We start from the raw sequence: 144,179 nt of genomic DNA on the forward strand, positions 1-144,179 counted from the left end.
TGGCCCCTCCCCCAAGCCTCGGCTCCGCGAGAAAACTTAAACAATGATAAACAAAGGTTCATTATTGTTTTATTTTTCATTTTTTCAGCCGCCGGCAGGTGGGGTGACGCTCCTAAGCCATTATGTAGGAGCCGCCGCTGCTGTGTCCACCTACCAATGTCCACTGTAGAAGGGACCTATTTGTGATGCATGTGTCTACAGTGCTTGGGGGGTTGATTGCAGTCTCCAGACAGTGGCATGCTCCAGAAACAGCTGTTACTTGAATTTTTTTAACCCAGGATTTACTCTGTGGCCTCAAGATGACATCATGCCTGGAGAAGAGATGGTGCAAGGATGTCTGTGTGATTAAGCAAATGGTGAGCACACAAAGTTCCACTGTGGAGTGGAAACACGTCTTGTGTAGTTCAGTTCACCAGCAGAGAAGAACATCTGTGAACTTTTCAACTGTATTCACTCTTTTTTTTCACTTTTCAACAGCATTCACTTAATATTCAATCAGGCAATTTCAGCAATCACATCTGCAGGATCTGCCCTGGGCTAGGTTCCTAGATGACTTCCTTTCCTCAACAAGTTTCCTTCATCAAACAACTGAATCAGTTCTTCAAAACTAAGGGGCAACTGTTGATTAATCACAAAGGCCAATCACTCAGTGCTGCTGAGAGTATGACATCATCCTGGGTCCAATTAACAGTCAAGCGAGCAAAATTGATCCATCGTTTTATGTATGAATTTAGCTCTGCCTGATTACTACTGTTTACGTTTTTCTTGGTTTTACTGGTTGCGGAAGAACCCAATTTCTCCTGCAGGTAAAACCATCTGGAAAACTACCTGAGTCTTTGGCTGCAGCAGAGCCAAGTTTTATTGTGCTTTTTTTTAATGGAGTAAGAATACAATGCTTCCGCCCGGTAGAAAAAACCTTCCTTTTACTTCCCTACTCCACCCCCTGTACAAGGGCAATTATGCCGCAAGTAAATTACTGTGCAGTAAATCCTCTTCAATAGCATGCAAATCATAATCAGAGCCCCAGAGGTTATACCTTTGGTGACTCGCGGCAAGTGTGTGCCCGTAGAGCCTTGGAATTTCCAGTGCCTAATTTGAGCAGATGGTTTCCGGTGCTCAGCACCGGCACTTAATTGTCAGCACCAGCACCTATGACAGTCTGCCAGACAGTTGATCTGTTTTATTAAATTCAGAGATGAGCACAACAACTGTTGTTTATTAATTCAGTATACATTAAGAATGAGCAATACCTGCTGCCAAAGCCATTCTATTAACTTTGGGGGCCTAAAATTGTCAGAATTCTCATACTTGTAGGAGTGTGACTTATTACTTATGCAGCAATGGGCAGTGCAAGAGGAAATGTCCTGCTGAATAGAGGCCTGGCATTTTTGTTTACAAATTAAGCACTGGATGGGGTTCTCTAGTTGGCAGAAGTAGGTACCTTTGACCAAATAGGGAGCCCTTCTTCTAGTCAGGGCAACGGGGATACACACTTTAGATAACCCCTGCTCACCCCCTTGGTAGCTTAGCATGAGCAGACAGGCTAATCCCAAAGGCAATGTGTAAAGTATTTGTACCAACACTCTCAGTAACACAGTGAAAACACCACAAATGGACACCAAACCAGTTTAGAAAAATAAAATATCTTTATCTAAACTAAACAAGACCAAAACGACAACAAATCCAACATACAGAAACTCAGTAGAATGTCTTTAAAAAGGGTTGTTGCAAAAATAAACTTGTAGATGATAAATTCGACACTTTAGTTTTAAAGTACCTGGGATGCGTAACACAAAAACAAAAGGGGTGCAGAGAAAACGATGCGTTGATTCTTGCTGCGCGCCGATGCGTCAAGATGGCGCCTCGATGCGTTGTGTTGCGATGATACGGTGCGGTGTGAAACAATAGCGGCTTTACTGCAATGCGACAACGTGGATGCGATGAGTGCACGCCAGACGGCTGTGCTGCAAATTTGGTAGTTTTCTGAGCAGCGACAGGCCCTGGGACACGCTTCCCCAATGATGCGACAGCCCTGCGACACGTTTCTCCAGTGATGTGACGACACCCTCTGACGGCGAACAGCGGCAGTGGCAACACACTTCCTCTATGATGCAACAGGTACTGGCGAGGAGGAATGATACCCCTGTTTCTGTTGTTTTTTCCCCTGTTTTTTATTGTTGGTCCAAGTCTGTTTAGGACCCTTGGGGCGATCATCTTTGTCAGACTTCGCCGCCTGCGTTTGCTTTTGCGCTATCTTGGCAAAAGGCTTAACACCTAGACTATTACGGCCAACGGTTTTATAAGCCGCCGTGATAATTCTCGGTAACTGACGGGGTTTCTCTGCATCGGGGACATCACAAAAGCATTCGACACCTGGAAGCTTACTGCATCTCCCTTAACGTTAGCAAGGACAAGTTCAGAAACTACATCAAACATTCCCACGAGTCTCATTCCCAATTCAACATCCGCCTCCGGCCCATGCTCATCCTGAACATGCTTAATGACAGAGGGAAGGACAGACATTGACGGGGTGCGAAAGCATCTCTTATAGACTGCCGCAAAAATCATACCCCATGTAGTACAGTCAGTCACTTCAGGCACTTGTCTTTCTGCAAACTAATTGTCAGAATCCTGTGTTTGTCCACAGGAGTAGTATTGGGAAATACTGCCTCCAGTTGGTCAAACTTCTCGGCAAGCCAGAAAGGCATTTCATCCTTATCTTGGGGACGCTTGCCCACAACCGCATTAACCATGACAGGACTAAGCTTCAACCCGTTCAGCCCAACTGGATGCGCCGCAACGCCACGACCCCTAACTGGAATGTTGCGGGAAATATAATGAACCAAAGCCCTAATAACCGCTACTGCAGAGACATAAAGGGGCCTCAATTCAAGTAAGGGACATTTCCCTGCACGTGGGTGCAGGGTAAATACAGCCAAAACAGGCCAAGAAGAGCCTGGAATGGACAAAGGACCTAACCTAATTGGTGTAAGAGGGTGGGAAAGGGCGCCATCAAACCAAACGCGGTGCTGCCAAGCAGAAATCGGAACCTCCTGTGTCCTATTAGGAGTGTACTCCGCAGGCAGGGCAGTGGGAGTGAGTATGAAACACATTAGTGTCTGCATTAACCACAGGACACGTAACCCACGAGTAGAAAAGCTCAAATGGGTGTGCTGCGTCTGCCTCTACTACAAAAACCACTGCCATGCCTTCTAGGTCAACGGTGAAACCCTACAAATGATTGCGTACAGCCAAACAACTGTACACTGGGATATCAACTGCCATTATGACACAGAAAGAAAAGAGAACAATGCAATGTAATAAAGCACAACTGGGTAGCAATTCAAACAGAAACCGTTAATAATGTATCAAGCTTGAAAAGACCTATTTAATTATAGGTAGGTTTATCCGTCACCACTGTCAACCGGAAACAATAGTGAGGGGGTCGTGGACTGATACAAGCACTACTCGAGAGTCTCACTATAAGACCACAACGTTAGGTGTGCCATATCGCAAGGATTCTGCTCCTACACAGAACTGTGCACAGAGACCCAGGACCTCAGTGAAATGTGGTGTACCAAAAACTCACCCTAGTGCCTAGAAAACCCCAACCAGCTAGCATCAGTGTCACATTAGCTCTTCGTCCTATAGCAAAGCAACCAATGATTAGACAACCCAGAACATGCGACCTAGGATAAGCTCAGGAATGGTGGGATGTAAGAACACTCTTTTGTTATACTCTCATACCAGTCCACAACAGCAGTAAAAAAGAGACAAGGGTAAAGTTAAAATATTTACTTTAACGACGTGCTCTAAGGTGCAGTATCTTTGCTAACATAAGCAGACATATTACACAAAAGGCGAAATCATATTACAATGATGGTGAAAACAGGTACAATAGCGCCTAGTGAATCACCCTCCCTAGCTAGGAACTATCTGGCAGATGCATCATTGTCCTCTTTTGCGAGACCTTAATAGCGAATTTTAAGGAATCGCTATTAAAGACTTGCAAAACGGGATGCATGTAGGAATCGCAATGTTATTAGCGATTCCTACATATTCCTTATTAGCGATTCGGTAATAGCTAATCGTTAATAAGGAATGGCTTTCCCATTCATTCCTATGGGCCTAAAGGCCCATAGGAATGAATGGGAAAGCCATTCCTTATTAGCGATTAGCTATTACCGAATCGCTAATGTTTTGCTATTTCAAGGGTGCCAGGGTGTCCAAAGGACACCCTGTTGCACCCCTGAAATGGACCTGCGCACAAATGTTACACACACACATGCCCTAAGGGCATGTGTGTGCGCAACATGTAACTTTGAAAAGTGCACAAAAGTGCATTTTTCAAAGTTTTAGCAAATTACCACGAAGTTCAACTTCATGGTAATTTGCTCTCCCTATTAGCGAATTCGCTATTTTTTTGGGTTTCATGCATTGCATTTAAGGAATCTCATTTTGGGATTCCTTAAATGCAAGAGCAATTTAAGGAATCGCTATTTAGAGATTCCTTAAATTGCGATTTCTGCATTTGGGATGATGCATCCCAAATGCAAAAATACCGGGAGCAAACGGACAGATTCTGAGAATCTGCCCGTTTGCTCCCGGTATTTTCTTTGATGCATCTGCCAGTAAGTCTTATAAACTAAAGAAAGTCTCTTAGGCTCGCTTGGGGGACCCCATTACCTCTCAGCTCAGCAAGAGTGTATCACATCAGGATCAGCCAAGGCTCTCTGCATCACTGGAAACCGAAAATCTTCCAAGTGTCTAAAATCATGACTGCAGTGTGATAATAAAGGCGCCAGGATCTCGGCTGGCCTGCAGCTCCCATTTGTTGTGTCTAAGACTGTTAGCCGATCAGTACGAAAAACAGTTTCTATGTATGATAACCTTGATGGCTTCAGCACTCACTGTGCAGACTAAGGCCACGATGTAAGTCTAGGGATGTCGAAGACAAGCTCTTCTCATGTAAAGCATTTCATGTAGCCTAACTTACAACAACAATTATATGTAGTGTTGTGTGCAAAAGCGGCAGAAATATAAAATGGCGTTCAAACTTCTAATAAGCTCATGCTAACATAACTGGGAACAGGACTAGGTTCAGGCTTCACTACACATTTTTTAAAGAACACTTTGAAATTTGAAGTTTTACCTTCTCATAATGATTGTCAATGTTTTAATATGTTTCTCCTTAAAGGGTCTGATGGCAACACTATATTATTGATTAATTTTTATAATAACTCATTTGGAAGTGAAATGTTTAAAGTTGTTGCAATAGTGGAGGAATAGATGAATAAGATAATAGGGCTCAGCACAAAGGAACCAATGGTTTTTTGGATAGGAGACTTTAACGTACATCATTGTCCTGCTGCATTAACCCCAATGTGTGGCTTTGTAGATGAAGATGGGGAATCAAATATGCATTTTTCTCATAACGCTTATGGGAAATGCATTTTTCTAAATGATTTGGAGATCATGAACCCACGATCTGAATCAACAGGTCTTCCGCTAAATACCTTTTGCTCCTCTACATGTTGTTCCTCAATTGATGTTATAATAGCCTCAGCTAGACTGGGTGAAAAGCTCAACAACAGGAAAGTTGAATTCCTGGGCTTCAGTGACCATGCAGCTATAACATGGCATGTGAACTGCACGGGTATTTTTGGCTCCACTTTGTCACATATGAAACCCTATATAGCGAAAAAGAATGGGATAACATTGAAGTGGGGGAATATTGATAAGGCTGTTGTTATTCCTCATGTAGTTTCAAACTCAATGGAAGAAAGAGAAATATGTCTTGACTCAAATCAGGACCCAGGGTCCATCATTAAGGCTTTTGAAGTAAAAGAGAAGTAAAAAGGAATCTCCCTTAAAATGGAAATACAAACCTAAGGGACCCTAGTGGTTCGATCGTGATTGCACTAAAGCACATTTTAACCTACGCCGATTACTTAAGACCGTACCTAAAAACCTCCAATTTGTAAAGCAGGCCCGCTTAACTTACACGGTGGCGAGGAAGAGCAGGTTAAAGAAATTGAAACTTGGGATAAATTATTGGTTGCATCCATCACAAATAATGTAAGGGATTTTTGGTTAACGATTAAACGCCCCATTTTTAAAATCAAACTCTGAGCCGAATTTGGATACGCATGTGGACGAGGACTCTTGGGTGGCGCACTTCAGTAATATTTTTAATGCCCCACCTGTAAACGCTGAGCTAATGGATGTAGAGCTGATCCCATCCTCTAGCACTATTCTTACTATTAATATAGGGGAAGTATGCTTGGAATGTAGCAATGTACAAGTAATAAAGCATAGGTTTTGATGGCGCTCCAATAGACTTTTTTACAGATTGCCCTGATTTATGGAGTCCTCTGCTTACTAATATTTTTAACTCTTTAGCAAGAGAGGGACCTCCTGCCTCTTGGTTTAAGGCCATTTTAGTACCAATTTTGAAAAAAGGAGATAAGCAAGACCCTAGGAACTTTAGACCTATTTCTCTCTTAGATAGCACAGTAAAATTGATGGGTATTGAATCGACTTGAGACGTGGGCTTTGACTAATAAGATTTTGATACCAGCACAATACGGTTTCAGAAAAGGGAGAGGCACTCAAGATCAATGCCTGAATTTGAGTTTGATCATAGCAAAGTATACCTACGCAAAGCAGGGAAATTTATATCTAGCCTTTATCGATCTTAGCGCGGCTTTTGATTATGTGTCTCATCCACAGCTGTGGAGAATTATGAGGGAAATGGGGTAGATCAGGCAGTGATCAAATTCATTAGACGATTCTATTCAAGAGCTGAAGCATGTGTCATGTATGGGTCACAGGTAAAATGTACTAGGGGGTTTCCTGTAACAAGAGGAGTTCGCCAAGTGTGCGTTCTCGCCCCTTTTTTATTCTCGCTTATACTAACGGGAGAGAGTCTAAATTGTTAGATTCAAATATAGATGTGCCAAGAATAGGAAAGTTGCATATGCCAATTTTATTATATGCAGACAATGCAGTTTTAATTGCACGAACAAGAAAAATCCTACAAAAATTGTTAAATACCTATGTGGATTTTATGAAAGGCCTTGATCTCCAGACAAATTAATCTAAGTCATTTGTTTTAATTACAGGGCCAAAGCTGAGCAAACCTCCTTCTTTTTTTTATCTCAAAACGTAAAGTGACACAAACAGAGTCCTTCTCATATCTAGGAGTCACGCTTGATTCTCAGACCTCTTAGAGGAATATGGTAGTGAATCGTGTGGTCTTGTTGGAGAAAAGTACAAATGCAATACGCTCATTTTCAAATAAGATGGGAACGAGGAACCTAGATTTTTTAAGAAAGGTTTATGGGGCGAAATCTAGGACAGTAGCTACGTATGGTGGAGGGGTGTGGGTCCATGTTACAGTAAAGAGGATACAAACAACAGAGGATTTGTTTTGGAAATCAATGATGAGTCTCCCAATTGGTTGTTCTAATTTTAATCTACATGAAGAATTAGGCCTCACTTACATAACTGATTGGATAAATGTTGCACCTATTCTTTTATGGAACTCAGTATGGTGTATAGACACAGTGTAACTTAAGCAACAAATAATACGGGATTGCTTATCCCTCGAGCATAGGGATAATATTTTATGGTTAAAGTATGTGAAAGATACTTTATATACTCTTGATCTCAGAAGCTTATTTGTATCCCCAGAAAAATGTGCCTCTGTCTCTAAAAAAGCATTAAAGGCCCGCCTAATAACCACTGCTAAAGATGGGACATTGACTGTCTACCGTAATAAATCTACAGTCAAAGAATATATTGAAGGTCCATTGCAGATTGAGGGTTGTTAGACCTGGCATCTTTGGCGTGGTTTCCACCTATCTTTTTACCTCTACCTCCTGCATTTTTGATGCTGTGCTGGATTTCGTTTTGCTGGTTTAGATGCTTTGGACACTCTGCCACTGCTGATCAGTGCCAGAGTGTAAGTGCTCCCTATGTAAATTGTTATCATGATTAGATATACCCGTTTGGCATATTTGTATCACCACAAAGTCCCTAGTAAAGTGCACGGGGTGTGCCAGGGCTGGTGAGGACAAATGCTACTAGTGGGCCTGCGGCACTGATTGTGCCACCCACATGAGTAGCTCTAAAATGGTGTCTCGGGCCTTCCACTGCAGTGCCTGTGTGCAGTCTAGGAACTGCTGTGTCCTCCTGGCCAGTGTCCCCACTGATCAGGCCTACCCCTTCCCTTTTTGTGCACATTAGTCACCCCTATGGAAGGCCCAAGGTACCCCCCCGGGCAGGGTGCAGTGTATGTGAAAGGTAGAGCATGTACTGGTGCAGGTGACATGCTCTGGTAGTGAAAGGCAGCCATTTTCGTTTTTCACTATTGTAAGGCTATCTTGCTTCATAGGTTTACATGGGGATGCCGGCTACAGTGGCTACCAGCATTTCTTCCCATAGGAACAAGATAGGACAAAAGAGTCTAGTATCCCTGAACTCAGAATTTAATAACACATCTTTTAGGAAAGGTTGTTTTTAAATCCTGTGTTTGAGAACAGCACTTTTAGAAAGTTGCTGTTCTCTTGTCTGACCCTTCTGTGTGCCTTGGCCTGTTTGTGTATTGACTGTCTGGTTTGAGAGTGACAGGGGCTGGGGATTCCCCGGGAGGCTGGCTGAGTCAGCCCTAGGCTGAATGACTGCATTTGCAACCTGAGTGGTGGGAGGAGTTAGCACCTGGGCCTGAATAGGGCTGTGCCTGCCTGCCACAATGCTGGCTCCACCTCCTGCTGGACGTCTGACGACCCTGCCCCTCACTCTGAAAGGAAAGGAGAAGCCAGGAAAACAAAGTACTCAAGAAAAACCCAGAACTGGTTCAGACCGGGCTCAGGGCCCACATGCACAAAGAGAACAAAGACTTTAAGGGATATAAGTACAGGACGCCTGACAACAGAAAATTAGATCATCCTGGAATCAAGAAGGAACCTCTGCCAAGGAGAAAGCTGAATCTGAAGAAGGAAAACTGTCCTGCTGTTGCTCTGCTGGACTGACCTGTTGCTTTGCTGCCAAGGAGAGGGGAAGGACTTTGCTGTTGTGCTGTGTCCCCTGTCTTGAAGGAATCTCCAAGGGCCTGAGAAGAGCTGGCTCCCTGTTCTGAAGTCCCAGGAACAAAAGGACTTCACCCCCAACTTCCCTGAACTCTGCTGAGAGAGTTCTGTCCTTCCTAGAGTGCTTGATCCAGTTGTGGGGCCTCTTGAAGTTGTACCTGTGCTGGGAAGCTTGAAACTAAGCTTGAGAGACTTTTTGCAATTGAAAAGTTATCGCATCGCTCGCTGCGGAGCGCATCCCCGACAGTGCGAGGAAATTCCTGCCGCTACGAAGGCCGAGATTGTCGCAGCGCCTGTTGCCACTGCAAGAGCCGTCGCATCCTTCGTTTGCGGGACGCACCACTGTGAGTGTTGTCGCTGGGTGAGATCGCCGCACTGCTTGCTCGCAGACCGCATCACGCCGCTGCGAGTGTCATCGCAGGAGCCATCGCATCGAGGAACTGCGAGAGAGAAGATCACTGCTGGTTTGCGCATCGTCGCCCCGGAGATCGTCGCAACTCCAGAGATCGTCGCATCGTGCCTTTGCGAGAACAAACTTCCTACGGAACCTACGCACCGGAATCCATACAAGTGGCCTTCCTCCCCATACAGACCGGCTGTCGCATCGCCTCCCCAGGGTCTCAGGAGCAACGCATTGCTTGTTTTCCACCGCACCAGCTTCTGCTTTTGGAACTTTGTCGCAACTAAAAGGTACTGTGAGTAAACGTGACTCAACTGTGAACTTTTCACGCATCTGTGGATTATTTTATCGCAACCTAAAGAACTTACATTACAACCTTAAGAACTCTTTTGAAACCATATCCTTGAACTGTGTATGTTGGATTTTTGTCGTTTTGGTCTTGTGTAGTTTAGATTAAATACCTTTATTTTTCTAAACTGTTGTGGAGTCAGTTTGTTGTGTTTTCACTGTGTTACTGTGAGTGTTGGTACAAATACTTTACACATTGCCTCCTGAATAGCCTTGACTGCTCGTGCCAAGCTACCTAGAGGGTGAGCAGGGGTTATCTCAGAGGGTTTCCTCCTTACCCTGACTAGAATCAAGGGTCCCTATTTGGACAGTGCTACCTACCTCTGCCAACTAGAGACCCCCAGTTCTAACAATGGTTTATTTTTCTATTTGGAATTTGTAACAATCCCACGGCACAGGTTTATTCCGGTAAGATTTCGGCTTAACTTTATTACCTGCATGTTGGGCCATTCTGCTGGTATCTTTGCCCAAAAGAACTCCTGTGTTGCCCATGTGATGACACTTCGCAACAATCTGATTTGCACATTTTCTTCTTCTGTAAATGTTATTGTAAACAAAGGCAAAGGTTTCTAATTCCGCTTTTACGTACGCACAATTTTAGACAATGTCGCCTGGCCTTGCATTTTTTACGTATGGTGTCTGATCCTTTGACTTGTAATACTGTTGCCTCCTTTTTATGCGTGTGTTTGAAAACGAGGAAATTGTGTATTGGCTAACATTTATGAACTGCTTCTTTCCAGTTTTAATCTGAACTTTTTTATCTGTGATGTATACTTGTACTTTTATGATTAACTTTGTCTTAATCGAATAAAATAAGTTTGATTGATTGAAGTGGACAAACTTGGCATTCAGGATTATGATAGCAGGCAAGCTCAAGATGGAATTGGTTTTAAGCCAATGGCACAAGCCAGGGTAAAGTCCCCACTGTCTCTAGAGAAGGGCTGGTGATGTCCACTGCAGCTATCATCCATACCCCATGGATAATCCTTCTTGTATGATACTTCAGCAAGCCTTTCTAAATATGAGAATGCATAGGGGTTGATGGCTGTACCAGAGGGCCATGGATTGGTCAGGTTGCCCATGCCCAGCTGCATTTGGGTGCCAGGAAAGTCCCTCTTTTTTGCCATATGCAAATCAGTCTTGACCCTGTTCCCCATAGGAACAGTCCAGCCCAAACTGCAGAGCCAGGTCTTCCCTGGACGGGAAACAATCATCCTGGGTCCAGTTTTGGGGTAACACCCCTCATCAGCCAGGGTAGCTTGAATCCAGTGGCAAAGTGAGCAAGGGAAGCACGTCCGGGTATATCCTGCTAACTTAGGGCAAACAAGGCAAACACCAGGAGATGATGGACGGAGCACTGAAACTTTTTAGACACACACCCCTGCCACAAATCTAGGTTGAATCTATCATCGTTCTTTAGCTCACTTTGCCACCCCAGTTCAGACCCAGCCATATGCAAATCAGTCTTGACCCTGTTCCTCGTGGGAACATTCCAGCCCGAACTGCCAAGCCAGGTCTTTCCTGGACTGGAAACAAGCATCCTGGGACCAGTTTCGGGTTAACAATCCTCATCAGCCAGGCTAGCTTAAGTCCACTGGCAAAGTGAGCAATGTACCCACATCTGGGCATATCCTGCCAACTTAGGGAAAACAAAGCAAACACAAGGGGATGATGGATGGAGAGCTGAAACTTTTCAGACACTCACCCCAAGTCACAGAAGTGGGTTGAATCCATCATCGTTCTTTAGCTCACTGCGCCCCCCCTCCACCAGTTCAGACCCAGTATATGCAAATCAGCCTTGACCCTATTCCTCATGTGAACATTCCAGCCTGAATTGCCAAGCCAGGTCTTCCCTGGACTGGAAACAATCATCCTGGGACCAGTTTTGGGGTAACACTCCTCATCAGCCAGGTTAGCTTGAATCCAGTAGCAAAGTGAGCAATGTACCCACGTCTGGTCATACCCTGCCAACTTAGGGAAAACAAAGCAAACACAAGGAGATGATGGATGGAGCGCTGAAACTTTTTAGACACTCACCCCAAGTCACAGAACTGGGTTGAATCCATCATCGTTCTTTAGCTCACTTTGCGTCCGCCCCCCCCCCCCAGTTCAGACCCAGCATATGCAAATCAGTCTTAACACTGTTCCTCGTGGGAACAGTCCAGCCTGAATTGCCAAGCCAGGTCTTTCCTGGACTGAATACAAGCATCCTGGGACTAGTTTTGGGTTAACAATTCTCATCAGCCAGGCTAGCTTAAGTCCAGTGGCAAAGTGAGCATTGGACCCATGTCTGGGCATACCCTGCCAACTTAAAGCAAACAAAGCAAACACAAGGAAATGATTGACAAAGTTCTGAAACTTTTCAGACATTCACCCCCAGTCACAGATCTGGGTTGAATCCATCATCGTTCTTTAGCTCACTTCGTCACCCCAGTTCAGATTCAGCCATATGAAAATCAGTCTTGACCTTGTTCCTTATGGTAACAGTCCAGCCAGAACTGCCAAGCCACGGGCCCGATATCCCTCATTGGATAACATTGGGAATCAGCACTCTGCACCCGGCCGCCCTGGTGCCGGCTGAGGGTTCTCTAGGAGTGCATCCTTGACCCTGGGGGGACCCTTGTTCTAACCCCAGAAAACCAACTCCCAAACCTAAGTACTTACCTGTAAACCGATAAGTTAATTTCCTCCCCCATAGGATTATACTGGCGGCTTTTCTGTGAAAAATGTTTTAAGTGTGGAGCAGGAAAATTGTATGAAACCTTAAGAACTGTGTACTCACAAAAACTGCTTTACTTACCTTTTATTTAGGAAATGTCCCAGTGTGACATCTAGGCATATCCCAATGAGTAGAAAAAGGAATCTAGTAAGTATTCAGACAGTAACTGCAAAGTAATTTCAATTGTTTCTGAATAATTAACCTATCTGTATCCAAATCAATTACATACAACTGCATTCAACTGTGTTATTCCTGCAAAGTATTATTTCACTTACCTGCACAAGGTCTGGCTTGGCTCTTGAAATAAAATAAAATAAAATATTATTTTTACAAAACAAATTGGTCAGAGTTCAGTGTTTGAGTGTGTGAAATCCTCTCTTGCCTGAGTGTGTACAATAAAGGGGAATATCCCGAACAACGACTCCGGAACAACGAGATCCGGAGTCACGCAAGCCGAACAACGACTTGCCCGAACAACGACTCAGCCTTAACCACGCATGTGCGTGGTTAAGGCTGATTCTGTCTAGGTTTTTTGTAGGTCGGGTGTGCTCCTTTGTAGGACTAGCATGTCCTTCCTGACTCTGCCGTAGAAGCGAACGCAGGTCTGAAATGTCACTCTGGTGCATTCTTCAACAATGTCTTTCTGCGATTCTGGCCTAAACCTTTCTGCCAGGCTGACATGCAACAAATCAGACATTCATATTTGGCTCCATGGGTCAGCGTACCAATTATCACCTATTACACAAGCACAGTTTAAAGAAGAATTAGCCACCCCCCCAAAAAAAAAATTCACTCTAGTTGCGCATCTGAGTGCCAACTATCAAGTTCAAGTTCAAGAATTTGTATAGCGCACTACTCACCCAGAGGGTCTCAAGGCGCTTGGGGGAGGGGGTGCATTATTTATCGAATAGCCAGGTTTTAAGTTCCTTTCTGAAGGGAATGTGGTTCTGTGTAAGGCGGAGGTGAGTAGGGAGAGAATTCCAGGTCTTGGCCGCCAAGTAGGAGAAGGATCTTCCTCCCATGGTGGATCTATGGATGCGCGGAACTGAGGCGAGGGCTTGATTGGAAGATCTTAGTTGGCGGGTGGGAGTGTAGAAGGAAAGTCGTGTGTTGAGGCATTCGGGTCCCAGTTTGTAGAGGGCCTTGTGTGCGTGGGTGAGGAGACGGAACGTTATTCTCTTGTTGACGGGAAGCCAGTGGAGGTCTTTCAGGTGACCAGTAATGTGGTCTTGGCGAGGGATGTCCAATATGAGTCTGGTTGATGCGTTTTGGATGCGTTGGAGTTTTTTCTGTAATTTGGCTGTGATTCCGGCGTAGAGGGTGTTTCCATATTCCAGTCGGCTAGTGACCAGTGCGTGGGTGACAGTCTTTCTTGTCTCGGAGGGGATCCAACGGAAGATTTTTTTGAGCATACAAAGTACGTTGAAGCAGGAGGATGAGACGGCGTTGACTTGTCTGGTCATCGAGAGGGAGGAGTCTAGGATGAAGCCCAGGTTACGTGCGTGGTCTGTGGGTATGGGTGCTGTGCCCAGGGCCGATGGCCACCATGAGTCGTCCCAGGCAGAGGGGGATGATCCGAGGATGAGGACTTCCGTTTTGTCTGAGTTAAGTTTTAGGCGGCTGTTTTTCATCCATTCGGCTACTTTTTTCATGCCTTCGTGAAGATTGGTTTTGGCGGTGTTAGGGTCTTTGGTGAGGGAAAGGATCAGCTGGGTGTCGTCGGCGTAAGAGATGATGTTAAGGTTGTGTTGTCGCGCGATGGATGCGAGTGGACTCATGTAAACGTTGAAGAGGGTGGGACTGAGCGATGATCCTTGTGGTACTCCGCAGATGACTTTGGTGGCCTCTGATTTGAATGGGGGAAGTTGGACTCTCTGGGTTCTCCCGGCGAGGAACGAGATGATCCAGTCCAAGGCTTTTCCTTGTATGCCGATGTTGCTGAGGTGTTGTATGAGGGTGCTATGACAGACTGTGTCGAAGGCGGCGGAGAGGTCGAGTAGGATGAGGGCAACTGTTTCTCCGTTGTCCAGTAGTGTTCGGATGTCGTCTGTCGCTGCAATGAGGGCGGTTTCGGTGCTGTGTTTGGCTCAAAAGCCGGACTGTGAGGTGTCGAGGGAGTTGTTGGATTCAAGGAAGGCGGCGAGCTGGCTATTGACGGCTTTCTCAATGACTTTGGCAGGGAATGGGAGGAGGGAGATGGGGCGGTAGTTCTTAAGTTCAGAGGGGTCTGCTGTGGGTTTCTTCAGGAGGGCGCTGAGTTCGGCGTGTTTCCAGCTTTCTGGGAAGGTAGCGGAGTTGAAGGAACAGTTGATGACATCACGGAGATGGGGTGCGATGATGGAGTCTGCTTTGTTGAAGATGTGGTGGGGACAGGGATCGGTTGGCGAACCTGAATGAACGGAGTTCATTAGGCGGGTGGTGTCTTCAGTGGTGATTGGGTTCCAGGCGCTAAGGTTGTTAGAGGGCGGTTTAGGTTCGGAGGTGGGTGGAGTGGATTGTTCTTTGGGAATGTTCTCAAAGCTGTTATGTATGTCGGCGATTTTGTTGTAGAAGAAGGAGGATAACGAATCGCAGAGGTCTTGGGAGGGAGTAATGTCGTTTGAGGCTGCGGTGGGGTTGGTAAATTCTTTGACGATGTTGAATAGTTCCTTGCTGTTACGGGCGTTGTTGTCGAGTCGATCCTTGAATGCTGATTTCTTGGTGGATCGGATCATTTGGTGGTGTTTGCGGGTGGCTGTCTTGAAGGTGGTCAGGTTGTCAGTGGTTGGGTTTTTTCTCCATGTTTTCTCGAGAGTGCGGCACAGTTTCTTGGATTTCTTAAGGTCATCGTTGAACCAGGGGGCCTTTTTGCTACCCTGTTTGGTTTGGTGGTTTTTCAAGGGTGCTAATTCTTCAACGTTGTGAGTGATCCATTGTTTGAGTTTGGTGGCAGCTTGGTTTGGGTCCGATGAGAGGGCGGGGGGGTTTTGGTTGAGCGATGTGAGGAGTTGGTCGGTGGTGATTTTGTTCCAGTTTCTTCGCGGAATAGGTTGTGGGGGGTTGTGGGTCGAGGTAGTTTTGTAGCTGAAGTGAACACAACTATGGTCCGTCCAATGGAGAGTTGTGGTGCGATCGAAGGAGATGTGTTTGCTGGAGGTGAAGATTGGGTCGAGCGTATGTCCGGCTACATGGGTGGGGGTGTCAACAAGTTGTTGGAGTCCGAGATTGGCCAGGTTGTCCAGAAGGGTGGTGGCGTTGCTGTCGTTTTTCTTTTCCAGGTGGAATTTGAAGTCTCCCAGTAGAATGTAGTTCTCGGAGGCGAGGGCATGTGGGCTGATTAATTCAGTGATGTCTTCACTGAATTGTGTGCGGGTTCCTGGTGGCCTGTAGATGAGGGTGCCTCTAAGTGTGGTCCTGGGGTCGGTGTGGATCTGGAAGTGGAGGTGTTCGGTGGTTGCAAGGTTATCGTCAAAGCTGGTCGTGATTCTGATGGTGTTCTTATGGACGATGGCGATGCCTCCTCCTGTTTGGTTGGTGAGGTCTTTTCGGATGATCTTGTAAGCTTCCGGGATGGCTATGGCGATGTCGGGTGTTGATGATGCGTTCATCCAGGTTTCTGTAAGGAAGGCGATGTCCGGTGAGGCAGTGTCGAGTAGGTCCCAGAGTTCAGTGGCGTGTCTGTGGACCGAGCGGGTGTTCAGCAGGATGCACTTCAGGTGGTTAGAGTCTGGGCTGTGTTTGGAGTTAGTGGAATTGGTGTGGGTCTTGATGCAGGCGAACTTGCAGGATTGGCAGGTGAATGGACCGTGGGTATGTCCTGGGGCAGCTTCGTAGCATTGTGGTGTGCGTCCGGGGTTAAGGGCTAGGAGGGTGATGGCATCATATGTTATGCGGGCGGGGTGGATAATGCAGGGGCCAGGGGGTCTGGCGCTGGGCGCGGTCCAGGCGCGGACGGGCTTACCTTTGGCGCACCTTCGGCGCGACCGCTGCGCGTGAACGCTGCGCGGAAATGCATCTGTCATATGTGGATAGTGGAGGGGGAGGGGCGAGGGAGGGTCAGCTGGGAGGCGGGGGCGGGGTGTAGAGACAGGCCAGGAGGCAGAACAACAACAGCAAAATGGCCGCAAAATAAACAAACACCAAAGCAGGACGATATTGGGGTGCGGAGTAACGCTATGGGCAGTAGTGGCACCGGCACGATCGGTCAAAAAGTAATATACCGATCAGTGCGAGCCAAACAGTGATGGAAATGGGCAATAGGGCAGTACGATTTAATCCAGGCGCAGAGAAATTAAAGATGATGCACAGTGACGTGAGCGATTCTAGACAAGCAAACAAATGTAGTTACAGCAATGAGCACTGGGAGCAATGAAGCGCTACGAATACATTAAAGCACAGAGGAATATGATCTACAAAGCGACGCTTACGATTTTACACAGGCACAGCAGATGCGGTTACAACAGTGAGCACTGATCGCAATGAAGCGCTGCAATTCAAATCAGGCAGAGAGGATTTGAGATTAAAAGCGCCGCTTACGATTTTAAATTAAACACAGGAAATGCAATATCAAGCAGTGCGCGATGAGAGCAAACAAGAGCAGTGATACTTAAGTGGCCAGGGAGCGTAGTGGAGCGACCGCTTCTGAACGAGTCAGGACGGTCACAGCGCTTCACCAGGCGGGACAGTCCAGAGCTACGAGTGGGAGGGAGGGTCAGCTGGGAGGCGGGGGGCGGGGTGTAGAGACGGGCCAGGAGGCAGAACAACAACAGCAAAATGGCCGCAAAATAAACAAACACCAAAGCAGGACGATATTGGGGTGCGGAGTAACGCTATGGGCAGTAGTGGCACCGGCACGATCGGTCAAAAAGTAATATACCGATCAGTGCGAGCCAAACAGTGATGGAAATGGGCAATAGGGCAGTACGATTGAATCCAGGCGCAGAGAAATTAAAGATGATGCACAGTGACGCGAGCGATTCTAGACAAGCACACAAATGTAGTTACAGCAATGAGCACTGGGAGCAATGAAGCGCTACGAATACATTAAAGCACAGAGGAATATGATCTACAAAGCGACGCTTACGATTTTACACAGGCACAGCAGATGCGGTTACAACAGTGAGCAATGATCGCAATGAAGCGCTGCGATTCAAATCAGGCAGAGAGGATTTGAGATTAAAAGCGCCGCTTACGATTTTAAATTAAACACAGGAAATGTAATATCAAGCAGTGCGCGATGAGAGCAAACAAGAGCAGTGATACTTAAGTGGCCAGGGAGCGTAGTGGAGCGACCGCTTCTGAACGAGTCAGGACTGTGCATTCATCATTCTCATACCACCAATTCCATTCAGACGTTATATGCCCGGATCTTATGTAGTGTAGTTCCTATTTTCCCAATAGGCTCTGCACATTGGAATAACATAAACAGCAGTTTAAACATAGGACTGAGTTCATCTAGGTCTCTACTGACTATGTTAGACTTAATTTGGGTTTGCCAGCTAGCTCAGAGGTCACTAGAAACTTTCTCGAATGAATAGGGAGGGGTTAACTTCCCTGATTCAGACAAGAAGAGATTCAGCTCCTGACAACCGCATAAACATGACAACTTTGCTCCCTCAGAATAAAGAGTGCATCTCTAGAGTCGTGTGAAAACAATAGACAGCTATTTCACTCAGTCAATCGTGCATACTTAGTTTCACCAGAGTGCAGAGAAATAGAGAGACGGGCGTTTTCAATAAAAAGGTGTTATTTTATTGAGCAGTCTTCTTTCTCATGCAAGAGAAATGAATTGCCACAATTGCAATACTTATTATGAAGTAAAGTGCGTACAGTAAAAGTAGTATTACGAAATAATACTGTAAAAGCATAGATATGGTTTCTTAGCCATATGATACTTAAAATAGAAAAAATATATATACATACATGAAACCATTGACTAACGTACTCAACTGATGCTTCTAACTACGCCTACCCCGATGTACCTGACCTAGGCCTAATACTTGGGAAGGAGTAAGTAAGTAGCAGTTTAAGTTATGTTGGTTAAGATTGCTTTTGCCAAGGATCTGATTTAAGAATTCTCTTTAAGGGTTTAGTCAGCTCTGTACCTTAGTAATAGAATGTGGGAGGTCTGGTATCTCGTTCTTCAGGACTCGATCTCCCAGCAACCCGCAAGGGGGACTCAGGAACACCGGAGCTGGATTTTCTCGGCGTGAGAAAAAGTAGCTTCTCCAGCGCGTCAAAGGGGAGGGGCGGCTTCCGTGGGCTCTCGCATCAGCTGGGCTCTCGGGCAAGTAGATAGCCGCTCTGCTCCAAACCACCGCGTGTTTGCTTAAGGCAACTGTTGGTATTTTAAACCTGAAAGGTGCCGGGTTTGACGTAAGGTTGGACATAAGACGTCACTAAGAACTAACAGTTCTTGCTGGACTCCAGGAGTTCTTGTTCAAATCAAAACAAAAGCAGGGGGGGAATTTCCCGGGCTGCTGGAGGCTTGGTTTGTTTAAAGAACGCGTTGTGCTTTCTAGGAGTCGATGGGAGTAGCCGTGCTGTGCTTTGGACTGCATGGGCTATTACTGAATATCGATATGATTCTTATGCCTTTGTAGGGATATTATTGATTATGACCGCACAAGGGCATGAATCGGGAATATCGAATTAGGGTCCTAGATAGAAATACAACACCCACTCCACGGATTAATGTCCATCATTACTAAAAAACTAAGCAATAATAAACATGTAACAATGCATGTGTGTTTTCCAACCCACCCCAAAATATATATCGCATTTGAAATGGTACATGGTAAATACACGAAAATGAGTATTGGTACTGTATGCTTTTCAAGCAGTGTCATCATTCATAAAAATGCATATATATATTTAGCTGAAGGATTTGCGAAAATTTACACATGAAATGGCTCTGAATACAGAAAAGAAGGTCGAGACCATTCCATCACATATTTATACAAAATGCTGTATGTGCTAGAGGCTGAGGTAAAATATTGTCTCTAGTATCCTAAAAATAGAAGCTCTGTTCTCTAAGAATAGTTCTACTTTAAGCAGAGTACCTTGTGCCAAAAAAAGTAAATATTTTGGAAATGGAAAAAATAATTTCGTTTTCAGGGGAAAAAATAGTTCACATTTTTTTTCAGTAGCTTTGTTTATCAAAACTGAAGGCTGAATTCAGAGTTCAGGGAACGCTGTGTGATCATTGTTTTTTAAGAATTATTCTCGTTGACTGGAGAGAACATCATATCAGACAGACTCGCAAAAAAATGGTCTACAACATCAGGTGAAAGTTCGACCAAGTTCGAAAATGCTGCGACTGTGCAGTTTGGAGCGTGATTGCTATCATCGATGTTTGGATCAGCAATGCTCACAGAAGGTTGTACCTGTATGGTGCTGCTTTCCTCTCGTACCTCACCGCCACCTACTCGTAGTGGTGAAGTCTCAACGATTGCCGTCATCAGAATAGGTAGCCGCTGGGGACAACACGATGCATTAGTCGTTACCGGACCTAGCAAAGTATCGATATCCTTTGGTACTGCTGATGGTAGTGTAAGACAGATGTCTAACACGCATTCTTCTCCGCATAGCAGACATCGAAGCAAAGGTAAGATGCAATCCTGCCAGATTGGTCTGAATGAAAGAAACCAGGTTGTAGTTAGATCTCTTAGCCGGGCCAATCCGAGGACCTTAGTGATACGGTCTCGGTATCGTATTGCTAGGATCGTTTCTTCCATCGTTGCTAGAGTCTTGTCTGTGGATTGGCTTGCCATATCGGAGCAGAAGGAACAAAAATAAAATTCCTGCCACGAGTCCCAAGATTAATGGTAGGCCGCCAAAGACAGAATGGACAAAATTCGGGACGATGCCCAGAACTGTTTCAAAGGGTGCTAACAGTCCCAAAAAAACTGTCTTAAATACATGTGCGATGCCACTGGTATCAGACATGTTTAAGATTAGGCTTAACATTTCTGCGAAATGCGCGGGGCAATTTGTCGATAAAAGAGAATGTATCTCTGCCGATGTCCTTGCCATTTGCAGATCATACGTTTCTTTTGATGACGTTAGAGGCACAGTTGTCTGTAAAAAAATAGACTTCATTCTGCTTAAAGTTTCAATTTGAATAGAAGAGATATTCAACGAAGGCCATAACCCAGCCCCCGTATCTGGATTGCTGTGTGGATACAATACTTGCATACAGCAAACGACCCTGGAAGTTACAGTCACGAGATAAGCTTTCCCTGGCACCATCCCACAACAGCTGTGGTCACTTATTAAAATGTAACTCCCGTTACTAAGTTGTTTGAAAAATGTCTCTATCTGTTTTGCAGGACTGCCATGCAGGTGACATGAAAGGTTATTTGAAGACCCTTCGCAGGCTCCATGCAAGTTAATACCTTGACATAGAAGTGTACCGCTTAGTGATTTTTTACATTTGTTACCACTAAGGAATACATCCCTTTTCCCTTCACTATAACATCTGTGTGTATAGGGTAAATCCCATGTTGATTTGATGTATTCTTTACCCAACTTTTCATACTGGCCTGCAGGTATATACTCTTGGCAGTATTTAAACTGGAAAGTTGTTATCGGAATTGAAATTGTTCCGTGTATTATCCATTCAATGACAGGTCTCTCTGACATTGTCAATGGTAATCTCTCAAGTTTTTCAATGCTCAGAATCCTATAATCTGCTCCTTTTTTTGCCAAACTGATTTGTTTATCAGTAAGGTTAAAGATACCGAATAATGACGTTGTGTTGATTAAACGCCATGGTACGTAGCCTGAACGCAGATTTTGCAACGTCCAACCAAGCTGTACAATAGAAAGTAATTTAGACTGTCCATGTTGTAACATTAGTAATTCCTGTTCTATTATATCAATAGCAGATGATACAATGCTGTCCAATGAATATATTCTGGAGGACAGAGTCGTTAACCCATTGTCCACTACAGAAAGTGATTTTTCCAAATTAATACGATCAATTTCTCGTATTTTCTCTGCTGTTTCAATTTTCATTACTTTCCAAGCTTCGTTGTACGCAGCGTATATACCGGCCGCTATGAAACGTTTTTGAAGCTGTTTGCGTGGTCCCATTATGAAATAACGCAAGTCGGCACCGTCTTTAAGTAAAGTCAAGTGTTGCTTAATTTCAGCCAGTGTGGATTTCTGTAGCCACTCAAGGCATAGCTTCCCTACACTGTATGTTGTAACTATCCCTGGATGTTGTCTCTGGGAGTATCTTGGGTCTGGCCTGGTCATTTTGAACCCCTGTGTTTTGTTCAGGAATCTATCTTGACAGTTGTTTGTGTCTGATGGCCAGATCAACCACTTTTTCCATTCAGGATGTGTTCTGTTTTGGTTAAAAATATGGGTTATGTCTATCTCCACATCTGTAGTGCTATCACTATCAGTTATGGGTTTTGGAATAGACGGGTTATTTAAGTCTTTTATCTTAGCTAAGCCAAGACAAGTAGTTTGTTCAATTGTGTCATTCAAAAATATCATTTGTTCTGGGATCATGCAGGCCCTAAATAATGCTTCTAGGCCTTGTACTTGCCAATCTTTGGTGCCCCAGATTGTTTTTGTGTCAATGTTGTTTTTCCAAAATTCAAAACCAAATGTAGACATTTTGTTATCAAAATTTTCAGAATAAATCAATTTAGTATTTGTCAACATTGTTTTCATTCCTGTCCTATTTAACATTTTAAAATAAAACGTTTTCGGATCACTGATGTTAAACCCTGAGAAGTACTGGAATTTCTCATAAAATGTTTCCGAGCTGCCTTTTGGCAGTGTTGGACAGTGTTCCATTGGTTATATGATAAAACAGTTCTAGGCTGTGCAGTTTTATGCTAATAGTAATCACCAAAGTGGTTATAACAGTATAGCTCTTCATAATTCGATGAACCCTGTAGGTAATCATGTTCAGTAAATTTGGCTGACATCTGACATCATATTATTAATGTTTTCAAAGTCCCAATCATCAGAGAAAGTACTTGGTGTCACAAAGTCACTTAATGAAACCTTGAACTGGTGTGGATACTTCAAGAGCTCAACCGTGCCAAAAATGTCATATTCAGTTCTGTCCCATGCTACCCCACCGGGTATTGGTTTGGCTGAGATGTTTACTGATGATAGTTCTCTTTTCTCGATGTGGGAGGATGTGTGAGGCTTTAGGACCAAGTTGATGTTCTGACTTGCTGTGTCCATTGTACTATATATTCCATCAATGAATTTTCCGAACCATAGAACCATGATGAGCCAAAGCAGGAGAGTAAGTACACCTAACACAATCCATAATTCAATCCATGGTGAAATCAGATATGTTTCTTTTAGTTAGAGACAAAGTTCCATTATTTTGTCTTTTAAAGTTTTTGTTACATGCATTTCTTCATGCTCACTTGGATCTTCTGAGAAGTCGTCGAAGTTGATGAAGTAGCCAGATGCAGTTCTGTCAATTGTTGGGATTTTTTCCGGATTTTCATTTCTTTTGCATTTTTCTTTGTTTCATTAGAATAGTCAGAGGCTACATAATTGTAGATTGGTGTTTCTTGACGAACTGTTACTATTTGGGTTTCAAGAGGCACAAGTTCCATGGCATTATTGCATAGTCCTTTTTTATTCACTGCAGGTTTATCAAATTTGATTAGTCTCTCAGCATGAGCCTCTTGGATTGTAGCAAATTTTGGTATTCTGCTATTTCTTGGGAGTCCACTGGGCCTACTACTTATTATTGGCCACATGATTGTGGTTTTACCAGGTCGATGGATACAACTCGGCTCTCCTTTTTACCAGCAAGGGGTGGTAGTACAACTGATCTCATTCCGCTGAAGGCTAAGACAGGTACAGCTTTTCTGTAAGAAGGCCCAAATTCCTTCTTCACCGCGATCTTCTCTCTGACCAGATCCCCAATTTTTGGAATCCAGACAGGTCTTGCTGGGACAGGTGGTTTTTCTTCAGTGGTTGTCGGCTGTTGTTTCAATTTTATGTTACTCAGGCTTTTTCTTGTTTCATTTAGATCCTGTAAAACAGCCAAATGGTCTTTGATATCAAAGCATCTTTCTTCTACCACTGAAGTGTGACAGTCAAGATCCTGAATTAGCATTCTAGTACCGAACAATAGTTTGTATGGAGTGAGACCTTTTAGAGAATTTCTTGGCAGATTATTAAGACTACGTTGGACACTTGTTAAATGTTTGACCCACCCATCACCCGAACCTAATACCCTTGCCGTTATAGATTGCTTTATGTCCTGTTTTTTTCTTTCCACTACCGCATTTCCCTCAGGATGGAAGGGAGAAGAGTACCGCAATGCGATGCCCATGCTGTTCATGGCCTCTTTGTAAGCTTGAGAGCTAAACGCAGGACCCTGATAAGAATGTAGCATGCCAATTGCGTATGTGCCAATAAAGACTCGCAAATCTTTTATAACAGTTCTGGCGCCAGCCGAATGCTGCTGGTCTACATATTCAAGTTAATTTGTCTTAATAATTATTGGGACGTATTCTTCTGGTTGGATTTCTGTATCATAGAAAGCCTGAAGCTTTCTAACAAAGATGTCCGGGCAGTATTCTGGTCCGGTTCACAGCTGCGATCTCTGTTGCAGTCTGGACAATCCATTGCAAATTTGTAAATTTGCATGCTCATTCCCGGCCACCAGTACTCTGATTGTAATTCCATTAAAGATTTCAAGATCTGTTGGTGCCTCAAACCCAGTCCCATGTGTGCGCTTTCAATCAAGAAAACTCTCCGGTTCGTGTTTGGAATTACTCTATCCCCCACTCCAGTGATTTGAGCAAACGGAACGGAGTTTGCATCAATTATGTATGTATTACTGAGTGGATAGTTGAGAGGTAATGCTGCATAATTGCCTTTTAATGAGGCTTTTACCGCCAGCATGGTTTCCCCATCTATGTGTTCTTCTGAACGCTTTTCAGTGGCTACGGAAGCCGGTTGAACCGCTTCCGCTGTGGCTGAGTTAGCCAATGAATTCCCTGCAACGTGAACGCCATAACGTTGATGACTCAGTGCGTGTATCACGTGAGTCTTCTGTAGTTCTTTCTTTAAAAGAACTACTTGTTCCCAAAGCGATTTATGCTTTATTGTGGCACCTGTGTCATCTTTGTAACCGTTTTTGCTCCATGTCTGCATGTCACTGTTGTAAGACTTGACGCAGAAATGCGAATCGCACACTATTAGTGTCGGGAATTCACGATTGGCATTTTCAAGCGCCATCTTTAACGATCTTATTTCAGCTTGTCCAGCTGAACAGTTTCTGATTGATTCAGTTTTGGTAATCATTGGTCTGAATTTACCAGAGCGCCAACGACCTTTAACAATCGCGCACACTGCTTTGTATGATTTTTACACTACATTGTAGTGTTGTGCAAATCTGTCCATGTACATTACACAAGTGTACTTTTCTAGAGGCAGAATTTCGATTGGCAGAGGATATTCTAGTTCGTACTCTAGATCACACAGTTTCTTCAGTTTTGGGTCAAAATAGTATTTCACGTCTTCTGCAGCAAGAATATTTTCCCATTGTATCCATTCTGGATCTAATGCCACAGCATTTGAATTGCGTGTAGATGTTAATGCCTCAAGGGCTGATTCTGCTGTAAAAACAGTTATCCTTCTGCTTTGGGCTTGGGCTCTTTCTTTTGCTACAGCAGTTTGAACCGCCATCAGAATTTTTTCTGTAGAACTGGATTTCATTTCAGCTTTAGTGTACAAATGTGATTTGTAAGCTATAGGTACCGTTTCTCCCTCATTAGAGGTCAGGTATGTGAATCCGCATCTTCCTGGGATGACTCGGATTACAAGATTGCGTGTGTTTTCACGTGTTTGCAAATTTGTTTTAGTTAACATGTCTGTTTGTAGTGATCTTAAAATTTCGGTGTGTTTCTGAGTCCAATTTATTGATTTGAAATCAGGTCTTATTAATTCATAGAGAGGTTTAACTCTCTCTGCATAATTTAGTATGTATGTTCTTCCGAAATTCAGGAAACCTAGTATTGATTGTAAGTTCTTCAGCGTTTTTGGTGCTTGGAATACAGCACATTTCTCTAAGAAATTGTCTGCCAGGCTCTTGCATTCACTTGCTAACTCATATCCTAAAAATAGGACTGATAGATGGGCAATTTGTGATTTTTTAAAGTTGAATTTGTAACCCTCTGAAGCGAACCCAAGTATTATGGTGTTCACTCTTTTTAAGTGAGTCTCCAGGTCATCATCTGTGAGGTAGATGTCATCGACATAGGATAATGCCTCATCGTCGTAGATTTGTAGTAACTCTGTTACCCTTGCTGAGAATAATCCTGGGCTATTCTTGAATCCCTGTGGGAGTCTACAGAAGTGTTTTTGTGACCCCATTATTGAGAAAGCGGTCAAATACCTGCTTTCAGGTGCAATGTTTTGACAAAAGAATCCATTACAGATATCTAAGGTCGTTTTATATTTTTTGCGTATAATGTTATTCATTAGTGCTGCACTGTGTGAGTTTTGTACTGCAAATGTTTTACAACAGGAGTTAAGGTGTCTGTAGTCCAAAACTAGACGATATGAGTCGTCTGGCTTGGAGACAGGAAACAAAGGATTGTTCATTTGTGAGGTGGATGTTTCAATCACCCCTTGATATTCAAGTTGATCTAAAATCTCTTTGACTTGCTTTTTAGCTTCTTGTTTAATTGGGTACTGCCTTTGTGCAGTGGGCTGATTTTTTAACTGGATTTTGTGGTGAGGTGAATCCTCATCCCATCCTACATGGTTTTTATATAAAGCTGGAGCTTGGGCTACTGCCCATTTTCTTGCAAGTGTATATTTGTTATGAATTGGTATATGATTAGAGAAGGCAGGCATAATTATTTCTTCACAATAAAGATGCGGATTGCGCACTCCTCTGTTTAATCCTAAACTGAAAAAGTGTGGTGTGCTACAGGGATATCACTCCCCGACATCAGAAGTGTGGTAATCGAATAAATGTCTGTGGCACTTAGCGTAAGCGCCAGCTCCTTGGGCACAACCTTTTAGAACATGTTTCTCTTTGTTATTCCAAAATAAAGAATTTTTTTCACATAAACTCTTGTTTCAGATTCTTCTTTTCATTTATTTCATGTTGTCTTCACATGAAAACGATTTTTTTCAGATGATTATAATCAACAAATGTCATGCTTTAAAGCTGATACAACACATATAGGTACATCACTACCCAATGCATTTCGGACGGTCTGTCCTTCGTCAGGGGTATTCTGTAAACAAAATGAACATTCTATGTATCAAATCCTCCGAAAAAATGTCTAATTACATGTATATACAACATAAGTGCAGCGAGTTTTAAAAGTGCTTTTAAATCGCTTTTCACATCCCAAGTCATATTCAGTGGTTATTCAATGTGCTCTGTGTAGTGCCCGAGTGTTTATAAAAAATGATAGACTCAATTATGTGTCTAAGATAGAGTATAACCCATAGTCTTGGCAACTCAACCATTAGGGTGATCATTCAACGTGGTTGCGTGCAAAAAATAACGAACGTAGCATAGACCTCAAAAGGAAACTGTGACATGCATTTGTGCGCATTCTTTCAAGAACTTACTTGTGAGATAGTATAGACCCATGCGTCTACTTCGTTCGCCCCTCGCTACCGAGTGTAGAAAGTACCGGCGTATATACGGAAGTGAAATCACCCGTGTGCTATCAACATAAAAAAGGACTCTGTATACGGCGGCCATCTTATAGTGGTGTAAATCCCCAATCGGATAAGAATATGAAAAACTAGTGATTTAAAAAAGAAGTGATTTAAATGAGTGAAGGATGTTAATCCTGGGGTGCAAAATCAGTATGGTACATTGCATTTTCAAACATACACTTTATCACACAAATGTTTCTCAAAGATAACATAAAAACTCCATCCGGTCATTTAAACCAAAAGGTTTGGAAGATTGCAGGAACTTAATCCAGTGATTTTCGCGTTTCAATAGAAAGTTGTTATTGTCTCTGTCATCACGCTTTTCCACGACCTCTACAGCAGCAAATCTGAGTTGGCTGACGTTGTGTTTGTTTTCCTTAAAGTGTAATGCTAGAGCAGATTTTGTATTTTCAGTTCTTATATTGCTCTTATGTTCATTGATGCGTACTTTCAGTTTACGTGATGTTTTTCCAGTGTAAACCAGTCCGCATGGGCATTTGATTATGTAAATTACATTTTCTGTGTCACATGTAGCATTCAATCTTAAATTGATGTTAGCGCCCTTCATTGGATGTTTCATCGATGGCCCTTTCATCATGTTGTTACAGTTTTTGCAGTTCAGACATGGTTGGTTGCCTTTGAAGGTGACAGAAGAAGTTGTTTTGGGCTTCTTGATAATTTCTTTCAAATTGTTCGCCCTAGTATACGCAAATAGTGGTTGGTCTTTGAAAATTTGATAGAAATCCTGTTCAGTACTGACAATTGGCCAATGTTTCAATATTGAGGTTTTGTATGCTTTTGAAACAACTGAAAATTTAGAGACAACTACAGGTCTCTTCATTTCATCTTTTCTTCTGACCGCTAAAGCGTCTTGTCGGGTGATCTTGTCACATCGTTCCTTGGTATTGTTTAGGATTGATTGAGGGTAACCTCGTTGTCTGAAACGTTCCATCATGTTGGTAGCTTGTTCTTCATATTTATCTGAATTAGATACTATCCTCTTGACCCTGAGTAGTTGGGAGAAAGGAAGATGGTTCTTAAGAGGTTTTTGATGGAATGACGTATAATGCAGTATGTTATTTTTATCTGTTTCCTTTCTGTATATGTTTTTTTCCAAACAATTGTTTACTCTTGTGACACTCACATCCAGGAAAGTGATTGTATTTTGACTCCTTTCAGCAGTAAATTGTATCCGATCATTGATGCGATTGAGTTGTGTTAATGCTGTTTCCAAAGATGTTTGATCGCCTTGCCATAGGACAAATATATCATCGATATATCTCAATAACACCCTGGCGTGTGTATCCCAAGGATGACAATTCAAGATATAGTTCTCTTCAAAATGTTTAATGAATGCGTTCGCATAGACCGGCGCTGCACAGTTGCCCATGGAAGTTCCGGACAACTGTGCATAACACTGGCCCTCCCATGAGAAATAACTTTGATACAAAGTGAAATGCATCAATTGAAAGATGAAAAGCTGGAAATCCATCTCTAAATCAGAGTTTAGTAAAATGTTCTCTATAGCTTCCAAGCCAAGATCATGTGGTATACTGGTGTATAACGCTTTCACGTCTATGGAGCATAACCAGATGGGTTCATTGTCTTCAAAAGTGATGCCATCTATCTGATGCAAAAAGTCTGTTGTGTCTTTCACATAAGTGCGAGATAGTTGGATCAAGGGTTGTAGGTATTTGTCAATCAATTTGCCAGTGTTCTCATGGATGCTACCTCGAGTTGAAACGATTGGTCTAAATGGTGGGTGTCTTAGATCTTTATGAATTTTCGGTAGCATGTACATGCTAGGGGTTCTTGGATTACTTGGAGTCAAATACTGTTTGGTTTTTTGATTGATGACACCATTCGCATGTGATGTGGTTAGAATGTTAACCAATACTTCCATGTATTGTCGAGTTGGATTTTGTTGCATCAGACTATAGGTGTTGGTATCTGAAAGATGCTCTTGTACTCGTTCTCGATAGTAGGTAGTGTCCATCAGGACTAGGGCACCCCCTTTGTCTGCTGACTGGTATGTAATCTCCTCTCTTTTGGCTAAGTTGTTGAGAACCGAGTATTCCTTGTTAGACATGTTGATCAATTTTTTCTTCCTTGTATAGTTGAAGCTCGAGATGTCATTTTTTACTAGATTTTCAAAGATATCCAGAGATTTGTGGCTCGCAGGTGCCATGAACGTACTTCTTGTTCGTAAACCTTTCAGTTGGTCAACTTGATTACTATCTGTTGTTGGTGCGATGTTCTCAAAGAAATGTCTTAAGCGCAAGGTGCGCATGAATTTGAATAGACTAACCTCAAGCTCTAGTTCGTTGGTGTGGCTGGTTGGAATAAAGGAGGTGCCTCTTTGTAATACTTTCATTTCTTGTTCTGACAGAGTGTAAGATGAAATGTTCACAACTAGGTTGGTTTCTTCTTTGGATTCTCCACTCTCTTGCTGAGTGTTGTGTTCCTGAGATCCCTTTCCGTCAGACCGTCCGAAATGCATTGGGTAGTGATGTACCTATATGTGTTGTATCAGCTTTAAAGCATGCGAGATGTGGCAGAGGAGACCTGTACTATTTTCTACCCCTTCCCCGGTCACTTACCTGTGTCATACATGTGGTGAATGACTCGTGTGAGGCAAACTGCGGAAATCCCTGTATCCATTCCCGTGGCTCCCACGACCTGATGGAGGACCTCAAAACGAGACCCGAGTGGCCGCCCATCGACTGCAATGCAGCTCAGAGGCTGCCTCTATCCACACGCTAATGCCACATTGGAAGGCTTCCTCGGCTCCTGCAGAGCAGATCCTCCCTCTCCCAACCCCGCATGTGGAAAATTCCAGCAAACTCTCAATCTGGGCAGACTGGTAAATTCCCCATATCCTAAATTAAGTCTATCGAACATTTGGCCATTTGTCTTAGGGGGTGTGTGCACCTATTCTTGCTTTCTCCCTAGAGGTCTTGGTTGCTCCCTACCCCATGTTTCCCTCCTAGCCTTAAATAGGTAGGTTTGTATGCATGCGTAAGAGTACAATATTTGTGTGCTTGTGAATCCGGTAAGTGGGTTGAGGTTTTGTGGCTCTCAAATTTTCTTAAACTATAACATTCCATTATTATTCATGTTTCTGAAGGCTACTTGCTTTATAGATCAGATGGGTGTACACCATTCTTCATTACTGTACCACACCTTTGTTTTATATTATCATATTAGGGGCAACCACAGATGGGTAAGCAATGCAGAGGATTTGAATTATGTTGAAGAAGGGCACTCTAATAAAGTAGATTCCTAGTTAAGTACGGGGTTAGTAAAAATGAAGTGCATTAATCAGTACCTCAAAGCCCTCTCCATCGTCACTGTACGTGGTTGCAAATGTGCCAGAGGAATCCATAGGAAGGTCAGCCTTGAAATACACCAATATACTGTTACATGTAATGAGACGTTTGCAGTGGGTTGAAATGTGGAACCATGATATTAATGCAGATGCTTATGTGGATACTGGTGCAGGCCTCATCTGAAAAGCTTTATGATGTGAAGCCTTTCCATACAGTTTGTAGTTCACCAGTAAACGTTGATGGGTCCATCAGGTAACCTCCATGAAAGTGTCGAGAAGAGGCGCCGCCTAGGTTTATGCCTGTAATGCTGGTGTAGCAGTCAATTTCATTTATTTCTGACTTTTCATTTATAACATCAATGTAGCGCATTGTATATGTTCTTTTCCAATACCAAAATAGAATAAAGCTCAGATACATAAAATATCTACTGCACTGTAAAACAATTTTTTTAACTCTACTTAAAAACCTTCCAGCTAAAAAAAATTATACAGCCTTAGTATGTCCCTGAGCTCTCAATTATTCAATGTCTTTGCACGAGTGGCTCGTCTAGGCTTTTTTTGTGTCTTGGACATTCCAGTATAGATGTTGTTGTGGGATGAATATAACTACAAGTTCCAGAATGCAAAGCAAAGACTTGGAGAGGATGCAATACACATTCATTAAACATACTTCATTCTTCAATGTAAATTCTGCACATTGTATTTAAAAAATAATAATTTGGTAAATAATAAAAATTTTGGGTTAGCACCACCATAGGTAGTAGCCAACTTTCACTCATACAGAGCATCTTGGAAATTGTGTTTGGACTGATATTATTGACCACAGAACTTGACTCCGAAATTTCAGATCTCTGAGATAAGCTGGTTCTCTGAAGACTAAGTGATGACTTTAGTGACGCACATCGCTTGTCCAGATTATTTTTGCAGTAGCACTACCCTCGAGGTCCAGAACAGTAACAAGTGACCAGGAATATTTAAGCTGAATGTCCTCTAGAGAAGCAAGAATACCAGAGTTAACAGTTCACTTCAACAAGGACTCATCCCCGACTCCCTCAAAATTGGACAAGTTACACCTATACTCAAGAAACCAACAGCTGACCCTACTGACCTAAACAATTGCCGTCCTATTACCAATATTCCCATCCTTGCAAAACTGTTGGAAAAATGCGTACAACTCCAATTGACAAAACACATAGATCCGTTAGACCTCCTCAACCCTCATAATCAGGCTTCCGAGCAGGGCACAGTACTGAAATTGCTATGACACACATAATTGATGATGCACTCCAAATCCTAGATCAAAATGATACCTGCCTCCTCATCCTTCTTGACCTCTCCTCAGCATTTGACACTGTCAAACACGTGAACTTACTCGAGCTGTTACACACCAAAATGGGTCTATCTGGGACTGTTCTCAAATGGTTCACCTCCTTTCTGCATAACAGGTCTCAGAAATTCAAGAGCAACAACTTGATGTCCCCACCAGTGCCTGTAACATTAGGCGTCCCACAAGGATCTTCTCTATCCCCAACATTGTTCAATCTGGTCATGGAACCTCTCGCCACCTTGTTACAAGCATCTAATGTACACTTTCACATGTACGCCGACGACACCCAACTATATCTCAAATTACAATCCCCCAAAGACATCAAACTTCTGAACTCAACTCTCAGAAACACCCAATCACGGCCTGCCGATAATCACCTCGAACTCAATGCTCTGAAAACTGAGTTCCTTCTGATCTCACCTCCCGCGGAAAATCTCCACCACTCAAACTTGGCTTAAACACCTAACTGCACTCAATGTCCAACCTACCATTGTGGACTCAGCGAAATCCCTAGGCATTACACTTGACGCCAACCTCAACATGCAGCAGCATATCAGTAAGGCAACTAAGGGAGCAAATTTCCAAATCAATACCCTGAGGAAACTTAAACCCTTCCTACCAGCCAAGGACTTCCAATCTGCAGTACAAACCCTAGTCATTCCTCGCTTAGACTACGGTAGCGTCGCCCTTTGCGGACTCCCTCTATCTTCAACTGCACCCCTGAGAGCCTCTTTGAACACTGCAGCGAGACTCATCACTGGATCAAAAAAACACTCACATATTTCCCCTGACCTAAAATCCCTGAACTGGCTACCTTTTGAAGCCAGAATACACCTGAAAATTGCCTGCATGACGCACAGAGCTTTACACTACAACTCACCCGGCTACCTCACTCAGAAGCTGACAATATCTGGTGACACAAGAACCACTAGAAGCACAAAGAATCTTCTTATGAAACCTCGTAGATTCCGGAAGGTTAAAACATATAAACGCTCCTTTTCAGGAATGGCACCCAGGATCTGGAACTCACTCCCTCCAGAAACCAGACTTATCTCCTCCACTACATTCTTTAAGAAAGAAGTAAAAGCTATCCTCATGACTAAATTCACCTGAACTTGTACTTTGGATCTATTTGAGACTCTGCACCTATCTGCACTATTGTTTGTCTGTTTGTCGATTTGTATCATTGGTTTTAGTTGATTATTATGCTCCCCCATGTACCTACCCTATTTTGCTATTCATTTTTTACCTACAACAATTCTTTGCTCAAAAGTCTGTTAATCACCCCCTTGTTTCCTTACCCCCTGTTTTTGTAAAGCGCTCTGATATCTGCAAAGATCTTGTTTGCGCTATATAAAACTTTCAAAATAAATAAGCAGGTATTCGTTGACTGATAATTGTTTGGGATGGAGGCATTCCTCTTCCACTACTACAGTGCAGAATGACATTCAGGACAAAGAGATGACATGTAATGTCTAGGGAGCCTCGAATTTCTTAAATATATAAAATTTCAAAGTTCTGATCCCACATTGGATAACTACGCCCACAACAGCAAAGAACTATTCAACATCGTCAAAGAGTTCACCAACCCCACCGCCGGCACCAACGACATCACTCCCTCCCAAGACCTCTGCAACTCCCTATCCTCATTCTTCCACAACAAAATCGCTGACATACATAACAGCTTTGGTGACCAGTCCACCCCACCCACCTCCGAACTAAAACCCCCCTCCAACAACCTTTGCGCCTGGAACCCAATCACCACTGAAGACACCATCCGCCTGATGAACTCCATCCACTCAGGATCACCAACCGACCCATGTCCCCACCACATTTTCAACAAAGCAGACTCCATTATCGCACCCCATCTCCGAGACGTCATCAACTGCTCCCTCAACTCCGCTACCTTCCCGGAAAGCTGGAAACATGCCGAACTCAGCGCCCTCCTAAAAAAACCCACAGCAGACCCCACCGAACTTAAAAACTACCGCCCCATTTCGCTCCTCCCATTCCCTGCCAAAGTCATTGAGAAAGCCGTCAACAGTCAGCTCGCCGCCTTCCTCGAATCCAACAAATCCCTTGACCCTTCACAGTCCGGCTTCCGAGCCAAACACAGCACCGAGACCGCCCTCATCGCAGCAACAGACGACATTCGAACCCTACTGGACAACGGAGAAACAGCCGCCCTCATCCTACTTGACCTCTCCGCAGCCTTCGACACAGTCTGTCATAGCACCCTTATACAACGCCTCAGCAACGTCGGAATACAAGGAAAAGTATTGACCTTGATCATCTCATTCCTCGCCGGAAGAGCCCAGAGAGTCCGCCTCCCCCCTTTTAGATCAGAGGCCACCGAAGTCATCTGCGGCGTACCACAAGGATCATCACTCAGTCCCACCCTCTTCAACGTATACATGAGTCCCCTCGCATCCATCGCGCGCCAACACAACCTCAACATCATCTCCTACGCAGACGACACCCAGTTGATCCTCTCCCTCACCAAAGACCCAAACACCGCCAAAACCAACCTACACGAAGGGATGAAAGAAGTAGCCGAGTGGATGAAGAACAGCCGTTTAAAGCTGAACTCTGACAAAATGGAAGTCCTTATCCTAGGATCATCCCCCTCCGCCTGGGACGACTCATGGTGGCCACCGGCCCTGGGAAACGCACCCATACCAACGGACCACGCATGTAACCTGGGCTTCATCCTGGACTCCTCCCTCTCGATGACCAGACAAGTCAACGCCGTCTCATCATCATGCTTCAACATCCTACGTATGCTCAAAATAATCTTCTGTTGGATCCCTACCGAAACAAGAAAGACGGTCACTCATGCACTGGTCACAAGCCGACTGGACTACGGAAGCACCCTTTACGCCGGAACCACAGCCAAACTACAGAAAAAACTCCAACGCATCCAAAACGCCTCAGCCAGACTCATCCTAGACATCCCCCGCCAAAACCACATTTCCGGTCACCTGAAAGACCTCCACTGGCTCCCCGTCAACAAGAGAATAACGTTCCGTCTCCTCACCCACGCACACAAAGCCCTCTACGACCTAGGACCCGAATTCCTCAACACGCGCCTGCCCTTTTACACCCCAACCCGCCAACTACGATCGTCCAATCAAGCCCTCGCCGCAATCCCACGCATCCAAAGATCCACCATGGGGGGAAGATTATTCTCCTACTTAGCGGCCAAGACCTGGAATTCTCTCCCCACCCACCTCCGCCTTGCACAGAACCACCTCTCCTTCAGAAAACAACTAAAAACTTGGATATTCGATAAGTAAAGTACCCCCCCCCCCCCCTCCCTCAAGCGCCTTGAGACCCTCTGGGTGAGTAGTGCGCTATACAAATTTTAAACTTGAAACTTGAAACTTGGGCAAGTTGATGAGCGATAAGTAAAAACATGGCAGGCTAAAACTATTGTTCCGATCGTTCTGGCCTAATGACGTTGTCTCTTTGCCGGTTCAGTGAACCAATGCCTAGTATGCTAAAATGTATGGCTAATGAATGTCCACATTTCTTTTGGTTCTGGTTGTGGTAAATGGCAAAATATGAAACTACTTCAGAATGAGGCGATATCCATAAAAACAGTCCTACCTAATTTAGTCACACTCAGACTACACTAAATAGGCCACCAGCTAGATCCAGGATATGCTTGTTTCTCCCCCCTCAACCACGTTAAGCGGAAATTGTCAAAAATCTTAGTGTCCATTCTTGAAAGGATTGGGTGGTTTTTTAGCCAGCTGAGTCGCAAAGTCCTTTGGAGGACTTGAGATAAAAAAGCAAAGCTACAGCAATGTCTTCAATACCAAAGATATATACAGAAGGTGGTCATAAAGATGTGCAGTAGTGCCATGTCAAGACAGTGAATCTGGAATTAGAGTGAAGGTGGTAATAAGTTTACAGTTGTACATCAACGTACAGTATTTATGGATATTTTATACCTTCCATTTGATGTACTCTGCACCTATGTAGTGCAAGTAGGTCTTATTGTGATGTAAAATCCAGCATCATTTTAACATCCATGAAAATGTAGTGTGGAGCTGTTATGGCTTGGGAATACTGTAATCTGGTGCCCCTTCTCTCAACTTAGTGCGCCCCTGGAGTCCCTGAACATTTCTCTGCTCCTAAGGATACAAATTATCTGCTCTCGGCTGTACTTCTAAATGGGGCGATATTGAGTCATTAGAATGTGCTGCAAGTCCACGGTAGTTACCGGTTTTGCTAACTCCAATTTAATGCTCTAAAATTGAAGTCTAACCGGTGAAGAAAATGCTTAATAATGCTGCCACGTCCAAACAAGCATTGGCATAGCCAATAGGTCTCGCTCTTGGGACCGTATAAGTATTTAGTTATGCAGCACCATATCCTTGATGAAACAACACCAACATTTGCCTGGCTAAACACTTATAAGGTCCCAAAGGCGAGACCTATTGGCTATGCCAATGCTTATTTAATATATATATATGACATCCATATGTTTTTTTGCACAGTTTTCATAGGGATGATTGATAGTACGATGTAGTATGTAAGTGGACCTATTGTGTGTGTATTGCTCAGCACTTTAGGGAGGGTTTTTTGCATTTGGTAAACCCTCCCCACTTTCTACATTAGTATATGTAACATATTACGCTCTGCACAACTGCATAAATGCTTTATATTGGATTACTAAATAATATTTCATAAAGATAACTATTAGTATATAAAAATTCATTTGTAACCTTAGCAATATGGGCATGAAATGTGATATTATTTAAGTATCCTTTTTAACAGACTCCACTGTCTTGCAGGGGGGACACTATTGCCATCGCATCCAAAAGACTATGTGGAGGAGGATGAAGCAGATATGTCTTCTGAGATTGATTTGGATGAAGAGAGACTTGAGCCAAGATCTGATGATGATGACACGTAAGGCCGCAACATATGGCTATGAGTATTTGAAGCACAGAAAAGTTATTCTATCAACAAAGATGTTCACCAATGAGGTGCTCCTGCAAGACAGTTATTTTTAAAGTTTAAATATTTAGGTAGGCTTGGTAATAAGATTGTAACATACATTAAAAAACACTCCAGAAATCCACACAAAAAAACCTGTTAAAATGCAGTTACAGTTACAAAGCAAAACCTCAAAAACACTGAAATTTGCCAAATAAACTTCTGTGAACTAATTATAACTTGCACCCTGTCACTCACAGCTTAAGACTTCACGTGTTATATCACTCATTACACGTTAAATTACATCATTGGTGACATCACTGATCACATTTTAATTGACGTAACAAATTACATCATCTATGGTACTACCTACAAACTAGAAACAGTTATTATCACACGACTCGAGGGCAGAGATCCACAGACAAGCCCTTCTTCAAATTCCACAAACGTGTACCTCCAGATTTGGACGGAGGTCTTTTTCCTACCAGGCCCCATTCTATTGCGATAAACTTCCCCTAACAATTTGCTTATGCAGAGAGCTGGGTACGTTAATAAAATTCCTAAAAACCTGGCTGTTTTAGTCAGTTTTTCACTAGTCTTATACTTCAGCAGCGCCAAGATATTTCTTCAGGGATGATTTGTTGCGCTATACCAAGAGAGCATAACATAACCAACTCGAATATCATTTTAAAAAAGAAAATTGGTTGGGAAAGCCCTAAAGTCATGTACCACATAAAATTACTATGTGTACATGTGAGGCAACAGAATGGACATTAGCAATTTCTGTTTCTTGAGAAGACTTGCTCAGTTTTGTGCCTAGCACCTGTTTTGTTTGTTTGATTTTTGGTCTCACAGAAAACCTTTATTAGGATTCTGCTTAGATGAGCTCAGAAACAGGTGCCCTTTATGCTAAGGCAAAAAATCACAAATAGGTAGTAAATTGTCATTGCTTATTTTGACAAGACCAGCACATTCTACCTTTTCACCACAAAAGAAACGTCACCAAAGGTGACAAGAGATGATAGGAATTTGAAAGAATTAATGAATTTCCTGCCAGCTATCACGGGAAAATCTACATTTTTCATAACAACATTTCCAAAGGACGACACTGCGGCTGATACTTTTTCAGTAGCAAGAATCTTCCTTTGCAGCGTACTTTACCTTACCATCCTTCAATCCACTTGTTTTTCTGGAAATTGAGATAATCATGGATTTTAATTATTCTCATTAGCTATGATTGGTGCTAGTTGGTTTAATGCTTTGCTCTTACATTAGCATTACTACTACAAAATGTATCTTTATACACAAATTACTGAAATATTATCAAGTTTTTTTTAGAAAATGGAGCATATTATCTTAGCGTTAACCTTCCTCTGTCACTGATAACCTTAACATCCAATTTATTTGAACATGTATAATTTGGAGTGAGAGAAGGATTGTATGAAAGCTAGCTCTTGTGAGAGGTGCCTTAATTCTGAAAACAATTTTCAAAATAAATTCAATGTTCCTTCTGACCTATATCATCACATTATCTCCTATGTTAAGCTGATTTTGTAATATTTTGTTAATGTAAGTTAATAGTCTAGTCAATCAAGATAATTATATATTTTATGACGGTGACTTGTTATACTAAAATCCCATTTACAAATTCATGCATTACCATACATAGAACTATCAGTCAATCTATTGTTCTGTACAGTTCTATCAAGTTATGCTATTTTTTTTCTTTATGGTATTGAATTGTAATATAGCTATTGGAATCAACAGCATCCTTAATAATACAGAGTTTGACCCCTTCTTATTTAAACTAAACTTACAAAATCTCAAATATATAACCGAATTGATAACATAATATTTTAAAACAATGATTGCAAAATCCTTTTACAAAGAATTTTTGGTATTTTGGTAAGAGTAGTTCAGTTTTAACTGCTTTGATTATCATTGTTCTTTTCCTCAGAAATTTTGAAGACTCTGATGACGAACTGAGAGAAGCGTTGGTGGAGTCTTTGGAACAAGTTATACTTCCCAAAGAAGAGATATTGAACGACGAAGTAAAAACAGAAGAGATATGCCTAGAAGAGCAGAAACAGAAGATGTGTGGCTTACAAAGATGTGAGTGTTAAAAAAGTACAAACCTACATTTCCCAGTGTTTAAAAAAATCTTTTTATTGTATTTTCTCACAAGCAAACAGTATGTAAAATGATACATGGAGCAACCAAACCCCCAGCTTGCTGCAGCACACAGATACATATGAAACGGCAAGTCACAGAGTCAGCCTGAAATCAGATTAAAGGCAGTTAACACTCAGTTCAGAAAGTCGAGGATTCCATCCCAGACGGCCCTCACTCTGGAAAAACGCCAGAGTGTATGGAGCAGTGTTTCTTACTGTCCACAGCCCCTCGGGCAGCAGTTCGTGTCACTCATTCTCCTTAACGCAGAGCTGAGTACGCGCATAGTATGCCTGGTGTAGAAGCTTCAAATGAATGAGCCAGAACCCCATCCGGATAGCAACCTTCATGGGGCATTTACAATGTACCCCCACTCATTGTCCTCTGAGTGGGGGTTGCAGCCTCTGTAACAGGCCTGGCTGTTGCTGAGAAGTGTGGAATACATCTGCGCAATATAGCATGCCTGCATAGCGGGTGACCAGTGCCTGATACTCCAATGGGCTTTTGTCCTCTATATCGTAAGGGCAGGGGATCCGCCGAGTCAAGATGGACCTAATCAGTAGATATCATAAAAATGACCCCCCCCCTTCCCAGTCCACCCCAAAGGCATTTAATTCTGGATTTGAACGTCCATGAGCGTCAGCCACCCTTTGCCTCTCCAGAGATCACCCACTTTGAAGATGCCGATCATATATCAGCACCGGTGGCCCGACACCCTTTGCGGCCCCGCCATCGTACCCGTGTCCCACAGCGGTGTCTCCAGTGTCAAACAACCCGCCCATTCCAGCCTGTGTGTCACAAGCTCAAACCACCAAGACGGTCAGTTTCAGGAGGGTGGTTACTGTCCATGCCCCGTAGATTCACCGTGTGATCCCATGGGGCTCCAGCGGCCACCTGTAGGCCATCAGGGCTGACTCCCTCTGATGCGCAAAGGTTCAGTTATTGACCAACAGCAGGTGAGCGGCCCAGTAGTACAGTTATAGATCCAGCAGGGCAATGCCCCCTTCCAAACTGACTCCTCGTCAGTGTTCTAAGAGTGATCCTCAGGCACCACCATCCCAGGAAATTTCCCTAACCTCTGCCTCCACCCTTCATAAGAAATGATCGGGGATCTCTAAAAATGAATTCTGCACCAAATAAAAGAAGGTAGATCATCTTATACAAGGCTACCCTGCCCAGCAGGGGCAGAGGGAGGTGACACAAGTGTTCCGAACTGGACTGGAAACAAGCCTCCAGAGACTGTTTCCGGGGTATCTCCCCTCATGAGCCAGTCTAGCTTGAATCCAATAGCACAGCAAGCAAGGGGCCCTCGCATGGACATACCATTGGCCACTTGGGGCGAACATAGCAAACGCAAGATGATGGACTGAGTGCTGAAAATTTCCAAACACTCACCACCAGTCAAGAGATCTGGGTTAAATCCATCATTCTTTTGCTCACCATGCCACCCTAGTTTAGAGCCAGCCATATGTAAATCAGTCTTGACCCTGCTCCCCATGGGAACAGTCCCGCCCGAATTGCCAGGCTAGGTACTCCCTGGACCAGAAACAAGTATCCTGGGACCGGTTTCGGGGTATCACGCCTCATCAGCCTGGCTAGCTTGAATCCAGTGGCACAGCGAGCATGGGACCCACGTCTGGGCATACCCTTGGCCACTTAGGGCAAACATAGCAAACACAACAAGATCATGGACTGAATGCTGAAACATTTCAAACTCTCAAACCTAGGCAAGAGATCCGTGTTAAATCCATTGTTCATTTGTTCACCATGCCACCCCAGTTTGGAGCCAGCCATATGCAAAGCAGTCTTGACCCCGCTCCCCATTGAAATAGTCCAGTCCAAACTGCCTGGCTAAGTCCTCCGTCAGCCAAAAACAAGCATCCTGGCACTGGTTTCAGGGTATCCCCCCTAATCAGCCAGGCTGGCTTGAATTCAGTGGCACAGCGAGCAAGGGATCCCCATCTGGGCATACCCTTAGCCATTTAGGGTAAACATAGCAATTAGGGTACCAGCTACTTATATCTGCACTTTTTTAAGACTATTTGAAACTAGGCAATGATTAGATGGCTCTTAGCTGGTTCAAGGCTTTCCTGTCAGATAGATCTTTTAGGGTCTCTATTTCACCGTATCTCTCCAAGGAATGTCCCGTTGAACAGGGAGTACCTCAGGGGTCTGCCCTCAGCCCCACCCTGTTCCACGTTTATGTCCTTCCTCTGGCAGAGGTAGCCAGGAAGTGCGGGCTCTCACTGGTGTCCTACGCCGATGATACCCAGCTGGTGGTAGCACTAAAAGCCGAGAGCGGCCTGAGTGTGCAGAATTTTAAACAGACTCTCGCAGATATCACCAGCTGGATGTCATCAAACTACCTCCAACTCAATGCCGGCAAGACGGAGGTCCTGCTGCTAGGTAAAGATACAACAGCCTGGGGAAATAATTGGTGGCCTGAGACTCTGGATCAACCACCTGTACCCAAAAATGTGGTAAAAAACGTAGGAGTATGGGTGGACTCTGCCTTGAACTTTAACCATCATACTAAAAAAGTGGCTGCCTCATGTTTTGGTATTTTACGAAACCTACGGCCTATTTTAAAATACTTTGACCACCATACCCGCCAATTGGTGGTACAATCAGCAATTCTCTCGCGGTTGGACTACGCTAGCTCCTTGCTGCTGGGAACTAACGTAGCCGAGAAAGCCAGACTACAGCGAAATCAAAATGCCGCCACAACAGCTCTGACAGGTCTTCCGCGTCACAAATCTGTCACTACTACCCTCAGGAGTCTACATTGGCTCCCTGTAGAAAAGAGGATCCATTTTAAAACTTTATGCCTTGCTTTTAAAATTCTGAAACTTGCTTCCCCCCCATGCTATGTCCACTCCTCTCATCCTACGTTCCTCGACGCACTTTACGGTCGGAGGGACAGAACCTGGCCACTATTCCCCGCATTAAATTAAGTCGAATGGGCGGTCGCTCATTTAGATACCTAGCGGCCAAGCTCTGGAATGGACTCCCAGCCCAGATTCGTGAGATGAAGGATCTTCTATCCTTCAGAAAAGCCATAAAAACTCACCTCTTCTGTTAGTTATGTTGTGTCACCTACAGTCTACATCTTCAGCAGTCTCCTTTGGATACAGACAGCTAGCGCCGGGACGCCCCTTGGCTGGGGCAGCCGTGCGCTATACAAACACCTATAACATAACATAACATGAGAGTTTTTAAAAATTGCAGACACTGCTAGATGGTCACACTTTTCTTTGATTAATGTGTGAACGCAGCTGCCATTGAGCATATATTATAGTCAAAATTAATATTTTGTTTGCTATGTAATACTGAGTTCAAGGCATTGGAGTGCATGAAACTGACCATTCTTAATATAGCAGTAGTCCATGGAACATGAGGCACAATACAAAGAGCTGCATGGTTATATATCTGAAATACACTTACCTTTCCCAGATTAGAACTCAGGCCTGAAGGCTCATTGACCAGGAATGTGTCCACGAGACCCTACCTTTCTAGTCAATGGCTTGCGATTGAAAGCACTCCCTGACATGATTAGTGTGATTACCCCCGAGGGCAGAATTCTGGACTAGCTGTTAACAGATAATAATTATGTTGGGGAATTGTTGTTCAGTTTGGAATTCACATTAACTGCCACCTTTAGTAACATGGGATTCAAAATCTGGTAATGCCAAGATATTTGTGTAGAACCTGAGACTTCTAGGGTAATGACTTACTCAAAAAATCCCAAAATATCTTATGCAGTTAGACTGATGGATGTTTCTGCATGGCATTTCTCTTTTTAGAAACTTGACAAATATTTTAGATATTGTTCTATTATTGTGCTATTATATTTTAAATTATTTTATGTATGGGGTCTATACTTCCGTCACTTTGCTAGTTCAGCTATTTTAAGTAAGAGGCCATATATTTATATTTTATAGGACTCAAAATTGTGTGTTCATTTGAGGACTGGGGACCACCTTAGCTGTTTACACTTTTTCTCTGGGAATAATTGCACTTTCACCATATTCGTGATTCAACTTACTCAGGGAATTCGCTACTGCTACAAAATGTCTGCCCATGATTTGGGACATTGGGCGCAGGGTTGTCTAGAATCAAAATATACCCCTAGATATAATTAGGATTGTGAGTTTGGCAAGGAGGGGAATCCTTCACGTTGTACCCTGCCAAAGTCTGTGTGCCCTTATTTAGAGACAAATAGACCTTAAGTAATCCATTAACATAGTCACATTGGCTCAGTCAACAGAATACTTCCTCTGACAGTCCAAATAAAGTAGGGGCTGTTAGAGGAGAAACAATACAGCAATTGCCCTAATTAGGGGGCATGGTGAATTTTGTTTTTCTTGTCCCTCACTGCTAGGAAAAACCTGGTGGTAAGGGACAGGAAAAAAACTAGAATGACTCCCCACAACATGGAAGAAAACTGCCCAGGTGTGGGGGAGGGGGGCATTCTAGGACATTGAAAGGAACCAATGTGATGAGGCATTCTTTCAAGGTACAAAGCTGACACCACTGGGGCGAAAGTATCTCTAAATGTGTTGGCTGGAGTATCATCAGCATGAGTGAGGTAGTGTCCTCATACATCCCGGTAGAATCGACTCCATCTGTCAAAGACTAAACCCGGACCGTATCTTCTCACGTTTTTCTTCTTGTTAGTACAAGCCGCATATGTGAAGATCTTTATTTCTTTGTATTTATTAAAATCTATGGCAATTCTAGCACAGTAAGTCTACAATTAATTGATTGTCGTAAGCCCACAACTGTGTGATCACACAATATGGTGCCTTCTGCATAATGCAGAGCTGGGATACACTTGCTGCCCAAATTAGGAGAGGACAATTGGGATTATTGCAATATCTCTGCAAAAGATAGACAGAAACATTAAAAACCAGTGTGGATAGCTGAGGCATTGTTTCTTTTCCTGATAGTACACCACTTCATATTTACACATGTACCAAACCTCTGGGTTTATTCTAAAATAATTTGTTGGCACCTTCATTATTTTCCTTTGACCTTCATTTATGTGGGGTGTCTACTGGGTTTTCAGAAGGCTGATTGATGACTAAGCACGGATGCTTTATACATTTAAATCCACCAAAACATGTTCAAATACCCAAGTGACCATCTCTTGGTCTTTTAGGTGGAAGTTTAGTTTCATTTCATTTAAGTTGTTGCTATTTGGGCTATCTGCCATTTTAATTTTCAGTTAAAAGGGCTTATGATTACTGGACAATGCCATTCCCTGTCAGGAATTTACTAATTGTTTATTGATTCTGGACCAGTCACTTAAACAGACATATTACACTGCCGATCGTTTTTAAAAGTCTCCCTCTGTTTTCATTTTCTGGGTTCTCTGTCACTTCTGGAAGTAACCACTCCAGTTAATCTCTCTCGTCGGTCTGTATCAGAAAAGGATGCCACCTTCTTGCTTAGATAGATGCATATTGCTTCCTTGAGGGCAAGTATAACCAACTTATCTCATTAATGTTAGAAGGACACAACATCGTTGAGCTGTTATTTCTGTTGCCATCAGTCAAGCAGTCTATTGTCTTATAACACCCATAATGAGATCACAACAAACAGTGACGCCCTGACCTGCTCCATTTTTCAACACTGTTTTAAGCAAAAATTACCCTGCCACCATCATGACTGTTAGAAAAGTCTTGCATTACATTTGACAACTTCAGAATTGGAATATGGCATCTTTTGACCACTTCATGCCACGACCATTAGATCGTTTTAATTAACCAATCGAGTCTATTTAGCACATCCATCCAGAAAGGGGTGATCTACTGCATAGCTATTGCATATGGGAGCGAAAACCTACTTGTTGATTACAGAGCTAGTGCATACTATTTATTCTAAGTAGTGCCCCTTATTTTTGGTGAGATATATTTTGTTGGATCACTCTTAATAAACAGCATTTATGTAAAGTTCAACATCACTGTTGTGTCCAATTGATATATATTTATTTCTTGGTGTAGTTGCTTTGACTCCTGAGGATCAAAGTGTTCAAGCCATGACATGAGCCAGTGCATTTCCTGTATACCACTTAAATAAAATGTATTATACCTGATTAAAAGATAAAGCATATCATGAAAGTTCATTGTCGAGTAAGGTGAAGTTAAATTAAGATTGTCAGATTTTCCAATGAATTAATTTTCCGAGTTATTATCAATACTGAGGTAGCTGGTTGAATCCAAATTTTTAATATGGACTGCTATGATTTATCTAAATATTATGAATTTCCTTAAATAGGGGAGTTTTAAAATAATTTTCAAAAAGACTTTGAATCGCACCTGATTTTGTTTTGGCGCTCTTTGGGTTTTGTTACAATCAGTATATTAAACATCATTCATATTCCTTTGTTTATGACTGATAACAATTGAGCATATTCCACACTGTGGAGTTTTGAAAATATTTCTATTTGAATCAATTGTAGTCATAGTTTCGTATTCATATACGATATTGAGAATTTATTTATGATGTAATCTAAAAAGGTACGTGTAGCTATTTTTTTCCTTTTGGAAAAGTTAACAATTGACAATTATCAACCATATATTCGGGTCAATGGATGAACTTCCTGAATTACATGATTTTAATACTTTTTTGTGTCAACGTTTTTCTTACAATATTAATGATGACCATATTCTGAGATGTAGCTTAAAATAGGCTGAATATGTGAACAATCTGCAGTGGTAGGTGGACTTACAGGTGCCAATGTCATAGTGCCAGGCATTTATCTGCCTGCCCTGCGCCATGGATTTACATATCACATTGTAACAATTGCTTGTAGAGAAAACAAAAAAGGAAGAGAGGTGCAGGCGTATGAGTGAGAAGTACCACCCGTAAACAAGTACAGAGGCATCAGGGCTACTCTCATAGAAAAAAAATAGAAAACAAATGAGGACATGTGCTACAACATGGGGTCAGGCTGCGGAAGCTGATCACCGCTTCTTCTGTGAATAGCTCATCCTTATAGAACACCAACAGAGATCACGCTGAAGGTGACCCATGAAACATGGTGGTATAGAGGAGTGGTAGGAGAAAGGGAGCCCATAAACAAATGATTACAAAAATAGATAAGTATTTTACTTGTGAATGGGCATAGGAGTGTTCTGTGCATCGATTAAACTTCCTAGGTGAAATATCCTAGAACTGCATAAAGTATATACCTCTCTCAAGTTCAATATTACTTTAGAGGAAATGCAAACACTGCAAGTATATTAGTGCAAAATTAATAAATCTCCTTTAAAATAAGAATGTGAATTTTATGAACAGCTAAATGGGTGAAAGTGGTTATTTGGCTAGAATGACCTAAGATTCACAAATGTCCATCCAGCTCAGGGCTGTGCTCATCACGATTGAGGAGTCAGGCAGCGGGTCTAATTCAGGGGCTATTTCTTCGGGTCAGGCAGAAACAACATAACACCCAGTGTATTTGCCCATGAAGGACAGAGGGGAAGACAAAAACATTGCAGCCCTAGGGAACACCTATTCTGAGGCAGGCGTCATACATCAGCAGCGAGGCTGTGTGGCCTGCTAAAGGAATAAGAAGAACAAGCATCCCCGGAATCTACAACTGTTTGGTTTAGACAGGCATCAACTTTGGAGAGCCTTTTTCGTGGAGGTGCAGAGTGTGTTCTCTTTTCTTGGACTAAGAATATTTTGCTTGGCACACATTTGGGTTAATGCTTTGGATGTGGGTTCAACAAGGGTCATTGGTGACCGTGTCTTTGGATCCTAGGGTTTACCTGTGACTATTTGTGATTCAGAGCTGGACAGATAAGGTACTCCATCACAAATGCAATGGAGTACCCTGTCCGCCAAACGCTTGGCTTGTCCACCTCATGTAAGGACATGGAGCCCTGAGCTTTCCACTGATGGAGCTGTCCTTTTCTCTGTAGATGGAAAGCGTCATCCAACTGTGAGATGAAGTAGGGGTTCTCAGAGGAAGGGCATTACACTGCCCATCCTATTTAGGGACGGTGTAATGTCCTTTATTTCTATCCTTTACCATCAGGAAGAACAGGAGAAAACAAATCATGACCCCACACCCAGGAGGAAACCTCCAGGGAGTGGGGGTCATTAGTATTTATTTTCAAATACAAACACCCACTTTGGGATTGTGTTTCTGAAAAACAAAAATATATAAAAGTTTGGTGAACGCCTGTCAGAACCTACGGAGGCCGTTCATCTAACTGTACCTTGAGGGTACTGGAGTAACAGCGGTTCCTTTCAAGGTATAAGAGAGGACGGCTGGGCCAGCGGTTAACATTTATCCCTATGTCTGGGGTTTTTTTTGTGACTGGCCCCAGAGATGGGGTTACTTGTAGCGATTTCTGTGGATTCTGGTGGGCTCTCAGTAATCGTATTAGGGGTGTATTCCATTATGCTTCTGACCTCTCTACTTTGTCGATTCTCATCCTTTTATTAGTGTCTAAGATTAGCTTTAGTACACATTTAACCTATGGTTCCCGACCATTCTTTGTTCCTCCCTGTCCTCTTCATACCATTGCCCTGTCTGAAGGTGCTTGGTGTTAGGGGTCCATTGTGGTGTGCTACTATCAGTACTGTTTTTGTGAGACATCTGCAGATCCTTGTAGTTTGTCACATTAACGTTGAAAACGTTTTGAAATTTGATATCTGATGTTAAAACAATCTGCGAATGTTTATTTGTTTAAAACCCTAGACGTCAAGGAGGTATAGGCAACTATCTTCAGAAAAACTAAGGCCCATATTTGCACAGGTTTTGTGTTACTTTTTAAAAAAGATTCAACGCAAAATCCTTTTAGTATTTACAAAGAAAGGCAAGTATCTGTTTGTGCTGCTTTATACCAATAAAAGAAAGCAGCGCAGGGCATTGCGCTGCCTGGCATTACTTTGCTTCAGTGAGGTGGTCCATGAGTGGTACATTTTGACACAAGCCCATATGTACAAAGGCTTATGGGTTTGCCCTACAATCCTGTGCTTTCCTGGTGCTAGCATAGCAAGTATTAATATCTTTAATTCTCTGGTTATTTCCTCTTTGCATCTGCGCTGCAATGTGCAGCACCCATCAAAGAGGAAATGCCCTCAAAAGATAGTTTCGGTGCAAACAAACTATCCTGATCACAAGCCAGACACTGTTGCAGAATGGGGCAAAAATGCCCGTGTTAGCGCTAGGCAATACAAAGTGCACCCGCACATAGAGAAAGTAGATTTGCACTATTTCTTTGAAGATATGATGCAGTTCGTCTCTTTCTAGGTGACGCAACACAGAGCTGCAACTTTTTTTTGCTGTACTGAGGTGGGCAACTTTTTATTAAATCTAGCCTCAAGATTCATGTAGGAAGGAGGTGGGTGATAATATTCCATATGACAAGGCGGGCACTTTTATCTAATGAGGAATAAGCCTAAAATTGATGTAGAAAATCTAAGGTAATAGGTATTATAAATTGAATTTAAATCCTGTGGTCTGAAGGACTGGTGACATTGGCATGTGTTTCTTAAATATCTAGTACCAAATTGGAAACTATTTTAATGGGCCAACTGCAGCTTTGGTATGAATAAGTCGTGGACCCGGGTGAATCCAGGGGTGGCCGCTCCATAATGGCAGAGAAGCGTCGCCCCACTGCCCAGAGCTAGCAGATCATAAATAAAATGCTAATAACACAATGTTATTATCATTTTATTTATTGCTCTCTTAGCCGCGCAATGGGTATGGGGCGGGCCGGCCATGCCGTGTGCAATTAGACATGCACACTTATGTTTCTCCAACCCAGCTGTGTTGCTCAGCAAGGTTGGAGAAAAGCCACAGGCTCCAAGGCACTGTCTGAGGGGCAAACAAGGCCGCTCAGACCAATCCTGGCACGGCTTTCCTGCTGTAAGAGCAGCGTCTGGATTGGGTGTGGAGCCTGTGCTCTGAGGCCCACCCATATCCGGGCTGGGTCAAAAAAGAAACGGGCGGCCGGGAGCAGGACAGCAAGCAAGTGTTATTTGGTATTATTACCCAACCACAACCCCAGCTCCCCCACCCTAGATAGGCGGCGGCCGCCACTGGGTGAATCATCTGGGAGTTGAACTGCCAAACATCTTTGGACAGTCATGGTGCTTTGCAGACCTTCACAGGACAATTTTAGCCCCTGAACTACTTAGCTGATGGGATTCAGGCGCTGCAGAAAATAAGGTGTTCTGGTTCTCTAGCAGAAATTAAATAATGTATTTGTGGGATGAAAAACCCCAGTATGGTAGCAATTTAAATTGAACGCTTGAGAGCCTGCAATGGAGAGGAGGCTCTTATAATGCAACAGTGCCTTTCATTTTTCAAAGTTCTTCTGCATTAAAAGTTACAAGTACAATATGTTCTGGTAAAACAGACTGGTGTTTGCCCTCTGTCAAAGGGGGGACTACACTATGCCTAGCCCATCTGAAAGAAACAGGTTAGTATTAGATTCCTTACCTTAGAATATCCCCAGGCGTCAGTCTGGATCCGGAAACTTTTGCGTAGCAGTACCCCTGCGCGTCGGTAGGCGTCGTCTGCAGGCGTCGTCTGCGGCTCCGCGTCCGTCGTCGGCGTCGTGCGCCGTGATGGCGTCGCTGGAGTATATAGACGCCGCCTCCGTGCGCTGACGTCAGTTCTTCTTTTTTCCGCAGCAGTTAGCACAGATCCGAGAAGTGCAGTACTCCGGTCTCTTTTTGACCAAAGTTTTTTGATCTTTTGATCTATCTTTACGGTGCCGGTAGGATGCCTGGTTTTAAGAATTGTGATGACTGCGATCGCACGATGTCGGTCACGGACCATCACCGACTCTGCCTCCGATGCCTGGGCCCCGACCACGACATGGACGCCTGTGTCGATTGCCGAGCTCTGACGAGTAAAGCTAGGCGGGAGCGGTCCCGCAAGCTGCTCGAGCTGCGGGTGTCGGCCCAGCGTCGAGAGAGGTCCCGGTCCGGCCGGAGGTCGAGGGAGCGGTCGAGGGAGCAGTCGCGGAGCCGCCACGAACGCTCCGGAAGTCGTCACCATTCCTCCGGTTCCTCAGGCAGGAAACACAAGAAGTCGGGGCGTCGTCATCGTACCCCCGACGCTCGCGCGATGCGGCCGGGGGTTCGGGTGGCCCCACCCCTGCGGCTCCGCGTGAGCCGCCGGCGCGGCCTGCTCCATACCCTATGGTCCCTGGGCAAGGCGCGACGCCTGAGGAGATAGAGGAGTTCCTCATGGCCATGAGGAATCTGTCTTCTCCGACGGGGCCTACAGCGCCTTCGGGCCCTGTGGCCCCATCCGGAGGCCCTAGCGAGTCGGGTGCTCCTGCCTCGACGCCGCCGGGTGCTCTGGCCCCGGCGCCGCCGACGGCTCCGGCCCCGGCGCAACAGGGGCCTTCTGGATCGACGCCGGCTGGCCAGCCGACCTCTCCGGCGCCGATCCCATCGGGGTTGCCCCCGACGCCGTCCCCGGGCGGCGCCGCCCCCATACCCTCTCTGACTCCGGACGCGGAGTCGGACCGCCGTCACCCGACGCCGAGTCCGACGCCGATGGGGCCTGTGGACCCCGGGGAGCCGGTCTACATTGTTGATTCCGAGTATGGTGAGGATGTAGATTACGGAGAGGATTGGGAGGGGTCTGAGGACCCTCTGACATGCGTATGTCAGTACAATGTGGACTGGACGGGTGACTTGGGTGACGCCAGTGGGCTAGATGAATCCCCTAACCCTGGCTTTGTCTTGCCTCCTACCGTGGCTTCGGAGGAGGGGGCAGCTTATTCAGTGGTGTTGATGAGGGCTGCCAAGGCCTTACACCTTGAGCTCCCCGTCGCGGCCGTGAGGACTAATATCCTCACTGAGGTCCTCAAACCGCAGTCATGCCCACAGGAGCCACTGCTGCCGTTCAACGAGGTCTTGACTGACGTTCTTCTGGGCGCGTGGTCCAGGCCCGCTTCAGGTTCGCCTGTTGATAGGAACGTGGCCAGACGCCATCATCCGTGTACGGATGACCCCAAGTTCCTGTCCACCCATCCCACCCCTGAGAGTCTGGTGATCCAGGCCTCGACTTCCCAGACCGCATTCCCGTCGGCCCGCCCGACCGGGAATCCAAGAGGTACGACCAGTATGGAAAGAAGGTCTTCTCGTCCCTGAGTCTGGGACTGCGGTCTTGCAACACCGCGTGCCTCTTGGGCCGCTACACCCACTCTCTGTGGGATACGGTCGCGGACTTGCTGCCAGAATGCCCTCCGGAGGTACGGGCAAAAGTCGGCAAAGTTATGATTGAAGGCCGAGACGCAGCAAGGTACTCCATCAGGTGTGGTCTTGATACGACCGACTCGCTGGGCAGAGAGATGTCCACGACAGTGGCGATTCGTCGCCACGCCTGGCTGAGATCCGCCAACTTTTCGGCTGATGTCCAGAATACATTGATGGACATGCCGTTTGATGGCAGTCGCCTGTTTGGCGACAAAGCGGACCACGCGCTGGAGCGCTTCAAGGACTCCAGGGTCACGGCCAAGTCCTTGGGTCTTTCGACCCAGCGCCAGCAAACGGGTTCGTTTCGCTCCTTTCGTGGCCAAGGAATGGGCGGTCCCACACGTGCTGCCAGCCACGTGCCGCAACAAAGTTATCAATGCGGTGGCGGCCGTGGAAACCGCCGTGGAGGCGGTCGGGGACAACGGCGAGGTCAGACCACACCTCCCCCCGCAGCATCCGCCTCAAAGCCCTCCTAGTCCGTGCTTTCAGGCCCATCAGACCATCACTTCGGACAGGTGGGTGCTGCAGATCGTCCGAAGGGGCTACTCCCTCCCCTTCGAGACCAATCCTCCAGCCATGCCACCGCAGAACCACCGTGTGTCGGGGGACAACTTGAAGCTTCTGCAGGAGGAAGTTACGACCCTCTTGGCCAAGGGGGCCATCGAGCGCGTTCCTGGGCCAGAAGTAGGACGTGGTTGCTACTCCCACTACTTTCTGGTGCCCAAGAAGGACAAAGGGGGCCTACGTCCTATCTTGGATCTACGGAACGTCAACCGCTTCCTCCGGAAGGAGAAGTTCAAGATGTTGACTTTGGCTCAGGTCTTGGCTGCTCTAGACCCACAAGACTGGATGGTAGCGTTGGACTTGCAGGATGCGTATTTTCACACCCCCGTCCTGCCGGCCCACCGGCGTTACCTGCGGTTCACGGTAGGCCACAAGCACTTTCAGTTTATCGTGCTCCCCTTCGGCCTTACCAGCGCCCCACGGGTGTTCACAAAGGTGATGGCGGTGGTAGCAGCCCATCTGCGCAGGTTAGGGGTTTCAGTCTTCCCCTACCTAGACGATTGGTTGTTGAAGGCGGGCTCGCCCCAGACAGTCGTCCACCACCTTCAGATGACGGCAGACCTCCTGCACCAGCTGGGGTTCTCCATCAATGTGCCGAAATCACACCTGTGTCCCTCTCAAAAGCTCCTTTTCATCGGAGCGGTTCTCGACTCGGCGCAGTTTCGGGTTTATCCTCCGGAACAGCGAGTCCAGGATATACAGGCTTTGATTCCCATCTTTCAGCCGTTATCCCAGGTTTCGGTCAGGTTGGCGCTGCGGCTGCTGGGGCTGATGGCTTCCTGCATCCTTCTGGTGCATCACGCCCGGTGGCGGATGCGGGCTCTGCAGTGGGACCTGAAGTTTCAGTGGGTCCAGCATCAGGGCAACTTGTCCGACCATGTCTTGATCTCGGAGGGCACTGGGAGACAACTGCAGTGGTGGCTTACGGACCGCAATTTGGTCAGAGGCAGATCCCTCTCCCTTCCCCAACCGGAGCACGTTGTTGTGACGGACGCGTCCCTCCAGGGCTGGGGAGGCCACTTGGGAGAGGCAGAGATCAGAGGCATCTGGTCTCCGGCGGAGTCCCGGCTCCATATCAACCTGTTGGAGTTGCGGGCGATTCGTCTAGCGCTGAAAGCATTCCTCCCCTTTGTCAGCGGGAGTGTAGTGCAGGTGTTCACGGACAACACCACCGCCATGTGGTACTGCAACAAACAGGGCGGGGTGGGGTCGTGGACCCTTTGCCAAGAGGCTCTGTGCCTCTGGCAGTGGCTGGAACATCAGGGCGTGACTCTGATGGTTCAACACCTGGCAGGTTCTCTGAACGCCAGGGCGGACGAACTCAGCCGTCGGTGCTCGATGGATCACGAATGGCGTCTGAACTTGGACGTGGTGCAAGGTCTCTTTCTGCAATGGGGAGAGCCTTGGTTAGATCTATTCGCCACAGAAGAGAACGCGCAATGTCATCAGTTCTGCGCGTTGGAGTTTCCAAGACGGCACTCGCACGGCGACGCCTTTCGGCGCGAGTGGAGTTGTGGTCTGTTATACGCCTTTCCGCCTATACCACTTCTGCCCAGAGTGCTGAAGAAGATCAGGCGCGACCGGGCCCAGGTCATCCTTGTGGCTCCGGACTGGGCTCGAAGGTACTGGTATCCTGAGCTACTCAGCATGTCAGTCAGTCCCCCGATCCGCCAGCCCCTTCAGGAGGACCTTCTGTCGCAGCAGCAGGGGACGGTCCTCCACCCGAACCTGTCCAGTCTCCACCTCCATGCGTGGAGATTGGGCGGCGGCAGTTGAGGCCATTTGACTTGCCTCCTGAAGTCTGTGATGTGATTCTGGCAGCCAGGCGTCCCTCCACTAAGTCGGTATACGCCTGCCGGTGGAACAGATTTGTGGCATGGTGCACAGCAAAGGCTGTGGACCCTCTTTCTGCCCCTCTTTCCGAGGTTCTTCTCTTTCTTCTCTCTCTTGCCCAGCAGGGCTCTGCTCTGGGCACTATCAAGGGCTACCTTTCTGCCCTTTCGGCCTTTCTGAGGCTGCCTGATCAACCTTCTTTGTTCAAGTCCCCTATTGTAACAAGATTCTTGAAGGGCATCACACACATGTATCCACCTGTTCCGTTTGTGATGCCTCAGTGGGACTTGAACCTGGTTCAAACCTTCTTGATGTGTGCTCCCTTTGAGCCACTTCATTCCTGTCCTCTCCGTCTCCTGACTTTAAAGACGGCCTTCCTGGTTGCCATCACCTCTGCCAGGAGAGTGAGTGAGCTCCAGGCTCTTTCTGTCAAACCTCCTTTCATGTCCATTCATCCAGACAAGGTGGTTCTGAGAACTAGACCTTCTTTCCTGCCCAAAGTAGTCTCTGCTTTTCACATCGGGCAGTCCATCACCTTACCCTCCTTCTTCCCGCCTCCGCATCCTTCAAAGGATGAAGAGCGGCTCCATCGTCTGGACCCAAAACGTGCGCTTTCATTTTATATGGATCGCACACGCCAGTTCCGGGTGGATGACCAACTGTTTGTTGGCTACGTGGGTGCGAAGAAGGGACGGGTGGTGCACAAACGGACCATCTCTCGGTGGGTCGTTCTGTGCATCAAGGCGTGCCACTCTTTGGCTCGGAAGGATCCTCCTGTTGGGCTGAGGGCCCATTCCACTCGGGCCACAGCAGCTACTACTGCCCTGGGCCGGGGAGTCCCCTTGCAGGACATTTGCCAGGCGGCTACGCGGGCCTCGCTGCACACTTTTGCGAGGCACTACTGCCTGGACAGTCAAGTCCGGAGGGATGGCTTCTTTGGCCGTTCTGTCCTCCAGGACTTTTTGGTGTAAGTTTGTATTGGTTCGCAGACCCACCACCGGAGTTGGTATTGCTGGGGTATCTATTCTAAGGTAAGGAATCTAATACTAACCTGTTTCTTTCAGATGAACAAGTTACTTACCTTCGGTAACGATATATCTGTAAGAAACAGTAGTTAGTATTAGATTCCTTACCGCCCCACCCATCCTCCCCGTTCTGCGAACTGATACCTAGGGTTAAGGTCATCCCTTTCAGGGCCCTAGTTTCAAATGGCACCAGCATTGGTTTTTTACATGGCTCTGCGTGTTCTGGCGTGGAAAAGCTGTGTACAAAGAACTGACGTCAGCGCGCGGAGGCGGCGTCTATATACTCCAGCGACATCATCACGGCGCACGACGCCGACGACGGACGCGGAGCCGCAGGGGACGCCTGCAGACGACGCCTACCGATGCGCAGGGGTACTGCTACGCAAAAGTTTCCGGATCCAGACTGACGCCTGGGGATATTCTAAGGTAAGGAATCTAATACTAACTACTGTTTCTTACAGATATATCGTTACCGAAGGTAAGTAACTTGTTCATTTGGTCGAAAACGACGTTGATACATAAGTAAAGGTTAGGTTAGGCTGATTTATAAAGCGCAACAGCTGCCCCAGCAAAGGAGCGTCCCAGTGCTACGAGCAAAGAAGGCAGCTAGCAGCAAAGAATCCATCAAAACAGCAGAAGGAAAAAGCCAGAGAGACGACCACACCTAGAGGGCGGGGAAAAGATAAGTTTTCAGGGCCTTCCGGAATGTCAAGTAATTGTCCATACTCCGGATATAAACAGGCAGGTCATTCCACAACTTAGCTGATAGAATGCGAAAGGAGCGTCCACCGGCGTGGGCCCTTCTAACCTGAGAAACAACTGCGAAGTGTAGACCTGCTTAACAAAGGTGACGGGAAGGGGCATAGGCGGAGAGCAGGTCAGCCAGAATCCCAGGAGCTGGGGAAATCCTAAAAGCAAAACAGAGACTTAAACTGCACCTGTTTTGCCACTGGCAGCCAGTGAAGCTGACGAATGGCATTGGAGGTGGAACAGTGGTGAGGCAGGCCTAGAAGAGTTCTGGCGGCCACATTTTGGACTCTCTGCAGTCTCGCAATCTCTGTCTTGTTGGCCCCCAAATATAGCGAGCTGGCATAGTCCAATCTCGACAGCACGGATGCCTGGACAATCATCTGTCGGATGGATGCGTCAAAGAACCCCAGCAGGGGTTTAAGCCCGCGCAGAATGCCAAAACATGACGCCCGTACCTTCTTAGTCTAGGTTTGAAAACTCAAGGCCGAGTCCACCCAGACCCCAAGGTTCTTCACCACCTGTTTAGGGGTGGGTGCGGGCCCATGGTGGAGGGCCACCACTGTTAACTCCACAGCTCCCGGTCTTTCCCAACCAGCAGAACCTCAGACTTGCTGGCATTGAGCTGGAGACAGTTGGCCATCATCCACCCTGCGACGTCCACTAGAACACTCAGGAATTTTGCAGCGTCATTCAGACAGTCATTGGAGAGGGCGACAACTAGTTGTGTGTCATCGGCGTATGACACTATAGTCAGCCCTCTCCTCTTGGCTGCCTCAGCTAGGGGCTGAACATACAGGTTGAAAAACGTTGGACTCAACGCCGAGCCCTGCGGCACTCCTTGTTTGATAGAATGGGGTCTGGAGGCGAAGGGAGGGGCTGACACCAGAAAGGACCTCTCCGAAAGAAAGGAGATAAACCAATCCAGGGTGCAACCCATTATGCCAGCCTCCTTCAACCTCTGTATCAAAATCTGGTGAGAGTCCGTATCAAAATGAGGCACTAAGATCTAATAGGATTAGTGCCAAAGTACGTCCCTCATCCAGTGCTGCTCTTAGTTGTTCGATGGCAGCTAGGAGGGCAGACTCTGTGCTCAGACCCGGACGAAACCCACACTGGGAGGAGTCCAGTATGTTATTTTCCTCCAAGTAACCTGACAAGATAGAGTTGACATAGGCTTCAGAGAAATTAGTGGACCAAGGAAGTAGGGGGATAGGGTGAAAGTTCTCTGGTTTTGTTGGATCAAGGGTGGGCTTCTTTAATAGTGGCATCTCCCTGGCCTGCTTCTATGACCTAGGAACCTTGGCCATTGACAAGGACATGTTAATCACCTTGCTCAAAGGTGTTAATAGCACAGGGAGAAGTCTTATCAACTGGTCAGGCTTCATAGGGTCAGCCGGGGAGCCAGATTTAATCTTACAGCAGAGTGCACGTAGCACATCCTCGGAGATTGGCGGAAAGGTAGTCAGTGTATGAGCGACAGGGGTTGCATTAGATGTAGAGTGTAAATGTAACAATTACTCAAGAGGGGTGTGGCTGGGGATTTGCATGCTAACAGCCTTTACTTCATTGGTGAACTACACATTAGTATAACCTGGTTTGCTTTCAGGTTTACATAATATTATCCTATTCCGCTGGTTCAATCAATCAATCAATCAAGAGTATTTATAAAGCGCGCTACTCACCCGCTAAGGTCTCAAGGCGCTGGGGTGGGGGGCTGCTACCACTCGAAAAGCCAGGTCTTGAGTTGCTTCCTGAAGGAGAGATGGTCCTGGGTGAGTCGTAGGTGGATGGGGAGGGTGTTCCAGGTCTAGGTCTGCCAGGTAGGAGAAGGATCTACCTCCGGTGGTGGTTCTGCGGATCCGTGGGACGGTGGCGAGTGCGAGGCTGGCGGAGCGGAACTGGCGGGTTGGCGTGTAGAACGTGAGGCGGTTGTTGAGCTATTCGGGGCCGAAGTCGTGGAGAGCCTTGTGTGCGTGGGTGAGGAGTCTGAACGTGATCCTTTTGCTGACGGGGAGCCAGTGCAGGTTCCTCAGGTGGGCGGAGATGTAGCTGTGTCGGGGGATGTCCAAGACGAGTCGTGCTGAGGCATTCTGGATGCGCTGGAGTCTTTTCTGTAGTTTGGCGGTGGTCCCATCGTAGAGGGCGTTCCCGTAGTCCAGACGGCAGGTGAACGAGGGCCTGGGTGACCGTTTTCCTGGTTCCAGTGGGGATCCAGCGGAAGATCTTACGGAGCATGCGGAGTGTGTTGAAGCAGGAGGAGGTAACGGCGTTAACTTGCCTGGCCAGGCGCACATGGTGGTGGTGGGGGATGTAGGTTCGGTGGTGGGGTACGTGTTCTGAGCGCCGAAGCTGTCGTGTATGTGGACGATCTTACCATGAAAAAAGGTGGCCAGAGAGTTGCAGAAGTCTTGAGAAGGCGTGATGTCGTTGTCGCTGGCGTTGGGGTTGGAGAGCTCTTTCACGAAGTTGAAGAGTTCCTTGCTGTTGTGGGTGTTGTTGTCCAGTCGTTCTCTGAAGGATGACCTTTTGGTGGTGCGGATCAGCTGGTGGTGTTTGTGGGTGGCGTTCTTGAGGGCTGTCATGCTATCCGTTGACATGTTGTGGGGCCAGGCTTTCTCGAGGTCACGGCAGGATTTCTTGGAGTCTTTGAGATCGTTGGTAAACCACGCGGCTTTCTTGCTGTTGAGGTTGCTGGGAGGGTTTTTCAGTGGAGCAAGGGTGTCGGCGCAGTTGGTGATCCACTGTGTGAGGTTGCGGGCTCCTTCGTTGGGGTCCGTGGTGTCGGTGGGAGGGTTTAGGCGCAAGGAGGTGGTGAGTTGGTTGGTGGTGATCTTGCTCCAGCATCTTTGGTTTTTTTTATTGAGGGTGGTGGTGAGTCGTTGTTTTCCTGAAGTTGAAGTGAACGCAGCTGTGGTCGGTCCAGTGGAGCTCGTTGGTGTGGCTGAAGGAGATGTGGTTGCTGGAGGAGAAGACAGGGTCGAGCGTGTGGCCTGCGTAATGGGTGGGGGTGTTGACCAGTTGCTTGAATCTGAGGTTGGCGAGGTTGTCTAGTAGGGCGGTGGTGTTGTTGTCCTGGTCATTCTCTGGGTGGAAGTTGAGGTCTCCTAGGAGGATGTAGTCGTGGGAGGCGAGGGCGAGCGGGCTGATGAAGTCTGCGATGGCCTCGCTGAAGTGTTAGCGTGGTCCCGGGGGTCTGTAGATGAGGGTTCCTCTGAGGGTGGTCTTGGGGTCGGTGTGAATCTGGAAGTGCAGGTGCTCTGCGGTGGCGAGGGTGTCGTCGGTGTTGGTCGTGATGCGGATAGTGTTTCTGTGGGCGATGGCGATGCCTCCTCCGGTCTGGTTGACGCGGTCCCTCCGGATGATCTTGTAGCCCTCCGGGATGGCAATGGCGATGTCGGGGGCTGAGGAGGCATTCATCCAGGTTTCTGTGAAGAAGGCGACGTCTGGTGCCGTTTTGTCCAGGAGGTCCCATAGTTCGACAGCGTGCCTGTGGATGGAGCGGGTGTTGAGCAGGATGCACTTGAGGTGGTTGTTGTTGGTGGCTGTTTTGGCTGGCGCGCAGTGCAGGACCGAGTGCAGGTGAAGTAGCAAGCGTAGCAGGTGAAGACTCCCTGGGTGCGTTTCGGGGTGGCTTGGTAGCAGGCTGGATGTCGGCCGGTGTTGAGTGCTTGGAGGGTGGCGGTGTCGTAGCTCAGTCGGGTAGGCTGGCTCTGGCGGGGTCCAGGGATTCTGACGCTGGGCGCGGTCCAGGCGTGGACGGGCGTAGACGGGCTTGCCTTTGGCACGCCTTCGGCGCGCCCGCTGCGCATACTCGCTGTCCTCGCCATTTATGGCGAAGTGGGAGGGAGGAGCAGCTGGGAGGCGGGAGTGGGAGACAGGAGAGGGGGCGGGCCGCAGGAGAGCAGCGGCTGGGAACAGAGGGGGTAAAGAGCGGGAAGGCGGAGCGGGGGAGAGCGAGGGCAATCCTGGGCAAGCCTGGCGATCGGGGCAAGCCTGGGCAAGCCTGGAGAGTGAGGGCAAGCCTGGAGAGCAGGGGCCCTAACGAGAGGCGGCAGCAAGAGGGCCAAGCAGGCAGCGGAAGCAGAATCCGGGCACACGGGGGCCGTGCGGTAGTGGAGTGACCGGGTCAAGGGTTGAAAATAATTCTCTAAATCTTGGAAATCTAGAAGACTAGTTTTACAGATCGAGTGACAGCATTTCTATTTTTCCAAGGCATAGGACTTGTGAAAATCTCTCGATGCTGTGTTACAAGCAAGCAAGTATCTGGTGCTCATCTAAACCTCATGTAAACAAACTAAAGTGTTACCGAGATTCTCAAATGGGCACTCAGAGGTATCTTCCTGATTGTTATGTGGTTTCTCTCTCTGAGTTTATGAAGTAAAAGCCAATTGTTTGTCTTTGCAGTTTTCTGAAATAAGGCATGTGCACACTTTGCTGCTAATACATATCTACGGTTACAAGGTTGTCAACCACATGCCTTAAACAGGAGTGCGATTCCTTATTTTTTAGTTGTGTTTTCTTTTTTCAAAGTAACAATGCGTAGGCAAGGAATATTATGTAGTTAATCTGAAAACATGCTATACTCTTATTGTAATGTAAAGATGTAGAGTTGTGGTAATATGTATTGTGTTATATTTTTCTACTAGAAACACTGTAGGCTGTTAAATAGGCTAACTTAGCTTATTAGGGGACCTCTATAATACTTCAAGAAGCAAGTGGTGTCTTTGTTCAGTTCGTATCGTAACACTCTCTTTTATAGAACCTATGTAGTAATTACTGTGAAGCTATTAAGTTCTTGACTTAACAAACACATTATTTTCCCCATTTGATGTTGCTTGGTTTCTCGGGTACATTTGCCTTGCAATGTGGTATGAATTCTGAGAAGGACTGATGTCAATGTTAGCAGAACAATATTCTATACTCTTTTGTCTTGAAACTTGCATGACTAATAATAAGATACAGCAGATCTCAAAGACTTTTACAAAGTTCAGTAGTCCACTCCCAAATGCCCAGCTGTATATATTTACCTCAAAATGATAATTTTTTTTGTAGTACTGAAATGGAAAACAATAGGAAAATTGTAGATGTGAAACGTACTTGTTTTAGAGGTGGATAATTCACTTATCTGTTACTGTGTGGATCAATAAGAATAGTGCTGCTCCAGGTTTTTAAAAGGCACTCCCTCTGGATCATATTGTCTGCTGCTGAGAAGAACGTAGCAGGAGCAACCTGAATCTTTGGCACAGTGGCAATGCACCTTCATCAGATCACCTTGGCAGGTTGGTACCAGCCCCCCATCAGTTCACAGAGCAAAAGTTGGCAGACCCAGCTTTCAAGAAACTTAAAGAGGAATACACTTTGACACCAGCAAAGGGTGTGACCTTGGGGGACAGCACTTAGAGGTCAAGATTCACTCCAGCAGAAGCCAGCAGCAGGGTCCTGGGCAGGTCCAGTTGGAACTGGTCAGCAAGGAATGCAGAAAAAGGCCTCTTGTAGCTTGATGTGTCCCTGTATCCCAAACAAGAGGTCAGCAAAATGACCCTTGGAGTCACTTCTCGGGTCCTAGGTTCAAGGCATGCACGTCCAGTCTACCTTCGGGTTATTCAGACAGAAGGGCAGTCCTTTTTCTGATTCCCCACAAGTCCAGTAATGTTCTGTGGAGGGTACTAGGGTTTCCACATTTATGGCCAGTGCTAGACTGTGGGTGGGGAATCTTCGTGCCCCTCTCCAACCCAATGGGATAAAAGAACCCGGGGGCGGTGGTGCTACCCACTTTTGCAGCACTGCCAGTGTGTTTCACTGTAAGCTATCCCACAGTGCTTCTCTCTACCTAAATACAACACAGCGGAAGCATTCTTCTCCTGGTCAGAGCTCCCCATGCCCACCCAGACTTGTGACTATGGTAATGGATTAAACCTCCCTTGTGGTCACTCCAAACCAGTCTGGGGCAGCTACCCCTCTCACTGGGTTTGGAGCCCAAGACAAAGGGAAACAGGCCTAGATGTGAGCTACATCTGCAAGTGACATGGTAGGCCCCCTTTGAAGAGTAGGAAGGGGCTTGGCATTGCCGTCCAGGCCATCCTGCTGAAGATGGAAAACACCTCTCCACACTCAAACCTTTTCTCCACAGTCTAGGAGCAATCCACATCTCACTGCCATTCAACAATTAGGTGACACTGGACACTTCAGAAAGGTCTTTTTGGCTAGGGTAGATATATGGCAACTTTCTAAAAGTGTAATTTCTACAATAGCAATATAACATCTGGTGATTCTTAAGTTGGATTTTAAATTACCATGAAAACGAGCCTTGAATGAATTTTCTAGCTGCTCCCAAACCAAAATTAAGCATTATAAGTTGTTATATTGTAAGTCCATGTTCCTCTATGTGCGAGATAGCCTTGCTACCGTGAAAAGCTACTTTGGGGGTCTTTTACTGCTGTCACATTTAAAACCTTAAATAGAAATTTCCTACTTTTTAAATACCAAGCACATTGTCCTTTAGGAATTTAGGGTCTAACTTAGGGGTGACTTATAAATATCAAAAAGGAGGATTTAGGCCTGGCAAAAAGTTTATTTTGCCAGGTCGAAATGTCTGTTCATCAAAAGAAGGCAACAATCTGGGGTAATGCAACACAAAATATGGACATTTCCAACAGTGATGAAAAATTGGTTGTAACACCTAGCCTAATTCCAACCCCACATGTAATCCTAACTCTACTTATTGTCAAACTATTGTTAGTTCTTATTTCCTTTAAGATTAGCCTTACTGACATTTTATAGGAACATTTGTACAGTGTCAAATTTTGCAGATCTGCGGTCTGCGAATTCGTGCGAAACCGCAAAACAATCCGCGAATTCGCTGATTTTCCCGAGAAGTTGCGGATTTTTTTGCGATTTGCACTCTACTCAACTGGAGTACTTTCTACTGGATAATCAGTAAGTGCTACCTCGTTGGGTAAATGTATAGTGCTTTTCCTACACTGCAGCTGCGTAAAGGGCCAGAAGATTTGTCTCCACTGACCATGTGTGCCTGTAACTTTGCCACCGCACCAAAACGCGCTGAGGTCCCTTGAGTGAGCTGTCCATCATAGTTGGGAAAGGGCGGGAAGACGTTTGATACCGCTTGTGTGTGGTGCGGGGCCAAACGAGCGAGGCTTCTATGCGTGTCAATATGCCTCTTGTGTATACAGGGTCAGAGAGCGAGCAGGGCAGCAGGTGAGGAGAAAGCAGCCTCCTGATCACAGGAACTACACGGGGTTTGCGCTCGAGAAACTCAGGGATTGAAAGACCTCCCGCGAGTATTACAGCTAATTTTCGACTGCAGATATGGGGTTAAAGCTCACTTGCCCAGCCTCGACCGTGCTCACTAATGTTTTGGGCTGATTAAAGCGTTACTGAATTTGAGCTTCAACTCGGGCACCTGCTATATCTGTAAGTGCTTCCTGTTGAGGTTTAATTTTTGTGACAGGAGCCTCATGCCAGAATGAATCCTGCCCTGCATAGTTATCCACAAAGATGCCATCATTTTGTGCAATACCTCTACTCAACTGGAGTACTTTTACTGGCTAATCCAGTAAGTGCTACCTCGTTGGGTAAATGTAAAGTGCTTTTCCTACACTGCAGCTGCGTAAAGGGCCAGAAGATTTGTCTCCACTGACCATGTGTGCCTGTAACTTTGCCACCGCGCCAAAAGGAGCCGAGGTTCCTTGAGTGAGCTGTCCATCATAGTTGGGAAAGGGCGGGGAGAAGTTTGGTACCGCTTGTGTGTGGTGCGGGGCCAAACGAGCGGGGCTTCTATGCGTGTCAACATGCCTCTTGTGTATAAAGGGTCAGAGAGCGAGCAGGGCAGCAGGTGAGGAGAAAGCAGCCTCTTGGTCACAGGAACTACACAGGGGTTGAGCTCGAGAAACTCAGGGATTCAAAGACCTCCCTCGAGTATTACAGCTAATTTTCGACGGCAGATATGGGGTTAAAGCACACTTGCCCAGCCTCGACCGTGCTCACTAATGTTTTGGGTTGATTAAAACGTTACTGAATTTGAGCTTCAACTCTGGCACCTGCTTTATTTATATCGTAAGTGCTTCCTGTTGAGGTTTAATTTTTGGCCCACAGGAAGCACTTTCAGAGTTAAAGCAGGTGCCAGAGTTGAAGCTAACTTTGTAACCATTTTAGAATAGCGCTGGTAAGCTGCCAGAGTTGAAGTTGCAACTTGCAAGTAAGCAACTTCAACTCTGGCAGCTTGCCGGTGCTATTCTAAAATGGTTACAAAGTTAGCTTCAACTCGAGCACCTGCCTTAACTGTACGTGCCTCCTGTGGGCCCAAAAAAAAATCCGCCCGCGAGCGGATTTGCGGATTTTTGGGCAATTTCGTGAGATTTGCGGATCGCGAAATTGCCGAAATTCCGCGAGCGGAACGGACTTTTGGCCCACAGTTACTTAATGCCTTTTTCAAGGCTGTGAAATGCTGATTATTGATGTTTATCACATACTGGGCTCTCTTTTGGAGGTGTTGGGGAGAATAAAGAGTTGCTTGTGCGCGAATCAAAATACTAGTCAGTAAGCATCAAAGCTATTAGTTTGTACTTGTAGTACTGCAAAGGGCCAGATGTAGGTGGCCCAATACCGGTCGGTAACGGCCGAAATTACCGAATTTCGGCCGTTACTGACCGGTATTGGGCATTTGGGATGTAGGTAGCCTAAATTGCAAATTAGGTAATTTACCGATTCGATATTTTAAGGAATCGGTGAATTACTGATTCCTTAAAATACCGACTCGCTAAATTACCGAATTTGCAATGTAGGGAGTACTCAAATGAGTGCTTTTCCCATTTTAGGATTCGTTATTTACCACCATCTATAAGTTGGTGGTAAATAAGGAATACCTTTGAAAATGCAAATCTGTGCATTTTCAACTGTGCCATGTGGCAGACATACATGTCTTTAGGGCATGTATGTGTGCCACATCTGCACACAAGCACGATTCAGGGGTGCAACAGGGTGTCAAAGTGACACCCTGGCACCCTTGAATGTTTCCCTCATTTTATCGAATCGGTATTTACCGAGTCGGTAATTGCCATTCATTCCTATGGGCCTATTACCGAATCTTACCAATTTGGTAATTTTTCCTGAAAATGTATCTACATCCCATTTACCTATTCTGAAATACCGAATCGGTAACATTTGGTATTTAAGAATAGGTAAATTGACATTACCTACATCTGGCCCAAAGTGATTAATGCTTTCTAGGAATGAAGGTAATTATCAGTAATCTCTTTTCTGAAAGGCATTAAATTCCAGAGTTGGTTGTCTGGACAGAGAAGTAGATTTCATTGTGTGGACTCTCTCTGAATGAAGGTGCCATCAATAATGGGGGAAGCCTTGGGTGAAGAGAAATTATTTTGTGATCTGAGTGTAGTTTTTGGTGTAAGAATAGTAGTTCCACTCCATGTACTGCTCTGTGAGTTGTGCTCAATACTTTGAACATGATCTTTCACACTACTGGGAGGTAGTGTAGGAGGAAAACAGGTGTGATGTAGCCTGCATAGGTAGGATAAGGAGTTGTATTGCTATGGCTTTCAGATTTCTTTCTAGCTTCCTCAGCTGTAATAGGGAGTGTTACTAGATAGAGTCCATTAGCAGACTGAAAGGGCAGTAGTACAAGAGCGACCGCAGTCTGGATCTTTTGCTAGAACCTAAGGTATGGGGAAAAACTTCAAAGACATTTAATCATGTAGAAGCTTGATTTGGCAACTTGATTGACTTGTGGTTAAAGGAATAATTTAGAGCACATGGTCATCCCTAAATTACTAATTTCAGAAGAGTACAATGGTTGGGTCAGCTCCTGAAGCCAAATGGTGATGGTTTTTCCAATTGCCATATACAAGAATCTTTTCGCGTGTTGCCTTTAAAATGGTTAGCAAACATCCACAGTCAGTGGCCTGAAAACATTTCCCCATGGTACATGAATGAAGATGGGCTAAAATATCTTTAAAATGACTGAAGTGTCATCTGCATAAATATAGCAGTAAAAAATGAAGGCGCATAGGAGCTCTGGTAGTGGTCTTAGGTAGATATTGAGCAGGAAGGGGGCAATGGCAGATCGTTGTAGTTCACCAGCTGATAAAGTGGGAAATAATAAGGGAAGCATCTTGACAGCAAGAGTACATGCAATCTCTTTCAGGATAGTTCCTCGAATATCAAGGACATGTAGTCTTTTAAGGAGGGAAGGTCGGCAAGCAAGGTCAAAGGCGGACGAGAAATCAAGTAGAGCCTCCATTCCCTATATTTTGTGGTCATTTTGATATCATCCCATGTTGTAGTAAGTGATCCCTTAGTGCCACAAACAGAACAGAATCATTTTGATAAGCAATTGTGATGATTTGAACTGCAAAACAATACACAAAATACAGAAACAAACATTCCTCAAACAAATACAAAAATGATTGAATATTTAATTTAATCCACACAAAAAATCTAAATTTTAATGAGAAGTTTGTCACTTTTATATACTCAATTGAGGTCTCACATCTTCCATACTATATTCTGTTTGATGCCCATGCAATGCTGCTACAAATCACTCGGAGAATACCAAATTTTTTTATAACTTTATTTATCATTTTGACAGTACACGAAAAACATAGGATACATTGATATGCAGTTACATCATTTCACCAATCCTCCATCATTATTTATTTAACACATATGTAAATCATTGTGCCGCTATTGTAGCTTTTATCAAATACACTTTGCATAAGTTGTTCCCTCCTTTACCTCCTGTATGCCTTATTTCTAGCCGTTAGCCCTAGCTCATTCCGTTGGCACTATCTCCTTGTATAATTCCTGTAATTATACCACATTATTTATGAACTTCATTCTAGAAGCTGTCGTGTGTCTCCTTCCTCCTGCTGTCGAAGGTTTTCTCGTAAAGGCTGCCATACGTCCTTTGGGCGACATGTGGGTGGTCTTAGCTCAGCATGTAGCTCACTCATAATGTTGCAATATGACATGCTCTTGAGCCACCCTTTAATTGTTGGTTTCTGTCTGCTACCCCAGCGTATAGCTATTTTGCGCTTCGCTAGAATCAGTGCCACTGCTGTGAATCTGCAATTACTTTTGGGCAGCGTGTCCACATAACCCATCAGCGCCAATTACTGGGAGGGGGTCAGTTATAGCCCAGTCATCTGCTGCATTATGCTAAATTCGTCTTGCCAATAGGTGTTTATTATATTACATGTCCAAGTCATGTGTATGAAAGAGGCTGCTAACGCGTTGCACTTAGGGCAATGCATTAACTTAGCACTTTTTATGTGGGTCATCTGCTGTGGTGTAACGTAAGCCCGTCTAAGTATCTTGAAATGAATAAGCTTGTGTATATGATTACAGCATCCTTCCCATATCTTGTCGGTGAGTGGCTGCCCTATGTCAGTCGACCAGGCGTCCCTAACTTTGGTAATATACAATATAGAGCACAGAAAAATTGTTTAGGAGACTGCCTCTATTGTCAGTTAATTTTAATTTCAAAACAATTGAATAGAAAAATACAACTATGTCCACGGTCTTATATGGTCCAAAAGTTAAACAATCCAATTGAAATATTGTCCATTTATACAAATTTCAATAAAGCTTCAAATATCATTGAAATGTTGTAGTCACATTGGTGCAGACAGCTTACACACGTTTCGTTGTGTATACGACATCTTCAAGGCTTGAACGCGGTCTCAAGTGGGCATATAAGTAGAGTACTAATTCTTTTTAACGTTTTGTGGAAGAGAAAAGAAAATCTTTGGAAAGGATTGCACTGTCAAGCGTCCAAGGAAAAAATAGTGCTTTACGACACTTGGGAGGAATGTGTCTCGTAAGGTCTACGAGACCAAAGATAAGTATCTAGAAGGCACACTGCGTGTCAATAGTTGCCTGTGTATTCTTAGGGCCCGTCTGTAGCACACTAAGGAACGGAAACAGTCTTAAAACAATTAGAATCAGAGAGACTGTAGACGAATCCGTAAAGAACCCCAATGTATAGTAGCATCAGTGGTCTATGAATGCCCCAAATGAGAGGCACCCCATTCGGTAAGTATGGTCCCGCACGGTAGAACGAAATCCTCCTAACTTTAGTGTCATGCTGTGGCATCAAGGTGAGACTGTGGCATCAAGGTGAGACATGCCTTGTATAGACAAGAAGCAACATGCTCCCCGCTATCTTTAATGACTGATGTAAGCGGCTCAAACTCTTCAGGCTCAGTAGGGTAGGTTGGGTTTACATTCCTAAGTGTGTTTTGTTTACGGGCCAGTACAAACTGATCCATTTAATTTGCGGGTTTCTAACGCGCTAGAATCGACTCCCGAAGGAGTATCTCTGCGCAATAGACCGCTGGGGAACCCATCCTGGCTTTCCCTGTGATACTGGGTTTCTCCAAGGTGAAACCAGGCATCCCCGGCGTATGTGGGGGGCCGTTGCGGAGATGAGGCAAGCTAATGCCCAGAGTTGCCAAGTGTGATCTCTGGTTAGAGTAGGCACCAAGGTGAGAATTATCAAGTCCGCTGACCCTGGTCCATGACCCTGCCGCGTCGGGAATTGAACCCTGGTCCCGGGCCGTCCTCTGCTCCCGGGTCTGCCACCTCTAACCAGTGAGCCACACCACTCCATGAAAGTGGCTGTCAAGAAGCAGGGGTCTTCTGTCCGGGAGAACACGTGCCCACCAGGGAACAAGTCGCCTAAGGTGTCTACCCCCAAGTGTCAATGAAAACACTTCGGATTTGTCCCAATTAGTGTGAAGGCTGGATAGGGCTCCGAAATCTTCTATTTCCCCTAGCAGCGGCTGGAGGTTAACCTCTGGTGTGCGAACATACAGCACCACATCATCCGTATATAAGGTCACTAGTACCGGCCCCATGTTTTAACTGGAGCCCTCTGTTAGTGATCCTTCTGGCAGTAGCGTATGAGCGGGTCCATTGTAATTATAAAAAGTAATGGAGATAAAGGGCATCCCTGCATGGTGTCTCTAGTTATGAGAAAAGGTTCTGTTATCATGCCAATGAATCGAATACGGGCGGTCGGTGCAGTGTACAGTAGTTTAATCAAGTGTTCAAAGCCCTTCGGAACGCCCATCTTAGCCAATATAGCATGTAAGATGGGCCACTCCACCGAGTCGAACACCTTCACCGCATCTAAAAATGCAGCTACTGCAGGGGTAGCCAGATTTATTGTGTTAACCACAGAAAAAAAGTTCCTTAAGTTTAGAGCTGTGGATCTGCCTTATAAATCCGGTTTGCGCTGGTGCTATAATTTGCTCCATAAGTAGGGACAACCTAGTCGGCAGCATTTTTGCTTACATTTTATACTCAAAATTGAGCAAAGAGAGCGGCCGATATGAGCACACTTTTCAGGATCTTTTCCAGGTTTAGGCAACAATATCAGGACTGCCTCTTTGAACGAGGGTGGAAGTATTCCTTTCTCTAAGGCTTCTGCATAAACCTCTAGTAAGTAGGAGGCCAACAGCCTCTTATATGCTTTGTAGGAGGCACCAGAGAACCCATCAAGGCCCGGGGCCTTGGATCCAGCCCTAGCCTCAATAGCCTGTTCTATCTCATTGGTTGAGAATGGTTCACTTAAGAATTGCCTGTGCTCATTAGGGAGCCAAACCATAGCTATCTTGCTTAAGTATTCCTTCATCCCATCTGCACTAGTTGCTGCCTTTATAGTGTAAAGATCCATGTAGTATTGCAATAATGTCTGCTAAATGGCAGCCGTTCCCAAAGCCATCCCTCCGTCTGGCTCTTGCAGCTTGGTAATATAGGTCTGCTTATAATGTGGCCGGAGCAGCCGTGCAAGCATGGGAATTGGTCGCTTCAGTATATTCTGCCAATAATTCTGTCCTGCGGTTTATATAAGGTGTGTTATCTCGGGGCTGTCTTGCCATGTTCTCTCTACCTAGTTTGGCTAGTTCTTCCTCTAATCTAGCTAAACTGCGTTTCAGGTCCCTTAGCACCGCCGTCTGTGTGGACATACATATCCCTCTGATACATGCTTTAAAGGCCTCCCATAGAGCACTCTGCGTGGAGACCGACCCCGTATTCAGTGCAAAGTAATTCACTATTGCTGTACGCAGTTCCTCTCTAAGGACCGTGTCTCTCAACGCCATGGTAGGGAACCTTCAATGCCTCTCGAACCTTCCCTCAGCCGGTACTTAACTGACAGGAGTACTGGGGAGTGGTCTGATAGGGTGCGGGGCAATTTACTACTGTTTGAACCCATGGAAGCACCGGTCGCAATAACAGCCAGTAATCTAGTCTTGTCCATGTGTAATATTGTTGTGCATAATGAGTATATTCAGTGCTCTGAGGGTTAAGGTGTCGCCATGTGTCCTTCAATTCCCAATTGTTAAAAATTTCTGTTAATACCATGTGGGACCGGGGCTTGCTTACCGGGGACTCAGCAGGACTGTCCAATCTGGGCTCCAGCAGAATATTCAAATCCCCTTCCAAGAGAATATAATCGGCTTCTAGAGTGTCTAATTGCGAGTGGAGCTGTTCATAGAAGGCTGGATCATCTGTATTTGGGGATTATATATTGGCCAGCAAGACCTTGTGCCCTGCCAGGACCCCTATTACCAGAAGAAAATGTCCTCCTGGGTCTGTAAACGTTGCAGTATGTACAAAGGACAATCGTTTGTTAACCAGTAGCACTACTCCTCGAGCGCATGTGGTATAGTTTTAAAAGAACCTGTGGGGACCCCAGGCAGATGCAAACTTATGTAGAGAAGAAGGTGATAAGTGTGTTTCTTGTTGATAAACGATGCTTGCGTATTGTTGACGCTCATATTGAAGTACTAGTCAACATTACTTTGATTGTTAATGCCTCGTACGTTCCATGTCAGTAGGGCGACTTTCGTGCTATGGTATATTTCTACCTAATGTGCCATTGTGAATAGTAAAGCATACTATGTCTTCTCTGTAGGATGTGGGTAACGCATATGACTGTCAACTGAACTGGTGTGACTGCATATTTTAAACTTTTCTATACCTCTGCCCCCTACCCCACCCCTACCTAGTGGCTGCCCACCAGGTGCTTCCCTATGTTCCCAAGGATTAAATGTTGATTAATACAACGCTAACATGGCAAACTTTCCCATTTCAATACCATTGTGAGCCCACTGAGGTAGTGGCAACGCCACATGGGCACCCCTTGCACTAGCGCTATTCTGTAACATTAGTCCCACTACGCATTCTTCTCTGTATACTCAGGCTGGCCCCCCTCTCCACAACCCCACGCCACTTATCTTCAGTTAAGGCAATATCAACAGACAGTTCACACAGCTCCATTCTTCCAAAAGGACAAATCAACTAGCTGTGAACAGGTCTGCACTCGTGCCCGATTAGGCTCCCTTTGATGCTCCTCCTGGGGAGGTGCCACCATGTAAATCGCCTGCCCCCGCATGCTGCTTGCAGAAGATCTGGACATATTCAGGATTATTGAATATTTTCGTCTTCCCATTCACATCTACTTTTAGGGCTAGATGTAGGTAGAAAAGATTTACCGATTTTAAATTACAGAATTTTACCGATTCGGTAATTGAAAATCGGTAAATCTATGGGTCCGACATGTAGGTATTCCAGATGTGCTGGAATACCGAATCGGATGAATTCATTATTTACCGATTCGGTAAATACCGAATAGGTAATGCCCATTCATTCCTATGGGCTTTGAAGCCAATAGGAATGAATGGGCATTACCGATTCGGTATTTACCGAATCAGTAAATACCGATTTACACAAGAGTGCAGGGGGTGTCACTTTGACACCCTCTGTCATCACCAAAACAGGCACGGGTGCCATGTGGCAGGCATGCCTGCCCTAAGGGCAGGTCTGCCTGTCACATGGCATAGGTGTGCACGCACACATGTGCATGCACACCGGAATCGGTATTTTACCATCAAATTGGATTTGATGGTAAAATACCGTTAAGGCTCCTGGGACTCTGAAGAGTCCCACCTACATATGGGTGGCTCCGAATCGGTAAATTTACCGATTTCTTATTTTACCGAATCGGTAAAATTACCGAATCGGTAATTTTACCGATTCGGTAAAATAATACCCCCTACATACCATTCGCCTATTTACCGTTCTGTAACGGCCGAAAATACCGATTTTCGGCCGTTACCGACCGACCTACATCGGGCCCTTAGAGTCTTGCAGGACATAGCATCCCACAGCGAAGGCCTAGCTTCTGCACTGCAGCCTTCGCTCCTGCAAACTTGCTCCTGCAAACTTGCGCCTGGCGTCCTGCACCAATGCAGTGACGTCCGGATATATGGAGACATTTGATCCCTGCCAGAACAGAGTTTCAGCTTCTCTGGCGAGGCGTAGCGCCATGTCTCTGTCTTTGAAGTTTAGCAGTCTTGCCAATATAGGTCTTGGTGGGCACCCAAGACTTGGCCTGGGCCCCAATGTTCTGTGCGCTTGTTCAACTACAAATGTGCTTGCAAATTGTTCAGACCCGAACAAGTCGGTCAGCAGGCCCTCAACAAACTGGTGTAACCTCCCTGTGTTGGTGGATTCAGGAATTCCCATGATGAACACATTATTGCGGCGGCTCCTGGCTTCCAAATCCTCGTTCTTGACTGCGACTGTCTTCATTATACGGTCAAGGTGCTCCACGCGCTTAGTAGTTTGGGCTGCTCCATCTTCCAGATCCGATATACGCCCTTCCGTTGTGTCCAGGCGGGTTTTGTGGCGATCAATCCACTCACCCAGCCCGTCAAACTGTCTGTCTAGGGCGTCAAGCCTTTTGTTTAGGGCCTTAAATCCTGAACACAGTTCCAGCAGGAGCACAGTGGTATCTGGGGAAGCAGTTCCTCCCATCACGCCAACGGACATTATGCCTCCCATACCTGTAGTTTGTCGCCCTTTGGTGCCTTGGACGCTTCGAACTGCAGTAGCCACTGCTTAGGGTCCTTGCTCACTATTCACTGTGGTCTCAATCTTCACCCTCAAGTAAGTGACGATGCGCGGGCTCCGTGGTTGTCCCCCACTGTAGTGTAGCTCTACCCAATTGTTACAATGTTGGCAAATCTTTGGTTGAGGTAGCGTTGGTGTTTATCACTGAAGATGACGTGGGAAATGTAAAGTATAAAGATAGTTGTTGTGAGTTGCAGTTCTTTGTAGCCTCTATTCAGTCTCACCAGCTGTGTCTCGCTCTCCCAGATGATTGTGCATCCGTCTCCGCCCTCTCCTCTCCACAGCAAAGGCTGTGGATCCCCCATTCCGCCCCTCTTTCGGAGGTTCTTTTGTTCCTCCTTTCTTTGGCCCAGCAGGGCTCTGCTCTGGGCACTCTAGAGGGCTACCTCTCAGCCATTTCAGCTTTTCTTAGGCTTCCTGATCAGCCTTCTCTTTTCAAGTCCCCTGTTGTAAATTGCTTCCTTAAAGGCTTTACTCATCTTTTTCCTCCTGTTCCCTTCGTAATGCCCCAGTGGGACTTGAACTTGGTTCTTACATATCTTATGTGAGCTCCCTTTGAGCCGCTACATAACTGGCCTCTCAGGCTTCTGACCTTAAAAACCGCCTTTCTGTTGGCCATCACCTCTGCCCGCAGGGTGAGTGAGCTCCAAGCACTTTCTTCTAAGCCTCCTTTTCTGACTGGTCATCCGGAAAAAGTTGTCCTTCGGACTCGTCCTTCCTTCCCAAAGTGGTTACTCCTTTCCATATTGGACAGACCATCACTTTGCCCACCTTCTTTCCCCCTCGGCATCCTTCCAAAGAAGAAGTGAGGCTCCACCATCTGGATCCAAAGCGTGCGCTTTCCTTTTACTTGGATCGCACAAAACAATTCCGGGTGCATGACTAGCTCTTTGTTGGTTATGTGGGCACCAAAAAAGGTCAGGCCATGCACAAACTGACCATTTCTAGATGGGTCTTTTTGTGCATTAACGCTTGTTATTCTTTGGCAAAGAAGGAGCCTCCAGTGGGATTGAGCACCCATTCCACCAGGGCGATGGCAGCTACCACGGGAAACATCCTTTACATTGCGGATGTTTCAACGCAGTGCTGTCATGATGCGTCCTTTACAACGCAAGTCGTAACCACGACTTGCGCTGGAGGGCGCTACAGGATTAAGAATAGTATATTTACTATTCCAACACCTTCCCTAGTGTCCACGGGGACTGGTGTTAGAATAGTAAATTATACTATTCTCGATCCGCGCCCCCAACGCAAGTCGTTGTCACGACTTGCGTTGTAAAAGACGCGTTGTAACAGCACGCGTTGTGACGGTACGCGTCGTAACGTCATACATCCAGCTACCACTGCTTTGTAACGTGGAGTCCCACTTAATGACATCTGTCTGTGGTTCTGTGGTTCCGTAGATTCTGAACCTGTTCAATAAACGTCGTCGGATATAGACGATTTTGGTGTCAGCGGACCGCAAAGGACGAGTGCGGTATGTACGAGTGTTTTTGTAATAATCGATCAATGAGAACACTACGTATTCATAGATTTCGTCTGAAAGCTCGGGTTCCATTTTGTGTACGGCAGCCATTTTGTGTGGTTGCCCTCACATAGGCCGATGACTGCGGCCGAACAAGTCTTTGGGACACGTACACCTTTAGCTGACTTCTGAGTGACCTGAACGAACTGACTCCCTTGCCCGAGGCTGACCTCGTTGAGCCAGTTCCTTGTTAAGCAGCTGGTCGGATAGAGATCAAAGAGCAGGACATTGCTGAGTTTATGGTACATGCACACACCCTTCTATCTTGCTTGTCATCTGCTTCTGTTCCTTCCTTTATGGCTTAATTACTGATATGGGTTGAGGTCTTTATGATGGGTCCGTCTGGCCTGTTCGAGCAGGAATGTTGAATTTTGCTTGGTCATTTCTGGTGGGCTGGACAACAGAAAGTGGGATTGTCGTCATGCGATATGTTTGAAATGTCACCCTCCAATTGGTCAGTTTGTATGTAACCGATGCTAGCCAGGAATGTGATTTTTAGCATAAAAGACGATGCTCCGCTCTATGAATTTGTGCAGTCTCTAGCGAACCACCCGTGTTGTGCTTCGTAGACCTCGGTTCCTGGTTGCAGCCAATAAATTTGGTCTTTGACGTCATCAAGAAGTGTCCCGTGTCTCTGTTTGCCAAGGCAGGGGAACTCGAAGACATCGGGCATTTTCCCTGGCGCCGCCCGGTTCTTCAGTTGGGGCCCAACGTGGGGCGACTTCAGCGGTACCGGTCCAAGCCTGAAGATCGTGAGGAGCTTCGTGTGAAAATTCTGGAGGAAGGCCTGCCACTTCCTCGACCCCTGTATGTCGTCGTGATCCGAAAGTCTTTGCTGCGAGGTTCCCCGTTTTCCGACGGCTACGAAGGACTGCTGCCCTGACTGTCGCCCTGTCTTGGAGCCATTAGATGATTTGTAGAGCGAGACGATAGACGGGTCTTCTGGTGACGCCATCGACATTTCAGTTAAGTATGAGTGGAGCGTCTCCCAGTCTTTAGTTTTGTTTTGGTATCCTTTCGGGATTCTTTGATTTGGTACCGGCAGGCCCCAAAGCCGAGGGACTTGTGTATTCACGAGACTATCGTTTTTAATATTCCCTTGAAGTTTGAAGCTAGACTAGTGAGCGAAGATGCCTGGTCTTAGCAGACTTGGAAAGATATTTTGTTGTGGCTGTAATAGGGATTCCCGATTGGAGGATTCGTGTCCGGTTCCTCCGATTTGAACTCCGACCTATGAACTCTATATAAAAAATGGAGTGGGTCCTATCACGTATAATGAAGTATGGATCAAATATACCAGGAAAGACGGTGTCCTACAGTGGCCCCGTTATGGTAGCTTTGAAACAGAGATTTTAGATAATCTCGAAGTTAAACTGTTCAAGAAGAAAGCCCGGCCGGCGATGTTTGACTCTTTTCGCTTATGGCGAAAGGAAGCCAAACAGAAAGAAATTAAGTTAGCGAAACGAAATAAACGAGAATGTGGTATGTCAATGGTGCAAGCTGCTATACAGTTTAGGGATAATGAAGAAGAACAAGAAAGCGAACAGATAATTAGGCAACGTAAGTTAGCGGTGGACAAGTGCTATCCAGCTTTGCCACCTCAACAGCAAGAAGAGAAGAAAGATCTTGCGAAAGATCCTTTAATGTAGCACCTATTGAGTTCGCCACCCCCTTATGTGCAGAGTGCTACAGCACCTCCACAAGCTATAGTTGTGCAACCTCCGGTTGTTTTGCCTCCTGTGGTTCCTCAACAGCCAGCTCCTCTTCCGTTGGCTCCTATTCCTTTGGCGCAGCCTTCTCAAGGGCCGCCGACTTTGCTACCTTCTTCGTCTGCTACTCCTACGCCTGTCTTGTTTACTCCCCCTGTTACTGTTCCGACTTTGGTTTCTTCTCATTCTGCTTTGTCTCCTGTTCTTTTGTCAACTTCTCCTTCTGCTCGGCAGAGAATGACTGATTTTGTTGCTGGTCTCTTCTCTCCTCTTTTGGGTTCATTGGGTATGTATCCTGTTGTAGAGCGTAAGCAATTGCGTAGCCAATTGCCTGGTCCTGATGAACGGACAGTGTTAGATCACTTAGCGCGTAAATGGGTTACGTATCCTTTGCACTATGATCTCGAGTGTGTTATGGATGTTTTTTGTCAATGGGAAGCACCGAAACAAAGATATGTTTTCAATATGATGTGTTCTTTCCTTCGCGAACAATGGGAAGATGGTGATGTAGGACAAACTCCGTCTGAGTTGTACCGTATACGTTCTGAGTTTGCGAAAGGGCCTGTTGTGGGTCTTGGGGTTGAGAAAGCAGTTGCGACGTTGTTGTCGTTTAGGAGTGAGTCTCCTTCTCAGCGACTGTTTGAGCCTGATTCTTTGGTTAAGAGAAAGGCGCGACAATATCCGATGCGAGAGGTTCTTCCAGTTTGAAGACCTGGTGATGCAAATGCTGTTCCAATTATTCCGCCACATTTTCAGCGAGTTTGGGTACATGTTCCATGGAAGCTTGCTGAAGTTTTAGCCCTTAAGCAGACTTTGCCTGATCCACGTAAAAATCCTGCAGGGTACTATAAGGAATTATCTCAAACTGCGGATTCATGTATTATGAATCTAGCCGATATAGACATGTTCTTTGGGAATGTTGTTCCACAGCCTATATGGGGATTGATTCGTCATATGGATCATGCACAGGAATTAGGTGATACATGGAATAATCTTAGAGCCGCAGATAATAGACAAGTAGGTGGTGCTAAACCAGAGGATGTGATTACTGATCTCCCTGGTAGGATTATGATTATATGAAGACTTTGATGCCTGCTATGCGTGTTAATTGGGACAAGTTGTCTGCGTGTAAGCAGAAGAAAGACGAGACTGTGTCTGACTTTTTCACTAGATTCGAAGAAACGTTTACTGACCATAGTGGTCAGGACATGAGTACAGAAGGTGGTCAACGGTTGTTCGTTGACAAGTTCGTGCATAATTTGCTTCCCGACTTGTGTAATAAGTTGAAGGATTCTGAGAGTGCTTGGGCTGTTTCTACGTCAGCGCAGATTTTGGCTACTGCCCAGTACTATGAGAATAGAAATAAGGATGAGATAGAGAAAGCGGATAGGAAGACTAAGGAATTGAAGACTAAAGTTCTTCTACAGCAAGCTTATCTGCCCCGTAATAATCAGCGCGATTATCAGCAACCTCAGCAATATCAGAGAAACTCACAAAGGTTTGAGTCTTCTCAACAGCGTTTTCCCGTAGGAATAGCTTTGATCAGCAGAATGGTGCGTCTGGTAGGATGGCACAGTACTATGCGGACGATTACTATGTTGAAGGTGAGAATGTGGATGCTAATGATTGCTAGGACAGCCATAGACAAAGAGAGGGAGTTGTTTCAGTTCCAGTAGATCAGAGTGGACCTTATGTTGAAGAGATTGCATCAGGTGTGTCAGAGCCTTTTCTGTTGGATACTGGTGCTGCGAAGAGTTCTATTATGCACTCTAAACTCCCTGGCGCACCTTTGTATGGCTTAACGAATGTTTCAGTAGGTTTTTCTGGCGCCCCGGTTACGAATCCGATTTCTAGTCCGTTGTCTATTCTGTTGGACCTTGTGAATTCGAAGCACCCCTCATTCTAACGACAGGTTGTGGTGAGAACTTGTTGGGATTGGACTTGTTGAAGAGATTGTATGCAACGCTACATTGTTCTCCTTCAGGAGTACATCTTACATTGGGTAAGAGAGTGATCTCTCCGATGTATTTATCTAAAGATCGACTTCCACCTGAATTGTCTTCTCTCCCTGATTCTCTTTGGGCTACTGGTCCTAATGATGTGGGTCTCCTAGAGATTCCGCCATATGTTGTGACGTTGAAAGCGAATGCTAGATTGCCAAGTATTCCGCAATATCGAATTTCCAGTGATGGTGAAAGAGCACTTTTGGAGATCATCTATGATCTGATTGTGAAAGGTGTGATTGAGGAAACGAGAGGTAATGTGTGCAATAGTCTGGTTTTGCCTGTTCTGAAAAGAACGGATTCTTCACAGCCTCCTGTATATAGGTTTGTGATCGATCTCCGCGAGGTGAATAAGATCGTTGTTCCGCAATTTCCTGTTGTGCCTGATATCACCACTTTACTGACTTTGATCCCGGCTACAGCCACGTGGTTTTCGGTGATTGACTTGAAGAATGCTTTCTTCAGGATCCCGATTGCCGTGGAGAGTAGGGATATCTTTGGCTTCTCTTTAGGAGGACAAAGTTTCCGGTTTAAGCACGCTCCTCAAGACTATTGTGAAAATCCATCGATCTATAGTCAGGCTTTGAAAACACAACTTAATTTGCTTGTTTTACCTGATGGTGCTGCTCTTATTCAGTATGTTGACGATCTGTTAGTTGCTGCTGACAATGAAGAGATCTGTAGAGAGGCTACTTTGTCGTTGTTACGTCATTTATCTGATTTCCATCATAAGGTTTCTCTATCAAAGTTGCAATATTGTTGACAAGAAGTTACCTACTTAGGTCACCTCTTATCGAAGGAGGGAAGGAAACTGACCCCAGAAAGAATTCAAGCGATTGCGAAAATTAGTGTGCCTACGACACAGAGAGAAGTACGTGCTTTCCTAGGTATTACGCCGTACTGTAGACAGTGGATCCCTAATTTTTTATTGCTTGCGAAGCCTTTGATAGCTCTTACTGTTAAGGATACTCCAAATCCTATTCCTTGGACTGACGAATGTCATAAGAGCTTTTCAGAATTGCACGATGCGTTGTGTTCGGCTCCTGTCTTGGGTACTCCCGACTACAGTAAGCCTTTTACATTATATGTCCATGAGAGAGAGGGATGTGCATTGTCGGCTTTGACTCAGCAATTTGGCGATAAACAACGTTCATGTGCTTATTTTTCGTCGACTTTGGATCCCGTAGCTAGAGCGTTGCCGAGTTGTTTGAGAGCTACAGCAGCAGCGGCTGTTTCGATTCGACAGTCTGCTGGTTTGGTTATGGACTATCCACTAATTTTGATGGTTCCACATGCAGTGGATACCTTAATAATTCGTACCAAGACACAGCACTTAACTAGTGCTCGGTTGTCAGGTTATGAATTGACACTGTTAGCGAGTCACATACATATAAAGAGATGCAACACTTTGAATCCAGCTACGTTGTTGCCGATTTCAGTAGAGACAGATGTTATTGAACAACATGATTGCTTCCTTAGGACAGAGGAAGAAACAAAAGGGAGGATAGATCTTAGGGATACTCCTCTTCCAGAGTGTGATGGTACCTTATGGGTTGATGGTTCGTGCTTTAAGCTTCCGAATGGTGATACAACTGCGGCATATGCTGTTACGACTTTGCATACGATTGTTGAAGCTGCACGTATCCCACATAATTCAGCGCAAGCAGCAGAGTTGATTGCATTAACGAGAGCGTGTGTGTTGTCGAAAGGAAAGCGAGTGACTGTGTATACCGATAGCCAGTACGCGTTTGGTGTGGCTCATAGTTTTGGACGTTTGTGGAAAGAGCGTGGGTTCCTGACTTCGCATGGAACTAAGATTCAGCATGGTCAATTGGTGAATGAACTTCTTGAATCTCTTACTTTGCCGTTGCAAGTCGCGATTGTGAAATGCAGTGCGCATAAGAAAGTTACGGATGATGTTGGTCGTGGTAATGCGTTTGCAGATGAAGTCGCGAAAGAAACTGCGAGAAATGTGATGAGTCGAATGTATGTTGCGGGTCCGGCGAGATTGGTTCCGGATAGGAGTATGTGTGAAGATACGCTTGAGAGTGTGAAATCCATCCAAGCTGAAGCTACAGAGAAAGAGTTGAATGAATGGAGAGAAAGCAAGGTTAATTGGATTCGAATGGTTGTTGGATTGAGTTGTCAGAGCATCGGAGATGGTTGTTACCCGATGCGTATGTACTTCCAGTGGTTACGATGGCTCATGGATTGGCACATATCAGTGTAAAAGGGATTTGCAAGTTGTTAGCTCCAGTATGGCAGAATGCTGGTATTCCTAAGTGTGTGGAGAATCTGGTTAAGAATTGTATGGTGTGTTTGATGTACAATCCTGGTAAGGGAATTCCAACTCCAGCTGGTTATTTTGCTCCTCCAACGTATCCGTTTGAGGCTTTGCAGCTAGATTTCATCCACATGGAGGGGTGCAACAACCTGAAATACGTCTTAGTGGTTGTTTGCTCTTTTTCTAGATGGGTGGAAGCCTACCCTTTGAACGATAATACTGCCTTGTCCCCAGCGAAAGTCCTTATTAAGGAATTCTTCCCTAGGTTTGGTTTGCCGAGAATGATCTGGAGTGACAATGGGAGTGAATTTGTAGGTCAAGTGATGAAGAGAGTATGTGATGGATTAGGTATCAAGCAGAAGTTCCACGCTGCAAATCATCCCCAATCAGCTGGTTTAGTCGAGTGCTATAATGGCACTCTTAAGTTGAAATTAGCTAAGATTCAAGCGAGCTCTGGTTTACAATGGCCAGATGCTTTGCCATTAACTCTTCTGTCCACTAGAATGACTGTGCATTCACAAATGGGTCTTAGTCCATACGAGGTAGTGTTTGGTCGCCCGGCAAATGTTTGGGGAGTGCCGCGGCCGACAAAGTTTAGTGAGATAGAACATCCTGTGTTGCTTGACTACCTGTATGAATTGACGGCTAAATTGCATGTTTTGCATCAACAGGTTCATGATTCACTGCCACAAGCTTCTGAAGATCCAGGACACGCCATTGAACCTGGCACCTGGGTGCTGGTGAAGAATTTCCAGCGGACCAAGAACGATCAGCCCCGCTGGAACGGCCCGTATTTAGTTCTGTTGTCCACCCGTTCTGCAGTACGAGTGCACGGTACAAAGAACTGGATCCACGGCGTACATTGTAAGAGGGCTCCTTTGCCTCTGCCGTACGACCGGTGGGTCCAGAAAGGACTTCCTGATTCTGAAACTGAGACCGTGCCTCGTTTACTGCCTTTCAGCGATGCCCGTTTGATTGGAACGAACACTGAGCAAGAAAGTGACGATCTTCTTCAAGAAGCTGTGCCTCAGTTGAATAGTATGAACACTGTTGAACCTGAGTTATTATTCCGTGAACAGACATTGCCTGGCAAAGAGCGTTATAATTTGCGACCGAGAGTCGCTGGACTAATAAAGCACTGAGATTCTTTCTTTTACTGATATTTTTAAGGTTAGCTCTCCTCCGAGGAACTATTTTGATTTTTGTTTTTCGAACCGCCATCTGGGTTCAGCTGTAGGGTCGCGGTGTCAAGTCTTTGGAGTGCAAGCCGAAGACGTTAGGTTGACGGTTCTGGTTGGTCTAAGGGAGTTGCCCTGGACTGACAGACGCGTTCCTTAGCGCAGAACACCCTACCGCCGCGAGCAGCAATTAGAGAGGATGGAGTTTTTCGAGATGGAGAGACTTGTTGAAAGAATAAGCTTTAAGAGCAAAATATGTAAATTAATGAGCAGAAAACGTTTTTTAATATTGTGTTTGCTTATATTGCTTAGCTTAATGATATTTTTAATTGGATATGTGACATTCTCTTTTCAAGTGACGTTCATGCCCACTATGCAACCTATGCCTCCTCCTACTGTTTCTTCGCATTCTTTTCACCCTCTGCCCGAACATGAAATTGTTAGAAGATTGGAATTTGCTAATAATTCCTTTGGTCAACTCCTGTATCAACACCAGCTAGTAATGAACACGAAAAATTGTTGGGTGTGTGGCCTTATGCCCCATACTACCAATAAAGGTATTCCTTACCTGGTTTTGCCTTTTAGCTACAATCGTTCTATTTGGGCATATAGAACGATGTTCATTTATGCTCATGGAGTCTCTCCCCAACGTTCCGTGAAAGATAGTCCAAAGACTAGTGCTCTGGTCAAGGGTATAGTCGACATGATTAGGGGAATTAGTTCGTATGAGACTATCCCGAGAGATGAGACACAAGCATACATTGGTTGGAACATTACTGGATACGGAGTTAGTCTGAGTGTTAACCAGCGAGCGAAGAAATCCCCTCCAATTTGGATAGTGCCCCATCAGGGTCATTATTGTCTGCAAGGTAATGGCAAGAATCCGAGAGCTCCGTTAGGGAAGAGCGTTTGCACTGAGACTTCTGTTTTTGCGTCTCAGACTTCCCCAGCGTTCCTAGCAGCTAAGGGTACCTATTTCATCTGTTACGATAAAGCGTACACATGGTTGCCCCCTGACTTTTCGGGCACATGTTTTGTTTCGTTCCTGTTGCCTCCCACATTTACAGCTGCGGCAGATTACCATAAGACGAGAGTTGCTAGAGGTGTCTTCAGTAAGGAAGATACCGCAGGACAAGAATTGGGAGATTTCTTTAAGGGTTTTCTGCCGTTCTGGGGACCCATGGCTAATAGCAGGAACATTCGACAGTTGACGAGAGTGGTTGAGTCCACCATAGTCGAAACTGCCGGTGCCCTTAGTAACTTGACTGCTGAGCTCCAGTCGGATCGACTTATGACTCTTCAGAACAGAGTTGCGCTAGATGTCATACTTGCAGATAGAGGTGGGGTGTGTAAATTGATTCAATCGAGCTGCTGCGTTTTCATTCCAGACAACGCTCCGACAGTTTTCCAGGCCATTTCCAGACTACATAAGATCTCCGAGTCTGTACATATAGACGAGGGAGATTGGTCGTTGATGGGATGGTTTGGGGGATTGTTATCCACGTGGGGATGGAAGATTCTGATGGTCATTGGGATGATCTTAGCTATCCTTTTCCTGTTCTGTCTTTGCGTACAGTGTGCTCCTGCTATATGTGGCCTTTGTGCTACTTCGTGTGCGAGGAGACCTGTCCAGAGAGAGTTGCTAAGTACTACGATGATGCTACAGCAACATCTTGATGATCTGATGAATATAGACCTGGATTCAGACTGACATGGGTTTGGGTTTGTTGCCTATGTAAGGGCAAAAGGAGGGCCTGTGGTTCTGTGGTTCCTTAGATTCTGAACCTGTTCAATAAAAGTCGTCGGATATAGGCGATTTTGGTGTCAGCGGACCGCAAATGACGAGTGCGGTATGTACGAGTGTTTTCGTAATAACCGATCAATGAGAACACTACGTATTCATAGATTTCGTCTGAACCCTCGGGTTCCATTTTGTGTACGGCAGCCATTTTGTGTGGTTGCCCTCACATAGGCCGATGACTGCGGCCGAACGAGTCTTTGGGACACGTACACCTTTAGCTGACTTCTGAGTGACCTGAACGAACTGACTCCCTTGCCCGAGGCTGACCTCGTTGAGCCAGTTCCTTGTTAAGCAGCTGGTCAGATAGAGATCAAAGAGCAGGACATTGCTGAGTTTCTGGTACATGCACATACCCTTCTATCTTACTTGTCATCTGCTTCTGTTCCTTCCTTTATGGCTTAATTACTGATATGGGTTGAGGTCTTTATGATGGGTCCGTCCGGCCTGCTCGAGCAGGAATGTTGAATTTTGCTTGGTCATTTCTGGTGGGCTGGACAACAGAAAGTGGGATTGTCGTCATGCGATATGTTTGAAATGTCACCCTCCAATTGGTCAGTTTGTATGTAACCGATGCTAGCCAGGAATGTGATTTTTAGCATAAAAGACAATGCTCCGCTCTATGAATTTGTGCAGTCTCTAGCGAACCACCCGTGTTGTGCTTCGTAGACCTCTGTTCCTGGTTGCAGCCAATAAATTTGGTCTTTGACGTCATCAAGAAGTGTCCCGTGTCTCTGTTTGCCAAGGCAGGGGAACTCGAAGACATCGGGCATTTTCCCTGGCGCCGTTGGGTTCTAAAACCTGGTTCTTCATGTCAGGCAGCTACGTGGGCATCACTGCACACATTCACAAGACACTAATGCCTGGACAGCCAAGTCCGCAGAGAGGGCTTATTTGGCTGTTCTGTTCTCCAGGACTTCCTGGTGTGAACTTAGGGTGCAGACCCACCTCCCGGGTTGGTATTGCTGGGGTATCTATTCTAAGGTAAGGAATCTATAACTAACTGTTTCTTTCAGCTGAGCAAGTTACTTACCTTCGGTAATAATAATATATCTGTAAGAAACATAGGTTAGTTATAGATTCCTTACCGCCCCACCCATCCTCCCCGTTCTGCAAACTGACTTTTAGGGTTAAGGACTTCCTTTCAGGGCCCTAGTTTTGTGCAACAGTGGTCAGTGTCTTGCATGGGTCTGCGCTTCTGGCATGGAAAGTCTTGTACAGAACTGACGTCAGTGCGCGAGGGCTGCCTCTATGTAGCTACCGTGATATCATCCCGGCGACCATGACGCCAACGACGAACGCGGAGCCGACCGACGCCATCTTTCGACGTGCAGGGGTAATGCTGACAAAAAACTTTCCAGATCCAGTCTGATGCCTGGGGGTAATTTGAAGGTATGGAATCCATAACTAACCTATGTTTCTTACAGATATATTGTTACCGAAGGTAAGTAACTTGTTCTTTATGGGGATCTGCTTTCTTACTGTTAAAAATTGGGTCTCTACTTGGCAGTTGTTTGCACCCTGTCCAAGTAGGGACCCACGATCCTAGTCAGGTAAGTGTAGTACACACTAAGTTTACCTGTGCTCATCCTAGAATAGCTCGACACAGAGCAGTCAGGCTAAACTAAAGAGGCAATGTGTAAAGTATTTGTACTCACACACACACACACCCCCACACACACAACCACACACACACACAACCACAACCAAACCCCCAACCACAACCACACACACACAACCAACCACAACCACACACACACACACACACAACCACACACACACAACCACACACACACAACCACACACACAACCACACACACAATCACAACCACACACACAACCACACACACACAACCACACACGCAACCACAACACCACACACAACCGCACAACCATACACAACCACACACACACACACAAACGCACACACACAACCACACACACAAGCACACACACACACAACCACACACACAACCACACTCACAAGCACACACACACAACCACACTCACACAACCACACACAAACCACACACACACAACCACACACACACACACACAACCACGCACATGACCACACACACAACCACAACCACACAAACACACACAACCACTCACACACACAACCACACACACAACCACACACACACACACAACCACACACACACAACCACACACACACAGCCACACGCAACCACACACACACAATCACACACACAACTAAACACACAACCACACACCTACAACCACACACACAACCACACACACACACAACCACACACACAACCACACACACAACCACACACAACACCACACACAACCACACACAAAACCACACACAACCACACATACACACAACCACAACCATGCACACAACCACAACCATGCACACAACCACACACAACCACAACCAAACACACAACCACACACAACCACACACACAAACACACACAACCGCACACACAACCACAACCACACACACAACCACATACACACACAACCACGCACACAACCACACAACTAACCACACACACACACACACAACCAAACACACAACCACACAGCCACACACACACAACCACACACACACACAACACACACACAACCACATACACACACAACCACACACAACCACACACACACACAACCACACACACACAACCACAACCACACACACAACTACATACACACACAACCACACACACACAACCACACACACACACAACCACACACACACATACAACCACACACACACAACCACACACACAACCAACCACACACACAACCAAACACACAACCACACACACAATCACACATGCAACCAGAACACCACACACAACCACACTCACAACCACACACACAACCACACACACACAACCACAACCAAACACACAACCACAACCAAACACACAACCATACACACAACCACACACAACCACACTCACACAAACACACACACAACCACAACCACATACACACACAACCACAACCACGCACACAAACACACACACACAACCACACACACACAACCACAACCAAACACACAACCACACACACAACCACATACACACACAACCACACACACCCAACCACACACACACACACAACCACATACACACACAACCACACACACATACACACAACCACACACACACAACCACAACCACACACACAACCACATACACACACAACCACACACACACAACCACACACAACCACACACACACACAACCACACACACAACCACAACCACACACATAACCACACACACACAACCACACACACAACCAACCACACACACAACCGAACACACAACCACACACACAACCACACATGCAACCAGAACACCACACACAACGCACATCCATACACAACCACACACAGCCACACACACAACCACACACACACAACCACACACAACCACACACACACAACCACACATACACACAACCACAACCACGCACACAACCACACACACAACCACACACAACCACAACCAAACACACAACCACACACACAACCACACTTCTACACATACAACCACACACAACCACAAAACCACATACCACATACACAACCACACACACACACACAAACACACACACAACCACACACACACAACCACACAACCACACACACACAACCACACACACAACCATACACAACACCACACACAACACCACACACAACCACACACACACACAACCACACACACAACCACAAACACAACCACACACACAACCACACTTCTATGCACACACACCCACAACGACACTGACACACACAAAACACACACACAACCACAACCACACACAACCACACACACACACACAACCACACACACACAATCACACATATACACAACCAAACACACATTCACACACACACAAAACCAACCACAACCACACACACAACCATAACCACAACCACACACACAACTACACACACATAACCACACACACACACACCCAAACACACACACCCAAACACACACAACCACACACACAACCACAGAGACACACAACTACACACACACAACCACACACACACACAACCACACACACACCACACAACCACACACACAACCACACACACAACCACACACAAAACCACACACACAACCACACACACACACACCCCCGGCCACTCACTGCCTATCAGCCTCCTCTCAGCCAGGTAGCACGATCAGTTTCACTTTCACGCGATCGCAATCAGTTTCACTTTCACAGCCGCGTTCGCTGTGAAAGTGTTCGCGTTTTTAGTTTTATTCATTCACTTTTGTTTTCTAGTGCTTGACAATCCAATCTCTACAATATTTAAGCAGCCTGCACGTCTCCTGTCAACCATACCACTCCATGCATTTTCTCTGATCCACATGGCACTGGTGCGTCTAGCCTGGCACACACTGGGTGATGATCTCCGCACCTCCTTCTAGACCCCAGCTCACTACTGTTTGCAGTCTGTCACTCACCCCTCACCTCCCTTGCACTCACCATTCACCCCTTAGGCATGGCAGTCACTCCTCGCACCTGGCACTCACCCTTCTCCCTCTCTGGCACCCAGCATTGACTCTCTGTGACACTCAACTGTCGCCTCCCCGACACCCACCCTCGACCCTCCTGGTGCTCATAATTCCCCTCCCTGGCACATATCCTTCACCTCCCTGACACTCATCCATATCCCTCCTGGCATTCACTACTCGCCCCCTTGGCACTCACTCTTCACCTCCATGGCAGTAGCCTTTCCTCCCCCTAGCCTAGCAACTACCCTTCACCCCTTGCACTCACCCTTCCCCTCCCTGGCACTCACCTTTGACTCTCCTGACTCTTACATCTCACCTCCATGACACTCAACCTTCATCTCCCTGGCACTCACCCTTCATCCCCCTGACCTGGCACTCAACCTTCACCTCCGTGGCACTAGCCTTTCACCCCTCTGGCCTGGCAGCTACCCCTCACCCCTGGCACTCATACTTCCCCTTCTCGGCACTCACCCTTCCCCTCCCTGGCACTCACCCTTGACCCTCCTGACTCTTACTTCTCATCTCCCTGGCACTCACTCTTCGCCTCCCTGGCACTCACCCTTCACCCCCATGGCCTGACAGTCACCCTTGTCCCTCCTGGCATTCACTCCTCAACTCCTTACCACTCCCCCTTGACCCTCCTGGCACTAGCCCGGTTTCCCCCAAGAACAAAAAATAACAAGCATTGGCATAGCCAATAGATCTCACCTTTGTGACCGTATACGTGTTTAGCCGTGCAACAGTTGATGTTGTTGCACCAAGGATATTGTGCTGCATAACTAAATACTTAGAAGGTCCCAAAAGCGAGACCTATTGGCTATGCCAATGCTTGTATAATATGTTACACCTTAAAGCAGGGGTCTTCAAACTGTGGGGCGTGACCCCCAGGGGGGCCGTGGAGCGATGCAAAGGGGGTCGCGCCTTCACAGTCATACTTCTGTCCAGGCCCAAAGGCTTCAGCCCCCCTCCTCTTTCGTCGTGTCTCTCAGCCCGGCTGCTGCTGCAGTGCAACTCGATCTGCTGTGGGCTTGGCTGGGCAGTGTCTGGAGTCATCTCTGGCAGGCCCGAATTTTTCACATGTCTTTAAAGACCATTTGCATATTTACATGCCATTGTAAACTGGTTACAGAGGCTTAGTTTTTTTCCTGGTTTGAGTACCCCCTGGGCCCTCAAGGTGCCAGTTCCTTACATTTGTATTTTACAATTACTGCTGTAGTGTGAGAGTGCATTTAATGAAAAGGAATATAAGTAGGGATGCCTGCCTGTTGTGTTTAAAGAGCCTGCAAAGACCTCCTCTTGACACTAAATAGACTTTTAAATACAAAAGTATGTATGCATTAGTTATGTGACTTTTCTGTCTTTTTTCTCTTTGTCAGTTATGGATCATTGAGGCAGCCCTAGAACACAATTAAAAGCGCTTTCTATTTATATTTGCTGTTCGAAGTATGCACATAAGTGCTGAAAATACAACTTTAGGTGACTGCTTATTTTTGTACCGACTTGGCCATCAAAATAATCTGCTGGCAACCCTAACCATAGGACTGTGAGTTTGTTGCAGGATCAGCACATTATTTATTTCCTCCACCCTCGATCCCCGATTAATGCCGCAGTAGTTTAACTTAGATCTTAACCCCTTCGCCGCGGGGCTAATTCCCCCGCGGTGCGGGGGGAGGGGGGCCACGCACAGAGCCGCGGTGCTTGTGACAAGCTTGGCTCTTCACGCTGCACGGTGGCGCAGTGCTCATGACGAGCTGAGCTCGTCATGACCACGCCCGGTTAATGGAAAGCCCAGCACAGCAGGGAAATTATCCCCGCGTGGGCTTTCCGCAGCGGTTATGACAAGCTCAGCTCGTCATGAGCACGGCGCCACTGTGCCTCATGGCGAGCTGAGCTCGTCATGAGCACTGATGTGGTTAAACCCTACGCCGCCGTCAATAACATGTTACTTCAAGTGTCTAGGAATGCACCCTACCTTCAGACAACTCACTCCTCAATATCGCCCTGCACTCACACTGATCACCATGCACTCACACCATTCACCCTGCACTCCCAGTGATCACAATGCACTCACACTGATCACCATGCACTCACACCATTCACCCGCTCACCCTGCACTCACAGTGATCACACTGCACTCACAATGCACTTGCGCTGTTCACCCTATACCTCACCCTGCAGTCACATGAGTACACTACTCATCCTGCACTCATGTGACACTTCACTCACCTGACCCCCTCACTGCTCAATATGCAACTCACTCAAACAAGCCCATCAGTAATCATACATTCATTCATCCCATTCTGAACTTGCATCCGCACCCAAATTCATATGCCACCTCACTCACCCTGCAGTCACTCCTCGTAACCTACTCTCGCACTTTTGCATCGCTCACCGTGCATTCACATGGGCACTCGTCACCCACACAGTGTGCAGAGGGTTAATGTGCCTGCTACAAAGAACGTGTACCATGCAGGTCACAGAAATGAGAGTGAGTAAACTATGAGTAGCGCTATAGGAAAATTAAATGTTTGTCAGAAAGGTGCTATAGAGAGATGAGGTGCATTGTTGGTGAGTGGCAGCGAAGGAATTCATGGAGAAGGAGGAAACGTGGGGTGGGGCACCAAAAAAGACTGTTGCACCGTGTGCAACCAGTGTTAGGACCAGCCCTGGCTGGAAGTATTAGTCCCCTCCGAATTTCTGGACTAGTGACTTCCCTGCTTCTGGCTATTATTATTATTTACATTTGTTGTGCGCTACTGTTACCAAAAGATGTCCTGGGGCTAATAATCATCTGCTGCATGTAGGCCAATGAGAAACACACAGAGGGAGAAAGTGAACCAGCCAAATTGGGTAACCTACAGAGCATTGAGAAAGGTTTTTATATCTTCCTAAAGGATAATAGATTCATGGTGGAGCGAAGCAAAGGAGGGTGCAAGTTCCATAACTGCGCGGCCTGCACCAAAACAGCGAGACAGACAACTCATGCCTTCTTGAATTAGGAACAAAAAGCAGAGTGGCACAGGCAGAGAGGAGCATACGGGTCCGACCTGTGTGCTTGGTGAGGAGAGTTGAGAGGATGAGAGAGGACAGCAAGGGAGTGAGAGAATTCGATTGCAGAGAACAGGGATGAGGAGAAATGTGATTTGCCAAAGAGAAGTGTGGACACGCAAGAAGTGAGTGTGAGTCAAAGGTGAGGGCTTCTGTTAGAACAAAGGGGAGATGTGAAAATTGAATGGGGGACTCGAGAGGTCTAAGATACAAATAGACAAAAATTTCAATGGAGAGACGAGGTGAACGAGAAGTGCTGAGGGGCACGGGAGGTGACGGGACAAGAGAGGCCATGAGATAAATGTGAGAGACTGTTCGAGATGAGGGCAGTGAAAAGACAAAATGGCAAGAGATGATTAAAGGTGAAGTGAGAGGTTGAATGAGGAGAGTTCAGATGTTGTAAAAAGGGGTGAAAGAAAATGGCCTGCAAAGTGAGAGAGGGATGGAAGGGGGGGGGTGAGAGGAAAGCTGCATAGGTAAACTGCTTTACTCTGCACAAAACCACCAGGTTTTAAAGGGACCCCTGCTTCTCCTGGCCAGGGCCAGGTGAGCTTCTAATCTGGCAGCACATATTCCTGCAGAGTGGAAGGCCCTTCTCAAAGGTTGGCTAGAAATATTTCTGATGTTAACTGCTTTATTTTGGTTATAAACGAGTACTGATGGGGTGAAATCTTTCCTCAGTGTTACTGTGTGTAAAAAATGTCAAAATAATGAAGCAATGCTATCCCAAAATACGCTGCATCACATAACATCACTTACATTTTCTTCCCACACAATTTAGTCAAGCCTGTCGCGTAATTTGGGCCTCACCTGCTTCATAATTCTAGTAGTCCGGCCTACAGGTTTAGAAATTTTTGTCAGGAGGGGGTCCTTACGCCTCAAAATGTTGACAGGGGGGTTCTTGGCATCCAAAAGTTTGAAGACCTCTGTCTTAAAGGGTCTGATGGCAACACTAAATTATTGATTAATTTTTATAATAACTCATTTGGAAGTGAAATGTTTAAAGTTGTTGCAATAGTGGAGGAATATATGAATAAGATAATAGGGCTAAGCATGAAGGAACCAATGGTGCTTTGGATAGGAGTCTTTAACTTATATCAATTGGCGTTAACCCCAATTTGTGGCTTTGTAGAAGATGGGGAATCAAATATGCATTTTTCCCATAATGCTTATGTGATGTAATGTAATGTAATGTAACCAGATTTATAAAGCGCATGGTTACCCGGAGGCCTCCCAGCGCTAACATGGGAAATGCATTTTTCTAAAAGATTTGGAGATCATGAACCCACGATCTGAATCAACAGGTCTTCCGCTAAATACCTTTTGCTCCTCTACATGTTGTTCCTCAATTGATTTTATAATAGCCTCAGCTAGACTGGGTGAAAAGCTCAACAACAGGAAAGTTGAATTCCTGGGCTTCAGTGACCATGCAGCTATAACCTGGCATGTGAACTGGCCGGGTATTTTTGGCTCCACTTTTTCACATCTGAAACCCTATATAGCGAAAAAGAATGGAATAACATTGAAGTGGGGGAATATTGATAAGACTGCTGTTATTCCTCATGTAGTTTCAAACTCAATGAAAGAAATAGAAATATGTCTTGACTCAAATCAGGACCCAGGGTCCATCACTAAGGCTTTTGAAACTAATTCGCGAGAACTAAAAAGGAATCTCCCTAAAAATGGAAATGCAAACCTAAGGGACCGAAGTGGTTCGATCGTGATTGCACTAAAGCACTTTTTAACCTACGTCGATTACTTAAGACCGTACCTAAGAATCCCCAACTTGTAAAATAGGCCCGCTTAACTTATACGGTGGCGAGGAAGAACAGGTTAAAGACATTGAAAGAGGAAACTTGGGATAAATTATTGGTTGCATCCATCACAAATAATGAAAGGGATTTTTGGTTAAGGATTAACGCCCCATTTTTAAAATCAAACTCTGAGCCGAATTTGGATACGCATGTGGACGAGGACTCTTGGTTGGCGCACTTTAGTAATATTTTTTATGCCCCACCTGTAAACACTGAGCTAATGGCTGTAGAACTGGTCCCATCATCTAGCACTATTCTTACTAATGATATAGGGAAAGTATGCTTGGCAATGGAGCAATGTACAAGTAATAATGCACAGGGTTTTGATGGCGCTCCAGTAGACTTTCCTCTGCTTACTAATATGTTTAATTCTATAGCAAGAGAGGGACCTTCCGCCTCTTGGTTCAAAGTCATTTTAGTACCAATTTTGAAAAAAGGAGAGAAGCAAGACCCTAGGAACTATAGACCTATTTCTCTCTTAGATAGCACAGTAAAATTGATCGGGAGAGTGCTATTGAATCGACTGGAGACGTGGGCTTTGACTAATAAGATGTTGATACCAGTACAATACGGTTTCAGAAAAGGGAGAGGCACTCAAGATCAATGCCTGAATTTGAGTCTGCTCATAGCAAAGTATACCCACGCAAAGCAGGGCAATTTATGTCTAGCCTTTATGGATCTTAGCACGGCTTTTGATTGTGTGTCTCACCCACAGCTCTGGAGAATTATGAGGGAAATGAGGGTAGATCAGGCAGTGATCAATTTCATTAGACAACTGTATTCAAGAGCTGAAGCATGTGTCAGGTATTGGCCACAGGGAGAATGTACTAGGGGGTTTCCTGTAACAAGAGGAGTTCGCCAAGAGTGCGTTCTTGACCCTTTTTTATTCTCGCTTATTCAAACGGGAGAGAGTCTAAATTGTTAGATTCAAATATAGATGTGCCAAGAATTGGAAAGTTGGATATCCCAATTTTATTATATGCAGATGATGCAGTTTTAATTGCACGAACAACAAAATCCCTGCAAAAATTGTTAAATACCTATGTGGAATTTATGAAAGGCCTTGATCTCCAGACAAATGAATCTAGGTCATTTGTTTTAATTACAGGGCCAAAGCTGAGCTAACCTCCTTCTTTTTTTTTATCTCAAAACGTAAAGTGACACAAACAGAGTTCTTCTCATATCTAGGAGTCACTTTTGATTCTAAGGCCTCTTAGAGGAATATGGTAAAGAATCGTGGGGTCTTGTTGGAGAAAAGTGCAAATGCAATACGCTAATTTTCAAATAAGCTGGAAACGAGGAACTTAGATATTTTAAGAAAGGTTTATGGGGCAAAATCTAGGACAGTAGCTACGTATGGTGCAGGGGTGTGGGGCCATGTTACAGTAAAGAGGATACAAACAACAGAGGATTTGTTTTGGAAATCAATGATGAGTCTCCCAATTGGTTGTTCTAATTTTAATCTACATGAAGAATTAGGTATCCCTTACATAACTGATTGGATAAATGTTGCACCTATTCTTTTATGGCACTCAGTATGGTGTAGAGACACAGTTTAACTAACGCAACAAATAATACGGGATTGCTTATCCTTCGAGCATAGGGATAATATTTTATGGTTAAAGTATGTGAAAGATACTTTATATACTCTTGATCTAGGAAGCTTATTTGTATACCCAGAAAATGTGCCTCTGTCTCTAAAAAAACATTAAAGGCCAGCTTTATAACCACTGCTAAAGAATATATTGAAGATCCATTGCAGATTGATCTTCCTATTTGGAATTTGTAACAATCCCACGGCACAGGTGGGATTTACTCTGTTAAGATTTCGGCTTAACTTTATTACCTGCATGTTGGGCCATCCTGCTGGTATCTTCTCCCCGAAAGAACTCCTGTGTTGCCCATGTGATGACACTTCGCAACAATCTGATTTGCACATTCTCTTCTTCTGTAAATTTTATTGTGAACAAAGGAAAAGGTTTTTAATTGCGCTTTTACGTTCGCACAATTTTAGACAATGTTGCCTGGCCTTGCATTTTTTACGTATGGTGTCTGATCCTTTGACCTGTAATACTGCTTCCTCCTTTTTTTGCATGTGTTTGAAAACGAGGACATTGTGTATTGACTGACATTTATGAACTGCTTCTTTCCAGTTTTAATCTGTAACTTTATTATCTGTGATGTATACTTGTACTTTTATGATTAACTTTGTTTTAATCGAATAAAGTAAGTTTGATTGGTTGATGATTGAAGTGGACAAACTTGGCATTCAGGAGTATGATTGCAGGTGAACTCAAGATGGAATTGGTTTTAAGCCACTGGCACAAGACAGGGTAAAGTCCCCACTGTCTCTAGAGAAGGGCTGGTGATGTCCACTGCAGCTATCATCCATAGCCTGACAGGGTACCCCATGGATAATCCTTCTAGTATGCTACTTCAGCAAGCCTTTCAAAATATGGGAATGCATGGGTGTTGATTGCTGCACCAGAGGGGCATGGATTGGTCAGGTTCCGCAGGCCCAGCTGTATTTAGGTGCCAGGGAAGTCCCTCTTTTTTGCCATATGCAAATCAGTCTTGACGCTGTTCCCCATAGGAACAGTCCAGCCCAAACTGCAGAGCCAGATCTTCCCTGGACGGGAAACACTCATCCTGGGTCCAGTTTTGGGGTAACACCCTTCATCAGCCAGGGCAGCTTGAATCTGGGTGCAAAATGAGCAAGGGAACCACGTCTGGGCATATCCTGCTAACTTATGGCAAACAAGGCAAACACCAGGAGATGATAGACGGAGCGCTGAAACTTTTTAGACACTCACCCCTGCCACAAATCTAGGTTGAATCCATCATCGTTCTTTAGCTCACTTCGTCACCCTAGTTAAGACCCAGCATATGCAAATCAGTCTTGACTGTGTTCCTTGTGGGAACAGTCCAGCCCAAACTGCCAAGCCAGGTCTTCCCTGGACTGGAAACAAGCATCCTGGGGCCAATTTTGGGGTAACACTCCTCATCAGCTAGGCTAGCTTGAATCCAGTGGCAAAGTGAGCAACGGACCCATGTCTGGGCACACCCTGCCAACTTAAAGCAAACAAAGTACCATATTAAAATCTATCTTCACCTTGTTCCTCATGGTAACAGTCCAACCAGAACTGCCAAGCTAGGTGCCCGATATCCTTCGTTGGATAACATTGGGCATCAGCACTCTGCACCCGGCCACCCTGGTGCCGGCTGAGGGTGCTCTAGGAGTGCATCCTTGACCCTTGGGGGGGGACCCTTGTTCTAACCCCAGAAAACCAACTCCCAAACCTAAGTACTTACCTGTAAACCGATGCGTTAATTTCCTCCCCTATAGGATTGCATTGACTGCTTTTCTGTGAAAAATGTTTTAAATGTGGAGCTGGAAAATTGAATGAAACCTTAAGAAACTATGTACTCACAAAAACTGCTTTACTTACCTTTTATTTAGGAAATGTCCCAGTGTGACATCTATTTTTTTTTTTGAGAAGCAATTGACTTGGAAGTCCTTTAGACCAATTAATTCATGTGTGGTCTTATAGAGCGATTTGTTGCTTAGAGTATTTTTTACTTTTTCCCTTGCATTAAGTTGTTATGGATAGTAAATGAACTTGGTGTCAAGATAGGGCACCCCACAATAATTGATGTCTGTTGATGAAATTGTCTCTATGTGATGAATTCTATCTCTATATATTGTTTAATGTTGTAGAATATATATGTTGTTTTGTACAAATTGTAAATATGTATGTATAGTGTTTTTTCTTAGTTGAAACAATACAGAAACATTTAAAAAATAATGAAATAAAATAGGTATGAACAAAGTATACCTTACAAACTCCAATTGATATTGGTTTGTAGTTCTTAAATGTGAGACATGAAAGAAATGTACAGCTAGTAATTCTTTGTATAAGTATCCAGTGTGACATCTAGGCATATTCCGCTGAGTGGAAAAAGTAATCTAGTAAGTATTCAGACAGTAACTGCAAAGTAATTTCAATTGTTTCTGACTAATTAACCTATCTGGATCCATATCAATTACATACAACTGCATTCAACTATGTCATTCCTGCAAAGTATTATTCCACTTACCTGCTCCAAGCCTGGCTTGGTTCTTGAAATAAAATAAAACTAAATAATATTTTTACAAAACAAATTGGTCAGAGTTCAGTTTTTGAGTGTGTGAAATCATCTCTTGCCTGAGTGTGTACGATAAAGGGGAATATCCTGAACAACGACTCCGGAACAACGAGATCCGGAGTCACGCAAGCTGAATAACGACTTGCCCGAACAACGACTCAGCCTTAACCATGCATGTGCATGGTTAAGGCTGATTCTGTCTCGGTTTTTCGCAGGTCGGGTGTGCTCCTTTGTAGGACTAGCATGTCCTTCCTGACTCTGCCATAGAAGCGAATGCAGGTCTGAAATGTCACTCCGGTGCATTCTTCAAAAATGTCATTTTGCGCGGTTGGCCTAAACTCTGCTGCCTGGCTGACATGCAACAAATCAGACGTTCGTATTTGGCTCCATGAGTCAGCGTATCAATTATCACCTATTACACAAGCACAGTTTAGTATTAAATGTTTTTATTGATTTTACAAAAGTTAGCAAACAGTAATGCCATATAAGAATTGCAGATTAGTCCGAGGGCCGACCCACCGAGCGATGTTAAGGAAGGTACAAGCCATCGGCCATGTCATGAGGAAGCAGTCTTATACACAGCAAGCCGCCTACAACCCAACCTGGGCCGGCCGCGTCATAAACACTGTGAGGCTGGAAAGCATCCCGGGGACCCCATTGCGTCCCCTGCCATTTGGAGACATGAAGACATGTTATCCGAGCTAAGGAAGCTTTATGTCCAACAGTCTCTCTTCGAGCACCTTCCTTTTGCCCTACGGCCTAACAGCCACCCCTAGACATCGTCCCTCGGACGCCCCTAATCAACAAAAAGAAGGAAGACCCCCCCTAAACAATCCCAACCCTACCCAGACCCCGACAACCCCTTCCCCCATGTAACCCCACCCCTCCCAACTCCCCCAATCCCGCCCCCTTTGGTCCATGGTCCACCTTTACTCCCGCCGCTGGTCCCTCGCAACCTTCAGTGTCGAAGCAGTTTATTTTTGTCTGTTTCGGTGTCCGTCAGCCTCAACAGTCGGAGATACTTAGGACAAGTCACCTCCGTAAACTCAGAAGCCAGCAAGGATAGGAATGGCCTCCACAGCTCGGCATAGCTTGCCCCCTCCCCTGCCCTAGATAGTGATAGTTTCTCCATGCCCAGAACCATCCAGAGGCGGTGAAGCCAGCCCTGATATGTGGGGATGTGTTTTGATCGCCAAAGCGCCACTACATTCTGTACCGCTGACCCCAACGCGATCGCTATCAGACGACCCCTCCGCGATCACAATGGGTAAGTCAGTGCATTAGGCAACCCTAGGATTACATAGGCGGGAAAGCGGGGAATATCTGTTTTGAAATGTGTGTCTACGTCCACTAAGATCTGGCTCCAGTATTCTTGTAAAAATGGACAGTCCCAGAGTACGTGAACTAACGTGCCAACCTGACCACAGCCGCGCCAACACCGGGGATCCTGTCCACTATCCATTTCATACAGGTGTTCGGGGGTGTAATACCAGTAGGACGTGACCTTCGTAAGCGTGTCTGTAAGTACCATATGGTAGGCCGAGTGCCGCGCTCTATAGTAGACTCCCTCCCACTCCTTGTGAGTTAGGGCTCTCCCCAGCTCCCGCTCCCAGCGCACCCTGCCTGCGTTGTAGGTGTATCTGTGTTTTTGCATGAGCATTTTATAGAGGTCTGAAATCAGTTGTTTATCATTAGTGCGGGAGATCAGCCAATACTCGAATTTTGTCAAGCGTCTGTCCGCCGCGGACCTTACTGCGGTGTTAAGCGCCCAGTGCCTGACCTGAGGGTAGCGAAGCCTCTCAGTTTCTGGTAGGCCGAATTCCTGCCGAAATCGCTGGAAGGGAATGACACCTTCTGGGCCATAGACATGATGGAGTGCGCAACAACCCGCAGGCTTCCAGCGCGCAAAAGATGTCTCGTCCATCCCCGGGTGGAAGTCTGGGTTCCCGATGATGGGGGTGAGGGGAGAAGGGAGGGTGGTGAGTTCTTGGCTAACCCCCACTCGGTCCCAGATCTCCAGAGGTACCCGCATGATGAGGGACGCATAGAGATTGGGAGGCCTGTGTTCCCGTCGCATAAAGGGGATTTCCTGCAGAGTCCGTCCAGCGACGGCCTGGTCTTGAAACAGCCAATGTTTCCCAGATTCCCATCTAACCCATTCCACTAGGAAGCGGAGCTGGGAAGCTTGAAAATACGTTGCCAAGTCTGGCATCCCAATCCCGCCTTGTTCTGGTGCCAGCATGGCGATCCTTCGCTTCAGGCGGGGTTTTCTCCCATTCCATATGAACTGCGACAGTTCCGACTGCATCAGTTTTATCCAGCCTCGTGTGGGCGCAAGGGGAATCGTGCGAAAGAGGTATAGTATTTGGGGAAGAACCGTCATCTTAACAGTGCCACCCTACCCAACCAGGACAGCGGATAATACTTCCATTGTCCCAAATCGCGTCTTATTTTCTGTCGCAGGTTGGAATAGTTGAGTTCTACGGAGGTCTGAAGGGAAGGTGCCAGTTGTATCCCAAGATATGGGACCGCGTCCGTCGTCCACGGCATGGGGAACTCCGCCTGTAAATAGGCAGGTGTGGTGGTTTCTAGTGACAAGTCGAGGGCCACTGATTTAGACATGTTGACTTTGAAGCCTGAGACTTGGCCGAATCGCTCGAGGCCTGCAATTCACACCGGGAGAGAACTCCGGGGGTTAGCGAGCGATATCAGCACATCGTCAGCGTACAGGCTTATGGTGTGAACGTCGCCCCCGAACTTGATTCCCTGCACTTTCGGGTCGGACCGTAGAAGGTGCGCGAGAGGCTCCATATAAAGGGCGAACAATAGGGGGGATAGTGGGCAGCCCTGCCTAGTGCCTCGCTCGATTTCAAACCGGGGAGACGTACAGCCATTGACTCGGACTGCAGCTGAAGGAAATTTGTAGCAGTTAAACACTCTAGTTCGGAATTTGGGCCCTATACCGGCCTTCAGCAGCATCCTTTCCAGATAAGGCCAATGCACCCTATCAAATGCCTTTTCGGCATCGATGGCCAGCATCATAAATTCACCCTCTGTTCGAGCGGCCTTTTCTAGAAGGTGGAAAGCTCTTTTAGTGTTGTCTGAGGTCTGCTGTTCTGGAATAAACCCAGACTGATCCGGGTCGATCAGTCCCCCATGTATGGTCCCAAGCGAGAGGCGAGGATCCCTGTATAAATCTTAAGATCGACATTTAAGAGGGAAATAGGCCTATATGCTCCGCACTCGGCGGGATCCTTACCCGGTTTAGGTATCACCGCGATGGACGCCTCCAGTAGGTCTCTCTGGATCGCTCCCTCCTCAGCGAAGGAGGTAAAGAGTCGGACGAGTAGCGGGGCCACCTGGCCACAAAATGTTTTATAAAAGCTCGCCGGGAAGCCATCCGGACCCGGAGCCTTGCCTAGTTTGAGCCGGGAGATCGCAGAAATCACCTCTTCCGGTCGGATGTCTCTGTCTAAGCAATCGATCTGATCCTGCGTCAACGCCGGCAGGGGGAGAGCTGCTAGGAAATCTGTCTCCGCCTCCGGGTTTGAGGGGTCGGCCGCATACAATTCCGCATAGAATGCACTGAAAGCCTCAGCTATGGCTTGGTCTCCGTTCACTGTGATGCCATCGATCCCTCTTATCTCACGAACCTCCCTGCGCTGCGTGACCTCGCGGAGCTTGTTCGCCAGCAAGCGCCCACATCTGTCCCCGCTCGTGTAATAGGCGTGGCGCAGTCATAAGGCTGCATATTCTGCTCTATCTAGATCGAAGGCTGCGAGTTGTTGGCGGGCAATTTTTAATTGCCTCCATATTCTCGGAGCCCCTGTTCTCCTATGTATCTGTTCCAGTTCCCTGGTCTGCCGTATGAGCTCATCCCTCTTGGATTGTCGTTCCACATTTTCTGCTGCCGAGATAGATATAAATTCACCCCTAAGAACAGCTTTCAGCGCAGCCCACTGTGTAGACAGAGTGGTGTCACCGTTGCTATTATGGGAGAGGTAGTCAGTGATCACGCTCTGGATTTGAGTGACCACCACCTTCCTCTGCAGCAATGAATCTCAGAGGCGCCAAACCCTACGCGAGCGTTGGGCAGCTGGCATGGAAAGGGAGGCCGTGACTGGAGCGTGGTCGGAAAGGGAAGCAGTACCTATGTCGGCTCTAGTGACAAGCGCTTGAGTGGCAGTGGAAACAAGCAGGTAGTCGAGACGCGCATATGTTTTGTGGGCAGCCGAAAAGTATGTGTAATCCCTCTCCCCAGGATGAAGCGTACGCCATAGATCCACCAACCCTAGATCCTGTAATCTAGCTTTGCCTGCTTCTGTAAGCGCCCCCACCTGTGTAGTGTGTTGACAAGACCTGTCCAGTATGTTGTCAAAAACCAGATTTAATTCCCCGCCCAAAACTAAGTGATGGTCAGTCGTGTCAGTGACATCAGTGAGCGCTCTGTGTAGGAACTGTTCTTGGCCTTCGTTGGGCCCATATATCGAGCCAATCGTAAGAGTCCTGTCCCCCAGTGCAAACCTGCATACTAACAGTCGCCCCTTGGTTTCAGCCAATTTCCCCAACACCTTGCCCCTAAACTTTTGTGCCACCAGGATCGCAACTCCCGCCTTCTTGTCAGGGCACGAGGAAAAGAACTGGTGGGGAAATTTACAAGACCTCAGCCGGTGACAATCCCTGGCCAGAAGGTGCGTTTCCTGCAAGAGGCATATGTCCACCTGAGACTGTTCCAACTGGAGCAAGATCGCTTTGCGCTTGACAAGGTTGTTCAGGCCGCGCACATTCAGCGTTAGGATAACTAGATCATCCATCATCATCTAGAGGTGCAAAACCTCGACCCGCCCCGCATGCCTCCCCGGGAGATCTAAGTCTGGTGTCCCCGAGTCTGTCCCAGCCCACTAACTCCAAAACCCCGGCGCCAGAACCCACCCTACTGACAGTCGAACCATGGACCAAATTCCCTACCACACCCATTCCCCCCCTCCACCCCCCAGAACTGCAAACTGTCATAGTCCCTCATCTAGAGATGAAAAGGAAAAAACCAGCACAGGGTAGTCTTACTAGTCTGTCCGGGAGCACTCTCCCACCGACGGCCATGTGGCCAAAACGGGCAACCAGATCACCAGGTCTCAGCAGGCTCTTCACCCTGTGGGGCCAGTACCGCCATCCGTGGCCACCGCATCCACTACGGCGCGTTGACCCGCTGCAATCTCCGTCGCCGGAGGTTTCTTCACTCGTTTCCGCCGCCGCTCCTGGCTCCACTGGGGCCTGCGCGCCTCCGTCTCGGGTGTGGTTCCCGAGGCCTCGGTGCCTTCCTCGGGTGTTTCTATTCCTAACAGAGTGCAGGCCTCCGAGACCGACCGGAGCTGGTACTGTTTGTTCTCCAGTCTGAAGATGAGATGGAAGGGGTGACCCCAACTGTATGGGATATTGTTCTGTTGGAGATACGATGTGACGGGTTTGAAAAGACGGCGTTTGTGCAGCATGAGGGCCGCCAAATCTTGGTACAGCAGCGGCGACGTGCCCTGAAATGCGATCGGGTGTTTCTGACGTGCCCTCTTGTAGTATCTCTTCTTTGGTGCGGTAGTCTTGGACACAAACCAGTATGTCCGGGGGTGGCGCCGTCGCCGCACGGGGCAGCCCGGTCCTATGTGCCCTGTCTAGTTGGAGGGGTGAGTCTAATGGCTGCCCTAACACGTGGTTGAAAAGTTCTCTAGCATAGCGAAACGCGTCTTGGGTCGCCTCGGACGTGGCCACGTTGCGAATGCGAATGTTATGGCGTCTGGAGCGGTTCTCCAGGTCTTCCAAGTGGAGCTGAAGGTCCACCTGCTGGTCGTGCAGACGGATGATTTCTTGCTGTTGGGCCGCGAGTTCAGTGTCTTTATCGTCGCTTTTAGTCTCCAGGTCTGAAACCCTTTCCCCTATGCCGTCCATCTCACGCCGCACTTCTCTGATTTCGCTGGTAAATTCTGTCTTAAAGGTCTGAATATCGTCCCGCAGGGACGCAAAAAGGGATTCCAGAAAGGCCTTTGTGATGGGCTCCGACCCGCAATCGGTGTTTTGTTCCATCTTCTTCGGGGTCGGGACCACTGTGTCGTTTTCGCGAACAGCTCCTTCACAGTTTTGCCCCGGGGGGGCCTGCCCGTAGACATCACGCAGCCCCGGTAATCGATCCACCTGGCGGTCCCGCGTTCTTCAGCAAGTCCGTCAGGACCTCCTTCTCACCGTGCCTGCAAGGCGACTCCGGATCTCCGCGGGGCCAATGCACCCTGTCCGCCAAACTTAGCGCGGGCCCCTCCCTCTGGCTTGCCTGCACTCGGGTTCAACCGTCTTCTTGGGCCCTGGCGGGCCCCGCAACAACCAGCCACCTCCGCTCACTCCTGGTAGGCCACACCTGTCCCCTGGCTGTCTGGCCGCTGCTCTATGCGCTGTCTGCGGGGTCCTCCTCACCGCTGTAGAGCCCCTATGCCAGTGATCGCTCGACCTCAATCCTCCAGAACGGGGAGCGCAGCCCCCAGCCGCTAAATGTCCAACAGCCCCACTGGTGCCTCCGACCTCACACAGCTAGGCACTGCACTGCGTCGCAGTCCTCCCCAAGCCAGCAGGGCCTAGGCCTCGCTCGTCTCTGTCGAGGCGTCACCCACACCGCCGGGCCGACCTGCCCATCGAAGGCGCCCCTCTCTTCCCAGGGCGGCCACTGCCACACTGATCCCGGACTCACGGAGCCTCCGTTCATGTGTCGTGCTCCAGGCCTTACTTCCGCCGCCCGTCCCCTCCGGTCTCCGGGCCTCCCGGCGCCTCCTGATGGCTCCGCCGTACCCGGGACCTCCGTGGCGATGCCTCCTCTCGTGCGTCCGCCTCCACCGTTGCCGCAGGTCTCCGCTCCGCACTCCGGCGATCGCCCAAGGCGTGTGCTGCAGACGACACCACGGCCGCCGGGACAGGGGTCCTCCGCTCGCCTGCACACTGACGCGGGAGCTGGCCTCACTTTCGGCCCTGCGGGGGATGGGCGCCTCGCGCTCTCGGGGCTCTAGGCTGCCTGATGCATGGAGCGCCTCGCGTCCGCCGAGCTCCCTAGACCCGTTCCGCTGTGTACTCGGTTCCGGCAGTCCTCAGCCCAACACCGTGGACCAGGGTGCGCCAGAACCTGTGCTGAAAATGGCCGCCAGCGGGAGCAGTGGAAACACACGTCCGCTCACTCCGCCATCTTGGCCACGCCCCACACACACAAGCACAGTTTAAAGAGGAATTAGCCCCCCGCCGAAATTTCACTCTAGTTGCGCATCTGAGTGCATTCATCATTCTCACACCACAAATTCCATAACAGACGTTATATGCCCTGATCTTAAACTACACACAACAGCAGCGGCGACGTGCCCTGAAATGCGATCGGGTGTTTCTGACGTGCCCTCTGTAGTATCTCTTCTTTGGTGCGGTAGTCTTGGACACAAACCAGTATGTCCGGGGGTGGCGCCGCCGCCGCACGGGGCAGCCCGGTCCTATGTGCCCTGTCTAGTTGGAGGGGTGAGTCTAATGGCCGCCCTAGCACGTGGTTGAAAAGTTCTCTAGCATAGCGAAACGCGTCTTGGGTGGCCTCGGACGTGGCCACGTTGCGAATGCGAATGTTATGGCGTCTGGAGCGGTTCTCCAGGTCTTCCAAGTGGAGCTGAAGGTCCACCTGCTGGTCGTGCAGACGGATGATTTCTTACTGTTGGGCCGCGAGTTCAGTGTCTTTATCGTCGCTTTTAGTCTCCAGGTCTGCAACCCTTTCCCCTATGCCGTCCATCTCACGCCGCACTTCTCTGATTTCGCTGGTAAATTCTGTCTTAAAGGTCTGAATATCGTCCCGCAGGGACGCAAAAAGGGATTCCAGAAAGGCCTTTGTGATGGGCTCCGACCCGCAATCGGTGTTTTGTTCCATCTTCTTCGGGGTCGGGACCACTGTGTCGTTTTCGCGAACAGCTCCTTCACAGTTTTGCCCCGGGGGGGCCTGCCCGTAGACATCACGCAGCCCCGGTAATCGATCCACCTGGCGGTCCCGCGTTCCTCAGCAAGTCCGTCAGGACTTCCTTCTCACCGTGCCTGCAAGGCGACTCCGGATCTCCGCGGGGCCAATGCACCCTGTCCGCCAAACTTAGCGCGGGCCCCTCCCTCTGGCTTGCCTGCACTCGGGTTCGACCGTCTTCTTGGGCCCTGGCGGGCCCCGCAACAACCAGCCACCTCCGCTCACTCCTGGTAGGCCACACCTGTCCCCTGGCTGTCTGGCCGCTGCTCTATGCACTGTCTGCGGGGTCCTCCTCACCGCTGTAGAGCCCCTATGCCAGTGATCGCTCGACCTCAGTCCTCCAGAACGGGGAGCGCAGCCCCCAGCCGCTAAATGGCCAACAGCCCCACTGGTGCCCCCGACCTCACACAGCTAGGCACTGCACTGCGTCGCAGTCCTCCCCAAGCCAGCAGGGCCTAGGCCTCGCTCGTCTCTGTCGAGGCGTCACCCACACCGCCGGGCCGACCTGCCCGTCGAAGGCGCCCCTCTCTTCCCAGGGCGGCCACTGCCACACTGATCCCGGACTCACGGAGCCGCTGCACGGAGCCTCCGTTCATGTGTCGTGCTCCAGGCCTTGCTTCCGCCGCCCGTCCCCTCCGGTCTCCGGGCCTCCCGGCGCCTCCCGATGGCTCCGCCGTACCCTGGACCTCCGCGGCGATGCCTCCTCTCGTGCGTCCGCCTCCACCGTTGCCGCAGGTCTCCGCTCCGCACTCCGGCGATCGCCCAAGGCGTGTGCTGCAGACGACACCACGGCCGCCGGGACAGGGGTCCTCCGCTCGCCTGCACACTGACGCGGGAGCCGACCTCACTTTCGGCATGCATGGAGCGCCTCGCGTCCGCCGAGCTCCCTAGACCCGTTCCGCTGTGTACTCGGTTCCGGCAGTCCTCAGCCCAACACCGTGGACCAGGGTGCGTCAGAACCGGTGCTGAAAACGGCCGCCGGCGGAAGCAGTGGAAACACACGTCCGCTCACTCCGCCATCTTGGCCACGCCCCACACACACAAGCACAGTTTAAAGAGGAATTAGCCCCCCGCCGAAATTTCACTCTAGTTGCGCATCTGAGTGCATTCATCATTCTCACACCACAAATTCCATAACAGACGTTATATGCACTGATCTTAAACTACACACAACACTGACACATTTGTTTACACGTGTAGTACAACTTAAAGAGCTGCAATAGTGTGAACTCACTGCACTTTCAATCCATTATTTGTGATTTTCAGTTCACCCCAACTCCAAGTTCTTAATCACAATAGATGATTCTGCCCTCATGCTGATAATAAATAAGCGCTCATTCTGTGATCAAGATACATGAAAAAGAAAACGACCACTAGATGGCAGGCTAGCATTCTGCATGATCGAACTTTAACATCATACCATGAACTTTATAATGTGCGCTCCAAACAGTTGAAGCTCCAGATAAGTAATCAGACACAAGGAAGTGGGGGAGGTGATGCTGTGATAGGTCGACCTAGTGACAGGCGATGCACTAGCATACACCGGCAATGTAGCATCACGTGTCACGATTGCAGTACGTGCAGGCATGGCTTGTGTGTGGGTGATTGTGCTTATTTTTAGGGTGGGTGGAATTGGTATTTAAGGAGTGGGGGGGATCGGCTTACTAGTTGGAAAACATTTTTTATACCATGCATTCCTTTACCATGAAAGATTGTGGTAAATGAATGTGTGGGAAAAAAATTGTGGTTTCGACTGGGTCGTGGTTATGACCTCGTTGTTAGGGAAATCGTGGTTGGGGAACTCGTTGTTCAAACATACAACCTACAATAAATGCTTAACACTACCCTCTATAAAGCCTTACTGCTCGCCCACACTACTACAAATAGAGAGTAAGGTATTATCTATATTTACCTCTGCCTACCTTTGAGGATCTATTGGACTATGTGTATACCTTACTTTGGCATACTAGATACAGAGTTAGCTTCTTACAAATACTACCAGTTGGTATGGGCCCTCTTCCTTCAACTGTGCTAATACCATTCCTATGCCATTCTCTGAAGCATCCGTCTGCACGATTAATTCCTTGGAGAAGTCAGGAACCTTGAGTACAGGTGCTGTACACATGGCCTTCTTGACGGTATTCAAGTCTTCATGACAGGCCCGTGCCCAGATCGCCAATCTGAGCTGTTTCTTCAATGTCACCTCTGTTACCAGAGCAACAATGGTGCCTTATCCCTTAACAAATTTAGGAGAGAGGAGTTGGTCCAACGGCTAGGGCGGTCGGCCTCAAATTTGGGGAACTTGGTTCGAGTCTCGGCAATGAAGCTGAACATCCTGTGATTCTGGACAAATCACTTAATCTCCCCGTCCCTAACAAAAATGAATGTGTTCTCATGTAATGCAACTGGTGCTATGTAAAGCGCTCTGATACCCGATTCAGGTCAAGTTTGCGCTATATAAAACTCTGTTAAAAAAATCATTCTTTTGTAGTATCCTGTGAGGCCTAGGAAGGTAATCACCTCAGTCTGTGTTTTAGGTGGTTGCCAGGTCATGATAGTCCCAATCTTAGTTTGGAGAGGATGACCTTGCCCCCGTTCAGCGGTGGCCCAGACACACCAGATAGACCCTACCCTATCTCGCACTTACTGACCTTGATAGTCAGGCCTGCCTGTTGCAGAGCCTGAATCACCCTCCTGGAGATGTTGCAAGTGCTCCTCCTAGTTGGAGATATAGATCGTAAAGTCGTCCAGATCAGTGGCACAGAAGACCTCCTTTCCAGCTAGGATGCTGCTAGCCAATCTCTTGAAGGTGGCAGGGCATTCTACAGGCCAAAGGGCATCACCCGAAATTGGAAGTGACCCTCTAAGGTTGAGAGTTCTGACCTCTCTTTTGCTCCTTCAGTCAGAACAACTTGCCAGCACCCTGATGCCAAATCAAAAGTACTGAGGAATTTGGCAGTGTCCAGCCTGTCAATGAACTCATCAGCTGAGGGGATGGGGTATGCATCAGTCCTGGTGACTTAATTGAGACCCCTGTACTTCATGCAGAACCTACGTTCAGGGGTTGCGCCCAGTGGGGCAGCCGTTGATACTCGCACCACAGGGCTGGACCAGGGACTGTTGGAGGGCTCAATCACCCCTAACACCAGCATCTTGGAGACCTCCTTGATGCTGACTCGCACTCTGTCTGACAATCTGCACATGTTGATCTTTACAGGTAGGGTGTCCCCAGCATTCAGATCATGGACGCACATGTGTGTGTGTGTGTGAGTCCCGGTGTGAGGGAGAAAAGAGAGGTAAACTGCCCCAATAACTGATAGCAGTCATTCTCATGCTCTGGGGCCAGGGTAGAAGAGAGAAGAACACCTTCCACTGACCCATTGTGCTCCTGGAAAGAGGAGGTCAGGGAGAGGCCCGCTCTCCTCTTCCACACCTTCATCTTTCACCAGGAGCATGCCCACTTCATACCTATCAAACTGTGGCTGAAGGCGATTCATGTGGAGCACGCTTAAAGGGTTCCTAGGGTTTGAAGATCTACCAGGTAGGAGACTTCTCTTTTTGCTCTTTCACATCATATGGGCCCGCCCAGCAATCCTGGGGAGCTCTGGACTCTGGCCGGCTGGTCATACTAGAGCATTATAACCTCTTGACAAGAGCATCTTAACCTTTTGACTGGCCTCAAGGTTACGTTTTACATTTTCCAGAAGCAGTGCATTTGGTTGCGGAGGGCCAGCATGTAGATGACCACATCCTGGGGAGGTTTCCTGGGAGCTTGCTCCCACCCCTCCCTTCAAAGCTCATACATACCCTAAGAGGGGGGTCATAGAGGAGTTCAAAGGGGCCAATAACTAATTGTTTCTGTGGCACCTCCCTGTAGGAAAAGACAAGGCATAGATGGAGGATGTCCCACTCATGCCTCATGGGCTCAGGAAGGCCCATTATCATGTCTTTCAAGGTCTTGTTGAATCTCTCCACAAGACCATTGATTTGGAGCTGATAGGGTATAGCACACTCATCCCACTTGGACTGCATTTACACTGACATGAAGGCAGTACCTCAGTCAGACACTACCTCCCTAGGGAACCCCACACAGGTAAAAATCCCTATCGGAGTTCTAGCCACTCATCAGGGTTCTGGCCAACACAGGTACAGTCACGGACCTCAGAGAGATGACCTCTGGCTAGTGGTGGTATTTTCCACCAAAACGAGCACAAACCTGTTGTTAAAGTATGTCTTGGGGTCTAAGGTCCAAGGGTCCAATAATGTTGATGCCTACCCTTTCAAAGGGAGTTTCAACAACAGGTAGTGGAGTCAGGGGAGCTTTGTGCTTTTTCCCTGACTTCCCACTGGCCTGGCTGGTTGGGCAGGACGTACAGTATTCAGCTGAGGCCGTCTTCATCAAGGGATAATAAAAGTGTGCAGAAAGCCTGGTGAAGGTTTTGTCTTGCCCTGGGTGTCCTGCCAGAGCTATATGATGAGCCAAACCTAGTAGGAAGGTCCTGGAACACTGGGGGACCACAGCATGTGGGCTTACCCAGAACCAGGACCCTTAGGCTCGCCATATAGGAGGTTATTCTCAAAATAGATCAGGTGATCTCCAGAGGTGTCACCTTCTGCCTGGGCTTGGGCTTGCTCCCTCAAGAGTGGGACAGTCTCTCTGCATCTTGCAGAACTGGTGGGGCCACCCTTAACTTGCCAACCAACAAGCTCAGACAGGTCACAAAGGGTGTCAATGTGCTCCCCAGTTGTTTCGGGCCTCCTCCTCAGGTGCCCCGTCAACCTCGACCATGGGGAATTCAGGGGCTGGTTTTTCACACCCTACCTCTCTCTATCATGGCAGTAGTCTGGGCCATTGTTTTAGGCTGCAGACACCCTTGACTCCCTTCACAGGCAGGCATAGGCCGTGTGATCATACAGACCCATTCAGGCAATCCCAAAATCTCCAAGTGAGACCTGAGCTCTACTCCCCTCTAGATAGTGTGCTCCATATCATTGCCTAACAAACCATTTACAGGCATGGAAGGGCTCACAGCTACTTTCAGAGAACCTGAGATCACCCCCCACATTCAAAGAGAACCAGAGCTATTGGTAGATCGCTCTCAAGATTGTCAGCGATTATGACTTGGTGGAATGTGTTAGGAAGGACCTGCTCTGATGACACCTGCTGATTCTTCACAGTAGTCATACTGGTTTATGTGTCTCTCAGAGCCTCCAACAGTTGGCAATTAATGGTGAGCCACTGCCAGTACTTCAAAGTATTTTCAGGCAAATGGGCATTTGGCAGTACTTTTGAGGGGTCAGCCCAAACTTTACAATTAAAATAGCCTTCGTTGATTTGGTCCCCAACCTTTATAATCAGAAGTGTGCTTGCAGGTGTGGTTTTAAGATCCAATATGTAGAGAGATAATTTGGGAAATCAAAAATGCCAATCGGGGAGAATTTGAAATTGAAATTGGTCCTAGGTGTGGAATGGTAGTGTATACCAAATCACTGAATGGCACTGCACAAACACCTAATCTCACCGCTGATCACCATTGTTAGAAATTGGGCTACTGGATGACAGGGGCATGGGACTTGGTCAAGCAGGAACCACAATTCTAGTCACGTGAGAAGTAGGCTACACTAAATTAACCTATGCTCAACCTCTGGCAGCTTGGCACAGAGTAGTCAGGTCTAACTTTAGAGGCAATGTTAAAAGTATTTGTGCAACACTACTTACAGTAAAATGGTGATAACGCCAAATGATCCCTTACCAGTTTAGAAAGTTAGCTCTGAACAAAAACAACAAATATCCAATTAGTAGACTCGGTGATATCAAAATGTAAAATGTATAGTAGAAAATAACAGCAAGAAGCAAAAAGCACCATTGAGGATATCTGGTCACGTCCGGCCGGGACAAAGTCACCAGTTTAGGCTGACCATTGTGGTGCACGGGCGAGCTAAGAAATCCACCAGGAGACTGTTCAGATATTTCTCTACCACTGTCCACAGAAAGGGAATGAGAGAAATGGGTCGATCGCTATCAGGTAGGAAGGGACTAGAATAGATTTTTATTAAAGCTGGATGACTTTAGCAAGTTTCCACCCAGCACGCACCACCGCAGTGGACAAAGAAAGGTTAGTTAGGGTCACAAAGATGGGGATAAGAATCTCCTCAGCTTTATGTATCAGATCTGGTTTAATCGGATCATCGGGGGAGCCCTACTTTACTGTACACATAAGGGCTTTGAAGGAAGCGTTATCAAGCTGTTCGAATTCCACCATCTTGAACCCCTGTGACAAGTCTTTGATGTCAGGCATCCAGAACTGGAACTGGGGTTGTCACTTAAAAAGTGTGTTTAAATATCATTAACATTTAAATGTAATGCATGTGTGCTGTGAACACAATAAACAACAACAAAATAAAAAAGCTTTGGGCAAGTCAACAGATCTGGAGTAGGCTGCCAGTCTTTTGGCTTTTTCAATGCTTATTTTGTTTTCTCATGGCTTCTCTAAAACTTTATTGATAAGGGAGCAGCCAGGCCAAAACGAATTTAAAAAATTGCCTAAAAGGAAAAAACATTTTGGTTTTAAAATGCACTCAAAGTAGTCCCTGGCACTGAGGATAACTACTTTGTCTGTGCATGTACTCCCTGTGAAAGAGCAGAATGCTGTCATTCATCGATAACTTAGCCAGTGGATGAAGTGGGCTGAACCATTACCTCATGTTGTATGTTGTAGTGGACAGAAGACTATATGAATGACATAATAAGAGACCAATGGGCGAGAAAGGCTGACTGAAAGACCCTATAATTGAGACTATAATAAATATAATTTTTATAAAATCAAAAGGCCTTGGATAATCAGACCTAACAATAATAAAAACAAGCACTGGCGTTGCCAATAGGTTTCGCATTGGAAAGTTGGAGCTATTGGCTTTGTAAATTACATTGTATATTTATATATTGTTATTAACAATGCCAATAACGATATATAAATATAAAATGTCATTTACAAAACCAATAGCTCCAACTTTCCAAATGCGAAACCTATTGGCAACGCCAGTGCTTGTTGAAGGACGAGGCGGTGACATCACTTAAAGCGCCCAGCCAGCTGGAGAACAAGATGGCCGCCTGCAAAAGGTCCTCCCCTGCAGGGCTTGGTAACACAGATCCTCATAGTTGTAGTGCGTTATCTTTGCTCAGCAAAACATTCCAGTAGATTTAGCTGTATAGAACAAGGATTAATGTGTCATGGGAGTGCGTTCTATTGAAGCAATTGCTCCCACTCTGATCTTGACAAGTGTTTATATGTACCTTTTTTATCACTCCCAAGCGTGTCATGCTTGCCTCTAAAAACAATTTGAAAATGTTTATTAGTACACAAAGACGACTTCTTGTTTGAACCGGGTTTTGTACTGATTACGCTCCCCTTCGCTGGTTCTTGGCGTATCTCATCCCATGCCGAAGCTGCCACGCTTACCGGCATGATTCATTGGAGGTTAATTAAATCCATCTTCAAAACAACGAGGGGCCAATGAGCCATATCCTCGTTGCAATAGTAAATTAAATGATGCAATTGTTTCTAACTCCACCATCCAAAGGGGGCGGAGGGAGGGAGGAGGGCAAAGTAAATGAACAGCTCCCGGGCCGCACGCCGCGCGCCCCCAGAGAGCCAAGTAGCATGTGGCCATAAACCTGCTTTTAATTTGCGGCTGCAACACAAGATTATGCCGTTATCAGCTGCCGGGCCGCCGCGACGTGAAAAATTACTCTCTCTGAAAATAAAGACGACTCAATTCCAAACACGAATTAGCAGCGCATCCCTGTTTCAAATGTAAATTAGTACAAACAGGGTGACAAAGCAGGACTGGAAAAAAATGTTGCTTTGATCGAAAGTTGGCGCTGCGCATAGAGCAAAGAAAGCATGCAGAAATCAAATGCTCGTGTTTTTCGTAGCGGCCCTCGGCGTCATTAGACTAATTAATAATGCCGTCAATAAACTCTGCGCTGCCGCTGTCATTGTTCACACTGTATGTTTTATGCCCTGCGTGGCCGTCGCTGATGGCAGCTGTGGGACTCAGCTGGCACAGAATGACAAAGAGTGACAGCCGTACCAGGAGTGCCTGTCTCTGCTTGGCCCTGGCTGGGAATGGCGGCTGCCACACCTTCCATTCATCACCTAGCTGACAGTGATTGTGACGGATGGGCTTGTTGGAAGCTTGCAGACCTTAAATTGCCCGCTGCTTGCCACTCAGAGGTACGTCTACTCCCAGCTGAACTGGGGCTATTAGATGCTTCTTTTCTGCGAGTAATCAGGAGGACTAACTAATTTATCACATAGATTACGAGATTTAAATCAATTAGAGGTCAGAACCAAATGACACCGGAGTAAGCTAATAGAGACACATAAAGTGTATGCAATGCACGACAGCAGGACAAGAAGGACATACTGTCATATAGTTATTTTTTTCTCCCCGACACAATAGTAAAAACAAGTCAGGCCCGGGCCGTGCTGTGATTGGCTGACGTCACGGGGGTGTCCCGGGCCGGCAGCCAATCACAGCGCGGCCCGGGAAATGACGTCACGGGGGTGTCCCGGGCCTGCAGCCAATCACAGCGCGGCCCGGGACACACGGCAACAAGGGGCGGGGCTTAAAAAAAGACCCAGAAACGCCCCCGAATCGCGTTTTCACTGGAAAACGTGATTGACGGCCAATCTCTTCCAATGGCTAGCCTCCATTTATGGAGCTAGCCAATGGAAGAAGGGCGGATTCAAGTCCCCCATAATGTAAACAATAGCTTTCGCCTGGGCTTAGCCCTGCTTCGCAGTGCTACGGCCAGGTCGAAACCTAACAAGAAAATATACTTTTCAAGGCCCAGTCATACCACGCAGTACAGTGTCATGCAACTAGCAGTGCAAGGGAGCCACAACACACGTGTCCCCAACGTTACCCATGTTCTAGTGGCGATGGAAATTATATAAATGGACTGCGTCAGATAAAAGAGTTTCATCACCCATCCTAACTTGGCTCCCAGGTCAGCACAAGACAGGATAAGAACCTAATAATCAAAACAAGAATAATCACCGTGATGCAGCCGTGGGGAGGGGGCCCAAAGGATGCAGAAGTTGGCAAAAGCGGGAACAGAAAGATAAATTATTAAAATGGCTAAATCAAAAAAACGTATGACACAAATGGAGTGAGAAAACGAAGGAAGAAACTGAGTATGGGCTATAAAACAGATTAAACATAAAGGAAGGACAAGAGGATGATCAAATGAAAAAAGGAACAAAAAAATTAATGTGAATATGGAATAGGGAAATATGAAAATAAAATAAAATATGATTTTAAAGAATAGAGAGAAAAAAATGTATATAAATAGATTATGATCAAATGAATTCCCACAAAAAGAACTGCAGTTGCTCAAAACTGCGTGCATACTGATAAACCATGAAGTGCACGATCTTCTCAACCTAATATGAACTTTTTTTGACTTGTAGTTATTTTGGTTGTTAATTTACTTATTCATATACTAACTATTGCGCGACCTCCTCTGATTTGCCTGTACATGAATTGTGACCTTCTGTCCTGAATTTTTGTACTGAATTTTAACCCGATGTCCTGAATGTTCACACCCACCATCCATCCTGAATATGCACCCATGCCAGTTGGTCACCCTAATCATTCCTCTTTCACGCGCACTCCAGACATGTCAGTCATTCCCTGGTCTTATCTCCTGGTGTTCGAGGTGGCAAAATGTTCACGTTTATTCCAACCATGCGTATATATGAGACATTAGCGCCTCCTTCCGGCACAGGTTGTAAAGAGCTGGGCCAGTACTTTTCAATCAGAGACTTTACACATTCGTCCTTCAGCAAAGACGCGCACTGTGCTTCCTGCAGGAGACGAGGAGCAGTTTTCAATGTTAACAATTAGACCCACATAAACCGCATCTACGGACGCACTAAGGACGACCTGACCGAGCGGCCAGCATTGCACAGGGTTCGAACTACAGGTCTCCTGAAGCGAGACTCGAAGGCTGGCCCCTTCTGTTCACTATAATATTCACCGTATGAGAACAAGTACGTTTGTATTTATATCAATACAAACATTTCTTAAAAGGTATAACGCGGTTTACTGGACTAGGGGAGAAACTGGACAGAGATGCGGATATGTCCCAGTAAAAATCATTTAACTTGTACAATGTAAGGAAATGGCGCCATGCAAGCAAGTTGTGAGAATAAGACGTATAATCAAAATGTAATTGATTTTAAACGAAGACTAAAAACAACCACGTTTGACATACGCTTGAAAGGCGCGTGCCTTCCCAGCGGCACCAGAAGCAGAATCCTGTGAATGGAACACTTATGACCTAACAGGCGCTCCAATGCGATGTCACGAGGCGCAGAGTAAATGCAGGGGGGAGGCCGTCACGGCAGCGGAGAGAAAAGGAGAGACCACTGTTGGGGAAGTATATCGGGTAGGATTGGATCTTATTCAGGTTAATCACAGGATCATTTTGTGACAAAAAAGTTAAATTATCTCAATAAAATGCACAATAACCGTGCCTTGCCTGCTCCCCCTGTTGAACTGAAACACATGGTATCACCCACACAGCAGCGATGTATGATGACACGCTGAAAAGCCTCGATTGTGACGTGTCCTTGGTATAAGAGGCTGGTAACCAGGCAGCTGCAGCATTACACTCGGGGACACCGGACGGGGAGGACCATTGCAGGCGGCTGCAGCTCGGGGCAGGGAGAGGCCGAAGCTGCGGGGGCTGAGCAGGCTCCGAAAAGGAAGGGGAGCCCTCCGTCCCTCTTCCTTCCTTTCCCTCCCTCCCTCCCTCCCTCCCCCTTCCTTCTCTATATTTCTTCTCCTCTACCCTTCATTCTTCTACCCTTTCCTCTCCTGACCCCGCCTCCCATCCAATGCCCTTCCCTTCCACTCTACCCTATCTCTTATAACCGTTCCCCTTCCCTCCCGTCTCCTTTCTTCCCTTTCATTCCTTTTCCTCTATATCCCTTTGCTATTTCTCATCGCTTCCCTTGACTATCTCCTCTTCACTTCCCTTCCCTAACTCTCCTCTCATCTCCCCTTCCTTTCCAATTTCTTCTAGCCCCTTCTGTTCTCTTTTCCTTCTCATAATTTCCCTTCAAATGTCCTTCCCCTTCCTTCTCTGCATCGCCTCTCCCTTACCTTTCTTCCCCTTCCTTCCTCTCCCCTCCACTCGCCTTCCTTCCTACCCTTTCTCTTTTATCCTTTCCCCTTCCATCCTCTTCATCTCCTTCGCTTCTCCTCCATTTGCTTCACTTCCCTTTCCATTTCCCTTCAATTCCCTTCCCTTTCTTCTCCCTCTCTCCTCCACTCTCCCTCCCCTTCCTCTTAACCCTCCCTTTCATTGCCTTTCCTCTTACTTCCATCCATTTCCATCTCCCCTTCCATTTCATTCCCTTCCCTATCTCTCCATTACTTCCTTATCTCTCCTTCCTCTACCATTCCCTCCCCTTCTTACCTTCCCCTCACTTTCTTCCTTACATATTGCTTGTCTCTTCTTTAGGCCTCTTGCCTATCTCTCTTTTCCTCTCCTCACCTTCAATTTCCATCCCTTCCCCTGTTCCATATCCTTTCCTTACCCGTCCCTTTCCCCCCCGGCCTCTCCATTCCCTATCTCTTGGCTTATCTTCTCTTGCCTCTCCTTCCCTTCTGTCCTTCCCATCTCTCCTCCCCTCCACTCTCCCCTCCATTCATTTCCTTTACCCTTCCCCTACTCTTCTCTAGCTTATCTCTCCCCTCACTTCCCCCCTCCTTTCCTTCTGTTCCTTCCTTCCCTATCTCTCCTCTCCCCTTCCCTTTATGCCTTTACCTTGCTCTCCTCTCCCTTTCCCAAACATTCTTTGCTTTTCTATCCCTTCCCTTTCACCCCCCTACCCCTCCCTTCGATATCTCTCCCTTAACCTTCCCTTTCCATTCCCTCCCATGTCCTTTCCCTTCCTTCTGTCTCTGCTTTTCTTTGCCCTTCCCTTTTCTCCCCTCGCCTTCCCACCATTCCCCTTTCCTTCCTTGCTACCCCAATTTTTGTATCATATCCCATTCTCTACCCTTCCTCCGCTCTCTTTCCCATCACGTACCTTCGCTGTCTCAACTCTCCCCTTTCCTTCACCTCACTCCCCATTTCTTAATCCCTATCCCCTCCCTGCATCTTCCATTTCCTTGTCTCCCCTACGCTTCACATTCCTTTCCATCCCTCTTCCCTTCCCTTTCCTGTCCCTTCCGTATAGCTCCTCTCCCTTCTAACACTTTCCTTCTCTTCCACTGCTTATGTATCCTCTCCTTTCCTTTCCTCTTCCCTTTTATCTATTTCCCTCATTGCCTCTCCTCTCCCATCTGCTCTCCTAACCTTCCCGTCCACTATCCCCTTTTCTTCTCTTCTCTATCTTTCCTGTTCGCGTCCCCATATCTCTCCTTCCCTCCCTTGCCTTCTCTATCCCCTTAGCTATGTCTCCTATCTTCTCCCGTTTACCTTCCCCTGCATCCCTTCTCTCCTGCTCTTCTCTCCTATCGGCTCTCCTCACCTTCCCTCATTTTTCTTCCTGCCCTTTTTCTTTCTACTCTATCCCTTCCATATCTTTCCTCCCTACCCTTGCCTCCCTCCTTTGCTTCCCCATCACTCCTCTCCTCTGCCCATCCCTTCCCTTCCTTTCCCTTCCCATTGTTTCATTTTCCTTCCCTAACTTCTTTCCTTTTCTGTCTTTTCTCTCCCCTACTGTTCCCTTCCCCTAACTTCCATTACCTCCCTCGACTATCTCTCCTCTACTCGAGCCTTCCCTCAAGTACCCTCCCCTCCCTTTTCACTCCCTCTTCCCTATCTCCTCTTTTCTCTGCCCTTCCCTCCCCTTCCCCATCTTCTCATACCTCCTTTTCCTTTCACTTCACTTTTCTTTTTTACCATTTCTTTCCTCTCCAAACTCTTTCCGTCCCCACCCTCCTCATTCTCCCATTCCCCTCCATTCCCTATCTCTCCACTCTCCCCTTCCCTTCCTTCCCTATCTATTCTCTCCCCGTCCCGCCTGATACAACCCTTTCCTTGCTTTCCTCTCCCTTCCCATTAGTTTCATTATCTCTTCTATCCCCTCCGCTTCTCTTTCCCTTCCCTTTCTTTTCTTCTTTCCCTTCCTTTCTTTGCCAATGTCTTTCCCCATCTACCCTTTCCAGGCTTTTTAGCTATCGTTCCACCCTTTCCTCTTCTCTTCCCTTCCCTCCCCTTCCCATCTGTACACTCCTCTTTCTCCCAAACCTTTCCTTCTCCGCCACTCCCTGTTCTCTCCTCTTCTCTCCCCCTCTCCTTTCCTCTCCTCCTTTCTCCTCTCCTCTTCTCTGTTCTCCTCTCTCTTTTCCTTTACTCTTCCCTTCCATTCCTTTCCCCTTCATTTCTCTTCCTTACTTCCCTAACTCTTCCTTTCCCTTTCCTAGTTGCTCTCTCCCCTTTACCTCCCTTCCCTATCTCTCCACACTTCTCATCTCCTCAGCGTCTCTTCCTCTTTACATACACTTTTCATGACGTTCCACCCTCCCCTCACCTTCTTTCCCTTTCCCAGTCACTTAATTATTTCGCTACCTCTCCTCTCCCCTCCTACATTTACTTCCCTTTTATAATATCCTTCCCTACCCTTCCCTGTCTCTCCCCCAAACCTCTCCCTCCATTCCTTTCATTCTTCCCTATCACCTCTAGTATTACCCTATTATCCTCAATTTCATTCTCTTCCTTTCCCATTTCTCCACTTTCCTGCCTTGCCTTCTCCTCCCATCCGCTCTCCTCACCTTTCCTTTAACTCCCCTCTTCCGTTCTCTTCTAGTTCCTCTGTTTCCCTTCCTATCTTCTCCCCTTCCTTCCCTTGCCTTTTCTCATCTCCCCTTCCATCTCCTCCCCATCTCTTCTCTCCCTTTTCTTTTCCTCCTCATGCCTTCTCTCCCCTTTGTCTCTTCTAATCCCTTCCCTCTTCCCATTCCTTTCCCTCTCTTTTTTCTCCTCACTTCCATCCTTAATTTCTCTCCCCCTTGTCCCCCTCCACTCCCAACTTTTCTACCTATTCCTTCCATTGTATCTCCTTCCCTCTTCTCCTCCCCTTCCTGCCTTCACTTCCCATTTCCCTTACACTCCTTTCCCTTAGCTTTTTCTACTTTCCTGTCTAACCCTCCCTTCCCCTCCCTCTCTACTTCTATTCCCTTCCCTTCAATTCCCTTTGGTTCTCTTCCTTACTTATCTAGCTCTCCTCCCCCTTTCCTTTCACTTCCCCTAACTTCCTTCCCTATTTTAGCTCTCCCTTTCACTTACCTTACCTATCTCTCAAATCTTCTCTTCTCATATCCACTCTCCTCAGCTTTCCCCTTTCCATGCACTTTCCCGAAAGTGCATGGAAAGAGGAAAGCTGAGGAGAGTGGATATGAGAAGAGAAGAGTGGAGAGATAGGTAAGGTAAGTGAAAGGGAGAGCTAAAATAGGGAAGAAAGGTAGGGGAAGTGAAAGGAAAGGGGGGAGGAGAGCTAGATAAGTAAGGAAGAGAACCAAAGGGAATTGAAGGGAAGAGGGAAGGGAATAGAAGTAGAGAGGGAGGGGAAGGGAGGGTTAGACGGGAAAGTAGAAAAAGCTAAGGGAAAGGAGTGTAAGGGAAATGGGAAGTGAAGGCAGGAAGGGGAGGAGAAGAGGGAAGGAGATACAATGGAAGGAATAGGTAGAAAAGTTGGGAGTGGAGGGGAACAAGGGGGAGAGAAATTAAGGATGGAAGTGAGGAGAAAAAAGAGAGGGAAAGGAATGGGAAGAGGGAAGGGATTAGAAGAGACAAAGGGGAGAGAAGGCATGAGGAGGAAAAGAAAACGGAGAGAAGAGATGGGGAGGAGATGGAAGGGGAGATGAGAAAAGGCAAGGGAAGGAAGGGGAGAAGATAGGAAGGGAAACAGAGGAACTAGAAGAGAACGGAAGAGGGAAGTTAAAGGCAAGGAAAGGTGAGGAGAGCGGATGGGAGGAGAAGGCAAGGCAGGAAAGTGGAGAAATGGGAAAGGAAGAGAATGAAATTGAGGATAATAGGGTAATGATAGGGAAGAATGAAAGGAATGGAGGGAGAGGTTTGGGGGAGAGACAGGGAAGGGTAGGGAAGGATATTATAAAAGGGAAGTAAATGTAGGAGGGGAGAGGAGAGGTAGCAAAATAATTAAGTGACTGGGAAAGGGAAAGAAGGTGAGGGGAGGGTGGAACGTCAAGAAAAGTGTATGTAAAGAGGAAGAGACGCTGAGGAGATGAGAAGTGTGGAGAGATAGGGAAGGGAGGTAAAGGGGAGAGAGCAACTAGGAAAGGGAAAGGAAGAGTTAGGGAAGTAAGTAAGAGAAATGAAGGGGAAAGGAATGGAAGGGAAGAGTAAAGGAAAAGAGAGGAGAACAGAGAAGAGGAGAAAGGAGGAGAGGAAAGGAGAGGGGGAGAGAAGAGGAGAGGACAGGGAGTGGCGGAGAAGGAAAGGTTTGGGAGAAAGAAGAGTGTACAGATGGGAAGGGGAGGGAAGGGAAGAGAAGAGGAAAGGGTGGAACGATATCTAAAAAGCCTGGAAAGGGTAGATGGGGAAAGACATTGGCAAAGAAAGGAAGGGAAAGAAGAAAAGAAAAGGAAGGGAAAGAGAAGCGGAGGGGATAGAAGAGATAATGAAACTAATGGGAAGGGAAAGGAAAGCAAGGAAAGGGTTGTATCAGGCAGGACGGGGAGAGAATAGATAGGGAAGGAAGTGAAGGGGAGAGTGGAGAGATAGGGAATGGAGGGGAATGGGAGAATGAGGAGGGTGGGGACGGAAAGAGTTTGGAGAGGAAAGAAATGGTAAAAAGAAAAGTGAAGTGAAAGGAAAAGGAGGTATGAGAAGATGGGGAAGGGGAGGGAAGGGCAGAGAAAAGAAGAGCTAGGGAAGAGGGAGTGAAAGGGGAGGGGAGGGTACTTGAGGGAAGGCTTGAGTAGAGGAGAGATAGTCGAGGGAGGTAATGGAAGTTAGGGGAAGGGAACAGTAGGGGAGAGAAAAGACAGAAAAGGAAAGAAGTTAGGGAAGGAAAATGAAACAATGGGAAGGGAAAGGAAGGGAAGGGCAGAGGAGAGGAGTGATAGGGAAGCAAAGGAGGTAGGCAAGGGTAGGGAGGAAAGATATGGAAGGGATAGAGTAGAAAGAAAAAGGGCAGGAAGAAAAATGAGGGAAGGTGAGGAGAGCCGATAGGAGAGAAGAGCAGGAGAGAAGGGATGCAGGGGAAAAGTAAACGGGAGAAGATACCTTACCCCTTCCCCTCCATCGCCTGTCTCCTTCCCCACCGCGCTCTCCTCTCCCCAACTCTTTTCCCCCTTTTTATACCTTCCCTTCCCTTTCGCCCTCTCTCCTGCCCACCTTCACTATCTCGTGTTCCCCCTCCCTGACCTTCCCTCATTTCCCCTTCCCTCCCATCCCTAATTCTACTTTTCCTTCTCTTCCATTTCCGCTAGCTCAAAGATACAGCAGACTGAACTGAGCATGAAAAACACAAAACATCCAACCCTTTAACAAGAAAAGTTTAACAAGACATTCATTTTTTAGTGTTCAAATTTTTTATTAAACGTATTTTTCATACATATTAAACAAACGCATTGCAAGGAATATAAACATCCATTTGCATCTAAATATAATATTTATAACATGAATGGGGTGCTAATGGTAATTTTATATATGCGTTTTGGGGTGCAAAGGGTAATTTGAGATTTGATGGTAGGTATGGATTTTGGAGTGACAAGTGTAATTTTAGGGTTCAGTGTGGGTATGGGTTTTGGGGTGCAAAGGGTAATTTTAGGGATCAAGTGGGTATGGGTTTATGTGCGCCAAGGGAAGTTTTAGGGTTAGGGGAGGTGTGGGTCTCTATGGTGCGAAGGATAATTTTGGGGTTCAGGGTGGGTATGGGTTTTGGACTGTAAAAGGTTATTTTAAGGTCCAGGGTGGGTGTGGGTTTTGGGATGCCAAGGGTATTTTTAGGGTTCAGGGTAGGTATGGGTTTTGGGGTGCCACATGTTTTATTTAGTGTTCAGGGTGGGTATTTGGTTTTGGGTGACAAGGTTGAATTTAAGGTTCAGGGTGTGTGTGGGTTTTGGGGTGCCAAGGGTAATTTTAGGGTTCAGTATGGGATTGGTTTTGGCGACCAAGGGAAATTTTAGAGTTCAGGGTGGGCATGGGTTTTGGGGAGCCAAGGGTAGTTTTAGGGTTCAGAGTGAGTTTGGGTTTTTGGGTGCTAAGGGTACTTTTAGGGTTTGGGGTGGGTATGGGTTTTGGGGTGCCAAAGTTAATTTTAGGGTTCAGTGTGGGTATGAGTTTTGGGGTGCTAAGGGTCATTTTAGGGTTGAGCCTGGGTATGGGGTTTGGGGTGTCAAGGGTAATTTTGGGGTTCAGGGTGGGTATGAATTTTGGGGTGCCAAGGGTAATTTTGGGGTTCAGGGTGGGTGTTGATTTTGGGGTGCAAGGGTAATCTTAGGGTTCAGGGTAGGTAAGGGTTTAGTATGCCAATGGTAATTTCAAGGTTCTTTGTAGGTATGGGTTTAGGGGTGTCAAGGTTATTTTTGTGGTATGGGGGATATAGGTTTTGGGGTGCCACAGGTAATTTTAGGTATTGGTTTTGGGGTCCAAAGGGTCATTTTAGGGTTCAGGGTAGTAATGGGTTTTGGGGTGGCAGGGGTAATTTTAGGTTTCAGGGTGGGTATGGGTTTTGGGGTGCTAAGGGTCATTTTAGGGTACATTGTAGGTATGGGGTGCCAAGGATTTATGGGGTTATGGGTTTTGGGGTGCTATGGGTAATTGTAGGGTCCAGGGTGGGTGTGGGTTTTGGGGTGTTGAGATACTTTAATTTTCGGGTTCATTGTAGGTATGGGTTTTGGGGTGTCAAGGTTATTTTTGGGGTATGGGGATATGGGTTTTGGGGTGCCACAGATAATTTTAGGTATTGGAATTGGGGTGCAAAGGGTAATTTTAAGCTTCAGGGTAGTTATGGGTTTTGGCGCGCCAAGGATAATTTTAGGTTTCAGGGTGGGTATGGGTTTTGGGGTGCTAAGGGTAATTTTAGGGTACATTTGGTATGGGGTGCCAAGGTTTTTTTGGGGGTGTTTTTTGGGGTGCTAAAAGTAATTTTAGGGTTCAGGGTGGGTATGGGATTCGGGGTGCTAAGGGTAATTTTAGGGTTCAGGGTAGGTATGGGTTTTGGGGTGCTAAAGGTCATTTTGGGGTTCAGGGTGGGTATGAGTTTTGGGGTGCCAAGGGAAATTTTGGGGTTCAGGGTGGGTGTGGGTTTGGGGGTGCCAGGGGTAATTCTAGGGTTCAGGGTGGGTATGGGTTATAGCGTGCCAATCGTCATTTTAGGGCTCAGGATGGGTATGGGTTTTGGGGTGCTAAGGGTAATTTTAGGGTTCAGGATGGATGTGGGTTTTGGGGTGCCAAAGATAATTTAAGGGTTCGGGGGGTGTGTGTTTTGGAGCGCTAAGGGCAATTTTAGGGTTCAGTATGGGATGGGTTTTGGCTGAGCCAAGGGTAACTTTAGAGTTCAGGGTAGACATCGGTTTTAGGGAACCAAGGGTAGTTTTAGGGTTCAGAGTGAGTATGGGTTTTGAGGTGCTAAGGATCATTTTAGGGTTGAGCCTGGGTATGGCTTTTGTAGTGCAAGGGTAATTTTGGGGTTCAGGGTGGGTATGGGTTTTGGGGTGCCAAGGGTAATTTTGGGGTTCAGGGTGGGTGTGGGTTTAGGGGTGCCAAGGGTAACCTTAGGGTTCAGGGTGGGTATAGATTTTGGGCTGCCAAGGTTAATTTTAGGGTTCAGGGTGGGTATGGGTTTTTGGGTGCTAAGGGTCATTTTAGGGTTGAGCCTGGGTATAGGTTTTGTAGTGCAAGGGCAATTTTGGGGTTCAGGGTGGGTATGGGTTTTAGGGTGCCAAGGGTAATTTTAGGGTTCCGGGAGGGTGTGGGTTTAGGGGTGCCAAGGGTAACAGTAGTGTTCAGGGTGGGTATGGTTTTTGGGGTGCTCAGGGTAATTTGGGGGTTCAGAGCATGTGTGGATTTAGGGGTGCCAAGGGTAACCTTAGGGTTCAGGGTGGGTATGGGTTTTAGGGTGTCGAGGATAATTTGAGGGTTCAGGGTGGGTTTTGAGGTAGCAAGGGTAATTTTAGGGCTCAGGGTGGGTATGGGTTTAGGGATACCAAGGGTCGTTTTAAAGTTCAGTGTGGGTATGGGTTTTCCGGGTGCCATGGGTGATTTTAGGGTTCAGGGTGGGTGTGGGTTTTGGGGTGCCAAGGGTAATTTTAAGGTTCAGTATGGGTATGAATTTTGGGGTGCAAAGGGTAATTTTGGGGTTCAGGGTGGGTGTTGGTTTTGGGGTGCAAGGGTAATCTTAGCGTTCAGAGTAGGTAAGGGTTTAGTATGCCAATGGTAATATCAGGGTTCTTTGTAGGTATGGGTTAAGGGGTGTCAAGGTTATTTTTGGGGTATGGGGGATATAGGTGTTGGGGTGCCACGGGTAATTTTAGGTATTGGTTTTGGGGTCCAAAGGGTCATTTTAGGGTTCAGGGTAGTAATGGGTTTTGGGGTGCCAGGGGTAATTTTAGGTTTCAGGGTGGGTATGGGTTTTGGGGTGCTAAGGGTAATTTTAGGGTACATTTGGTATGGGGTGCCAAGGTTTATTTGGGGGTGTTTTTTGGGGTGCTAAAAGTAATTTTAGGGTTCAGGGTAGGTATGGGTTTTGGGGTGCTAAAGGTCATTTTGGGGTTCAGGGTGCGTATGAGTTTTGGGGTGCCAAGGGAAATTTTGGGGTTCAGGGTGGGTGTGGGTTTGGGGGTGCCAGGGGTAATTCTAGGGTTCAGGGTGGGTATGGGTTATAGCGTGCCAATCGTCATTTTGGGGCTCAGGATGGGTATGGGTTTTGGGGTGCTAAGGGTAATTTTAGGGTTCAGGATGGATGTGGGTTTTGGGGTGCCAAGGATAATTTAAGGGTTCGGTGGGTGTGGGTTTTGGGGATCTTAGAGCAATTTTAGGGTTCAGTATGGGATGGGTTTTGGCTGAGCCAAGGGTAACTTTAGAGTTCAGGGTAGACATCGGTTTTAGGGAGCCAAGGGTAGTTTTAGGGTTCAGAGTATGGGTTTTGAGGTGCTAAGGATCATTTTAGGGTTGGGCCTGGGTATGGCTTTTGTAGTGCAAGGGTAATTTTGGGGTTCAGGGTGGGTATGGGTTTTGGGGTGCCAAGGGTAATTTTGGGGTTCAGGGCGGGTGTGGGTTTAGGGGTGCCAAGGGTAACCTTAGGGTTCAGGGTGGGTATAGATTTTGGGCTGCCAAGGTTAATTTTAGGGTTCAGGGTGGGTATGGGTTTTGGGGTACTAAGGGTCATTTTAGGGTTGAGCCTGGGTATGGGTTTTGTAGTGCAAGGGCAATTTTGGGGTTCAGGGTGGGTATGGGTTTTGGGGTGCCAGGGGTAATTTTGGGGTTCCGGGCGGGTGTGGGTTTAGGGGTGCCAAGGGTAACAGTAGTGTTCAGGGTGGGTATGGGTTTTGGGGTGCTAAGGGTAATTTTGGGGTTCAGGGCGGGTGTGGGTTTAGGGGTGCCAAGGGTAACCTTAGGGTTCAGGGTGGGTATGGGTTTTAGGGTGTCGAGGATAATTTGAGGGTTCAGGGTGGGTTTTGAGGTAGCAAGGGTAATTTTAGGGCTCAGGGTGGGTATGGGTTTAGGGGTACCAAGGGTCATTTTAAAGGTCGGAATGGGTTTTGGGGTGCCATGGGTGATTTTAGGGTTCAGGGTGGGTGTGGGTTTTGGGGTGCCAAGGGTAATTTTAGGGTTCATTATGGGATGGGTATTGGCGAGCTAAGGGTAATTTTAGAGTTCAGGGTGGGCTTGGGTTTTGGGGAGTCAAGGGTCGTTGTAGGGTTCAGAGTATAGGTTTAGGGGTGCTAAGGGTAATTTTAGGGTTCAGGGTGGGTATGGGTTTTGGGGTGCCAAGAGTAATTTTAGGGTTCAGGGTGGGTATGGGTTTGTGGTGCCAAGGTTAATTTTAGGGTTCATGGTGGGTATGGGTTTGGGTTGCTAAGGGTCATTTTAGGGTTGAGCCGGGGTATGGGTTTTGGGGTGCCAAGGGTAATTTTGGGGTTCAAGGTGGATGTGGGGTTTGGGGTGACAAGAGTAACCTTAGGAGTCAGGGTGGGTATGGCTTTTGGGGTACCAAGGTTCATTTTAAAGTTCAAGGTGGGTATGGGTTTTGATGAGCTAAGGGTAGTTTTAGGGTTCACAGTGGGTATGGGTGTTGGGGTGCTAAGGGTAATTTTAGGGTTCAGGGTAGGTATGAATTTTGGGGTGCTAAGGGTAGTTTTAGGTTTGAGACTGGGTATGGGTTTTGGGGTGCCAAGGGTAATTATGGGGTTCAGGGTGGGAAAGGGTTTTGGGGTGCCAAGGAAAATTTTGGGGTTCAGAGTGGAGTGGGTTTTGGGGTGCTAAGGGTAATTCTAGGGTTCAGGTTGAGTATGGGTTTTAGGGTGCCAATGGTAATTTTAGGGCTCCGGTGGGTGTGGGTTTTGGGGTGCCAAGGGTAATTGTAGGGCTCAGGGTTGATATGGGTTTTGGGGAGCCAAGTGTAGTTTTAGGGTTCAGAGTGAGTATTGGTTTTGGGTTGCTAAGGCTAATTTTTGGGTTTATTGTAGGTATGGGTTTTGGGGCGCCAATAGTAATTTTAGGGTTCAGGGTGGGTATGGGTTTTGGGGTGCTAAAGGTAATTTTAGGGTTGAGCCTGGGTATGGGTTTTGGGGTGCCAAGGGTGATTTTGGGGTTCAGGGTGGGTATGGGTTTTGGGGTGCCAAGGGTAATTTTGGGGTTTAGGGCGGGTGTGGGTTTTGGGGTGCCATAGGTAACCTTAGGTTTCAGGGTGGGTATGGGTTTTAGGGTGTCAAGGGCAATTTTAGGGCTCAGGGTGGGTATGGGTTTTGGGGTAACAGATGATTTTAGGGTTCAGTGTGGGTTTTGGGGTGCCAAGGGTAATTTTAGTTTTCAGTATGGGATGGGTTTTGGTGAACCAATAGTAATTTTAGTCTTCGTGGTGGGCGTGGGCTTTGGGGAGTCAGGGGTAGTTTTAGGGTTCAGATTAAGTATGGGTTTTGGGGTGCTATGGGTAATTTTAGGGTTCAGGGTGGGTATGGGTTTTGGGGTTCCAAGGTTAATTTTAGGGTTCAGGGTGGGTTTGGGTTTTGGGGTGCTAAGGGTCATTTTAGGGTTGAGCATGGGAATGTGTTTTTGGGTATCAATGGTAATTTTAGGGTTCAGGGTCTGTATGGGTTTTGGGGTGCCAAGGGTAATTGTAGGGTTCTGGGTGGGTGTGGGTTTTGGGGTGCCAAGGGTAACCTTAGGGTTCAGGGTGGGTATGGGTTTTAGGGTGCCAATGGTAATTTTAGGGCTTAGGGTGGGTATGGGTTTTGGGGTGCCAAGGGTAATTTTAGGTTTCAGCGTGGGTGTGGGTTTTGGGGTGTCGAGGATAATTTAAGGGTTCAGGTTGGGTGTTGGTTTTGGGGTCCCAAGGGTAATTTTAGGGCTTGGGGTCGGTATGGGTTTTGGGGTACCAAGGGTAATTTTAAAGTTCAGGGTAGGTAGGGGTTTTGGGGAGCCAAAGGTAGTTTTAGGGTTCAGAGTGAGTATGGGTTTTAGGGTGCTAAGGGTAATTTTAGAGTTCCTTGTAGGTATGGGTTTTGGGGTGCCAAGGTTACAAGGTTATTTTTGGGGTTATGGAGGATATGGTTTGTTGGCTGCCACCGGTAATTTTAGGTATTGGTTTTGGGGTGCAAAGGGTAATTTTAGGTTTCAGGGTGGTTATGGGTTTTGGCGTGCCAAGGGTAATTTTTGGTTTCAGTTTGGGTATGGGTTTTGGTCTGCTAAGTGTAATTTAAGGGTGCATTGTAGGTAGGGTGTGCCAAGATTATTTTCGGGGTTATGGGGGTATGGGTTTTGGGGTGCGAAGGGTAATTTTAGGGTTCAGGGTGGGTATGGGTTTTGGGGTGCTATGGATAGTTTTAGGGTTCATGGTAGGTATGAATTTTGGGGTGCTAAGGGTCATTTTAGGGTTGAGAAAGTGTATGGGTTTTGGGGTGCCAAGGGTCATTTTGGGGTTCAGGTTGGGTGTGGGTTTTGGGGCGCCAAGGGTAATTCTAGGGTTACGGTTGGGTATGGGTTTTAGGGTGCCACTGGTAATTTTAGGGCTCACGGTGGGTGTGGGTTTTGGGGTGCCAAAGGTAATTTTAGGGTTAATTGTAGGTATTGGTTTTGGGGTGCTAAGGGTACTTTTTGGGTTATGGGAGGTATGAGTTTCGGGGTGCCAAGGGTCATTTTAGGTATTGGTTTTGGGGTGCAAATGGTAATTTTAGGGTTCAGGGTGGGTATGGGTTTTGGGGTGCCAAGGAACATTTTAGGTTTTAGGGTGGGTATGGGTTTTGGGGTGCTAAGGGTAATTTTAGGGTTCAGGGTAGCTATGAGTTGTGGGGTGCCTGGGGTTATTTTAAAGTTCAGGGGGTATGGGTTTTGGAGTGTCAAGGGTAATTTAGGGGTTCGGTATGGGTTTTGGAGTGCTATAGGTAATTTATGCTGGGTATTGGGGTGGTAAGGTTATTTTAGCAATTTAAGGGGGTATGGGTATTGGGGTGGTATGAGTTATCTTAGGGTTTTAGGTTGATTAAAAAAATGAGATATATATATATAGAGAGAGAGACAGGGAAGGGCACAGGACAGTAGAAGGGGATGGGTGGAGTTAGAAGGGTATAGGACTGAAGATAGAGATAGGTAAGAAGATAGAAAGGAAGGGTATAGGAGGAGAGAGAAAGAATGGAAAAAGAAGGGAAGGAAAGCAAGAAAAGAGAAGAGGAGGGACAGGAAGGGAAGGGGAGGGGGAAAGGGGAAAAAGGGAAGAGGAAGTGAAACGGGGAGGGGAAAAAAAGAGAAGCGGAAGCATAGGAAAGGGGAGGGAAGGTGAAGGTTAGGAAAGGAGAGAAACTGGAAGGAAAGGGATTAGGATAGGAGGGGTTGGAAGGGGATAGGACAGAGGACAGGGAAAGGAAGGGAATGGACTGAAAGGAAAGAAAAAGGAAAGGAGGGGAAGGGAAGGGAAGAAGAAAAGGGATGGAAAGTTGGGGTTGGAAGGGTAAAGGCGGAGACAGGGAAGGGCAGGGAAGGGAAAGTGCAAAAGCGCAAAGGAAAGGGAGAAGGGGAAAGGAAATGGGAAGTAGGAAAGGGGAGGGAAAAAAGGGGTACAGAAAGGGGAGGAGAAAGGTTAAGCAAATATGGAATGGAATATAAGAGGGAGGGGAGAAGGGAATGGAGAGGTAAAGTATGAGACAAGGAAGGTGTATAGGAGGAGACAAAAGAGGTGGGAAGGGATATAGGAGGAGACAGGGAAGATAAGGGGTATAAAAGGAGACAGTGAAGGGTGGGGGTATAGAAGGAAACAGAGAAGGGGTATAGGATTAGACAGGGAAGGGAAGGGGTACAGGAGGAGACAGTTAAGGGAAGGGAAGGAGTATAGGAGGAGGCAGGGAAGGGGCATGGGAGACAGGGAAGGGAAGAGGTATAGGAAAAGGCAGGGAAGGGGTATAGGAGGAGACAGGGAAGGGAATGGGTATAGGAGATCACACGGAAGGGGTATAGGGGAAGATGATTAGGAGGAGACTTGGAAGGGAAGAGATACAGAAGGAGACAGGGAAGGGGAGAAGCATAGGAGGAGGCAGGGAAGGGGTAAAGGAGACGGAAAGACGGGTTTAGAAGGAAAAAGGGGATGGGGAAAGGGAAGGGAAGAGAGGGATATAGGAGGAGACAGGGGATGGGTATAGGAGGAGGCATAAAAGGGGTATAGGAGATGGGGAGGACGGGTTTAGGAGGAAAAAGTGAAAGGGCAGAGGGAAAAGGGGAGAGGGATATAGGAGGAGATAGGGAAGGGACGAGAGGGGGATAGGAGGAGTCAGGGAAGAAAAGGGAAAGGGTAATAGGAGGAGAGAGGGAAGAGAAGGGAAGAAGGAAAGGGAGGGAAAGTGGGGATTGGAAGGATATAGGTAGAGACAGGAAAGGGGAAGGAAGGGAAGGGGAAAATGAAAAGGGAAAAAGAAAGGGACAAAGGAAAGGGGGAAAAGGAAAGGGATAAGGGAAGGGGAGGGGAAGGTTAGGGGGAAGGGGAGGGGAGGAAATGAAGGGAAGGAAACGTAAACAAAAAGGGGAAGGGAAAGGAAAAGAAAAGAAGAGAAGTGAAGGGAAGGGGGAAGTAGAAGGGAAGGGGTGAGGGGTATATGAGGAGACAGGGAAGGGAAGTGAAGAGGTATGAGGGGACAGGTAAGGGAAGGAATACAGGAGGTGACAGGGAAGGGAAACAGTATAGGAGATAGGGGAGTGGTATAGGAGGTGACCGGGAAGGATGGGGTAGAGGAGGAGACAGGAAAGGCAGGGGTATAGGAGGAGACATGGAAGCAGAATAGGAGAAGACAGGGAAGGGATATAGGAGACAGGGAAGGAAAGGGCAGGGGCATGGGGGAGACAGGGAAGGGTTATATGAAGAGGCAGGGAAGGGAAAGGGTACAGGAGGAGACAGGGAAGAGATATAGGAAAAGACAGGGAAGGGAAGGGGAAAGGGAAAAGAGGAAAGGGGAAAGGAAAGGGGAAGAGAAAGAAACGGAGGAGGAAAGGGAACAGACGGAATGAAAGGGAAGGGAGAAGGGAAGAAGGGGAGGGAAGAATGGAAGAGGATGGGTAAAGTAGGAGACAATGAAGGGGTATAGTTGGAGACAGGGAAGGGATATAGGAGGAGGAAACAGTGAAGGGAAGGTGTATAGAAGGAGGCAGGGAAGTGAAGGGTATAGAAGGAGACGGAAGGGAAGGGGGGGCATAGGAGACAGGGAAGGGAGGGGTATAGGAGGAGACAGGGGAGGGGTACATGAAGAGGAAGGGAAGGTAAGGGGTATAGGAGCAGTCAGGGTAAGGAATGAAAGGGAAGGGGTATAGGAGAAAACAGGGAAGGGGTATAGGAGGAGACTGGGAAGGGTTAAAGGAGGAGACAGGTAAGAGAGGGGAGGTGTATTGGGGGAGGCAGGGAAGGGGCAGAGGAGACAGGTAAAGGAGGGAAGGGGTATAGGAGGAGGCAGGGAATGGGTATAGGAGACAGGGAAGGAATGGGGTATAGGGGGGAAAAGAGAAGGGGTATGGGAAAAAGAGAAGGATATAGAAGGAGACAGGGAAGGGAAAGGTAATATGAGGAGACAGGGAAGGGAAGAGCAAGGAAGAAGGAAAGAGAGGGAAATAGGGGGTTGTTAGGATATAGGCAGAGACAGGGGAGGGCAAGGAAAGGAAATGAAGAGAAGGGGAAAATAAAAAGGGGAAACGAGCAAAGGAAAGGGGAAAGGGCACAGCACAGAGAGGATGAGAAAAGAAAGGGGGAGGGGAAAGTTAAGGGGATAGGGGAGTGTTGGACAGGCCCCAGAAGGCGGCTCGCTCCCTCCCCGCATGACAGAGCCCGGACACCGGCTCTCCAGAAACCACCCCCAGAAGTAACCCGTAACCCGTTCCACACGGGACACCTGCCCCGAACATCCCGTAACACCAGCCTGGGCCTCCACCGACACCATCGCCCGGGCCCAGCCGCCATCTTGGACCTTGCACCACGAGGCCGCGTGGCCTCAGCTCGACCCTAACCCTGGGCCTGGCCAGGCCCCGACAGCCCGGCACCACCATCCACCCGGGAGGTGAGCGGACCACTTGGCAGGTCAATGGGAGAGAGGAGTTCGATGGCTCTCCCCCTCCAGGTGCCGATCGCCCCCAGCTTCCCCCGGGCGCTGGCTCCACCCCCCTGCTGGGTGTCTGGACTCCCTCATCCCGGACCTCCCGACCTCCAAGGGCGAGGGTCCGGACATCAAAGGGCCCCAGCCCTATAACTGGGACAGCTCCAGAGCAGGAAGGCAGTTGTATCCTGGAGTCGAGAGACACCGTGAAGAACTCATCCTTGACGGACTGCTGGCGCTGCCACAGCCCTGCCTTGTGAACTGTCGTCCTGCCTGCTGGCGCTGCCGCAGCCTTCTGCAACCTTCATCCTCGTCGGGACCTGCTGGCGCTGCCGCGGACCGTTGTAACTACCACCTACGTCGGGACCTGCTGGCGCTGCCGCGGACCGTTGCTACCTACGATCATCTCGGGACCTGCTGGCGCTGCCGCGGCCCGTCCTCCTAGAACGCCGAGCTCGAGGATTGTGAGCTAACCATCTCTTCATCGCAACTACCAGATTGGTAACAAGACTGTCCCGCTACCCCCTTTCCCATTCAAGAGACTAGAATCGAGGGGACCCCTGAGTCCTGACCTCCTTGTACCATTCTACTGTACTTCAAGATTGCTTATAAAGAACGTTAAACCTTATCTTTGTGTGGTGTCCATCTGTGGGGGAGAAGTTACTTGTCTGTACGATCGCTGGAGACGGCTCTCCCCGGAGACCTCTCCCCTTGTCCTCGGCCGACCCTCCCGGTCCCGTCTAACATTGGTGGCCAGCGGCGGGATCCGAATCAACGCGTACGTGCAGAGAGTGACTCACCCCACAACTAAACCACAATGACAACCAAAGAGAGCGGAGCCACCGAAAAATTCCAGATGGAGAAATTGGAAGAGTACAGCCATCGTGAGTTAAAACAATTTTGCATCGAACTAGGCATTGCTACCACCGGTCTGAGCACAAAAGACGATTTCAAGCACGCCATCGAATCTTGGGCGGAAACCGGGGCCGTCAGATCCCCGGACCGAAACGTCGCAACAGAAGAGATCAACACCACTTCTCCCGAAGAACGGAGAGCGGGTCTCTCACAGGAAGAGATCCAAGAAAGAGAAAGAAACAGACTACACGAATTAGAGATGGCACGGCTCAAGATGGACGGCGAGCTAAAACTAGCGGAACAAAAACTGAACTTAGAACACTTACGGCTCCGAGAAGAGCGGGAAGAAAAGCAAAGACAAAGAGAACTCGAAGAAAAGAGACTGGCGTACGAACACGAGCGCAAGCTAGCTGAAATAGAACTACGGAAACAAAACAAAGAACTAGGGGTGCCCGAGCAACCGCGCACCCCAGGCGCTACGGAACAAAAAGTCCACATCCCCAAGGACGTCGTCCGAGAATACTATCGGAACGACGACATACAACAGTGGTTCAAGGCCTATGAGATCGCCATGGCCTCCCACCGGATCGATCGAAGTGACTGGGGCGCCGGTCTATGGGGGAGGTTCGTCAACGAAGGCCGCAATGCCCTGCTACAGCTCCCGGACCACCAGATGACGTCCTATGACCACATGAAGGCCGCCCTCCTCACTCGATATGGACTCACGCCCGAAATGTACCGCCAGAGGTTCCGCGACTGCACCCGGATCACGGGTACAACTTGGGTGGAATATGTGAACTATTTTAGCCGAGCCTTCGAAGGGTGGATCAAAGGTAGCCGAGTCACCACCTACGAACAGCTCTTCAATCTCATTGTTTGGGAGCACCTCTCCAACAACTGCTTCGTCGAGCTCAGGCAGCACCTCCTCGACAGTAAAATGACTGACCCTCGGCAGCTCGCCGCTGAGGCTGACCGATGGGAGAGCACCCGAGTGGCCCGGGGTGGGCCAACCGAGCAGAACCGAAACAACCAAGGCCCTCATCGTCCCCGAGGAGGAGGGGGAGGCCAGGGCCGGGGCCGAGATGCCGCTCCGGCAGCTCCCGTCAACAACACCCCACCCCCGGCTGGGCGGGGGAACCCTCCGATGCGCCCAGGGTTCCGAGCCAATGTCACGTGCCATCGGTGCCAGCGGGTCGGACACTATGCCAACGACCCGAACTGCCCCAAGAACCAGACTCCCGGGCCCCGCCAGGTCGTGGCTGCCGCCCTAGGAGAAGAACAAACGTACGAAGAGCACGAAGAATATGAACAGGAACAGCCCGAGTGGGAACCTGCCGCCATGGTCCTGGCCTGCCTAGGGGGAAGAGACATGGTTCCGCGGGTCCCCCTACCCACAAACACCCGAAAATACAGCCAGTGGGTGAACATCAACGGGCGCAAGGCCGAAGCCCTACGTGACACCGGGGCCAGTGTGACAGCCGTCCGCTGTCACCTGGTGACCCCGGAACAAATCCTGCCCAACGTCCTTTGCCCTGTCTGTTCAGCTGACAATTCTGAGAGCCTATGTCGGATGGCCTGTGTCCCCTTTGAGTGGGGAGGAGTGTCCGGCATGCTAAAAGTGACTGTCCGCGATGATGCCCCCGTGGACTGCCTCCTGGGGAATGATCTAGAGAGTTCCCCATGGGCGGCCGTTGAAAGAAGAGAGCACCTGGGGATGCTGGGCCTCCCAGACTGGGCGTGCGTAACAACCCGGTCCATGGCCGCCCGTGCCGTCCCCAGGCCCGAAGAGCCCGAATGGCCAGCACCTCCTCCCCCGATTGCTCCAGAGGAAGACGCAGGCCACCCTGACCCCCCAGAACGAGCCCCGGAAGAGCCCGCCCAGCTTCAAGACCTTCCAGACCTGGCTCAGTGGCGTCAAGAAGGGGGGCCCACCCAAGAACAATTTCGGCAGGAGCAAAAGACCTGTCCCTCCCTAGAGGGACTCAGACAGCAAGCCCTCGCCCAGAGCGCAGGAGACACCTCAGGGGCGCACTGGACCTACTGGGACAACGAATTACTGTACAGCGAGCAAAGAATTGCAGAACTGGGGGCCAGTCGGGTGCTGGTGGTACCCCTCCGTTTCAGAGACTTCCTTTTAAACTTGGCCCACGATGTCCCCCTGGCTGGGCACCTGGGGCAAGATAAAACCTACAACCGCCTGGTGACCCACTTTTACTGGCCCAAGATGCGAAATGACGTTTCCAACCACTGCCGGGCCTGCCCCACCTGCCAAGCCAGCGGCAAGAGCGGCCGAAAACTCAAGGCGCCCCTGCAACCATTCCCTGTTGTCACCACCCCGTTCGAGCGAGTAGGAATAGACATTGTGGGGCCCCTGGACCCCCGAACAGCACAGGGGCACCGATTCATCCTGGTCCTGGTGGATCACGCCACCCGGTATCCCGAGGCCATCCCCCTACGAACAGTGACAGCGCCAGTGGTAGGCCGAGCCTTGATGGGGATCTTCTCGCGAGTGGGCTTCCCCCGAGAAGTCGTCAGTGACCGAGGCACGAACTTTATTTCGAAGTATATGAGATCCCTCTGGCAGCAGTGCGGGGTCACCTACCGTTTCACAACACCCTATCACCCGCAAGGAAACGGACTGGTCGAGCGGTTCAACCGCACCCTCAAGGGAATGATTATGGGGCTGGAGGAGCCCCTACGCCGCCAGTGGGACGTGCTACTACCGTGCCTCCTCTTCGCCTACCGAGAAGTCCCCCAGAAGTCCCTCGGTTTCAGCCCTTTCGAGCTCCTGTACGGGCACCCTGTCCGAGGGCCCCTCAGCCTGGTGAAGGAAGAATGGGAGATGGCCCCCCTGAAAGCCCCTCCGGATGTCTACAAATACCTCCTGACCCTCCGCAACCAGACCAGGCGATTCAGGGAGGTCGCTAAAGCCAATCTGGAGGCCAGTCAGGAGGACATGAAGAAATGGTACGACCAACATGCCTCCTCCATTGAGTTTGAACCTGGTCAGCAGGTGTGGGTGATGTCCCCCACCGAACCCTGTGCCTTGCAAGACAAATGGACAGGACCCTTCAAGGTGGTCGAACGCAAGGGCCCCGTCACCTATCTCATCGACATGGAGTCCCCCCGAAACCCCCTCCGGGTCCTCCACGCCAACAGACTCAAACCACACTTTGTGCGCTCAGAGCTCAGCCTCCTGATGGCTACAGACAATGGAGTGGAAGAGGACTCCGAGCCACTCCCGGACCTGCTGAGGACCCGTGAGAGGGATGGTTCCGTGGATGGGGTCCGACTCTCCAATGCCCTGACCCCGGAGCAGCGCCAAGACTGTCGGACCCTCCTGTTGCAATTTGCAGATCTGTTTTCCCTCACCCCCGGGGTCACCCCCTGGTGCCTTCACGATGTAGACACTGGGGACAGTCCCCCTATCCGACATCGGGCATACCGAGTGCCAGACCGGGTGCGCGCCTGCATCCAAGAGGAAGTCACCAAGATGCTCGCACTCGGGGTCATCGAGCCCTCAGACAGCCCCTGGGCCAGCCCAGTCGTACTGGTGCCCAAAGCGGCCGCCCCAGGCACCACCCCCGAGCTCCGGTTCTGCGTCGACTATCGGGGTCTGAACGCGGTCACCAGAACCGACGCTCATCCTATCCCCCGAGCCGATGAACTGATCGACCGCATGGGAGCGGCCCGCTACCTAAGCATCTTCGACCTGACAGCCGGCTACTGGCAGATCGGCCTCACCCCCAGGGCTCAAGAACGATCCGCTTTCTCCACCCCAGATGGGCACTACCAGTTCACCGTGATGCCCTTTGGTATGAAAAACGCTCCAGCCACTTTTCAGAGACTTGTGAACCAGGTATTGGTGGGCCTCGAAGACTTCAGCGCCGCCTACCTGGACGATATCGCAGTATACAGCCGCCACTGGTCAGGCCACCTCCGAGAGGTCCTGCAGGCCCTTCAGCGAGCTGGCCTCACCATCAAGGCCAGCAAATGCCAAATCGGCCAAGGGTCTGTGACCTACCTTGGACACCAAGTGGGGAGCGGTCTGGTGGCACCTCTCCAGCTCAAGATCGCTCCATCCAGTCCTGGCAGCCCCCCGTCACCCAAACCGAGGTGCGAGCCTTCCTGGGGCTCACTGGATACTATCGAAGATTCGTGAAGGACTATGGCAGCATTGTGGGGCCACTCACAGAACTCACATCCAAAAAGCATCCCAAAACAGTCACCTGGACCCCAGACTGTCAAGCGGCCTTCGAGAAACTGAAGGCCGCCATGTGCACCGCCCCGGTGCTCAAGGCCCCCGACTACAGCCGCGAGTTTATAGTCCAGACCGATGCCTCGGACTATGGTATTGGGGCCGTCCTCTCACAGCTCAACTCCGAGGGGATCGATCAGCCGGTGGCCTTCATCAGCCGACGCCTCCTGGCCAGAGAACAGCGCTGGAGTACCATCGAGCGGGAGGCCTTCGCAGTGGTGTGGGCCCTCAAGAAACTCTGGCCCTACCTCTTCGGTACCCACTTACGGGTACAAACAGACCATCGCCCCCTGCAATGGTTAATGCAGATGCGGGGGGAGAATCCCAAACTGCTGCGATGGTCCATCTCCCTGCAAGGGATGGACTTCACTGTGGAGCATCGCCCTGGTCAAGATCACGCCAATGCGGATGGCCTGTCCCGCTTTTTCCGCCTCGACGGAGAGAGTCCCCAAGAAGATGGGTAACTCTCCCCGCCTTCAGCTGGGGGGGACGCATGTTGGACAGGCCCCAGAAGGCGGCTCGCTCCCTCCCCGCATGACAGAGCCCGGACACCGGCTCTCCAGAAACCACCCCCAGAAGTAACCCGTAACCCGTCCCACACGGGACACCTGCCCCGAACATCCCCGTAACACCGGCCTGGGCCTCCACCGACACCATCGCCCGGGCCCAGCTGCCATCTTGGACCTTGCACCACGAGGCCGCGTGGCCTCAGCTCGACCCTAACCCTGGGCCTGGCCAGGCCCCGACAGCCCGGCACCACCATCCACCCGGGAGGTGAGCGGACCACTTGGCAGGTCAATGGGAGAGAGGAGTTCGATGGCTCTCCCCCTCCAGGTGCCGATCGCCCCCAGCTTCCCCCGGGCACTGGCTCCACCCCCCTGCTGGGTGTCTGGACTCCCTCATCCCGGACCTCCCGACCTCCAACGGCGCGGGTCCGGACATCAAAGGGCCCCAGCCCTATAACTGGGACAGCTCCAGAGCAGGAAGGCAGTTGTAACCTGGAGTCGAGAGACACCGTGAAGAAATCATCCTTGACGGACTGCTGGCGCTGCCACAGCCCTGCCTTGTGAACTGTCGTCCTGCCTGCTGGCGCTGCCGCAGCCTTCTGCAACCTTCATCCTCGTCGGGACCTGCTGGCGCTGCCGCGGACCGTTGTAACTACCACCTACGTCGGGACCTGCTGGCGCTGCCGCGGACCGTTGCTACCTACGATCATCTCGGGACCTGCTGGCGATGCCGCGGCCCGTCCTCCTAGAACGCCGAGCTCGAGGATTGTGAGCTAACCATCTCTTCATCGCAACTACCAGATTGGTAACAAGACTGTCCCGCTACCCCCTTTCCCATTCAAGAGACTAGAATCCCTGAGACCCCTGAGTCCTGACCTCCTTGTACCATTCTACCGTACTTCAAGATTGCTTATAAAGAACGTTAAACCTTATCTTTGTGTGGTGTCCACCTGTGGGGGAGAAGTTACTTGTCTGTACGATCGCTGGAGACGGCTCTCCCCGGAGACCTCTCCCCTTGTCCTCGGCCGACCCTCCCGGTCCCGTCTAACAGGGAGGGGGTGGAGGGGAGGGGAGGGATGAAGGGAAGGAAAGGTAAAGGAAGGGAGAAGGGAAGGGGGTATAGGAGGAGACAGGTAAGGGGAGGAAAGGCATATGAGACAGGGAAGGGAAGGGGTATAGGAGGAGACATGGAAGGGAAGGGCAGGGGTATAGGTGGAGATAGGGAAGGGAAGGGGTATAGGAGGAGACAGGGAAAGAAAGGGAAGGGGTACAGGACACATGGAAAGAACGGGCAGGGGTATAGGAGAAGACAGGGGAGGGAAGAGAAGGGGTATAAGAGGAGGAAGGGAAGAGGAAGGAGAAGCAGAAAAGGAAAAGGGCAAAGGAAAGGGGAAAGGCGAAGGAAAGAGGGAAGGGGAAAGGAAATGGGGAAGGAGAGGGGAGGGGAAATGGGGAAGGGGAGGGGAAGGGGAAGGGAAAAGAAGGGAGAAGGGAAGAAGGGGAGGGGTATAAAAGGAGACGGAAAGGAAGGGGTATAAGAGGAGACAGTGAAGGGAAGGGGTTTAGAAGGAGACGGGGAAGTGAATGGGGTATAGAAGGAGATGGGAAGGGGTATAGGAGACAGGGAAAGATAGGGGTAGAGGAGGAGACAGGAAAGGCAGGGGTATAGGAGGAGACATGGAAGAGGTATAGTAGACAGGGAAGGGAAGGGATATAGGAGACAGGGAAGGAAAGGGCAGAGGTATGGGGAGACAGTGAAGAGAAGGGGTCTAGGAAGATGCAGGGAAGGGAAAGGGGACAGGAGGAGACAGGGAAGAGGTATAGGAGGAGACAGGGAAAGGAAGGGAAAAGGGGAAAGGGGAAGGAAAGGAAAAGGGGGAGGAAAGGGAACAGACGGAGTATGAAAGGGAAGGAGGAAGGGAGAAGGGAAGAAGGGAAGGGGGAAGAATGGAAGAGGATGGGTAAAGTAGGACAGGGAAGGGGTATAGTTGGAGACAGGGAAGGGGTATAGGATGAGGAAACAGTGAAGGGAAGGGGTATAGAAGGAGACAGGGAAGTGAAGGGGTATAGAAGGAGACAGGGAAGGGATATAGGAGCGGGTAGGGAATGGAAGGGAAGGGGTATAGAGAAAACAGGGAAGGGGTATAGGAGGAGACTGGGAAGGGATAAATGAGACAGGTAAGAGAGGGGAGGAGGCAGGGAAGGGGCATAGGAGACAGTTAAGAGAGGGAAGGGGTATAGGAGGAGGCAGGGAAGGGGTATATGAGACAGGGAAGGAATGGGGTATAGGAGGAAAAAGATAAGGGGTATGGGGAAAAGAGAAGGATATAGAAGAAGACAGGGAAGGGAAGGGTAACATGGGGAGGTAGGGAAGGGAAGAAAAAGGAAGAAGGAAAGAGAGGGAAAGTGGGGGCTGGAAAGATATAGGAGGAGACAGGGAAGGGGATGGGTATAGGAGGAGGAAGGGAAGGGGTATTGAAGTAGACAGGGAGGGAAGGGGTATAGGAAGAGGCAGAGAAGGGGTATAGGAGCAGACACGGTATAGGAGAAAACAGGGAAGGGGTATAGGAGGAGACTGGGAAAGGAAGGGATACAGGAGGAGATAGGTAAGAGGGGAGGTGTATTGGAGGAGGCAGGGAAGGGGTATAGGAGACAGGTAAGGGATGGGGTATAGTTGGAAAAGATAAGAGGTATTTAGATGACTGCGATTGACAACCACCTATTGGTAACCCCATTCCCTGGCCCTGTGCTGACAAAAGAACTTCTGACTCAGTCAGCAATCTTATAACAGGCTGTACCCAGGGGTATCCACTCAATGATCTCCCAGGTCCATCAAATGCATTTACCATCATCCAGGCCTACAGGGGCAAGGCGTCGCTTAAGCCCACTACAAATCCCTGTTCTCCTATGACACTTATCCCGAAGGAAGAAACAGGCTGTAAAATTATAAGCTGGAACATCGCCGGAATTAGCACAAAAAGGAGTGACAATGAGTGGGTCTCCTTCGTCGCAAGCCACGACGTCATTGCCCTACAAGAAACTTGGGATCTGTCTTCCAATCATTGGTTGGACGGTTTCGTAGGCTTTTCAGTCGCGGCCCGCCCCAGTGCTGCAGGCAGAGCGAGGGGAGGTCTCTCGACCTTTTTTTCTTTAGACCTCTCTGGCTCGCTGAAAAAAATTGACTATGATTCCCCAAATTGTTTAATTGTGGAAAGGCAACTATGCCCATCAAAAAGCATTCTGTTCATCAATTTCTACAACTCAGTTAATAAGGAATTGGGGGGTAATAACATTAACCAACTGGACGCATTTTTAACTGCTTTTATCCAAAATTCCCCCTCCAGTCATGAACTGGTGTTAATGGGAGATTTTAATATCCACCCCTGTAATTTGGGTTGCACTATTTCAGGAGTCACGGAGGCCGGGGAACAGGAGGGCCCACACTTCGAACATACCAGGCGTGGTGAGGACTTGGAGGATTTTCTAGCCAAATTTAACCTCCTTGAATTTTCAGCAGGAGAGGGGGTACCTAGAGCAACAACGTTCAAGGGCTCCCCCATGGGTTCTATTATTGACTATATTTTTGTGACCTCTGCCATTTTTAATTGTATTATTTCCTACTGCACTGTGTTTTCGCCTTTTAGTGATCATAATCCTGTTTTCCTGTTCATCCGTTGGGGGGGCGCTCTGGGTCCCATGCCAGGGCATACTAAACAGGGCTTCACCCTTCGTACAACAGACCAAGGCAGGCGCTTGAAATGGGGGAATGTGGTAGCAGATGAGTTTTACACTAGCATCGGCCAAAAGATTGAAGAGCACATCAAAATCTGCCAAGATTCGACCGTGACAGGTAGTGACACCATGGCCGCCTTTCAATCTATATGTCATATAGTGGCCGAGAATCTTACGGTATCAAGGGGTAGGGGTGAACAAAAGCTGCACAAATGGTTTGATTCTGCTTGCACTAGGGCCCTTAGAGACCTAAAATCGGCCCTTAAAGCACAACCGAGGGACCGGGCTTTGGTCTCAGCATTAAGAAAAGAGTATAGGGCCGCTACTAAGTCCAGAAGGGATAGCATCAAGCAGGAGGCATGGGACCAACTAAACGACATTGACATCTTGAGAGACAGCAGACAATTCTGGGCTGTAATAAATCACCCTTATTTCTCAGATTCTCCAAATTTAGATACCGATTGTGTAATACCCGATGAGAAGTGGCTGGCCCACTTTAGCTCTGTGTATGGTGAGTCTGGTGCCTGCTCGCCTCCACAAAAGGGTGTAGGCTCTGTGGCCACTCTTATACAATTTAACAGCGGGGAAGTGGAAAAAGCAATCTGTGCCACATCAAAAAATAAAGCCCCCGGCCCTGACGGGGTTCCAGCTGATTTTTATTTACACTCTCCCAAACTCTGGGCTGGTATCCTGGCTAAAGTGTTTTCAGCCGCAAACATCGCCCCCCCCCCAAATACATGGGCTACGTCCACCATAGTGCCTATATTTAAAAAGGGTAGAAGGGATGACCCAGGGTGCTACCGGCCCATTTCTCTCCTGGACTCTGCTATTAAGATCCTGGGCAGAGTCCTTTTAGTGAGATTAAGAGATAGCTTGGAGGACTGCGGTGGCCTGGCTGACATACAGTATGGCTTCAGGGAAAAAAGGGGCACGCTAGAGCAGTGCTCAAACCTGCACCTTCTGATTTCCAAGTATACGGTGGCCAAGGAGGGGACCCTGTATTTAGCATTTATGGACCTCTCCTCGGCCTTCGACTTGGTCAACAGAACGAAACTCTGGGAAATCCTAATTAATATGGGAATTGACGCCGACTTGGTGGCTTTTATAGCTTCTTTGCATCAGGACTTATTCGCTGCTGTAAGAGTAACCAAAGAGGGAAGATGCACGTCGAGATTTAGATCACTACAGGGCGTTAGGCAGGGATGCATATTGGCCCCCCTGTTGTTTACCATCTATATAAATGACCTAGGCAAGTATTTACTTGAGGCAGCATGTGACGTACCGCGTGTAGGAGAAGTCAAGATCCCTGCTCTCTTATACGCGGACGATGCTGTACTCATTGCACGCACAGGGGTATGTCTCCAAAAATTGTTGGATGCGTTTGGGACCTTTATGGACCGACTGGATCTGAAGGTCAATGCATCCAAATCGCACACCATGGTTGTAGGGTTACAAGGGAAAAGCGGCAAGAGAGGAACTAAAACCTTCTTCTGTAGAGGGGAGATTGTGTCAGGAGTCCCCGTGTTTCCATACCTGGGCGTGCTTTTCGATAGCAGGGGTACCTGGGGCCCACAGATACGTGCAAAAAGCCTAGCGGTTACAAGAACATCCAGGGCCATCTTAAGTTTTGCCAAAAGGCTGGGACATAGACCCATGAAGGCAATCATCCAGGTTTACAATAGTAAATCCCTTCCCGTGGCTCTGTATGGCGCCTCCCTATGGGGCTACGCACGACTAGAAGAAATCCAGGTAGCCGAAAATAGCTTTTTACGTTCAGTCCTGTCCCTCCCCCAATCCTCCCCGGTTTTTTCCATTCACACAGAACTTGGTTTGGAATACATCCAGGACAAACTGAGATTGGCCCCATTAATATACTGGCTAAAGTCTTGGTCAAACCCTGAACTTCTGTTAAATCACATGATTATGAGGGATGTGATGAGTTTAGAGCACAGTCAAAAGATACCATGGATGGCGTATTTGTTCAAATCTTTTAATGAATTAGGACGACCAGATCTATTCACCTCTCCCTCGTGTATCACAAAGCAGGATGTGACCGCTATAAAAAAACAGTTTTTGTCTAGGGCATACATGTTGCGAGAAGAAGTCGAATTATCAAAACCATCTGTTCGAATGCATTATTTGTCACTCCAGTCACCTGCAATTGAACCCTATTTATGTTTTGTCACTAACCCGTTCCATAGATTTTTGTTAACAAAATTCAGATTCAACACTATTCATTTTTATTTAGGCCATTTTAATACTTGGATGAAACCTGAGTTAGCTCCCCCATGCACCTGTGACAATTTTTCTGTTCAGGACAGTTTACATTTTGTTATGTTTTGCGACTTCTTCTCCGACCAAAGGAAAAAATACCTGCTGCCAGTCTTAAGAGATGCGGGCTTCTCCCAGGTGAGACCAGCCATGTTATATTTGAAATCAATGGGTAACATCTGTATCACTTTCGCCATGGCCAATTTCCTTGTGGCAGCAACCAGAGCTAGAAGGGGTATGATTTTGGAAATTTGACGTACATAACGTGTTTCTTAAAATATTTTAACGTACTGATTTTCGTCTAATTAACTTGCTCATAAATGAAATTGTTTAATTCCTTTTTAAATTGTAAATAATACTGTTTTTATGTACTTTGTATGATTTTAACAAATCGAATAAAGTTAATTTGACTGACTGACTGATAAGAGGTATGGGGGAAAAGATGGGTATAGAAGGAAACAGGGAAGGGAAGAGAAAGGAAGAGTGACAAGGGGAGGAAAGTGGGGGTTGGAAGGGTATAGGCAGAGACAAGGAAAGGCAGGGAAGGGAAATGGAGGGAAGGGAAGTGGAAAATGAAGAGAGGAAAAGGGCAAAGGAAAGGGGAACGGGCAAAGAGAGAAGGAGAAAGAAAAGAGGGAGGGGAAAGGGAAGGGAGTGGAGGGTGGGATAAAGGAAAGGTAAGGTAAAGGAAGTGAGAAGAGAAGGTAAGGGAAAAAGCAAGGGGGAAGGGGTATAGGAGGAGACAGGGAAGGGGTAATAGGGAGACGGGGAAGGGGTATAGACAGGGAAGGGGTATAGATAAGGAAGGGAATGGAAGGGGAAAGTATAGGGGGAAACAGGGAAGGGAAGGGGTTCAGGAGGAGAAAGGGAAGGGAAGGGAGGAAGGGAAGGGGTATAGGAGGAGAAAGTGAAGGGTATAGGTGGAGACAGGGGAGTAGCATGGGAGGAGAAAGGGAAGGCAGGGGTATAGGAGAAGACAGGGAACGGGTATAGGAGGAGACAGGGAAGGGGTATAGGAGTAGACAGGGAAGGGAAGGGGTATAGGAGTGGACAGAAGGGGTTTAGGTGATGACAGGAAAGCGGTTTGGAGAAGACAGGGAATGAAAGGGAAGGGGTATAGGACACAGGGAAGAAAAGTGAAGGGGTACAGGAGGAGACAGGGAAGGGAAGAGAAGGGGTATAGGAGTAGGCAGGGAAGTGAAGAGGAAGGAGAAGCAGAAAGGGAACAGGGCAAAAGGGCGAAGGAAAGGGGAAAGGGCAAAGTAAAGGGGAAGGGGAAAGGAAATGGGGAAGTAGAGGGCAAGGAAAAGGGAACGTGAGGGGAAGGGAAGAGAAGGGAGAAGGGTAGAAGGGAAGGCAAGGGGTAACGTCGGAGATAGGAAAGGGGT

Source organism: Lissotriton vulgaris, unplaced genomic scaffold (genome assembly GCF_964263255.1).
Source record: "Lissotriton vulgaris unplaced genomic scaffold, aLisVul1.2 SCAFFOLD_324, whole genome shotgun sequence".
Classification (NCBI taxonomy): Eukaryota; Metazoa; Chordata; class Amphibia; order Caudata; family Salamandridae; genus Lissotriton; species Lissotriton vulgaris.